Source organism: Malus sylvestris, chromosome 4 (assembly GCF_916048215.2).
Source record: "Malus sylvestris chromosome 4, drMalSylv7.2, whole genome shotgun sequence".
In the NCBI taxonomy this organism is placed as follows: domain Eukaryota; kingdom Viridiplantae; phylum Streptophyta; class Magnoliopsida; order Rosales; family Rosaceae; genus Malus; species Malus sylvestris.
This window is the reverse complement of record NC_062263.1, coordinates 25984746-26106641: the sequence shown is the minus strand read 5'-3', so window position 1 is coordinate 26106641 and position 121896 is coordinate 25984746. Positions and strand designations below refer to the sequence as shown.

Sequence of the window (121896 nt, the reverse complement as noted above, 5' to 3'; positions counted from 1 at the left end):
TGTGCTTGGTGTTGTCTCCTTTGATGTAACCCTTCTTGAGTTGTTTGATGCATACTGCATTGTCTTCATAGATCATAGTCGGGACATCCACGATGAGGTAAAGATCGCAGAAGCTTCGAATATGTCCTACAACTGCTCTCAACCAAAAGCATTCTCGAGTTGCTTCATGTAAGGCGAGAATTTCAGCATGGTTAGATGAAGTGGCAACTAAGGTTTGTTTAGTTGAACTCCAAGAGATTGCGGTGCCTCCAACGGTAAAGACATAACCTGTTTGAGAATGCACCTTCTGCAGATCAAATAAGTATCTTGCGTCAGCATAATCAACAATGCAATAATCGACTCAAGAAGCGAGGGGTTCAGCATCACTCGATGATCCATAGGGATAGAACAAGCCCAAATCCATAGTACCCTTAAGGTAGCGGAAAATGTCTATAACACCAGTCCAGTGTCTGCGTGTTTGTGCATTACTGTATCTTGCTAAAAGATTAACAGTGAAAGAGATGTCGGGTCTAGTGCATTGAGCTAAGTACAATAAAGCACCTATCGTACTTAGATAAGGAACTTCAGGCTCCAAAATTTCTTCATCATACTCATTTGGACATAAGGGATCTCGTTTTGCATCTAGTGATCGAATGACCATATGAGTACTCGAAGGCTTCGCTTTATGGGTGTAGTTCGTTTGATGTACTAAGATTCCATCCGAACGGTGCTCTATCTCGAGACCGAGACAATATCGAGTCTTTCCTAGATCTTTAATCTCAAATTCTGACTTCAAGTGGCGGCAATTCTCGCGAGCTCTTCAGGAGTTCCAATGAGGTTCATGTCATCGACATATACTGCAACTATCGCAAAACCAGAATGTGTCTTCTTAATGAACACACAAGGGCATAATTCGTTGTTCACATATCCCTGACTAGTCAAATACTCCTCAGACAGTTATAACACATTCTTCTGAATTTCTTCAAACCGTAGAGTGAACGCCTCAGCGGAATTGAGAGCATGTTCCAGGGTTTGGAAATATTTGATCCAGTCAATGTAAGTCATTCGGGAACTTTCATATAAATTTCTATATCAAGATTTCCATAAAGATACGTAGTTACTACATCCATCAGTTGCATACTCAGTTTTTCGGAAACTACCAAACTAATAAGGTAGCGAAAAGTAATCACATCCATAACGGGTGAATAAGTTTCGTCATTTTCAGTCCCAGGGCATTGTGAGAAGCCTTGCATAACAAGATGAGCTTTGTAACGCATAATTTTGTTCTTCTCATTACGCTTCCGAACGAAAACCCATTTGTAGCCAACAGGTTTCACATATGGTAGAGTATGAGTTACAAGTCCAAACACCTTACGTTTCACAAGCGAATCGAGTTCGACTTGTATTGCTTGTTTCCAGTTTGACCAATCGGTTTTACGTCAACATTCATCAACGGATTAGGGTTCAATGTCATCGCTCAACATAATCTCAGTAGATGTTGTATATGTTAATGCATCGTCGACGATCATCTCATTTCTACACCACATATCTTCTAAGCTAGCATAATAGACCGAAATCTTACAATTCTCAGGAGGAGGATTCGTCTTTTCAAGGACACTTCTGTAATCTAGAATTTCCTCATGAGTTGGATAGAATTAGTAGGCGACAGTCGAATTCATAGTAGGCTCTTCAGAAGCTTGTGCCATGGGTATCTTTTTCTGGGGGTGTGAATCCTTTGAACCAAAAGGTCTGCCATGCTTATGTATAAGAGCAGATAATTAGCTAGCAGCTAATGTACATGGATCACCAAAGTTGGCATCCTGGGCCTCCAGAAAGGAAGTTCGTCGTACATTTGGTATATCCATCTTTGCAAGCATATTCGCAACTGGAATATGTGATCTTGTCACTCCTATTAGATCGGTGAAAGCATCTGGCATGCTTTGGAGATCTAATATGCGCAGCACTTCAGTTTCAGACTGAGCAGTGTGAGGATCTAAATGAGACAAAGTGTGAGTCATCCATGATAATTCACGTCGTTCTTCAGGGACGTTGACGTTCTTATCTCCCTTTAATGACGGGAAAAATATCTCATAGAAATGACAATCCACAAAACGAAAGGTAAACATATCGTCGGTAAAGGTTCTAAGTAATGAATAATCGAAGAAGAATCATATCCAACATAGATTCCCATCCTTCGCTGAGGCTCCATTTTTGTACGTAAGGGCAGCAACATCGGCACATAGACCGCACAACAAAAAACAAGCAGATGCGATATGTCGGTTTCGTATCCGGTAACCAACTAAAGGGCGATATATGGTTGGGTCACAATAGGCCTCAAACGGACCAACATGGCTACATGCAACATTGCATGGTCCCAAACAGTGATCGGGAGCTTGGTACATATAACCAACGATCGAGTAATCATTTGTAAGCGCTTAATGAATGCTTCTGCCAGGTCGTTCTGGGTGTGAACATGGGGTATTGGATGTTCAATTTCAACCCCAATCGACATGTAATAATCATCAAAAGTTTTAGATATGAATTTTCCAGCATTATCCAATTGAATATATTTGATCGGATAATCAGGGTGGTGAGCCCTGAGCTTGATAACTTGAGCCAACAGTTTGGAGAATGCAGCGTTCCTTGTGGACAACAAGCACACGTGTGACCAACATGTGGAAGCGTTAACCAAAACCATAAAATATCTAAATGGTCCGAATTGAGGGTGAATTGATCCACAAATGTACCCCTGAATCCGTTGTAGAAAAATTGGAGGATTCCAACGAATCTTGTCATAAGAAGGCTTAGTAATAAGTTTTCCTATAGAACATGTTTGACATGTGATTCCTTGAATCAAACCTAAACTTTGAGTTAGTGGATGCCCGTGTGATGATTTGAGGATACGGCGCATCGTTATTTGTCCAGGATATCCCAAACGCTCATGCCAAATTGTAATTTCGTGTGCGGTCCTAGAGGTAGGGTTGGCCACATAGTGTCTTTCTATGGGGCGTATGGTCATAGTATACATACCACTTGGGATACGCTCAATCTTTTCTAGAATACACTTCTGGCCATATTCGTAGAAAGTTATGCATAGAAATTCAACTCCGTTTTCTACGTGGGTTTTAGCGTGGTAATTGTTATCTTTAATGTCTTTAAAGCTCAACAAGATTCTTCCGAAATGTGGAGAACAAATTGCCTCATCAATGGTCAAAATTGTACCATTGGACAACATTATACTTCCCTTACCATATCTTTCGATCAGGTTGGATGGACCTGAGAGGGTTGTCAGAGGTACATTCTTAGGTACGAAGTTCGTAAAATAGATGCGTTCACTCAAAACGGTGTGCGTGGTTGCATTATCTACCAGACAACTAACTTCCCCACTAGTCATACTTAGAATGAAAATTGATTTAAATTGGTCACATGCATAAAAGTCGGCCACTACTGTGGAATTCGGCCCCATGGTCTTATTTCAACTAAAAGAATATAGTTTATGTCTAAGATTCTAATCTTCCATAGGTATGGTATCCTCCTGAAAGTCAGAAACCTTAATTTTGGTACTCTCCGGTTCGTCCACTTGCACAAAGTTTGATTCAAACTTCTTACAACGAGAATGATATTCAGCTACAACCTTCTGGGAAGCTCGGCAAACATGAGACCAATGTTTCTTTGAACCACAACGATAACACATGTATGCATCCATGGTTTCAGGTGTTTTGCCCTTATTCTTGAAGTTTAGGGCCCTGAGAGCGAGGTTAAGGCGCTTCGAGGCTTTATTTCCTCCCTTAGATGGGCCTTGACTCTATTGACCTTGACAGGGTGGCTTATGGCCTCCCCTACCATGCCTATTTTGGCATTTCGGGAGTTGGTTTCTACTATAGTGTGCTTTAGGCACAACAGTCGTCCCAATAGGTCGAACTTGATGATTTTTCATCAACAGCTGATTCTGTTTTTTAGCGAGAAGTAAAATAGAGATCAAATCCGAGAACTTAGTGAACTTCTAAGATTTATATTGTTGTTGCAGGACAATATTAGTAGCAGAGAAGGTCGAATAGGTATTCTCCAATAGATCATTTTCGATCAAAGTTTCATTACAAAACTTGAGAAGTGATCAGATTTGACAAACTTCATAATTATATTCATTCACATACTTAAAGTCTTGGAAGCACAAATGATGCCAGTCATGTCTTGCTTCAGGCAAGAAGATGTCCTTTTGGTGATCAAAACGATTGGCCAAAGCGACCTATAATGCTCGTGGATCCTCCTCAGCAAGATACTCAGTTTGTAATGCGTTATGGATATGTCTTCAGATGAAGATCATAGCAGTGGCTTTCTCAGCTTCGCCAACAGGGTTGTCTGTCTCAACTTCAATGGCGGGACATAAATTCTTTGCAGTGAGGTGGAGCTTCACATCTTGGACCCACTTGAGGTAGTTCTTTCCAAATACCTCCAAAGCGGCGAAGTCAAGTTTGTTCAAATTCGACATGTTCCTATCACAAAAGATAGACAAGATGTGGTTAGTGCAATGGAGAAAGAAAATCAATCCATTTACATATAAGTAGAACATTCAGGTTCTAATAGACATGTATTAGTTAAAATTCGCATGAAAAATCTTTGGGTTTTCATGGGTGATGTTTTTAAGGAAAACTTCAAGTTTTCAAACAAGGCATGTTTTTAGAAAATTCAGGTTTCGAAATAATTATGAACTTGATGTTCATATATTCCTACAGACAAACACAAATATATACACAGAAAAATGCAACAAGAAAATATGCAAATAGAACTTCAGGTCTAGAATTATAATTGAATTAATTATTTGGACTTTTGGCCAAACTTAAAGTGTGGGTGAATAAATGTAAAACATATTTGGGCCTAAAATAATTAGGCAATTGAACTCGGGCTTCAAAAATTGGACCAAAGCCCATAGGTGAGCTGAGTAAACAGGAGCCGTGCGACCCAGGCCCAAGAATGGTCTGGGATAAGCTCGGATGGATCAGGCCTAAAGAGCAGGTGGGCTGCAAGCCCAATAGTAACAAAACCGGTTGCTAAGAAAGCCGGACCCAGATAGGGGTGTGATCAAGTGTGACGCGACATCGGGGGATACCGTGTATCCGCATTAGGCTGGGTCCAACAAAAACCCAATGGGTGGTTGGATATGGGTAGGGACAACAAATGGCAGCAATAAGCCTAACGGGCGTTGATGCCAGCTGAGGATCCGAGGCCCATTTAGGCTCGGGTCAAAGCTATTTGAGACACCCCAGTGGTGCTGGGTGTTGGAACTAAACTAGGTGATACACCAGTGTCGCTTCAGACGAATTTCCTTGGGGGTCACGGCACGGTGAAGCTTATGGGTTCAACCGGTAACCCAAATCGTGGACGGAAACCTAGGTTTCGACGTCAGGAAGATCCGATAATGGTGAGGATTCGAAGAGTCCGTCGAAAAATTTCTTCAATATTCATAGGATTTCTGAGAAAATTTCATCGTCTCCGACGATGGTGAGGTCCTAAACACGACTGTAGGTCGTGATTTCCCAGGAACGACGGCGGCGAGGCCGTGGCCGACTGAAGGCGGTGGCAAGTGTTAGGGTTCGCTGCCAAAAGGCATCTTCTTAGATGAGCAAGGGTTTTTCTCCAGTGCTTCGCAGCCCAAGGTGAGCTCGTGTAAGCCCAGTGGTGTTAGAGGTCACGGGTTCAAACCCCTAGGGTTTTCGATTTCAGTTTTTTTTTCTTTTCAATCAATGCTTATTCAAGCATATTCAATTCAATAGTTTAATGCATGTACATATATTTGATGCAATTCATGGCAATATCAAATTCACATAATTAAAAAATTATGAATATAATGCATACACAATTTATGTAGAATCTAAAATTCGAAAAACGTAAAGTTGAGTCATGCATTATGGTGAATGTTCATGCTATAAGGGTTGCAAAAATATCGAGATAAAAACTATTGTTTTGGAAGAACCTAATTGCGTGATGATATGGTGAACTAGTTTGATGCAGAAAAAAATCTTTAACGTCAGATTCCTAAGCGCAGCAATAGGAGCGTGTTGATAACTTGTTGTAGCCTATTTTATCTGACAATGGGAAGGGGGCCGGCGGCAAGGGAAGAGAGAGAGAGAGAGAGAAGAGATGTGTTTGTAGAATCGTAAGGGAATGTGTGTGTTGATGATGTATTATTCCCCCTGCAGTGCCTTTATTTATAGTAATAAAAGAGAGAAGAAATCCTTCATCCCCAAGGAATACATGTCCATATAGGAAAGAATAAATAGAATCAAATATAATCTAGGATTTACACAATCACACTTAAATTAGAAAAATTCATAACAGTTTTTTGTTATTTCTTATTATATCATGGACATAAAAAAATAATTGGTGCAAGTACAAAATAATGTTTAGCATTTTGTTAAATAAATAATTTCTTGAATAAGATTCTGAACCGTACTAGGTTGGAAATTGGGAGGACCATGGGCATTCAATGCAAGGTGGGATTCGGGAAGTATCTTGGTTTACAGGCCGACTTTAGACATTCAAAGAAAGTTGTCTTCAAGGAAGTTAGGGACAGGCTTGAGACCCGTATGACCGGCTGGGCCGAACAATATTTATCCCAAGTAGGGAAGGAAACTCTTGTTAAGGCGGTGGCCATGGCTATGCCGAACCACGCTATGAGCTGCTTTAAGCTACCTATTAGGGTGTGCAGAGACATTGAGAAAACTATTCGTAATTTTTGGTGGAGGGGCAGTGACCAACGAATGGGGATTCATTGGCTCTCTTGGGACCGCCTCAAGATTCAAAAACGGTCAGGAGGGCTGGGTTTCAGAGATATCCAATGCTTCAACCTTGCCTTCCTTGCCAAGATTGGTTGGCGTATGATTCAGAACCCTTTGTCCCTGCTTGCTACGATCCTAAGGGACAAATATTTCCCAGGTAAAAACCTCATGGAAGCCAGTAAGAGGAGGAATACCTCTTGGGGTTGGAAAGGAATTTTCGACGCTTGCAAAGTACTGCGAAACGGTCTGAGATGGAGGGTGGGTAACGGTACTCAGATTAATATTAGGGAGGAACCTTGGTTCCCTAAACCTTCTACTTTTAAAGTCCGACCTCGGGAGAATCTACTGGGCAGCATGGTGTGCGACCTCATTGACCCGGCCACTAAATCTTGGAAGGTTGACTTGGTTACGGCGGGCTTCAATTGAGATGATGTGGCTCCAATTTTAAGCATTCCCTTAAGCAGGACTTGCGGTCTTGATAGATTAGTTTGGCATTATAATGTGAACGGTGAATACTCGGTCTGATCCGGGTATGGGGTGGCGGTGGATCTTATGGAGAACGGCGCCTTGGGTAGAAAAGGTCGAGGAGCCCCTAGTGAAAGACAGAAGAACAATCAGATATGGAATCAAATTTGGAAGTTGAATGTGCCAAATAAAATAAAAATCTTCATTTGGCAATGTTGTAATAAAGTTGTGGCGGTTAGACATAATCTTCAACGACGACGCCCGCGGGTCGATAATGTCTGTGGGGTCTGCGGCGTAGCGGAGGAGACGGAAAATCATCTCTTTTTCCTTTGTGAGTTTAGCCACCTATTCTGGTTTTGTTCTCCCCTGCACCTAAACACCCATGAGTTGAATGGCGTTGATTTTTTGACTAATTGGGAGATCTTCCATAAAAGTGTCAAGGGTAGGGTGGAAGTAGATGAGATTATGCAAGAATTTTCCTTCGGGCTCTGGAGGTTGTGGAAGAACAGAAACGAGACGGTGTTTAACGGTACGCAAAAACAGCCTTTGGAGGTTTTGGACATCTGGAGGAGTAATTTAGCTGAGTCCAGAGACGCCACTTCCAGGGAGTCTGATGGTGACTGCCTTGCTTGTGACTCGGTGACTTTGGCTGGGAGGCGACGGGGTGCGACGTGGTCGAAACCTGAGTTTGGGTTTATAAAAGTCAATACGGATGCTGCTTGGTGTAAGAATACCCTTCGGATGGGTGTGGGATGGGTGTGCCGTGATTTTGCTGGTGTGCTCCAAGCTGCAGGTGGGTCGGGTACTAGGTTCTGTCATTCTGTTGCGGCGGGAGAAGCCTACGCCATTCGCGAGGCCATTTTGGCTTGCACATCGCTCGGCTTTAACAAAATCATCATTGAATCTGACGCAATGGTGATCATAAAGATGCTCAGGAAGGAATTGCCTTTTGATTTTAGTCTGGATTGTATTCTTGGTGATATTGGGGTCCTAGCACGCAGGTTGACGTCGGTTGCGTTTGCCTTTGTGTCTAGGGAGAGCAATTATGCGGCTCACTCAGTGGCCAAGTATGTTTTCAAGCAAGGAAAAGAGTTCATCTGGGACTGTATTGGCCCGGATTTTTTGTTTAATACTCTTGCTAAGGATGTAAACATTTCTATTCGTATTTAATGCTTCTCTATCTTTCGGGAAAAAAAAAAAAAGCTTAAGAGATTGTTTGAGAAAAACGCTTTATGATGACCAAAATCACTTCTAAGACATGTCCATGTACTTCTTTAAAAAACGTTTTTAAGACAAGTCCATGTACTTCTTTAAAAAACGCTTCCAAAATGTTATAAGTAGAAGGGTTTCATACAAAACCAATTCCAGATCCATACGGATCTTAAAAGTTTAGAAGCAGCCGCTTAGTATGACATTGTATAATTATGGAACCACTTTTACAGTGAAATATGTCTCGAGAACTGGCAGCTAGAGAACCAAAAACAGATACGAACAAAAAGCAGCACGTTCTATCACCAGAAAGTAGGCTGACTTGTTTGAATCCCTAATACATAATTAGAGAAAGAGATCAAAAGATTAAATAATTTACTGTAAATAATTATCTAATTAATTAATAGATGAAGGAGTTCGAACAGTACTTAGATAGATAGATGAAAGGTGTGGGCATTGCATGTAAAAAGTTATTTGTCTTTTGGACCGTCGTCCTCTCGAACTCTTTCTCTCTTCCTTTTCTTCTGTTTCTGCATTTCTGACGTTGCTGACAGAGTCACAACCTAAGAACACGTGAAAGAGAGACACATCACTCACGAGCATTCCCTTCATTTTTTGAGATGTGAAGATCTCGACCACATTGGTCCTTTTCACACAATTCTGAATGAATCCCAACTCATCAGCTTTTTGTTTTACCTTTTTCCCACTTTCTATTGTTCTTTTAATTTACTCATCAATCACCATTCACCATTCACCATGCATGCATGTCTCGTTATCTAAGTTTCTGTGTTCTTGTTTTTTTCTGCACCTCTTTTCCCTTCTCCTCTCGTTGTTCTTGTTCTATCCCCTCCAATGTGGAGCATCTTTTCACATCCTCACCACGTTTTGTGAGGCTAATTTTAAACCTAATGTACATGGCCAACACAACTTGAATGACTATGTTCCACGTGCGGCCGTTTGATTTATATGTAGGTCAACCTAGATCTGATATTATAAAAAAATTAGATTTCAATATAAAATTTATCGGCTAATTTTAAATCTAATGTACATGGACAAAAGTCACAATACAAAAGGGGTAATGTATAATACGTGTGGCTGTTTAGCATATGATTTGAATGGTAAATTATCATTGGATTATATAGAGGACAATTGCTTAATTTACAAGTATAATTACTATTCAATGAATACAAAAAGGGAATGTTTTAATGATACATGAAAATAAGAGATTATGGAGAATCTCGATGAATCAGGAAACATTCGCAAGAAATTAGAGGATATCATATGTCATAGAGTAACCTGGCTCTGATATAATGAACTTGAGATTCCAACGTAAAATTCATCGACAAGTTGATAAGTACTCCAATTCTTTAGAAGCAACAAGATTTAGTAGACTTCCGATGTGAGACATTTATTCACATCCTCAAATATAATTTAATGCTGTAATAGTATGACACCGTAAGACTCTAGTCCTTCTGAAAATTATTGACAAGTGCCTTTTCTTTCTTCTATGAACAGCTTATTAGTGTTCATATTTTAAAACTGGAAAGATCAAACCCAGCAAGTTGACAAACAAAATCTGGAACATGCTATTGTAGGAAGATTTTTACAGAAATTACGTTTGTTTGCTACGAGTATGACATTCATGATGATGACATGGCACACCTACTATGCTAGCTCTTTTCTCTGTATTTGGAGGACAGATAGATAGAGATAGGGCCTCAGAATTCCATTTGGTTTGGGTCCGTTGAGACATGGACGATGTGGAATATTCTGACAGGTGTTGGTGTTTTTGGTCTAACTTAGCATCTTCACCTTTCAAATAATTAGAACTCACGGTTACAAACTCAATCCCCAGACCGCAATCAGTGCAGGGATTATATTTGGTCCAGTCGAGCTTCGAAAAATGTCACTATATTCAGAAATAGTTTTTTATTATAAGATTTTGATTCAGTCTCTTTTTAGAACGCACTATAGGTTACTGTGTGCAACAAGTAACCTATTCGCTATTGTGTCGGTGCTAGTGCGATAATGTACAATGCAATTAGCTAGCTAAATTTCACAATACATATTAGCAAATGTAATGTTAGTTGGGTGTACGAAATTGACACCTTCTCTGATAGCTAAAATTCACAATACGTAGTAGAAAATGCAATGTTATTTGGGTGTACGAAACTGATACCTTCTCTACTACAAACGAACAATTATGCTAATTTTGTGTCTAACTTTTTTTATAACACACTATAGGCTACTGTGTGCTACAACTTGATGAAATTGAGGGTCCATCATAAAACCAATTGATAATATGAGGCGTAGTCCAAGATCATATAAGCACATAACACACTTTGTCCCTCATTGATGTGGGATAACTCTCAACACGTCCCCGCACGTATTTTCAAGCCTACACGTGGACAACAACTAGGTGACATGGAGCGTGTGTGGCCGTTTGGCTTCACACGAGGACAACCTGCTTTGATACCATGATGAAATTGAGGATCCACCATAAAATCAATTGGTAATACGAGGAGTAGCTTAAGATTATATAAGCACATAGCAAACCTTGTCTCTCACCGATGTATGACAACTCTCAACACAAGTACCCTATTCGCTATTGGTGTCAATGACATTGTGATAATATACTATGTAACTAGCTAGCTAATTTCACATTACACATTGGAAAATGCAATATTATTTGGGTATATAAAACTGATGGAGGAGGATTGTCTGCCCTCCAAGTTCCCGTGCCCTCCCATGCCCTCCTGATTGTGTGGTCACGGTTAAACCACGTTAATATTTTATATTATTATTCATTTTTGTTTTATTATATTTATAAAAAAATAATATAAAATATTAACGTGACTTAACCGTGACCACACAAAACAGGAGGGCATAGAAGGGCACCGAAACTTGGAGGGCAGACAATCCTCCTCCAAAACTGATACCTTCTATGATACAGACGAACAAATATGTTAGTTTTTTTATGTCTAAATTTTCTTGTCGTTAAGAAAATTGATTACATCTGTAAAGAGGTGAACGGTATAGTGATTACATGTGTTAGATTGATTACATATAATTACAAAGGTGACAACAAAAACCTTTTTTTGGAGGTAATAGTGATGTGCCATAATCTTTACCCCACGGTGTAAGACTTCCATGCATTCAGCTGTAACTTAAACCACATCAAACATCCCATCCAGCTTTTGATCACAATAAGTACCCAATTATCACTCTTGGCCTTTGAAAAGACATGTTTGGCCCAAAAAGTAACGTGTTGACCAATGACGACTTCCATTCAAAACCCTAGAAACATATGGAGGCCGTCAAGTTTGAATATTTCATGTTTCATGTTTCAACCACAGATTAATATCGGTTTAGTTAGTTCTCATTCCTCGGGCGTACGATTATATTCCGTAGACCGGATGTGCTCATTTATGTATTTGAATTCGATTTTTTATTTTTGTTTAAATTAGTTTAAAATATAATATTTCTTGTTTTAATTGTTTGAGCACAAAGTTTCACGTCCTCCAATAATTTAGTAGCCTTGTTGAGAAACCCTACAACGTCATCTTTGCCTGCCATCAATAAAGAAAAAGGTTGATATTTGCAAGAAAACGATTTGACGCTCAAATTTGCTTGTTCATAAAGTTTGCAATAAAATGCAAAATAATCTCATATCCCCCTCTCCCAAGTGCTGGTGGGTTAAGGTGCCATTGTATAGGCATCAAAGTCTTTCTCGATGCCAAATTCCCCTACATCTGGCACCAAGTTTCACATTCCTCATCTTTCTTCACGTGCCATGCATGGTAGTGGGTGTTATGTTGCCACTCTCACAAGTTTAAGAAATTAGGATACATGGAAATTAAGTGGCTCATTACTTGATGCTTAATTTTTTTTCTCCCACACAAACCATCATTGCTTACATATATATGTGTGTATAATAATACATAATATATATATGATTTCCAATACCTATGTGGAACGGGAAAGTAATTATCTCATGCAACAGATTACACACAATTTTGTATCTATCTCTTTCATCACTCGATAAAACATCATTAAAAATTTTGTGAAAGGGAGCCGTGTGGAGTGGGCAGTGCAGGCAACGTCATATTGTCATGTTAATATTATCAAAGCGATTGATCAAAACTGAGGCAAGTCACATGCATTGATGATGTATAGAACAATATGAACAAATTATATAGGTTAAAACATATTGATGCAGAAGGCGATAATCTGCATTTGATAGGAAGAAGACGCACCAATTGTACCAAAACATTCGAGCCTTAACAACACAACAAAGGCATCCATTTAAACTTTAACATCAAATTTAGAATGTGGCTCAAAGCATAGGCCAAAACTTGCCGCTGGCTGTTCAGCATATAGTAGCAATATTCATAAATCACCTACAAAAACTTTCAATATGTCCACTCTCTCTCTCTCTCTGTCCCTCTCTCCCTCCCTCTTTCTCTCTCTTATGTATGAATTTGATAAGACCACATCTTTTATCATCTGTCGAGGAGTCGACTTGATTGATTTGAGGTGGGCATATACGCGCTGATCCATGCAAATATAATCTATTTGTTGCTATATTATGAAAAGAGAGATGAGTTGGAAAGAAAATTACATTTGAGTGATTCCACGATAATATCTCTATGCTTCCCTAAAGGGGAGATTCTCATGTCTACCCATGCACATACAGAGTTTGTTTTACTGCTGGTTTTTTGTTCGTCTTCTTGTTTTACATTTGTCTTTGTATTTTTGTTACTTCTTTATTATTTCCTGGGAAGATTTGAAATGTTGAAACAAGCATGTCATCCTAAAACGTGTAGATCATCAATTAATTTCAACTATAAGTATATACAGTAGAGGAGTTAGGATTTTCAAATAATGGGGTCATAATTTTGACCAAAAATTTTCAGTGTATCATTTCATCGAGAGCTTGTTAGGAACTTGTCAATTCTTGCCAACATCTGCCGAGGGCTTATGCCAATAACACTATGACCTATAGAGACTTGTCGAGGGTGGCTATAGGAAATTGTGGAGAGATGTTGAAGACTGTCAAGCCTTGTGGCATTTCATCGAGGTGGGCACAAAAGAATTGCACACAAGAATAGAGAAAGGGAAGATAAGGATGATAGAAAAAATAGAAAAAGTAGGAAGAGAAGGTTGTAATTTAGTTTTTCCTAGCTGTTTATAGGGGTCAAATACAATACACGTACAAATATATATACATGGAGTTTTTGAAGTTGTTGAGGTCATGGACAAACCAATGGCTCGTGCTAACTCTGCCACTGTATATATACATATATTAGGGAAAAGTATTTGATTTAGAACCCAAAAGAAAGAACAAGTACTTATACCAGATGTTTAAGTTAAACAGTGAAAGGAAAATACTTGGCTCCCTTCTTTGCAAGTAATTATTCTTACTTACGTGTTAATTACGGTTGAAAACATGTGTGTAACTATGATTTGCAAAAAGGGAAACGATCTCATCTCAATCTGTTGAATGAATTATGCAGGAAAGTGTTAAGATATTTATTCTAGTATATTAGGAGAAATTCTTCTGTTAACCTCAACGACAACGTCTTTTGTACACATACAACTAATTGAGTTGTTAAAACTAGCCTACATACGTGGTTAGATGCAATACAGAAGACTAGAAGAGTTCTGCTAAGTTATTTGTGTGGACGTATGGATGACATAGTTTTTTGGACCGTCAAATGAAGTAAAAATTCCCATATAGTCATTTTACAAAACAAATTACAATGCATAGTTATTTTTAATTGCAGCCAAGTTTTTATGTGTGGGAGGGCCTCTCACATACATGGATAATTGAACTCAGAACATGAGAGATTGGAGTAATTTACATAAAAAGTAATTTGCATAAAAATGGAAAAACCTAAATTTGATAGAGAGAACTAAAACTATTGCACAAATCTAGAAACTCGAATGAGGTCAAGAGTAAACAATAATTTAAAAAAAAATATAAGTTAAAGCCAAAGAAAAGTTGATAGAATAAGGAGGAGAAGTGAAGACTGCACCACAATAAGAGCGATGGAGAGAAAAATGAGATCTGGCCTGGAAAGAAAAGAGTTTGGAGTGAGAATACACTTGAATTTTAAGAGTATTAGATTGATATGCAGCAGCAACATCTGTTATAATAGCAAGAAGAAAATCAAAGGCAGTATGGGTCAAGAACTATTATGATCCCTTAGTGGCTCAGCCACTATCTAATTGCATTGATGTTATTTCCATAAAAATGCCACCTATAGATTGCAAGAATGATTAAGTAGCGACAATATCAATACGATTAGCTCTGAAATCTGATCCGTGTCTCTAAAACGTTAACATAGACTAATACAAATTCTTCAAACTTAGTGGGCTCAATATGTTTGTAATGGATTAATCATAAACAAGCGTATGGACGGCTGGACCCACTTTTCTCCATGGAACAATAATGAGTGAGTAAAATTCTGAGGGAATGTCAAAGCGGATAAGAATCCTAAGGATTCTCACATCATAATCATTTATTGTATATCGTGCGGTCAGTTTTCGTTAGATACTATTTGTGTTTAATCCTAAATAAAAAAAATTTAAATGATTTATGACTGCATGATGTTCGAGAAACAGTTAAAATGTAAAAATCCCTAGGATCCCCACAATTTGGATCTGGATGGGATCCAAATCCAAAGCTTTGGCCTTTTGTGGGTCCACTTTTCTATGTGGACTATGAGTAAGAGCAGGTAGAATGGGCTTGCTCAGTTGGCTTGGTTGGTCCAATCAATTGGGCCTTAAAGATATTAACAAGGCATTTGGGCCTTCTGCCTTTTTGCAGATAAGCAAATGCTCTCTCTCTCTGTGTAAATGGTGATGCGCAAAGAAAGGAGAGTCGAGAGGAGAAGGATGCAAATGAAGTAGCAGCCAAAGGGGGTGGAGAACAATTAGGAACAGAAGAGCAAAAGCAGAGCAATGATGGCACGAGTGGCATTGCCATGGCGGAACGGACTCAGAACCAGAGTTCCGGCGGGAAGCAGAGGCTGCAGCGGAGCTCAGACCACCTTGAGAAACGACGCCGGCCACCCGATTATCATCTCTCCTCCTCTCGTCTCCTTAGACATACCTGACGATTGGGCTCCCGGCACTGCCCAATCTGGGTTTTCTTCCCCCTTGAGTTTCTGTAAGCTTCCTGCTTTCCCATCTCTGCTGGTTAGCTTTCCTCTGTTTATCTGCTTCCATTTCATTTGTTGTCGTGTTTAATGTGTTAATGTTACAATATTTTAAGTAAATTAAGTGGTATTTGATGGTTTGTAGAAAACCCAGTTCCTAAAATTTTGATTTGTGTTAGTTCATCACAGTATTATGTGTTAAAGTTTCGATATTTCTTTTGGGTAAATTAAGTTGTATTTGATGTTCGTTCGTTTATGTGTCCATATCATTGTCGCCAACAAAAGCTACCTGACATGTTATCTGTACATTTTCGACAATACTGATATGCGTAAAGAAGCACAAAGAAGATTTCCTTTGTAATGGTGTTATGTATTGAGGGTTTCAATATTTTGAGTAAATGGAGTGGTACTTGATTGTCCCAGAAAATCCAAAATTTTGGAACTTTGATTTGTGGTATTTCGTTATAGTATAATGCATTAATGATTTCAATCTTCGTTTTCATGCCCACCTCAGCAAACGAGCAGAAAGCTGCTGTGATTGATGGGAAATCGATAGCGGATGAAATTAGATCAAGGATAGGCAGTGAGGTGAGGAGGATGAAGGAGAGCATTGGAATGGTTCCTGGATTGGCTGTAATTGTGGTGGGCCACAGAAGGGACTCGCAGACTTACGTCCGAAACAAGGTGATGGCTTGTGAAGAAGTTGGAATCAAATCAATGGTTACTCAGCTACCTGAAGAGTGTACAAAAGATCAACTTCTTGGTGCTTTATCTTGTTTCGATGTGGATCCCTCTGTTCATGGTATTCTCGTGCAACTTCCTCTACCACAAGTAATTTCTTAATCTGTGCCGATACTTCTTTAAGCTTTATTTTGTGCAATATGCTGTTCTGAGAGTAAGGATGCATATAGAGCTAGACTAAAATTGAAGTTATATGTGTTATGTTGTATTTTCTCTACAAATAATTCATTTCCCCAATGAAAATGTAGTAGATGGTCATGATTCTCCAATGCCTAGATAATTTGAATCTTAAACATAGGTGATTAACTAGAACGATCATTTTATTAAGAATGATAAAACAAACTTATATACTTGTTAGCTATTACTAATAAGTACTTTACCTGAAACTACCACACTCAAGGGAATGCCCCTTTATTGGGGATCCTGCTTGACTCAAAAACTGGGTGGGATAGGCTTTAAAACCTAAATCTATCACACAATCACCCACCGATTGGAAGCTTCCCCATTTTAGAATTCAGTTCCCTTAAAAACCACAGCACATTTCAAGCAAAACGGTGTCTGGATTGTGCTAATCCAACAATTTCAAAGTTTCGGTCACTTTGGGATTGCAGGCCCATACGTTTGGTTTCAAGCTTGTGAGATCCCTAGTTGACAAAGTTGAATTCATTGGAAGAGTACAGCCACTCGCCGAACTTGAGACTTGACCCTTGAGCACCCTAGTGGATAGTTATTACTCTTAGATCACGTGTGGCAAGTTGGCAACTAAATAGTTGAGGTTTTGATGCATTACATGTCAGAACTTGCTGCTGTTGTATGGATGACTTACAACAAACTGTCTGGGACAGCATTTGGATGAGGGAAGAGTTTTGGATGTGCTGAGTCCAGAGAAAGATGTCGATGGCTTCCACCCGATTAATATGGGAAATCTAGCTATGAGAGGAAGGGAGCCATTGTTCATTCCCTGCACTCCCAAGGGTTGCATTGAGTTGTTGCTCAGGTCTGGTGTGGAAATCGTGGGGAAGAAAGCTACTGTGATTGGGAGAAGTAACATTGTCGGACTTCCAGCATCACTGCTCCTGCAGGTGATATTATATTCTTTCAAAAATGAAATTAATAGTAAACAATCCATAGATCGCTAATGTACAGGTATAATTTTCTTCAAATTGTTGTGCAGAGGCACCATGCAACAGTCAGCATTGTACATGCGTTCACAAAGAACCCAGAACATATCACCTGTGAAGCCGACATTGTGGTCACAGCTGCCGGAGTGCCTAATCTGGTCCGTGGAAATTGGCTGAAGCCTGGAGCAGTTGTTATCGACATTGGAACTACTCCAGTTGAGGTAAATACCAGACTCCTCCATCCATTAAGTTATAACGTTAGAGAATCGAATAGATACCACGATTGGATAATGTTGATCAAGCTTCTGTTATATTGATCAACTAATGGCAACGCCATAGCAGCATCCAGTTTTCTTGCACCTTTTTTTAATTAAAAGTTTGAATTTGGCAAAACAAAATGACTGCTGCTTTATTACTTACTTTCCGTATGTTAATTGACATATACGTATTGGCAGGACCAAAGCTGTGAGCATGGTTACCGTCTCACCGGAGATGTTTGCTACGAAGAAGCAGTGCGGGTGGCATCAGCCATCACCCCAGTGCCTGGAGGAGTTGGACCCATGACAATTGCCATGCTTCTGTCAAACACCCTTGACTCGGCAAAGCGAGTATGCGCCTTCACATGAACTGTAATTTGTTGATTGTAGCATAGTTTTGGTCATGTTGAACTGCTGGATTTCAATGCTGTTTTCGACTTTTAAACTTGTTTAGTTACAGTGTACAAATAATAAATGGTTGGCTGCTGAATCAAATTTTCGGGCTGATAGCCGCGTAAACAGGTAATATACAAAAGATTTATAATACAACATTCTGTACCTTCAACCATCGTACGCCCTCCTGAAGAAGGAAACCAATCTGGATATCCAAACCTCAGGAGAACGCAACGTAAAAAAACGAAATGAATAACATGGTACAATTCAATGCTGACAGAAATCACGAACAGCATCAATCTGGCGTGAAGATAAAGTATCCACTCTTCAATCTGCGCAGATGCTAAACCAGTCATTCTTCAACTTCAGTCGCAGGTTCAACCGGCTCTGTGACTGGCGGTATGCAATCTACCTTGTAGCGCAGCACCTATATTCCAGCAAATGAAAGATATAAATGTAGGAAAATTCCGATATTGAACATCGGCACAAAAAGGGTACCAAAAGATAACAATGAAACATGTAGAGTCCAAACGCAACCAATTCATAATAAAGTTTGAAAACAAGATCAGATTTTGCTTTCGATCTCTCAAAGTTGAGAATAAAGTCGTCTGACCTACTTTAGCTACTTTGTTAGAGATGGAGACTTAGCAGCCACTAGATGTAGTTGCATAGGATTATTGAAAAGAAACGCAACAGAATATAAACAAAAGAGGCCAACTCTGTTGACAACGAGATGATCCAACGCAACTTAACGGTTCAAACATCAAAGTGAAGTTTTCAAGCAGCATCTAAGGCCCGCTTGTTTTCAGGCAAGAATAATATGTAAAGCAGCGAGGCAAAACAAAAACAGAATATCTACAAGATACAGAAACATGTCTGCGCACCTTCTTAAAAAAACTTGAATAGGAATTGTCCCAAATCAGTTTGTAGTTTCCCGCCTCGCATGTGCAGAAGTTTCCCTGTCAAAGAACATATATGTTGAAGCCAGGACATTGATATGAAAAATGGTGTTCTAACACCACAAATAGCCAGAAATAGCAAAACTTACTTGGTCAGACTCGAAACGTCGGTAAGGTAAAATGAGCTGTGGTAAAAGCAGGAATGCCCCCAACGTTATTACAAGAAAACAAATAAGTTAGAAAGAGCAACAAGAGAGTGAAAAGAAACAACGAAACAAGGGTTGAAGAGGAAAAGAATGAAGTGAACATAGTAATTAATAACTGACACGTCATCGTTAAACTTACAGATTTTTGCCCAGACGGATTTGTATACTCAACACTAAATCCAATATCCTGACCACCAAACATAAATATCAGTATGGGATGTACGTTGTCATAAATTTTGCATAAAGCAGCAAACGAGAAATCCCAAAAATGCTTTAGAACAATACCAAATTTATCTTCCCTTGTACAAGCGAGAAATCCCAAGCAATATATGAATTTATTGCGTCCACAGCCAATGAAACCTATAAGAGTAATGAAGCCACATTAATTACCGGTTGGGTATTAGTTAAATGGCAACAATTGTTAAGAAATAAATCAATAGAATTACACCCCCATGCATGTGAACACTAAGCACGACATCATGAGGAAAAAGAACAAGTACCACGAGAAGATATATATAAACAAACCTCATGAATTTTCCCAGCTGGAACACTGGTCTCTTGGTAATCATCGTTATTACTATACAGAAGAAATTAACAAAAGTTTTAATTCAAAATGACAGAAGATAATTTAAACAAGTAAAAAAGAACTAAACTAGAGTCTCATTGCCCCACCTTCCTTGTAATGCGCCTGCAACCTCTGCTGGGATAAAAAAGGGGGAATTTGCAAAGACCTCACTGAAAAAAATGCATACGTAAATTGATATAGGAATAAGCGCAACCTAGCAACAGGACAAAAGAAAAACAGGCTTGCAGCCCAATATGACAACACTGCTTTTATTTTGGATGTGTAATCGTGTGAGTACTATCATGCCTATAATACACAAGCAAGCAACCATGATTAGCAATTTCTTACTTCTACAGGTGTTTACAGATCAAAAGGATAGTCAAATCAAACCCTTAGCAAAAGGAAGGGGTATATAAATTGAAAGGGCGATGTTACTGGCACTCCAAAAAAGTCATTGTACACTCCTCACAAGTGTATTTTTGTTTAGGGTGTCGCTATCCACACAACCGTTTTTACCTCCCACACACTCTTGTTAATTTCTGTCCATTTGATCTTCTCCAATTCATTCGATCTGATGGCTGGAAATTAAGAGGGGGTGTGGGAAGTAAAAAGGGGTGTGTAGATAGCACCACCCTCTGTTTATAAATATATAAAGTTTGGAGTGCACATTAACTTTTTTGGAGTGCCAATAAAATCTCCCAAATTAAAACCTCAAAACCAATATGCAAGTGATTAATACAATGACAGCGATAATAATCATTATCGTCAGGATGACATATGGAATTAAAGTTACCCAATCCAAAACAGAAAAAGGAGTAATACCTGATGAATGTAATAAACCTTACAAATTCAGTGGTGTAGACATCAACAACTTCTTCCAAGACAGCTAACTCTTGCTTGCTTCTTCTCAATTCATAAAACAAATGAAAGTGTCACCGTTAAAAACAATAGAATTACATCTTGAACATAACAACCGAAGGTAAAAAGATTCTCACAATTTTCTAGTCTCAAATCGCCCCCAAGACAACGAAATAAAGAGTCGTATAAGAAGGGCCATAGTTGTAAGGCTGTATAAGGGTGGTCCATAACGTTGTCTTTGCTCTTCCATGGGCCTATTAATGAAGGATACAATAAGAGTATAAGACATTCATTACTATAGGAAATGCAATCAACTACTCCCCCAATAAAACTTACCCATCATCATCATTTATTTGGCGAATAAAATCAAGTAAAACCTGCATCAAAAAGGAAGTGCAGGAACAGTTACCAATGATCGACAATCTATAACATGGAATCAGTAAAATATACTTAAATTCATCTACAAATATATAAACTGAAGTTCCATCAAATAACTACGCTCTCACTAATACATACTAAGGCAAAACAAGAAATCTAGGTAGACAGGCAAGTCAAACTGTTAATCATTGATCACACCATTAAGAATATTAACCATGAAAATGAACAAACCAGCAGTGGATATACGGGTCCATACAAAACATAAGGTGCAGTAGGCAAATCCAGCCAATAATGCGGCAAGCAAAGGCCGAGAGGAGCATACCTGTGGAACCCCCACCAAGTACTTGACAAGCGTCTTGTAGACACCAGTTGCAGAACCAAGCTGCGCTAACAGTCTCCTCCTGAAAAGTTTTTGGGCCGAGTAGAATGTGAGGTGGAGCACGTGTTGCTTTTCACTTGATTGGCAAACGAAAGGAGGCTTACCTCTCCATTTGTTGGTTCCACAAGAGAGCATAACGTTCACGTATAGTTGCTCCAGAACTAACCAAAGCCTCAACCTCTGCTTGCTTATTCCTCTCTGAACGCTCCCGCTGTAGTCTGATGAGCCTTCCCCGAAAATCCTGGGGAATGTAAGTCATAACTGCAGACAGCACATTCAGAAATTCAATTACGACCATAGAAAATTCATGAATAACTCATCGAAACACAACACGGGCAAGTGAGAGGGAACTACCCGTGTTGAACACACGTTCGGAATTTTTCGCTTGGAAAGTCTCCAATGTCTTCAAACTGGTTTGAAATTTCTGGTGGAGGCGATCAATTACAGTAGCAAGTTCAGCATCATCAGGACTGGACTGCTTTCGAAGCTGCCGAAAGAAACACGAATCAAAACACAACGAAAAGGCAGCATCTTTCGCAGCAAAAACGGCTTACATTAACTTAGCTTAGACTTACAGTTTGAGGCCAATGGGGTTTTTCAAGCAAAAATAGTATCTCTTCCATATGCTCTCGATTCTTCCACATGTTTTCGTCGACTTTATGGGGAGGTTCAGTCTCCAATTCACTCACTAACAATCTCTCCTCGCCTAAAAATCAAACCCATTCGATTTATTCCTTATGCAAGATATTGAATTTTAGAGATTGCAAAGCAAAAAATTGGAAAAAGTTGATCACTTTAGCAAAAAAATGTAAAATTTTCAAAAGGGTTTTGAAATTACGAAGACCTTGAGCCGCCGGAGAGTGGCGGAGCAAATCGGCGGTGAGGGATCGAATCTCGGATGAGAGGCGAGCGACGTCGTTTGAGAGAGGGGGGAATTGGTATGTGTCGTAGTAGGAAGCGAGAAAAGCCCTGGTTATTGGTACTATACCCTCCGTGGAAGCCATTTTTACTTGTGAGCAAGACCAGTCCAACGCGATCTCCCTTTACCTTTCTTTCTCTCTCCAGCTTTTCTGTGTTCGTCGGCAACAGGAAGAGGGGAAGAGGAAGAAGGAAGTTACGGTGGAATAACGGATTTTGAAAAAGAATAAACCAAATAGAGAGTAATTGAGTCAAGTCCACGCCACCACCCACCATACCACTCTTAGGCCCCGTTTGGGATTGAGGTGATTTTAAAAAAAGTCACTGTGAAAAAAAGCTAAGGGTCATTTTTGTGTTTGGTAAACTGAAAAAAAATGGCTTATTTTGGAAGCTGCTGTGAGAATAAGCTGAAAATCAAAGGAAAAGCTGAAGCTGCTATTTGCTGCTTTGAAAAAAAGCCAGTTTTTTCAAAGCACACGGAGCTATAGTGCTCATTTAATGAAAAGACACACTATCATCCTGCTTTTTTTTCCAAAAGCACTTTCACAAAAAAGTTTACCAAACACTCTACTGGCTTTATTTCACAGCCGCTTATTCTCACAGCACAGCCGCTTATTCTCACAGCAGCTTTTTTTCAAAGCACAATTAAGATTTTCTCTCCTTCTAAATCACTCCTCTCTCCTTCCCTCCCCTCTCTTCCTCTCTCCCTCTTCTTTTTATTTTTATCTCTCAATAAAATATTAATGTGTCTTAATTGTGATCGTTTTTTTTTTCTTTCTAAATACAGAAAATTTAAAGTGTAGAATGAGATTTTTGTATAAAAAATAGAAATTAAAACCACCTTCTCTAGTCATTTAACTAACTCAGTGCTTATTTGAAAATATTTTCAAAATGACTGGAAGTGTTTTTAATTAAAATGTTTTTGGATTCTAAAAATACTTGCATTTTTATTAAAAATTAGTTCTAAAAATATTTTCATCAAAACGCTTTGAGCCATTTTAAATACATTTTGAAATGAGGTCTTACTTAGTTTGAAATTCTAATTAGACTAGAGATGTACATTAAAAGTCAAAATGGCCATTTTATGTTTTTTGTCGAAAAGTCAAAATGGTCATTTAACAATGACAAAATCATATGGGCGAAAGTGCAATAAAGCGGAATGAGTTATTGAAATTGAAGCAAAGAAAATAAAATAAAGCATAATGGGTTAACAAGACGACGGCTTTGAGAGATGAACAAATACAATGTAGAAATCTCTACATTCATGCCAATGCCAACCCCCATTCCGCCGGCCAATTTCCTACGCATCTCCAGCTTCACTTGTTTGAGTCCACTGCGTAGCAATCTTCACCATCGAACTCATCAAACAAGAAGGAAACATAAGCTTTCGAACGGCCGGAAAGAATTTGAAAAAATTTACTCTTCTGTTTGTAGCAATGCAATCTTTGACACCTCTGCGCGATTCGGATATTGCACCTTGCGCTAGTCGAGGGACTGGAGTCGGCCACAATGGGATCACGATCGGGAAGAATCTGAAACAATTAAATTTTCTGTTTCCAACAATCTTTGACACCTCTCCGGTTACAATGTTGCACCTGATAATATCTTTTATCCAAACATGGAACTTCTTCGTATCTACTATCATATACAAGGTATCCTCGTTATTTTGGTCGAAAAATACCCCCTCAATCTCTGTCCATGGACCTATCACAACCTTTGTTTCATCCACCAAGTAAACCCTCTTCTTAAGTTTCACAAACAAACTCTTTGATCCTTCATGGATACTCACCCTCGGATCTTCTTCTTCTTCTTCTTCCTTCAACTCACAAATAGACAGATTGCCGGAAACATAGTCGTAGTTGCACATCCGCACACCCCCATCATACGCTGCTATGCACCTCATTGGAAGAGCGTCCCACTCATTCCTGATACGGTGTCTATAACAGGTAGATAAAGTAGCACTAGCACTCTTGTTGATAATGAACGGATCCAACTGAATAAGAATGTCATCATCATCGCCCATCCAATACAGCATTCGTTTGGAAGAAACGCCAGTACAGACACTCATCATTTCCAAAGTAAAGTTGTACGCGGATGTTACAGTTCTCTCGGATCTTACAGTTGTCTCCTTCCATTCACCAGTCTCAGAAGAGAAGATCTGCACTTTGAATGTGCAGAAATCTCTCATGTCGATGAGTTTGAAGTTGCTGAAATCTATTATTTCCTTGTCCTCGTCATCGGCATCATCAGGATCCATTAATCTCACAACCCTGCACCTATAATCCGCATTAAGCTGGATCAATCTCCTGGCTGATAATCTTCCTTGTTGTTATAGTAGGGAAGATCACAGATGAATCCCACTAGTACAAACTCGCACACTTGTGGTGGGGGAGAAAGAGGAACCCACTGGATTGTATATGGATTGCAGATGTAGTAATCGCGCTGGTTAAACTCGCTTGCGCAGCACAGAACCAAGTCATTATATGTACCTACCACAACTGGCTCTTGTTTCAAACCATGGAAACTCACAAGTCTTTGGAAAAGCTGATTCAACGGTTGAGAGGACGGCGACATTCTTCTAAGGAATTCCTCCCCTTTTGTATCTATTGCAGTAGTTATTGGCTTTTGGTTACGGTCCCTTTGGAGGTATAGAAAACGGCCCATAAAATGAGTATCCGAAATGAGAATGCACCAACGCTTGGAAACGCACTTGCATTGTGAAACGGACTTATAGGAAGGAAGTCGACAAAAGATTTCAGCCAATAAAGAGTCCGGTAGATCATCAATATTGATGAATTTTGATGATGGCCAACTTGATGTTGTTGCTGATGCTAAAGAATGCCCTCTTCTTGAGTGACAAATATTAACCGAGGGCGGTACTGCTCTAGGGGATGACTGGCTTATTCTACTGCGGCCACTCTTCGCACCAATAGTACTGCTATGGCCTCTCATGGCAGGATGCATAATTAAAGTCAGGCTGTCGGCTTCCGAGGGTATTCTATACCCGAAACTGCACAAGATATACAAAAATTAGGACCGACATAAACACCTTTTCGTTCAAGAACACACACACACACAAAAGAAAAAAGAAAAAGAGGAAGAGATAGGTACTAGGGTACTGAAAAACTAGTGCATTGTACCTAATAAAGAAGCAAAATTTTGATCGGCTGTGCAATTCACGGCCTTGCTGCGAGAATGTCGAGTGTGGATATGGACCGCCAACTGCACCAGCAATCTGCAACAATGTAATAAGCAAAGGAAAAACGAACACCAACTGTGGAGCCAAAAATAACCATAAGGCGACATGTGGATTTTTGGGTAAAAGAGGACAAAAATACCCTTGAGGCATACCGGGATTCCTACGCGCGAGCAGCGGACAATCATCCGTCAATCAAGTCAAAAGTGTCCAAAATAGGTAACAAATTCAAAGATATTCTCATCCATCCTCATCTTAGGTAATTATTTTATAACCTATATAATATTCCATTTAAGTGGAGGTTAAAATAATATTCCATTTAAGTGGAGGTTAATTGGCTAATTAATGGATTAATTAATCCATTAATCACCAATTAAATCATCCATTACACCCCAAAAAATACCTTAGGGCCGGCCACTCTTTCTTCCAAAGAGGGCCGGTCATGCTCTATAAATAGGACTTCATTTTCTCTAAAAAGTTGGTTCCAACACTCTTGCAAAACTCCCAAAAAACTTTCTAAATATTTTTCTCTCTAAATTCAAACTTTGGCATAAGAGGTTCTTCGGCCAAAGGCTCCCCCATCCATCGTGGGCGCGTGAGGCTTTTAGCCTTAACCAAAGGTATTAGTTATTTTGTAGGTGCTATTTTGTCCAAGATCAAGGAGGAAGAAATTTGCATCCACAAATTGGTGCTTTCATTGAGAGAAGAGTCACACACTCGTAGAAGACTCCTTCATCAAAAGGTTTTTCTATTTTCTTGTCCATTTTTAGATTTTTCGTACATTCTTATTATTAGAATTTTTTATTTGCAAAGATTCTTTGATAAAACGTAAAAGAGATATACAATGGCAAGAAATTTAGAAAATTCCACAAGTGAAAATTTCAATATTCAAGAAATGGGACCACAGCGATCCACGAGGCTAAATGTGATCATATGAGCGGCACCATCGCTACGAGGCTCCACCATGGCAACCACCGCGATGGCCACCATGGTCACCACTACCCGTTGCAAGGTCCATGGCACCGCTACCACGACCCGAGCCATGCCATCCAAGGCTCACGGCACCAAGGCCACGGCCCAAGCCATGTCACTCCAAGCCCAACGTGAACTCAACGCGTTGCCAAGCCGAGCCCAAGCTTTGCACCCATGTGCATCACACTCCGAGCAGCCTACTCCCGCCGAGTAGCCCACTCTCGTGGCCTAGCCTGCTCCCGCCGAGCAGCCCACTTTCACGGCCCAGCCTGCTCCCACCGAGCAGCCCATTCTCATGGCTCAGCTTGCTCATGTCGAGCAGTTCACTCTCATGACACAGCTTGCTTCCGTGGTCCAACCTGCTTCCGCAGCCCAGTCTGCTCCTATGGCCTTCTAAGTAGCCTAAATCGATCCAAGCTTAGTTCAATTATCCCAGCTTCAAATCGAACCAGGAGCATTTTCACCACATTTTTCTGCCGATTTGGCATTTCCCAACTCAAATCTCGCCCCACACTTCCACTACTCAAGAAGACGCATTCATTCCAAGTTATTCCAACCCAAATGGAGAACAACACTTGTCTCGACAAGTCATAGAGTTGACGAGTGCCCTTGCACAACAAACGACCTTGGTGAACCAACTCTTGTAGCACACCGAGATGCAGCGTGCCCCAGACGAGGTGTCTCGAAGTAGGACAAAGGCAGATAAAGAACCTCTCCAGCAGCATCCCGGTAAGCAGCCACTTGACCAGCCACGAACCAAGCGTTCAAGCAGTGTACACTCTCGATTGGGCCCCCGAGATAGTGTATACTTTCATCTTAGAGCGCGGAGGAGCATGCACTCTCGATTAGGCCCATAGACGAGCATATATTCACAGTTGCGGTCACACTCCAATAGTCAACATGAGTAACCTTCCAGGCGAAGTATTCATTAGCAGCTAAGCCCGCAAAGAACATCATCCACCTCACATCGGAGTAGGTAGCACGACGGACGAAGAGAAGCAATCACTCAATCCGGCTCAAGTTTAACCGGAAGCCTACGAAAAACTCGCTCACCAGCTATGAATGCACTACACGCACCACATCAGAGGCATAGATGAGCCAAACACACGGAAGAGCAGCTTAGACCAGCAAGTCACGGTTAGGGGAAGCCGAGAGCTCCACTACCTCAACAAAGGTAAATTCAGGAAGAAGTAGAGAGACTCTTGACCAAGCGATTGTGCAATTTCCAACACAACAAGGTCACCGACGAGGCACTACGATGGAACATGATCAACATAAGCAAGTCACGATTCACGGATGAGTTCGAGTAGGCAAAGCCTCCACACGAGTTCAGTATACTATATTTCACATCTTTCAAAGGGGATGAAGACCTGGAGAGACACTTAAAGAACTACCGAAGCGCAATGATCCTCTATCGAAACAACGATGATCTCATGTGCAAGATATTCGCCACCACTCTACAAGGCGAAGAGCAAGATTGGTTCTACACCTTGCCGCTACAATCCATTCAGAGTTTTGACAAACTATCTTTGGTTTTAACCAAAGAATATTCATCATATCGCTCGATCAAGAAGAAGTCTGGCCACTTGTTCAACGTCAAGAAGAACCCAAAAGAGTCGCTTCATGACTATATGAAGAGGTTTAAAGCAGAGAAGGCAAAGATAGTCAGATGCAATGACTCGATAACTAGAGCAGCCTTCCAAAAAGGACTTCCAGTAGACCACCCACTTTTCAGAAAACTGATAATGAAAGGAGATCTAACTCTGGCAGACTCTTTTGCTCTAGCAGAAAAACATGTACTTTGGGACGAAGTTCGCCGATGCCCATTCAAGGCAAATCCGAGCGATCTTGAATATAAAGTCTCCCACCACTTTGAAGGAGATTCAAAGTCTGACTGGACGACAATAAGCTCTACCATCATACAAGAAGAGCTGGGGGCCTGACTGTATTCCATAGTTTAAAAGCTCTCATTGATGTTATCAGAAATTCAAAAACTAACTTTGGCGATAGTTGTTACAACCCGGAAGCTCAAGTTTTACTTTCAAACACATATAGGCATCTTCATAACATATTATTCCGTCTAATCCAGATGCGCGACGATAAAGGCGTAGACCCTGGTAGATGTAAGGTTTTCTGAAGAACGTAATAACTTGGCCTAAAAGACACGCCAAAGGTAGATGAACACTGGAATGACACACTCGGAAGCAAGTTTTGTCCTCATCACCCTAAAAGATTCTACATAGGAGCAACATGTACCGGCAATTGAGTACCACCTCTTGCTGCGCACCACACAGCCCTAGCCGACCCTTGCTCAATAATTCAACTCCAGTGTGGCCCAATACTGGCAGTTGAGCATTTCCTGCTGCGTGTGACATAGCCCAATCTCCACAGCTCTCTACTGCACCTTCACGCCGAGCCTAGGTGACGCAATAGAGCGGCCCAAAGATGCCCCAGAAGTAGTCGAGCACACTCTAGCCGTGCCTACTCCACCCGATGGAGACTTCTAGCATTTGCATGTCGACGGTGCATCCAACTATAAAAGTTCAGGAGCAGACGTGGTCCTTGTCACCCCAGGCAGTTTGATGCCCTCGCAGGCAATTATTCTAGGTTGCAAAGCATCCAACAATGAAGCAGAGTACGAAGCCTCACTAGCAAGCCTTCGAATGACAAAAGACTTGGCGGTGAAAAAGCTTTCAATTCATTCCGATTCTCAGCTAATCACCAGCCAGACTACTAGGGGCAAAGGCATGATGATCGTGGCAACCGACTACTTCACCAAATAGGTAGAAGCAGAGCTCATGACAAGCACGATTTAGACGTACATAGAGCGCTTCATATGGAGGAACATCATTTGCCGATTTGGCATCCCTTAATCCATCGTCACCGACAATGGCTCGCAATTCATAGGCAAAGATTTGGCGAAGTTCTTCAAAAAATATGGCATCAAGCAGCACATGTCTACGCTAAAATATCCTCAATGCAATAGGCGAGCGAAAGCATCCACCAAGATGATCATCGACGTCACAAGAAATCCCCCACCAGTAAGAAAAGAAAATGGCCAGACGAACTCCCTGGATGTCTATGGGCATATCCCACCACCAAAAGATGAGCAACCAGTGAGACTCATTTCTCTTTGGCATTTGGCTCAAAAGCAATCATTCATCCCAATGTCATCAAGCCAAGTATCACCACTTTCCTACCAAGCATTGAGCAGAAAGGAGATGGCCACAAGCTTAAATCTGGAAGAAGAGAAGTGCGAGCAGACTATCACCCACATCGCAGCCTACCAGCAGCAGTTCCTCTCCATCTATAACAAAAGGGCCAAGATTTGGCAGTTCCAGCCAGAAGATCTAGTCCTAAGAAAAGCTTTCATCACTGCCCGCAGAGAAGGCTCCAAAAAGATAGATCTCATATGGGAAAGTCCGTACAAGATCAGCAGAGTAGGCGGCAAGAGTAATTACACCCTCGTCACCATGAAACGATAAAATGATCGAAAAGCAGTGGAGCGCCTACAATCTGAAGAAGTACCATATGTGACATCCCACTACATTAAAGCCCAAAGACTTAAGAAGCTCGACCGGCACCATCTCACAAGCCGATGACTATCCAGTTGTTATGCATTTCCTACCTTACAGCTAAGTTCTCGTTCGTTTCACTCGTTTTTCAATGAGGAATTCAGAAGTAATCATAACTTGGCTCGGCTGCATGCTTACAACAATTGATCACTCCTGCACTTCAAAAGAAGATTGCGCTCTTCTTAGGGACTCATCGCAGGAATTACGCCCCCGAGGGATTAACCATACTCTCCAGTGTGAGAGGGTAAACTTGCTCTCTAGTGCGAGAGGGTAAACCAATTCCCTGACACCCATATGGGTTAGCTCTCCAAGACGAAAGGATAAACTTTACACTCTGAATATCCAGACGTGGATGAGTCTGGCTGCCCTAGTATAACTAAATGCACGATAGCTTGCGCCGGGATTCCTAAAAGTAGCCATAATGGTCTTTTTCAAGGCTTAGCTAAATGAAGGATTTTGGGTCTATTGGCCTAATCCGTGGGGAACCGGGCCCTAGAGACGAAGGGGGCACATTACGCAATACGCCTTACAGACGACTGCTCTGGAACCCTAAAGATGTTACCGAGTGCACTAAAGTAGCCTACGATTTCTGGAAGACTGCCTACGGGTTGCCATTCGAGCAGTAAAGCCACGCTAGACTTATACAACCACACATTCTTGTGAAAGGCTAAATAAGCTAGCGTGCATATACGAAGCTTTATCCACTGCTGACATGCTATATAGTCGATAAGCTTTACCTCTGCCAAGCGCGGAACAACCTACACCAAGTCCTAAAGTGTTGTGTTACTTGTTACGCAACCTACGGAATTGGAGAAAGCCAAGGTTAACAACCTAGTGGTTACGCGAACTTGTCTGCTTCTGTAAGTAAGGCATCCGGCTGCCAACCCTATGGCTAACAACTTTGCAAAGTTCTACACCAACACCTACGGCTGCATAGGCTACCCGAGCTTGTTTGCTTATAAAAAGTAGCATGCCTGCCGCTGGTCTGTCAAGTCTAAAGATTAGGGCATGAACAAAAGAAGCGAAGATGAAGAAAAGAGAAATAAGCATGCTTATAAACAATTAGCAAAGGCCGAAGGAGTTCAAGCAAAACAAGAGCTACAAGGAAAAACAAATAAAATCCTAAAGGCTACCTAGAAAACTACAGCAGCTTGGACATCCCACGACTACTCGGTCGCCACACCTTCAGCAGCCTCGACGCTCTTAGCAGCGGCATCATCCAGCACTTCATCCCCGGCTACCCTAGCCTGGGCATTAACTTCTCCAACTACTTCACCAATGAAAACATCAAAAGTAAAAGCAAGCAAGTCTTCCAGAGAAATAGAAAAGGTCTCGAAACCTCAAGCCCATCATTCTCACCCTTCAGCTACTCATTCTTCTCAAGCAGACCAACACGGATGCGTTGTAGCTCATCCACTTCCTTCTTCAAACTTTCGTTGATCTTCAGTACACCTTGAAGTTCCAACACTTGGGGTTCAAGCCTATTGATGATTCTCTTGAAGTGGATCACTTGATTATAAGCAGCAATCAACTCTTCATCCTTTGCATAAGCAGCGAAACGAAGCTCAGAAACTGCAAACTTAAGATCTTAAATCTGAGGTATGTAACATCCAATCTCATTCTCTGTACTTTCATACTTAACTTGGATCTTATCAAGCCTAGTCTTCAAGTTAACGATCTTGTGACGAGCGGTCTTAAGCTGCAGAGAAGTGGGGGCAGAAATTTTAGACCCTTTCAAAGCAACAAACTCAGAATCCAACCTCTTGATCTCCTCGGCTGAGGAATAAGTTTCAGCTGCCATAGCCTTCGCCACCTCCTTGGCAGGCTTACTATATATGCATCATAGCAAGCAGAGCAGTCCTTTTATATTGGGTCGTATGCTTCGCAAATGAACTTGGGCAAACAACCTTTCTACCGCCATCAACAAACTTGGCACAAATGTCCATGTCTTCAAGCAAATCTAGTTTCAAAAGCACATAGATCTCAGCAGCCTCTCCAAAAGCAGCCTTAGTGGATTTCTCATAGGTTCACAGCTGCCCATGCAAGCAGTCTTCTCCTTCCTAGCAGGCGAATTAGTTTCAGCAACAAAGGGAGTGGGCTTCGGCGCCACTTTAGCAGCAGAGTCCACCTTATTGCTATTAATAGTGGCAAGCCTCTGCAAAGGTGAACCGGACTTAGCTCCCAATAGATATCTTGGTACAGACTTTGGCACTTGAGGCATGACATGACCTTTACGCTGAGCAATCCTATCAGCAATCATTCTAGCCATTCTCCACATGGCAGGCGCCACGGGCTCAGATCTAGCAGCCTCATTTTTTCTTCCCATTGGAAGAAGTTATGTCAATCATAGGCATCTCGGCAGCGAGCAGACCCTTATGAGCAGCGGAGGAAGTCCTCAGTTTTTTCTCAATCGACATTTCTTGAGCAGGCGGGGAAGATTTCTTCTTTCCACCTTCATTCATAGTAGGCTCCACGACAACGATCAGAAGAGCCAATGCATCTGCCTTGATCATCTTTACCTCATCTTTCGGGAGCAGTCCACCTTTCTTCCGACAAAAAGAGCTAAGCAGCCAATGCCATTTACGGTACTCAGCAGGGGAGCTCAACCTAACATTCCAGCAGGCAGGAAGCCTGCATGCCTAACATTCTAACAGCTCATAAGGCCCGCAACCTCTTCATTTCTCTCAATCGTCGGCCTGGCCCACGTCAAGTTCAAGAGCCCAAAGGACATGAGTTATGCGGCTCACTTAGCACTACATTTCAACGCTTCAATCTGCGGTCCCAACCGCACAAGCTGCCCATGGCTCTAGCCAAGTTGAGCAGCCTAAAGTAATGGTCCCTACCACAACACCTCCTCGGCCCATACCGAGCCGACTCCTGACCCCTGCCAGCCGACGTGCTGCATCACCCCGACAGCTGCCTTGTGACAGCACTATCCAAAAAGAAGACAAGAAAAATTAAATTTTTCTTATATCGGTGCGGCACGGAGAAGACAAAGAAACCAACGAAAGATGGTCCTTTGCATGGGCAAGATGTAAAAGATTAACATTATTTTTTTTTAGCAAGGGATGGCACCAATTAAATACAAATGACATAATCTTTCTTTGAAAGCAATTAACATTATTTTTTATTTAATTATAAAAATTATATATTACAATATTTATATTATAGTATATAATTTCCGACAATCCCACACATAAATAAAAAATTAGAAGAATTTGAGAGTACATGCAGATAAGAAATGTATCAAGAGAAGTGTCTTTTAGATTTGAACTTACACTAGTGAATACTTGTCGAATTTACTTGGTGATGCAATGGATGTGGAAGATCTTGAAATGCTCACCGCAACAGTAAACTGAGACAATAAGCAACACACATCACTAATCCTAATATATAACGGTTTATAGGGTTGTGTTGATTTTTATCCTGAACAGATCTTGGATTCATGAGAGCTTTAGAGAATTTAGTCATCTCATACTCATAGAAGCAAATTCTTCTTAGAATTAGATATTGTCATCTTTAGGAATTCTACCCGTTGTTAAGTAAATACCATTATATCTTAATGACATTTAAGCCACCCCCACAATTCTCTCATAATTGTGATTGCTAAAATGCATGAGATTGGTTGAAACATTTGAAGCTATTCTATCTTCCCAGGCCTTAAAGCCTCACTAGTCTTTTAAGATAAGCACGAAATCTTTCTTGCCATGACCAACCATGATCTAGCAAACTCATTGGTTGCCATGACAAATTTTGAATGCACGTCTTTAGGCCGGCATGCAAGTGTATGTACAGTTTTTATGAGGTTGAAATTCTAACTAGTCGCAACTTGCATTAATAATCCGTAGCAACTCTCGGATTATTTTCTGATTTTTGTATGACTTGAAACGATTTTTTCAACATACATGAGTAAAATAAAGGCAAGAAACACGTGGCAAATTAGTAAGGAATAAGAAGTAGAATTATTTTAATTCCAGAGTTCCATGCGTTTACTAAATATGGGACTAGATGATCTAATTTCTTTTCCTCAATTCTCCTACTTCGATTCCTTCCTTTTTCCATTTTTTGTCAAGTAAATATGCCCTTATACTATAGTAAGGGGGAAGGGATGTCTCGAATCTAGGATGCATAGGTAAAAACTCAATACCGCATCCACTAAGATATTGAACCACATACAAATTTCAAGATTTCGATATCTAAATATTGTCAATAATATAGCGAAATTAAGTTAAGATTCATAACTATCCGAACATATAGGGAAATTAACATTGTAATAGGCTAATAGCAAGTGCACTGTAAAAGATTTACCAACAAGGTAATAGCAGTGACATGCTAAGAAAACTCTACTGGTTAGAATATCCAAAGGACTAACACTAGGATCCACACAATCAAATTGAAATTATTAATAAACATAAAAGTAAGTCGTCCAAGAGCACCAATTGCATACTCCTCCCACGGAAGACAAGATCGAATCAGTCACCAACAACCTCCACCATCACATCTCTACCTTGCTCAAATCTCAACAGAAGAATCACTGCAACACTGCAAAATTCAAATCAGTTCATAGTAGAAAAATCGTCGCGGTAATATTTCGACATTAAACAACAAGAATCTAATGACAAGAAATGAATACATCAATGTAAGAAATTACCATTCGAAAACCAATAGAACTAACATTCAAATAGCTCATAGCTCTTGTTGAAACTGACTAAGAACAAGCTCACAGAAAAGCATTTTTGACTGTCTTTAGCACTCCATACATACAAACTCAGAATAAACGATATGCAACCAACCATGGAACATATTTTTAAACAAACAACTTAGAAAACTTCACAATCAATCAATCAATCAAGTTTCAAATTTCATACCTAGACTATCGCGGGTCTTTTAGTTTCACTCGAGCTAGCCGATTCATTTTCTTGTTGGGCTTGGGGAATTTCAATTCGCCTCGAATACTTGAGTTGTTTGAGCAAATCAGGATGCCCCTTTTGCAAATGCCAGTTCACGAATTCAGAACAAATGCCCTGTAATTAATGAGCAACTATTGATGTGTATATATAATCATCGAAATTAAAACCTACATAAATTAATAATTCAAAATATCAAAAATAAAAAATAACACTATTAATCGGAAGGGTTACTTACAAGGCAAGTGAACTGGGCCATCCATCTTTCATTCGTGAAATACTTGTCCATTAAAGTACTGAAGGCCTCAAAATCATGAATCACAAAGCTAGATTCATCTTCCCAAGAGATGATTGACCTCACATTGGCATCGATGGTTGACTCCATTAGAGCAGAGTACAACCTACCGACAAATGCCGGAGTATCCGCCGGAATTCCCCATGGATTTTCTTTATCGACCACCATGATATCTTGACTAACTCCTTCTGGATTTTGCTCCATCCGATGAATCTTGGCAATATGGGGTTTTGGATGTGAATTTGGGGGAAATGGTGTTCGAGAATTTGAAGAAATTTGTGCACTCCCACGGAATCACGTCCTTAAAAAGAGTATGTGTGTGTCATTGCCAAAGCCTATTGTGTCACAGCCCGTCCCGGGATTTTTATATCGGGAGCGTGAAATGAAGATACTACCCTTGACGTTGCTAAGGTTTGTGTGTGTAACGTTATTTGGTTTAAATTATTATAAGTTTTGGGGATTAAAAAAATTTGGTTTTGGAATTATGTGGTTAGGGAATTGGATGGATGGTGTGGATTAGAGTGGACCACACCTCACACTCCCTGCTCTCTCTCCCTTCCCATAGCTCTCTCTCTCTCCTCCCTCACGATCCCCTGCTCTCTCTCTCACCATATACGTACGGACGAAGAACAAACCACCCAAAACACAGTGGATCGAAGCAACCAAGGTAAGATTCTTCATCCTCTTGATGTTCTGAGTTGATTGTTACTAGTTTTAGGAAGGGAAACCTTCGAAATAACGTGAACCCGAACCCCCCATTTTTGGTCACTGTTCATGCACACGTGAAATGTTGTGTTTCAGGAAATTCTAAGCTTATAGTGAGCTTAGTGAGGTCCCAAGGAAGCTCGGAGTGCTTCGTTTGAAGGATTTGGACGTCGGGATCACGAGGGTTGAGTTTGGCCGGTTTTGCTTGGATTTTTCCGGTGAGATTTAGTTGTTTTTGGAGCTTAAAAATAACGTATCGTGATTCTACATGTTTGGGGCTTCATTTTGGTATAAAATACGAAGAAAACGGTTGAGAAACGAAGGAGAACAAGAAGTTTTAAAACTCGCCGGAATCCGGCCACCGGAAAAACCAGTCCGGCGACTGGCTGGGGAAGATGACGCGCGTAGGGGCGCGTGTGTTCGTGCGTTCCCTGGCGCGTGGGGGCGTGTGCGACACCAAAAAATTAATCTAAAAATTTCTCGACGTCCGTGACGTCAAGAAGGTTGATGTGGTATATTCATATACCTAATTTGAGCATCGTATGAGAAATTATTTCGAATTGTTGGTTATGTGTTTAAATTAACGTTTTTATAGTTGTTTCGCATATAGGTGACACTTATCCCGAGGACGAGCGCATCCAGGGACGTCACAGGGGTTACGACCCATCGACTTATCAGTGAGTGAGCAGTTTTGTTTTCGTATTACCTATATACAACTGTTTTTCCCAGAAAATGCGTTTATATGAAAATTATGATTTAAATTGCCATGCATGCAAATGTTGAGATATTTAGTTTGATAATCGATGCATATATATGTTAATTGACGCGGTGGACGCACAGGTGAGTTTTTATATTATTCAGATGAGTTATTTTATGAGAATTGCATTGAAAGCTCATAACCTGCACCCTAGGTGTTAGTGCTTATATTATTATTCATCACACCACACTCTCGTCTTGGATCCAAGTAGGTGGATGTCGTACAGACCATGTGAGGGTTCCGACATGCTAGTCGTATAGATCACTATATGTGATTCCGACTAGTGGGTGACCTTAGTTATGCGCGCTGATGATTGATGAGAGAAGCACTAGAGCGTATTTATACACCTTTCATCGTACAAACTACTATACGTAGTTCCGAGTGATGTGCAGTGTAGTGCCGTACAGGTCATAGTTGGTGACTCCGGCAGGGCCGTATAGGTCACTGTGGTGACTCCGGCTGAGTGGGATGTTGAGCTTTAGAATCAGCCGTACAGGACCATTGTAGGGTCTCCAGTTGATTTATTATTTCACTTGATTGATATTGATGCATTTCTGACTATATTTGGCATGGCATGGCATATTATTTCTGAGATGTTATGTTGATGGATATGAGCTAAGTTTTGATGATATGTCTATATATATGTTTATATACTATTTTTCTGAGGAAGCATACAGGTTTTACGGTGAGGGGTTAGAAATGTTTTAAATGAAATGTTTTGGAAAATCTTTGATTTTACTGACCCACTCATCATTGTTTTGCGCCCCTCTAGGTTCTAGTTAGCGGTTGGTGGCTCTCGAGGTCTTTTCGGCATTCTGACAGACGTTCTGCATGTAGGACTCACCTGCGGGTGATGTATTTTATTTTGGTCCTACTTGACTGCACTTAAACCTATGCTCTGAATTTATGTGTTTGCCTTATAACTCATCATTTTATTCTAGTAGGTGGTTCTACTAGAGATTGGTTTGAATTCCTTCATTTTCTGTTATATCTTGCTTCCGTGTCGCACTTTTGGTTACGTCACGCTCACGTGACGGCCAGCACGCCTTGATCCTCTGGGTCGGGGTGTGTCAGTTTGGTATCAGAGCCTAGGTTGCAGTCTTGTATAATTGTTAATGCTTTAATGATCTTTTGATGTTTTCTGTCAGAATTATGTCGCCTTGTAGAGAGCGTAGGGAGTCCCGCCGTACTCCTGAACCTAATTTCCCGGATATCACTCAGTTAGGGGAAGCAATGGCCCAGGCTTTTCAGAATGTAATCCGTCCTCCTCCCCCACCTCAGAGGACACCCCTGGAGACCATGTACAATTTGAAACTGGATCGTTTTATGGGTAATGAAGGTCACGATGGGGCAGAGAAATGGCTAGATCATATTGAAAAGACATTTCAGGTGATACAAAGTCAGGGGAACTTTCCGGCTGATAGGTGGGTTGAGACCACTACCTGGTTTTTGGCTTGAGAGCCGGCAGGTTGGTGGAGGAATCAGACGCAGTTTATGTCCCCAGCTATGGCATCTGATTGGGAAGTATTTAAAGATAATTTCAAGAAAAGATTTGTCCCCCCAGAGTATATTGATCGGAAGAAACGGGAATTTACTCGATTGAAACAGAAGAATATGACAGCTCATGAGTATTACAGAAAGTTTACTGATTTGTCTCGTTATGACCCTGATACAGCTGGTAATCAGGGAGAGATGCTTCGACGTTTCAAGTTGGGATCTAAGAAAAAGTGGTGGACTTTTGCCAGTGCACTTCCCTGCGCCGATTATCATGAGTTTTTCGAGATTTTGGTTAGGATGGAGGACTCTGATAATCTTCCCAGTGAGAGTGAGGATGACGAGGACAAGAATGACGGTCAGAAGAATGATGATAAAGTTAAGGGTATCTCTATTCCGGGACCTCGCAAGACGCAGAATTTTAAGAAGAGTGGAGCCAGTTCGAGTTCTTCTAGTGGAGGATATAGTATTACTTGCCCAAGGAGAGGTGGTGGTAGATTTTCTGGTGGGCCTAAATTTCAGAGGCAGAGGGATTCTGGTGGTGCTGGTGGTTCTGGAGCTCCGTGGTGTCGCCGTTGTAATTTTCGTCATCATGGTGAGTGTAGGAGAGGTAGTGGTGCTTGTTTTACTTGTGGGAAAATGGGACATCGGGCTTCTCAGTGCCCCCAGGGTCAACAGAGACCGCAGCAGACCACTATGCCACATCCAGCGCCGATTCAGCAGAGCTTTGGACCGGGCAGTTATGGCCAGTCGGGTCGTGGTGGTGCCTACCACTACCAGGGGGATGCTGCTCCGTATGCTTCCGGCCTTATCAGTATCCCCAGGAGCCTTATTCTCAGACAGGGTATTCTCAGGACTTTGGGGGTTATTCTTCTTATTCATCCATGCCAGTTGGTGGATCTCAGTGGCATCAGGGAGGTCAGCCCCGTCAGGGGGAAGTTGCTGCGGGTGGTGCAGGATCATCTAGGCAGCCTAATCAGTCAGGCCAAGGACGTGCTCCCCAGGGGCGAGGTAATCAAGGCAGTAGAGGTCATGGTGGACGACAGCAAGCTTAGGGGCGTGTTAATCACATCTCACTGCAAGAGGCTCAGAACCATCCAGATTTGATCATGGGTACGTTAAATGTTCTTGGTCATTTTGCTAAGGTTTTGATTGATTGTGGTGCTACGCACTCTGTGATTTCTCATACGTTTGCTCAAATGACTCAACCTCACCCTTCACCTCTAGGATTTGATTTAGAGTTTGCCATGCCTAGAGGAGATAAATGTTATGTTGATAGTGTATATCTTGGGTGTCCAGTGATGGTAGAGGGCATAGTTATGCCAGCTGATCTTATCCCGTTAGATATTGTGGATTTTGATGTGATTCTAGGGGCTGATTGGTTGCACTATAATCGTGCCCATATTGATTGTTATGGTAAATCAGTTACTTTTTATCGTCCTGGACTACCCGAGGTTACTTTTGTGGGCGAAAGAGGTGGGGTGAGACATGGTGTTATCTCTGCCATAAGAGCAAGGAAATTATTATCGAAGGGTTGTCAGGGATATTTAGCACATGTGGTGTTAAATGATGTTGTTTCTCCTAGTATAGAAGAAGTTGGTGTGGTCAGACATTATCCTGATGTATTTCCTGATGATTTACCGGGGCTGCCGCCAGACAGAGAGGTGGAATTCTCTATTGATTTGCTTCCAGGTACTGACCCTATATCTCTAACTCCTTATAGAATGGCTCCTACTGAGTTGAGAGAATTGAAAATTCAGTTGCAAGAATTAATTGATAAGGGTTTCATTCAGCCTAGTTCGTCACCTTGGGGAGCTCCAGTATTATTTGTGAGGAAGAAAGATGGACCTCTGAGATTATGCATTGACTATAGGCAATTGAACCGGGTAACGATTAAAAATCGTTATCCATTGCCTCGTATCGACGATCTGTTTGATCAGCTGAAAGGTGTGTGTGTATTTTCTAAGATTGATTTGAGATCCAGTTATTATCAGTTGAAGATTAAAGAGGAAGATGTACCTAAGACAGCTTTCCGAACCCGTTACGGACATTATGAATTTCTGGTTATGCCATTTGGGTTGACTAATGCACCTGCAGCTTTCATGAGGTTGATGAATGAGGTATTCCAGCAATATCTTGATAAATTTGTTATTGTTTTTATTGATGGTATTCTGGTATACTCTAAATCTAAAGCAGATCATATCCGACATCTTAACTTGGTATTAAAGAAATTGAGGGAGCATCAGTTGTATGCTAAGTTCAGTAAATGTCAGTTTTGGTTGACTGAAGTGGCATTTTTGGGGCATGTTGTATCGGCTCAAGGAATCCAAGTTGATCCTCAAAAGATAGCGGCAGTGGAGAATTGGGAGCAACCTCGAACCGTCACTGAGGTACGAAGTTTTCTTGGTTTAGCAGGTTATTACCGACGGTTTGTTCAGGATTTTTCTATGATTGCTTTGCCGTTAACGAAGTTGACCAGGAAGGATGTTAAATTCGAGTGGGATGAGAATTGTGAGCGAAGTTTCCAGCAATTGAAATATTGCCTCACTCATGCTCCAGTATTGGTACTTCCTGACGATAGTGGTAATTTTGAGATTTATAGTGATGCTTCCTTGAATGGTTTGGGATGTGTTTTGATGCAGCATAATAGAGTGATTGCCTATGCTTCTCGGCAGCTGAAAAATCATGAAAGGAACTATCCCACTCACGATCTTGAGTTGGCGGCCATTGTTTTTGCCTTGAAGATTTGGAGGCATTATTTATATGGTGAGAAGTGTAAGATCTTCACTGATCACAAGAGTCTTCAGTATCTGTTTACTCAGCATGATCTTAATCTTCGTCAGCGAAGGTGGATGGAATTGTTAAGTGATTATGACTGTACTATTGAGTATCATCCGGGTCGTGCTAATGTGGTAACTGACGCACTGAGTAGGAAACCTCAAGGTAAACTCAATGCCTTATATGCTAGCCGTGTTCCTCTTCTTGCTGAACTGAGGGCAACTGGAGTAAAGTTGGAGTTGGAAGATCGAAGTGGAGCCTTTCTTGCTAGTTTTCAAGTCAGGCCAGTTTTGATTGATCGTATACTCGAAGCTCAGATGGTGGATGAGGAAATTCAAGAAATGGTTCAGTTAAGAAGTGAAGGGAAAAAGAAAGACCTTAGGATTCGGGAATCAGATGGTATGCTTATGCAGGAAAATAGAATGTATGTTCCGAATAATGAGGAATTAAAGAAGGAAATATTGGATGAAGCGCATTGTTCAGCTTATGCGATGCACCCGGGAGGCACTAAGATGTATCATACCATTCGACCATTTTATTATTGGCCGGGTATGAAAAGGGAAATTGCTGAGTATGTGAGTACATGTATTATCTGCCAGCAAGTTAAAGCAGAAAGAAAGAAGTCTTTTGGGCGAATGCAGCCACATCCCGTTCCCCAGTGGAAATAGGAAAATATAACCATGGACTTCGTGTATAAACTTCCTCGTACACGAAACGGATTTGATGGTATTTGGGTGATTGTGGATCGACTTACCAAGTCAGCACATTTCATTCCAGTGGGGGAGAAGTATCCTCTGAATAAATTGGCTAGGTTGTTCATTACGAAGATTGTGAAGTATCATGGAGTTCCAGTGAATATTATTTCTGATCGAGACCCAAGATTTACTTCTAAATTTTGGGTAGCTTTTCAGGAAGTTCTTGGTACGCAATTGCTTTACAGCACTGCTTATCATCCTCAAACTGATGGGCAATCAGAGAGGACGATTCAGACGTTGGAGGATATGTTGAGATCTTCAGTGTTACAATTCGGTGATTCCTGGCATGATCGTCTGGACTTGATGGAATTTGCCTACAATAATAGTTTTCACTCGAGCATTGGTATGTCACCATTTGAGGCACTTTATGGTAGGGCGTGTCGTGCACCATTGTGTTGGTCTGAGGTTGGTGAAAGAGTGTTAGAAGGCCCAGAGATTGTGGATGAGACTACTCAAAATATTCAGGTGATTAAGTCTAACCTGAAAGCAGCCCAAGATCGACAGAAGAGTTTAGTTGATCGATATGCCACTGATCGAGTGTATAATGTGGGCGATTGGGTGTTTTTGAAATTGTCACCTTGGAGAGGTGTGGTACGATTTGGAAAAAGAGGGAAGCTAAGTCCGAGATACATTGGACCCTATGTGATCACTGAAAGAGTTGGTGAAGTTGCCTACCGGTTGGAGTTGCCCCCGGAGTTATCTAAGGTCCATAATGTGTTCCACGTCTCTATGCTTCGACATTATATTTCTGATCCTTCTCATGTGATCCCTTCTCAACCGCTAAAGATTAATCCGGATATGACATATGATAAGGAACCAGTCACTATCTTGGATTGGAAAGATAAGGTTCTAAGAAACAAGACGGTGAGTTTGGTGAAGGTGTTATGGAGGAACCATTCCGTAGAAGAAGCTACCTGGGAGACAGAAGATCGTATGAGAGAGATGTACCCAAGATTATTCTATGGGTATTAAGTGGTTTAATTGGTTATGGGAATTTCGGGGACAAAATTCTATAAGGAGGGGAGATTGTCACAGCCCGTCCCAGGATTTTTATATCGGGAGCGTGAAATGAAGATATTACCCTTGACGTTGCTAAGGTTTGTATGTGTAACGTTATTTGGTTTAAATTATTATAAGTTTTGGGGATTCAAAAAAATTGGTTTTGGAATTATGTGGTTAGGGAATTGGATGGATGGTGTGGATTAGAGTGGACCACACCTCACACTCCATGCTCTCTCTCCCTTCCCGTAGCTCTCTCTCTCTCCTCCCTCACGATCCCCTGCTCTCTCTCTCACCATATACGTACGGACGAAGAACAAACCACCCAAAACACTGTGGATCGAAGCAACCAAGGTAAGATTCTTCATCCTCTTGATGTTCTGAGTTGATTGGTACTAGTTTTAGGAAGGGAAACCTTCGAAATAACGTGAACCCGAACCCCCCATTTTTGGTCACTGTTCATGCACACGTGAAATGTTGTGTTTCAGGAAATTCTAAGCTTATAGTGAGCTTAGTGAGGTCCCAAGGAAGCTCGGAGTGCTTTGTTTGAAGGATTTGGACGTCGGGATCACGAGGGTTAAGTTTGGCCGGTTTTGCTTGGATTTTTCCGATGAGATTTAGTTGTTTTTGGAGCTTAAAAATAGCGTATCGTGATTCTACATGTTTGGGGCTTCATTTTGGTATAAAATACGAAGAAAACGGTTGAGAAACGAAGAAGAACAAGAAGTTTTAAAACTCGCCGGAATCCGACCACCGGAAAAACCAGTCCGGCGACTGGCTGGGGAAGATGACGCCCGTGGGGGCACGTGTGTCCGTGCGTTCCCTGGCGCGTGGGGGCGCGTGCGACACCAAAAAATTAATCTAAAAATTTCTCGACGTCCGTGACGTCGAGAAGGTCGATGTGGTATATTCATATACCCAATTTGAGCATCGTATGAGAAGTTATTTCGAATTGTTGGTTATGTGTTTAAATTAACGTTTTTATAGTTGTTTCGCATATAGATGACACTTATCCCGAGGACGAACGAATCCAGGGACGTCACGGGGGTTACGACCCATCGACTTATCAGTGAGTGGGCAGTTTTGTTTTCATATTACCTATATACAACTGTTTTTCCCAAAAAATGTGTTTATATGAAAATTATGATTTAAATTGCCATGCATGCAAATGTTGAGATATTTAGTTTGATAATCGATGCATATATATGTTAATTGACGCGGTGGACGCACATGTGAGTTTTTATATTATTCAGATGAGTTATTTTATGAGAATTGCATTGAAAGCTCATAACCTGCACCCTAGGTGTTAGTGCTTATATTATTATTCACCACACCGCACGCTCGTCTTGGATCCAAGTAGGTGGATGTCGTACAGACCATGTGAAGGTTCCGACATGCTAGTCGTATAGATCACTAGATGTGATTCCGACTAGTGGGTGACCTTAGTTATGCGTGCTGATGATTGATGAGAGAAGCACTAGAGCGTATTTATACACCTTTCATCGTACAGACTACTATACGTAGTTTCGAGTGATGTGCAGTGTAGTGCCATACAGGTCACAGTTGGTGACTCCGGCAGGGCCGTATAGGTCACTGTGGTGACTCCGGCTGAGTGGGATGTTGAGCTTTAGAATCAGCCGTACAGGACCATTGTAGGGTCTCTGGTTGATTTATTATTTCACCTGATTGATATTGATGCATTTCTGACTATATTTGGCATGGCGTGGCATATTATTTCTGAGATGTTATGTTGATGGATATGAGCTGAGTTTTGATGATATGTCTATATATATGTTTATATACTATTTTTCTGGGGAAGTATACAGGTTTTACGGTGAGGGGTTAGAAATGTTTTAAATGAAATGTTTTGGAAAATCTTTGATTTTACTGACCCACTCATCATTGTTTTGCGCCCCTCCAGGTTCTAGTTAGCGGTTGGTGGCTCTCGAGGTCTTTTTCGGCATTCTGACAGATGTTCTGCATGTAGGACTCACCTACGGGTGATGTATTTTATTTTGGTCCTACTTGACTACACTTAAACCTATGCTCTGAATTTATGTGTTTACCTTATAACTCATCCTTTTATTCTAGTAGGTGGTTCTACTAGAGATTGGTTTGAATTCCTTCATTTTCTGTTATATCTTGCTTCCGTGTCGCACTTTTGGTTACGTCACGCTCACGTGACGGCCAGCACGCCTTGATCCTCTGGGTCGGGGTGTGTCATATTGCATGTCATATTTTTTTTTTTAAAAAAAACTAAAAAGTTTCACGTACAATGTGTGTGGGCATACCATTCTTTCTCTTTCTATTTCTCTCCTTCAATTTTAAAAACTAAACTAAATCATTTTACACACACACATTTTGTGTGTGAGCATACGCTTTCTCTCTCTTCCTCTCTCCTTCAAATGTAAAAACAAAATAAAAAAAATTTACACACATTTTGTGTGTGGGCATAGTTCTCTCTCTTTCTCTCCTTCAATTTTAAAAACAAAATAAAAAAAATTTACACACATTTTGTGTGTGGGCATAGTTCTCTCTCTTCCTTTGGAACCCCTTTTCTATTCGAATGAGAAAATCTGAGCACCCGCCGAATTGGTAAGGCAGACGTATCAATCCAACCCATACAATTCATTCATTAAAAAAAATTCTCTCTTCCTCTCTCCTTCAATTTTAAAAACAAAACTAAAAATTTTCACACATTTTGTGTATGGCATACATTCTCTCTCTCATTCAATTTTAAAAACAAAACTACTAAAATTTCATACTTTGTGTGTGGGCATACTTTCTCTCTCTCTTCCTCTCTCCAATTTTAAAAACAAAACTAAAAAAAATCACACATTTGTATGTGGACTTACATTCTCTCTCTCTCTCTCTCTTCCTCTCTCCTTCACTTTCAAAATAAAATTAATAAAATTTTACACACTCTGTGTGTGGGCATACGTTCTCTCTCTCTCCCTCCCTCTCTCTCTCTCTCTCCCCTTCAATTTTAAAAACAAATCGAAAAAAAAATTCACATACACTTTGTGTGTGGGCATATACTAGTATTAATGGAAAAAAGTCAATAAACACGTGGAAAAATTTAATTGGCTCAACGACTCACAAATTAGTGCTTTCAAATTCGTTTGGATTATGAATACAAAGGTAAGCATCGCGCAAGTCATGACTCACAACAAAAGAAAAGGAAAGTTTGATTGTATTTTTGGTTCCTAAAAAAAAATGTTTTGATAAGGTTGGGAGAGGGGGGGGGGGGGGGAAGGATTCAAATTTGTAAGGAATAGGAAGTAGAATTATTTTAATTATAGAGTTTCACTAGAAAAATTTTACGCACTTTGCTGCGAGATTTCAAATTATAATGAACAACCACCATGAATAATATTCATAGAAAATTTCCCTCAAAAGGTAATAGCAACACAATCGCATTTTCAAATGCAACAATTTAGACAACACACATTTTACTTGAGCAAGTCCCACAAAATCACAAATCAACATAGTCATCTCCAAATAATTGAAAAACCAAGAGATAGGTGAATAATGGCAAAATAAGTTAATTCAGTTTGTATTTATATTCTATTAAGTTGACATCAAGAGCCAATATATTTAGGGAGTTTTAATGAAAAGAGCTTCCACAAACTTTTTTTAAACAAAAAACTAATAATAATTTTATTTAATGACAAAAACTTGAAATTTAATGAAAATGACAAAATTTTAATATAATAAAAAAAAGTAAAAAGAAAAATTGAAAAAGCTTACCTGTATAGTTCCTAATCCCCCTCCCCTCCCTTTCCGTAGCCCCGGCCTCGGCCCAGTGGCATCAGGGTGATTGCTTGGGACCCAAAAAAATTAAGTTGTTTTATATGTGTATGAGATTGTTGTATTTCATATAGTAAACGCTCATTATGAGTATCACCATGCTTTAGATGGCAGAGTGGGTTTTTGTGGTTTTTGTTTCCGTGCCCACCCAGGTTCAATTCCCTCTCTCAACATAAAGTAGTGGATAGTTTCCCACTTTTTTCGTTGTGTTTTTTTTTTTTTTTTGGTCTACTTTTAAATAACAAACGAACGTTAATTAGGTTGTTAAATGTGGCATTTTCAGTAGTGGTTTTTTGTTTTCAGATTGAATTTACTTGCAAAATCATGTTCAAGTTTGTCTAAATATAAATTCGGATTTTTTTTTTTATCTATTGACAATCTTTTCATGTTTAAGTAATAAAGTGTAGTCATTATCTTTTTATTGAACAAAGTGTTGTTATTGACAATCCAAAAATATTATCCTACACTTTTGTATAATTTTTCCCTTATGATTTTATATATTTAGAATGAACCGCAACTTCTTATGAGAGCTTGAGAAACAAAAACATAGTTGAATTACTATGTGCCCGTTAGTAGTAGCAATTTGTTGTTTTCATATGTTGATTACATATAGAAATTAGAGATCTTAAATATGAAAAATTCATTTCAAAGGTTTCATAATGTGCAAGTGGCTTGCAAATCAGTTAGTTAAAAGTGTTAACTTTTGTGCTCAAGGACTCGGTTTCATAATCTGCAAGGGTTGAATTTGCAGAGACCCCTTCTCCTCTCTATCTATCTATCTCTCTCTCTCTCTCTCTTTTCTCTATTTCTCTCTCTAAATCTCCACAATCTTCACCTCCACTCTCTCTGTCTAAAACCCTAAACGCCATTTTCTTCGATGCGATCTCGTCCTCTCCACGGTCATTTGGTCGCCAACACGGCCACGACGTCGTTTCAGCTTCTGATTTCATTGCATTTGTCGAGATTTTCACTTATCGTTGTCGAAATGGCCTTCTTGTAGACGATGTTGATGAGAGCATCAGTGTCTCTATTAAGGAAATATTATTATAATTGTATTATGAATTTCTAGCTTAGGTGAAATTCCACAGATCAGGGAAAAGTTACATGCCTTTCCTAGCCTAGGTCAATCCCACGAATTGGGGATCACGGCTTGCATGCCATAAATTGTAAATATGTATTAATTGTAAAGTGTTATATATAATCTTTGTATGAGGAACAGTTAGGCAATTGAAGAAAATCATTCACCCAATTGTCTATTACTCAAACCTAGTTAATTTGCCCTTCAATCTTTCCTTTGGTTTCTTAAGAGTCTCTTCAGGCCACGCCGTAGTTTTAGGCTCTGAGTCTGAAATCGATGCTTCATCAACATCAACGGCGTCGTTTGGTTGCCAGTCTAGAACTTGAGATTTGTGATCACCATCTAGGGTTTCGAAATGTCTGTCTCCAAGAAGCCGAGATATGAATTTTGAACTCAAATGCGAGTGATTTAAGGCTATTCGGTTTCTTGAGGAAAACAAAGTTGGGGCTCTGTATTTTTGGCTAGCCAAACAGAGGATTAACTGAGAAATTTATGATTTTGTGTATTGATTACCGGCTACGGTGGTGGTAGTGTGGCTTTGCCGTCGTCGATTTTCTACTTTTTAGAAAGGAGAGGGACGAGAGAGTTGGGAGAGAGGGAGAGGTTGAGAGACAGTAAAGGGGATTTTTTTTTTGAATTTTTAATTTCCACGTGGACTCCTTAATAACACGTGGTGCCCAGTCATTATCCACATGGGCGTCACGTCATCAGTTAACGGGATACTTAACAGCCAGACTAAATGATGTATGAGACTGTCCTAAAATTAATACTTCAAGTATGACTTTGGGACAAAAAAAAATCCATGTATCAAATGTTGAAAACCACAAAATTTAAGGGTAGTAAACTGAGATTTATCCTATATATATTTATAAAGAGAGAAAATGGGCATAAGGAGAGAAGAGAGCGAAAGGGGTGGCGCCAAGTGGAAGATGAAAGATGAGAGAGAGAAGAGAAGTGGACGAAAGGAGGAAGAGAGAGGGGAGAGAGAAAGAAAGAGGGGAAGAGGGGGGGGGGGAGTGGAAAAGAAAGGAGGGAAAGAGAAAAATGGTCGTTGGGCCAATTTGTTGAGTTGGTTAATCTTGAATTTTATTCTAACTGTTAAAGAAAGTCAAAAAAATTTACCCACTGCCATCGAAAACAAAAGGCCATACCCATCCAATTACATATTTCTATTCTATCATTGTAATATAGACAAAGAAACTCAAAGTATTAACAAACAAAAAAGTTTATAGACAGTTGTGCCAAGAGCACCAATTGCACACTCCTCCCACAGAAGAAGGATGTGGCTTTTTCCCATTTTCGTACCTAGATAGTCCACCTCCGCTTCTCAGTTGGCGGATCCCTCTCCCTCACCTTTGCTGGCTGCAAAAGAATCAGATTTAACATATTAAAAAGTTAGCTAAGCAATAGGAGCAAGTTGTATTAGTTGTTAAACATTCTGCTAATCAGTTTTGTACTTGTTAGTGGTTGATAGCTTTCCATTGTTTGTCATTGGAGAGCAAAGATTTCCTTTCCCAATTGTATAAAAGTACCAAATGTAAACTAATCATTTTCAAACAAATACTACTCTTCTTATTACATATTAGTTTTTGCCGCCTTCAAAAGAATCAATATGAATTTAACAAATTAGGAAGTAACTTTATACCCACAACTTTGTCCGTAATCATGTTGAATTGAGAAAGGCAATTCGGCTGCCCTCTTTGCAATGATGGGTGATTGAACTTGCATTTGATCCCCTATAGTTGGCATAAAAAATAAAATACAAAAATTAGCAATCAATTATTAACTACGTTGAGAAAAATCAAAGAACAATGAAGAATTGAGAAAGATGAACAATTTGAAGACTAGTAGAAACTATAAATCAATATCGTTATACATACATCACCATATTACTGATTATATGATTACCAACATGAACTGTGCTTAACAAGACTGCGAACGCCCATGAACTTTATACTTACAACTTGAAAACTAACAGACATAAATCACCATATTACTGATAATATCCACCCATGAACTGTGCTTAACAAGGCTATGAACACCCATGGACAGATGACTATGAAGAATTTGCACCATCGCCATCGTTTCAACTCTTGACCAAGGTTAATCAACAAGTGACCAAATGAGAGTGACTGTTGGATCTATCCGCTTGTGAATAAATCTAAAGTTTTTGGAATTTTTGTTCAGTTCTATGCATATATTTCCAATTAAGTAGAAAAAAAATATAAAAATCTGATTAAATTTAGAACCAACCCCTTATCTAAACACAACAAAGAAAAAAGAAAAAAGAAAGAAGAAAAAAGGGGGTCATGAGAAAGAAACCCAACAAAGGCAAAGCTCCAAGAATCACGGGAAAAGCCAACCCTATCAAAGAAAGCAACTTTTGTTCCAACTTATTAACTTAGACTTCCCTGGATCTGAGGCAACCTATCTCTGCCTCTTGAAATTCAACTCTCTCTCTCTCTCTCTCTCTCTCTATCTCTCTCTACAAATAATTATGACCATTTGCTAAGCAGGACAAGCAAGAAGGTAAAAGAAGAAGAATGACTACCCAATTTGTCAACTGTATAGTCTTTCCCTCCCTCCCTCCTTCCCCCCCCCCCCCTCCCCCTTCTCACTCTCTCCCTAAACTTCTTTTAAACAGCTGAAATCCATGAAAAGGATCAAAGAAATCAAGAAAACAAGATATGGGCCAATTAAAAAACCCAGCTCAAACATGACTGCCGTTTACAATATGGTGGTGGTGAGTTCATTAGTAAGTGTTCAAGACTTTCTTGCATCTAAAGGCATTCAACACATATACACTACACAGCAAAATGAGATGGCTTGATTGAAACAGCCATTACTCTTCTTTCTGCAGCCTCATTGCCTCAGAAATTTCTAATTGAATCTAAAAGAGGCTTTGTACCCAAGAATTCAACATAAAAACACACCCAACAACTAATCTAGCAATCAATTACTCAAAAGAACAACAGAAAGCTTACGTAGTGGAAAAATCTAGCTGGCCATTTCTTATGCCTGAAAAACAGTGCGCCCATGAGTAGATCGAACCCCTTATAATCTTTTATTTCGAACGACAAATCGTCCTCCTTCCAAGAGAGGACTTCTCTGGTACGAGGATCTGTTATGGATTGGGCGAGCATGACATACAGCTTGTAGATAAAAGTTGAACTTCCCATCGGAATCCCCAAGTTGCAGGCGATTTGTCGATCTTAATCTGGCCAAATCCACCATTTGAACAGGGATTTCAGTGTCATGGGTGTTCAGCGAGCAGTTGATCGGGATTTCAGTGTCATGGGTGTTCAGCGAGCAGTTGATCACACCTTCCATTGAATTGGATGTGAATTAGGGAAAATTCGGATGTGAATTGGGGGAAATTTGGAGAAGGAAAGTGTTCGGGTTTAGGCCGTCGCTTGGAAAATGGGAAATGTGAAGTCGCGACTCGACTGTGAGACTTTCGGCATTTTACGCCGTTGTTTGCCTCGATTGGATTGTATTAGGAACCAAAAATACAATCCACTCATGGTAAATGACGGCGTAAAATGCCGAAAGTCTCACAGTCGAGTTGCGACTTCACATTTCCCATTTTCCAAGCGACGGCCTAAACCCGAACACTTTCCTTCTCCAAATTTCCCCCAATTCACATCCGAATTTTCCCTAATTCACATCCAATTCAATGGAAGGTGTGATCAACTGCTCGCTGAACACCCATGACATTGAAATCCCGATCAACTGCTCGCTGAACACCCATGACACTGAAATCCCTGTTCAAATGGTGGATTTGGCCAGATTCAAGATCGACGAATTGCCTGCAACTTGGGGGATTCCGATGGGAAGTTCAACTTTTGGTGCGCCTAAAATGGGTGGAACATGTTGTTCTACGGGACGAGTTTTTGGTGAATTTTCGTTCCGCCTCACCCCCTGGAACGACTCGTTCCACATCCGTGGAACACAAAATTATAACATCTTCGTCTCATTCTTCTTCCTCCTTGTTTCCATCCGAGGACATCTTTGCTCCCTCTCCGTTCCATCATGTCCTATCGCGTCCCGTCCCGTCTCATTCCGTTTCATCCTGTCCCGTCTGCATACCAAACGATACCAAAAGCCCCCTCTCCATGTTTTGGGTTGATTTTTGAAATGGTCACGAGGGTTTAAATTTCCACATTGCTTTATAAAGTTTTGAAAGTATATCTATTTACACATTTATTTATTGAATTATTCGAATCTTTATTTAATTTATGTTACATTAGGCATAATTTCGTATTTCAGTTTGACATGTAAACTATATTTGCACCACATAGCATAAAAACCGTATAAATTTAATAGATACCTAAACGTTCAGATATACAAAATGTTTATAACTTCAAAACATTAAGGGGCAATGTGAGAAATAAAACAAACATCATGGTCCAATTTAAATATCACTTTAAACCTTAAGACCATCTCCAAACGAGATGTCGAATCTTAAGTGGAACCTCAAGCAATCAAATTTGAAGGTATGAAGAAACTCCAACTGTGGATTGACATATGAAAAAATGTGATGTCAATTAGTTTCTTAATTATTTTATTGTGTGATTTCCATTAATGCACCAATTATAAATCTTAAAAATTATTTTGATTGATTTCTTTTTAGAAATGAGTCCTACAAATATCATTTATAACAAACAAAAAAACATATGGGTTTGAGAAATAGAAAATCTAACGCTAACACATCAGTCATCAAATTAACATTACACATTTAACTCAAACATTTTTTTTTGTTAGAAAATAACTAAACTAAAGAGAAAAACCCCTAGGGCAACCCGTTTGAGTACAACCAAAGAGAAAGGCCTGACGAGCAGCCACCGGAAGAGTTCTATCCCAGATATGAAAATCATTAACAGAGAAACCAACACTAGTGATGCTATCCGCCAATAAATCGGCCTCCCTGAACACATGTTTCCCGCTAATATCCTCAAAGAAACCCGCCAGTCGATGAACGTCCTCCAGGATAGTTCTCTGTCTCCAAGGAACGTTATAAAAGCCGGGATAGACTCAATAGTCAATAACAAGGTTCCAGTCGCTTTCAATAATGATCCGCTTAAAGCTTCCAGATTTAGCCATCCAGGGGCCGTCCCGCAACACCAAACATTCCGCAACTGAGATGGTATTCTGACTAATACTTCGAGCCCCTGCAACGATAGGCTCGCCATTCTCATTTGTGATCACTAAACCCGAGGCCGCTTGCTGACTAATGACTGAGCGGCTGAGCCATCAAAATTGAGCTTCACAAAACCACCGCTCGGAGGGGACCACCAGATGGAACTAGGATGAGAGTCATGCCAACTAGCAATACCAGGCAACTTTTGATTTGCTATAAGATGATCTCTGCCCTAATAGCGGAGATAACAATTCTTGTATAGTAAGGCTTTTTATTTTGGAAAACAACGAGATCTCTTTCTATCCAAATCTACCAGCAAATAAGAAGCGCCTTATTTAAATCACACAAGTCATCTTCACTCTTGTGGTGCACGAATTGAAGCCAATAGTTGAACACAAGAGTTGATTCGTCAGTAAAGAATTAGAAATAGTTGGGTTATTCCAAACCTGCCTTGCAAAATTACAATTTATAAACAAGTGACTTAACTTTCATCCTCCAAGTTACAGAGGGGACAAATGGTTGGGATAGTATTAACATGCCTAGCTAAACGGTTTATTGTGTGGAGCCTACCCAGAATGAGGAGCCAGCTAAACACTTTTACTTCATGGGGAAGATTATGGTTCCACATTCTCTTTAAAAGATCCTTAGATCAAGAGTCAACATGCCTAGCTAAACGGTTTCACGTTGCAGATTTAACCGAGAATTTACCATTAGCATGCCTAGCTAATGGGGAAGATTAACATGCCTAGCTAACCGGTTTCACGTTGCAGATTTAACCGAGAATTTACCATTAGCATTCGGTCTTCAACATCAAGAGTCACATTGAGGAACCAAAGGCAACGAAATGCTACAAATCTTGTTAACAATGTCATCATCAACAATAGAAGACACCAATTGTCTATTCCACTGGCCATTATCAATAGTCTCCCTTCTCATTCACTCTTAGTTTCAGTTGCAGCACCGCTCACCCACGCCACATGGGGACTTAAATTACCAACTTGTAATTTAGGGGGAGTTTGTTTACCTTCTTTAGCTCTCACTGGATTGGATTAAAGATTTAGTGCAATCCGTGTTTGTTTGCTCTCGGGACTAACATTAGTGGTACTAGGGAGGACTCGCCTCGACTAACAATAGGGCTAGCTGGTCTTAGTGTGTCTCATCCAAAACCATTGGGATGCATTTGTTACACAAGACTATCTCGGACTGGACTAACTTGAGGGATTAAGCTGGACCGGCTTAGAATAGACTAAGCTGGACTAGCTTAGTGAAGTGTTTGATGCTCTGTTGGACTAAAAAGCAAGATAAATAATATTATATTATTTAATTAATAAATATTAATATTTTATTATTATCCTATATTTTTCTCCCTCTTTTCCTTCTTTCACCGTCACTCTCTCCCTTTTTCTCTCCTTTCTCCGTCCCACCCTTCATTATCCCAGATTAGACATCTCAATTTCAGTCTCTATCTCTCCTTTTTTCTGTCCAACTCCCTCTCGATTCTAGTCTCTCTCTCCTCTCTCCCTCGCTCTAGCTCTGTGTTATTCGACGAAACCTTACATCTCCATTTTTTTTCGACAAGTTGAAGGTTTTCCATCTTGTTTTCCGGCTAAACCTCGTCAAATTAAATGAGGTTAGCACCACCAACAAACTGCTCTCCATCCCTAGACACAGATCGAAGCTTTGCATGCTCGAATCTGTCATCGATTCGAAGAAACCCAAACATGCCGAGACTTTCGAGCCAATTTCCGGCCACCTCCGACCACTTTTTGGCCTCAATTCAGGTAGAAACAGAATCCCCTGACTCCTAGCTTCAGTTTGATATATTTTTTATGTGAAAATTCGTTGGGAAATGTATTTGAAAGAGATAGTTGAATCGGAAAGTTAACGGCAGTGTGTGGTCGAATGTCACAAGGAGTGGCCGTGAGTAGTTGTTGAGCAAGACAAGGATGAGAAAGATGATTGTCTTAGCTAGTCCCATGGTTCTCGGGGGTACTCCCTAAGACCAGATAGTCTTGTCTTTAGTTGAGGCGAGTGAGAGTTAGTCTCGCTAAAGTTAATCCTTGCTGGGAACAAATAAAGGACTGGACTAATCTTTAATTTCGTCCGGTCCATCAAACTTTAACGAGGGCAAACAAATGCCCCTTTGGATTACTAAGACACCTTACTCTGCTCTCACCCCCTCTATCTACTTCTCTCGTTCTCTTATGGTTGTTTGCGTCACAGAATCATGTCATCTCCCTCTCTCTTCGCGTCCTTTCTTCTATCCTCTATCCTGCGAAATTACACCAGACCAAGCACAAACTGACCTAACCTGGTGATTTCCAAGCTCGAGGATATGAGATTCTTGACTAGTCGATCCTGGTTCGCGACCCATACATAAGTCGGGATCGGAATTAGAGCGTCGCCGTCGCGAATACAGGAGACTTAGCTGTGATTTCGATTTTGATTTCAATTGAATTTTGTGATTGTGTTTCGTTTTGTGATTTGGAAGCTTTATTGATTGAAATGGAGGGAGAAAGTTGTGGAATTTGGACGAAAAAAAAAGGAGAGGGAAGAGAGATTCTTAGTCCAGAGTTGTGGAATTTGGACGGAAAAAAGGTAAAGGAAAGAGAGAGGTTTCTTAGTCCAAAGAGAGTGTCCTAGAACAAGAAAAAGAAAAAGCAAAAGAAAAACATAGAATTTATTTTTATTTTTTTATTATCTTGCTTTTTAGTTCGATACGAAACCAAACATTCAACTAAATTAGTCCAACTTACTCTATTCTAAGCTAGTCCAGCTTAATCCCTAAAGTTAGTCCAATCCAAAATAATTTGGTGCAACAAACGCACCCTTAGCCCTCTCGTGAAATTGTTTCTCACGGACACAGTCAAAGAAAAAACAAATCATTGACTTTGAACAAATTGATTAATTGCATAAAATTTCAATTGTGTTTTGGACATGTGAAATGAAACATACAGATTCTCCGCTTTGGTTAGAAGATATGATTACGAGATAGAAGGTTGCGGCCAAAGAGGTAAAGAAATATATAGGAAGACTTGGAAAGAGACTATAAGAAAAGATTTGAAGCCCTTGCAATAAAGCGGAATGAGTTGTTGAAATTGAAGCAAAGAAAATAAAATAAAGCATAATGAGTTAACAAGACGACGGCTTTGAGAGATGAACAAATACAATGTAGAAATCTCTACATTCATGCCAATGCCACCCCCTATTCCGCCTGCCAATTTCCTACCCATCTCCAGCTTCACTTGTTTGAGTCCACAGCGTAGCAAACTTCACCATCGAACCAACCAAACAAGAAGGAAACATAAGCTTTCAAACGGCCGGGAAGAATTTGAAAAAATTTACTTTGACACCTCTGCGCTATTTGGATATTGCACCTTCCGCTAGTCGAGGGACTGGAGTCGGCCACCATGGGATCACAATCGGGAAGAATCTGAAACAATTAAATTTTCTGTTTCCAACAATCTTTGACACCTCTCCGGTTACAATGTTGCACCTGATAGTATCTTTTATCCGACCATAGAGCTTCTTCGTATCTACTATCATATACAAGGTATCCTCGTTATTTTGGTCAAAAAATACCCCCTCAATCTCTATCCATGGACCTATCACAACCTTTGTTTCATCCACCAAATAAACCCTCTTCTTAAGTTTCACAAACAAACTCTTTGATCCTCCATGGATACTCACCCTCGGATCATCATCTTCTTCTTCTTCTTCCTTCAACTCACAAATAGACAGATAGCCGGAAACATAGTCATAGTTGCACATGCGCACACCCCCATCATATGCTGCTATGCACCTCATTGGAAGAGCGTCCCACTCATTCCTGATACGGTGTCTATAACAGGTAGATAAAGTAGCACTAGCACTCTTGTCGATCATGAACGGATCCAACTGAATAAGAATGACATCATCATCGCCCATCCAATACAGCATTAGTTTGGAAGCAACGCCAGTACAGACACTCATCATTTCCAAAGTAAAGTTGTACGCGGATGTTACAGTTCTCTCGGATCTTACAGTTGTCTCCTTCCATTCACCAGTCTCAGAAGAGAAGATCTGCACTTTGAATGTGCAGAAATCTCTCATGTCGATGAGTTTGAAGTTGCTGAAATCTATTATGTCCTTGTCCTCGTCATCGGCATCATCAGGATCCATTAATCTCACAACCCTGCACCTATAATTCGCATTAAGCTGGATCATATCTCCTGGCTGATAATCTTCCTTGTTGTTATAGTAGGGAAGATCACAGATGAATCACACTAGTACAAACTTGCACACTTGTGGTGGGGGAGGAAGAGGAACCCACTGGATTGTATATGGATTGCAGATGTAGTAATCGCGCTGGTTAAACTCGCTTGTGCAGCACAGAACTAAGTCATTATATGTACCTACCACAACTGGCTCTTGTTTCAAACCATGGAAACTCACAAGTCTTTGGAAAAGCTGATTCAACGGTTGAGAGGACGGCGACATTCTTCTAAGGAATTCCTCCCCTTTTGTATTTATTGCAGTAGTTATTGGCTTTTGGTTACGATCCCTTTGGAGGTATAGAAAACGGCCCATAAAATGAGTATCCGAAATGAGAGTGCACCAACGCTTGGAAACGCACTTGCATTGTGAAACGGACTTATAGGAAGGAAGTCGACAAAAGATTTCAACCAATAAAGAGTCCGGTAGATCATCAATATTGCTGTTCATGAATTTTGATGATGGCCACTGCTCTAGGGGATGACTGGCTTATTCTACTGCGGCCACTCTTCGCACCAATAGTACTGTTATGGCCTCTCATGGCAGGATGCATAATTAAAGTCAGGCTGTCAGCTTCTGAGGGTATTCTATACCCGAAACTGCACAAGATATACAAAAATTAGGACTGACATAAACACCTTTTCGTTCAAGACCAGGAAACCGCTGATTTTGACACTCAAGCGGTGATAAAGATGATCAAAGGGCAAAAGCAAGAGGCTTCAATGATTTCAACTGCACCCCAGAAACGAAACATGTTAGTAATAAGCAAGAACAATCCAACTAAATAAAATACGGTTTTGGGCTTGCTCAAGCATGTCAAGGGTAAATAATACACAAATTTCTAATCCAATTAATCCACAGAAGAAACAAGGGATTCTGCCAATCAATTGATTCAATTACATCAGGTGAACACAGAATCTGACTGACAAGCAAACAAATTTGAGCATATAAATACTCCAAAAACTCTCAGACAAATCAAAGTTGAGTGCTTTTAAATTAATTTAATTCTTCCTAATTACCCATGGCCTAAAGCACTCTCTGAGATAGATAGAGAGAGAGGGAGAAAGAGAGAGCTGAATCTGACTGCCAATCACCCGTCTCAGCCGCACAGAGAAAGTGAAAATTGAGGGAGGGAGAGAGAGAAGTGAGCGGAACCCCGAACCGAACCCAACAGTTGCATCCTCGTCGTTTAAGTACTTCCAAATATCAATCACATAAAGCGTTATTGAACTTTACCGGGATGCCATATTTTACCACTAATACCCACGTGGTTTGCATGGCCCATTCCAAATTACACATTTTCTGACCAAACTTGTATTTTGAACCCAAACATACTTATAAATAATTTTAAATCGATGATTAGTAATTCAAAGTATGCATTGCATACGTAACAACCGTTTATATGTATATATTAAAAAAAAACGACATATTTATTCTAGTTTCGTGAGAATTACTTACTCATATTCATGATTGCAAAGAAAGAATATCATCAAAATCAATGTTAATATAAATACCTTATATTCACGAGTACTCCAATTCTATATCGGGTAAAAAAAACTTATATATATATATAATTATTAAAAGAAATTAAATCATACCCAAATTAGGTCTCCAACAAATAAAAAAACCAAATAGATTATTAAAAGAAAGATTCCTAATCAAACCAGAATTTGGACTGTACAGAAAAAGCCCCATTTGACCGACCAAATGAGTAAGGATTCGGTCTCAAAAAGACTGTTATTATTATTATTATTGGTAAAATTTATCGCATTCTGTTTAACTTCTTAGAAGAAACTTTCTTTTAAAAACGTGTCGTCTTGACTGTCTAAACCCCTAATTTATATATCCCACAACCAAAATATTATCTCAAATAACAAATAAGTTTTAAGCAATTAGCAAAACTATAAATTAATATCGACCCATCATCAATCACTTTAGATTTTGTAAGTTTCAGATTGGGGATGGCAACGGGGCAAATCGTGTTTGGAGTGCCATCCCAATACCCAATCCGTTTATTTTCTCCAAATCTGAAACCGTAGAATCTCCAAACGGGTTGGAGCAAGTTAGGGTAGATTTAGAACCTAAAACTTGAGTTTTAGGTCAATGGTTGGAGTAGATCTAATGAAGTGCTTGAGTTTATATAAAACTCATGGCACCCTTTGATAAATTATGTGTCTATTGGTCTTAAACCATCTGACACGTTTTAGCAAGGGATGGCACCAATTAAATACAAATGACATAATCTTTCTTTGAAAGCGATTAACATTATTTTTTATTTAATTATAAAAATTATATATTACAATATTTATATTATAGTATATAATTAGAAATAGTGCCCGCGCGTTGCTGCGGGATTAGAAATTGTGTGAGAAAATATGTTTCAAAAGGATAAAAGAACGTAAAGCACAATATATACAGATATTTAAAGAATGATCAAGTTTGGTGCAGATTGGTTTGTAGACAAAATGAGAATAAAGGGATTAAAATAGAAATAGAGGAAGAGCTTTTAGGACATTAGTAAACAGAAAATCATCCTTAGATGCTTAAATAATAAAAATAAGTCAATAACCATTGTTCCTACCATCTAACGTCTCCAAATTGTCACCTATCTTTCCGATAACTTCCTATCTTTAAAAGAAAAATTGTCACCTATCTCTAAATTCACAAACCAAAAAAAACTATACTGTTTACTTTATCCAAACACTGAACTTTTAAAGATTCAATAAAGAACACTAACCTCCATTGGGACCAGAGAGTGCTCCACCATCACATGACTGAGTTTTATAAGATCCTCCATGTTCACGAAACATTCATAACTAAATTCATTAAGGGCTCAACACTCTACATTGGAATACAATGCAATACTGCAAATTAGAAAGAAAAACACACAAAAAAATAGAGAAAAGGATACAGTTATGCATCGTTGACAGCATCCAAATTGACAATTGTAATTTTCCTCTGAGCCAAAAACAATGCAATCTCTGCAACAATCAGAGCTTTCCGCTGAGAACACAAAGAAACCTGCAACAATCAGCTCTGAACAAAATGCATATGGATCCATCGTTGGCAAAACTGCAGTGCGATCAAAATGTTTGCAACTTATTTTGTCAATTTTGATATCCGATTCTGTCCACTCATTTTCAAATAAATTGGCATCTAAGGTAATACTATGAAGCAGCTGATTGACTAATCACCAAGAACGTCAAAAGTTTTTTTTCACTCACATCGAAAGAAAAACCATCTACTTCCTAATTGGGGAAACACTTCAAAAACCTAAAGTAATAATGAATTCGAATTTGAATCAGAAGGAAGCCACAATTGTTTTAAAACTCCTAATAAATTTGATAACTAAGCTGACAGATTTTTTTCAAAGCCTTAAAATATGTAAGCAAAACTCTAAATACTCATCACTATTTACCAATAAAAAATTCTTTATAATTTCAACTCGCTATTTAATTCAAAGATTGATTCAATGAGATACCGTAGTTTTAGTTAAGTATCACTTAGAATAATAATTCAATAAACCGACAACTAATGTTATTAGAGTAACTTACAAATTAATTATTTTTCTTCTCAATCAGCAGGTATACTAAGTGAAATGACCAATGAAAACTTTTGAATATTCTAGTGATCAGTGTTTGCAAGGTGAATCCATCCATATATACAGGAGGCGCTTACTCAAAGCAACATGGAGATGCTGATCAAACACATCAGATATCTGATCTCCACCAAGTTGTCTGAAAAGAAAAGAAAAAACAGTGAAATGCTATTACACCAAATTCATATGAACATTTCCAAGTAAATTCACACATAATTAATTTTAAAATAAACAAAGAACATATTTCTTCTACAGAGTAATGTCACTCCTATTCCTAATGCAGATTTACAAAGACAATTAAACGAATTTAACAAATTGAATGAAACAATAAAGAATAACAAATGAGGATTTAAATATTTCCATGTGATCTGAAATAAGTGAAGAACCTCACATGATCCATCTGATCTTTCTTCTTTTTTCTTGAAATGCTTAGAGGCAGCTTTCACCACCTTATTACAAACTTATCAAATTTTGGATACTTTATGAATTTAAGATCTTTAGTCTTAGTATTTTTTATGAAATTGTAATGAATTTGCAAATTTATCAACTATATCTTACATTCATGGTTCCATATTCATAGCAAATTCCAAAAATTTAATTAGATTTAACCAATACAGTCCTAAACCCATTTAATCTGAAAAATATAAAGCTAATTCTGTACATTACAAAATCAAATCAAATCATATAATCTCAAACATTTTATTCATAACTTTTTTATTTTGTCTTTATACCGATCACCAACAGCCTTTATATATTTTTACTCAACCTCTGAAGGTGAATTTTTTTTCAAAAACCTGCAATCATGACAAAAAAAAAATTTAATATCATACTCCATAACTGTATCCCCCCATTGACTCGATCCTACTGGTTAACTCTATCTATTGCCTAATCTTTCCAACTCAGCCATAACCTTCAAATGAAAAATTTAGACGGAGTCTTAACTCGCTGAGAGAGATGCTTGAACTTTGAACGGAGAAGAAGCAGAGACTTTCACAGAGAGAGAATGGTCAAACATGACGGGCAGCGTCCGACAATGGTTGATAAAACCCTCTAGAATTCTTTCCTTTCTCTTTCTACACCCTCATCCTCTCTCTCTCTAAAATAATTCCTCTCTCTTGGTGCTTCGTTAAGGGGTTTTGTAGAAAAGCTTTTGGGGTTGCCATATTCGTGGACGGTTTTGGTCCAGAAGTTCTACTCTGACATTAATTTCCTGGGGTTTTGCTAAATCTGGTGCACAGAAAAATGGCAGTAAGTTCACAATTTTTGTGGGTTTTTTGTGCTTTATTTTTTTTGAATCAAGTTCTCTACACACCATTATCGCTCAGTCGATTCAAATCTTCAAGAAAAAAGGTGGGTTGCTAGATTCATACCTCTCTACCATCTTTAAGTGAATCCACAATGTAAAATATCTTAACAGTTCAAATTAAATCGAAAAAAAATTAAAAAAATTGAAAAAACTTGAGCATCGTACTTTCATACTCAGAAATAGAGAGAAAAAAGAATTGGGGGAAAAGTTGGGAAATTTACCAGAGGGATTTAGGTGGAGGCGCCGCGAGGAGGCGATGGGCAAGGCCGATTGAAGCTCAAAGGGCGGAGCTTCGACTCTCCGGCAGCGGCGAGATCTAGGGTTTTTCCACAGAGACAGAGGGAAACCTAGATTGGGAAAATAGGGAGAGAAATAGACACCTTGATTCGAAGAGATATGGTGAAGCTCTAAATCGAGCAGCTTGTGCAGAGAAGAGTGAGGCGAAGAGGGAGACGGGGAGAGCCGGGGTCAATCAAAATAAGAAAAGCTGATAATGGAGAGAGAGAACCGAAGCACCCAAAGAAATCGAAACCGGAGAGGATGAACGCGTGGCCTGGGAGGGCGAGGAAGTCATTTTACTGTAGAAAATATGGCAAAAAATTGGCTTAACAAACGAATTGAGGGGCATTTTGGTCCGCACACTGCCCTAGAACAGTAATCAGATGTTTGGGTTTTAGTATATATAGAATTTCCAACAATCCCTCACATAAATAAAAAATTAGAAGAATTTGAGAGTACATGCGGACAAAAAATGCATTGGAAGAAGTGTTTTTTAGATTTGAACCTACCCTAGTGAATACTTGTCTAATTTACTTGGTGACGCAATGAATGTGGAAGATCTTGAAATGCTCACCGTAACAGTAAATCGAGACAATAAGCAACCCACATCACTAATCCTAATAAATAACGGTTTATACGATTGTGTTCATTTTGATCCTGAACAAATCTCGAATTCATGAGAGTTTTAGAGAATTTAGTCATCTCATACTCATAGAAGCAAATTCTTCTTAGAATTAGATATTGTCATCTTTAGGTATTCTACCTGTTGTTAAGTAAATACTATTATATCTTAATGACATTTACGTCACCCCCACAATTCTCTCATAATTGTGATTGCTGAAATGCATGAAATTGGTTAAACATATGAAGCTATTCTATCTTCCTAGGCCTTAAAGCCTCACTAGTCTTTTAAGATAAGCATGAAATCTTTCTTGCCATGACCAACCATGATCTAACAAACTCATTGGTTGCCATGACAAATTTTGAATGCACATCTTTAGGCCGGCATGCAAGTGTATCTACAGTTTTTATGAGGTTGAAATTCTGAATAGTTGCAACTTGCATTAATAATCCGTAGCAACTTTCGTATTCTTTTTCTGATTTTTGTATGACTTGTGACGATTTTTTCAACATACATTAGTAAAATAAAGGCAAGAAACACGTGGCAAATTAGTAAGGAATAAGAAGTAGAATTATTTTAATTCCAGAGTTCCATGCGTTTACTAAAAAAGGGACTAGATGATCTAATTTATTTTCTTCAATTCTCCTACTTCGATTCCTTCGTTTTTTTTCCATTTTTTGTCGAGTAAATATGCCCTTACACTATAGTAAGGGGGAGGGATGTCTCGAATCTAGGATGCAAAGGTAAAAACCTAATACCGCATCCACTAAGATATTGAACCATATACAAATCTCAAGATTTCGATATCTAAATATTTTCAATAATATAGCGAAATTAAGTTAAGATTCATAACTATCCGAACATATAGGGAAATTAACATTGTAATTGGCTAACAGCAAGTGCACTGTAAAAGATTACCAACAAGGTAATAGCAGTGACATGCTAAGAAAACTCTACTGGTTAGAATATCCAAAGGACTAACACTAGGATACGCACCACACAATCAAATTGAAATTATTAATAAACATAAAAGTAAGTCATCCAAGAGCACCAATTGCACACTCCTCCCACAGAATACAGGATCGAATCAGACAATCTCATCTCTACCTTGCTTAAATCTCAACAGAAGAATCACTGCAACACTGCAAATTCAAATCAGTTAATAATAGAAAAATCTTCGCGGTAATATTTCGATATTAAACAACAAGAATCTAATGACAAGAAATGAATACATCAATGTAAGAAATTACCATTAGAAAACCAATAGAACTAACATTCAAAAAAGTTGAAAATTTGGAAGCAAGTAATGAGCTCGTGTTTTTGAAATTGAGATCCAAATAGCTCAAAGCTCTTGTTGAAACTGAAACAGAACAAGCTTGCAGAAAAGCATTTTTTACTGTCTTTAGCACTCCATACATGCAAACTCGGAATAAACAATATGCAACCAACCATGGAACATATTCTTAAACAAACAACTTAGAAAACTTCACAATCAATCAATCAATCAAGTTTCAACCTAGATTGTCGCGGGTCTTTTAGTTTCACTCTAGCTAGCCGGTTCATTTTCTTGTTGGGCTTGGTGATTTTCAATTCGCCTCGAATACTTGAGTTGTTTGAGCAAATCAGGACGCCCCTTTTGCAAATGCCAGTTCACGAATTCAAAATGAATGCCCTGTAATTAATGAGCAACTATTGATGTGTATATATAATCATCGAAATTAAAACCTACATAAAGTAATAATTCAAAATATCAAAAATAAAAAATAAAACTATTAATCAGAAGGTTACTTACAAGGCAAGTGAACTGGGACATCCATCTCCCATTCTTGAAATACTTGTTCATCATAGTATTGAAACCCTCGAAATCATGAATCACAAAGTTAGATTCATCTTCCCAAGAGATTATTGCCGTCACATTGGCATCGATGGTTGACTCCATTATAGTGAAGTATAACTTACGGACAAATGGCGGAGTATTCGCCGGAATTCCCCATGTATTTTGTTTATCGACCACCACCATATCTTGAACAACTCCTTCTGGATTTTGCTCCTTGATGCAATTCACGTCCGAGAAACTCTTGACGAGGATGGCCGGAGCATCCTTAAGCTTGCTGAGCGATTCATTGATCGTGTTCTCCAGCTGCTCCAGCAGGATGGGGCAGTCCAGCTTTTTTTCATATTTGGCCTTGGCCTTCACCAATCGGAAGACGATTCGTAGGGCTGCTGTTGTCCAGATCGGCATTCTGCTGAGCCAAACAGCACAAATCAGCATTTAAGTTTGAATAAAACACCAGGCACAAATAAAAAAGTTCAAATAAAACACCAGCATCGGCATTCTGCCGAGCCAAACAGCACAAATCAGCATTTAAGTTTGAATAAAACACCACAAATCAGCATTTAAGTTTGAATAAAACACGCACAAATGAAAAAGTTCGAATAAAACACCAGCATCGGCATTCTACCGAGCCAAACAACACAAATCAGCATTTAAGTTTGAATAAAACACCACCAATACAGAGCACAAGTAAAAAAGTTCGAATAAAACACCAGCATCGGCATTCTGCCGAGCCAAACAGCACAAATCACCATTTAAGTTTGAATAAAACACCAGCAAAACAGAGCACAAATAAAAAATCCGATGAATCTTGAACAACTCCTCCCACAGAAGATAGAATCGAATCAGTCACCAACAACTTCCACCATCTCATGTCTACCTTGCTGAAACCTCAATAGAAGAATCAATGCAACACTGCAAAATTCAAATCAGTTCATTGTAGAAAAATCTTCGCAGCAATATTTCGACATTAAACAACAAGAATCTAATGACAAGAAATGATTACATCAATGCAAGAAATTACCATTCGAAAAGTTGAAAAATTGGAAGCAAGTAATGAGCTCATGTTTTTGAAATTGAGATCCAAATAGCTCATGGCTCTTGTAGAAACTGACTAAGAACAAGCTCGCAGAAACTGACTAAGAACAAGCTCGCAGAAAAGCAATTTTGACTGTCTTTAGCACTCCATACATACAAACTTGGAATAAACAATATACAACCAACCATGGAACTTATTCTTAAACAAACAACTTAGAAAACTTCACAATCAATCAATCAAGATTCAAATTTCATACCTAGACTGTTGCGGGTCTTTTAGTTTCACTCAAGCTAGCTGGTTCATTTTCTTGTTGGGCTTGAGGATTTTCAATTCGCCTCGAATACTTGAGTTGTTTGAGCAAATCAGGACGCCCCTTTTGCAAATGCCAGTTTATGAATTCAGAATGAATGCCCTGTAATTAATGAGCAACTATTGATGTGTATATATAATCATCGAAAATAAAACCTACATAAAGTAATAATTCAAAATATCAAAAATAAAAAATAAAACTATTAATCAGAAGGTTACTTACAAGGCAAGTGAACTGGGACATCCCATTCTTGAAATACTTGTTCATCATAGTATTGAAACCCTCGAAATCATGAATCACAAAGTTAGATTCATCTTCCCAAGAGATTATTGCCGTCACATTGGCATCGATGGTTGACTCCATTATAGTGAAGTATAACTTACGGACAAATGGCGGAGTATTCGCCGGAATTCCCCATGTATTTTGTTTATCGACCACCACCATATCTTGAACAACTCCTTCTGGATTTTGCTCCTTGATGCAATTCACGTCCGAGAAACTCTTGACGAGGATGGCCGGAGCATCCTTAAGCTTGCTGAGCCGATTCATTGATCGTGTTCTCCAGCTGCTCCAGCAGGATGGGGCAGTCCAGCTTTTTTTCATATTTGGCCTTGGCCTTCACCAATCAGAAGACGAATCGTAGGGCTGCTGTTGTCCAGATCGGCATTCTGCTGAGCCAAACAGCACAAATCAGCATTTAAGTTTGAATAAAACACCAGGCACAAATAAAAAAGTTCAAATAAAACACCAGCATCGGCATTCTGCTGAGCCAAACAGCACAAATCAGCATTTAAGTTTGAATAAAACAGCACAAATCAGCATTTAAGTTTGAATAAAACACGCACAAATGAAAAAGTTCGAATAAAACACCAGCATCGGCATTCTGCCGAGCCAAACAGCACAAATCAGCATTTAAGTTTGAATAAAACACCAGCAATACAGAGCACGAGTAAAAAAGTTCGAATAAAACACCAGCATCGGCATTCTGCCGAGCCAAACAGGACAAATCACCATTTAAGTTTGAATAAAACACCAGCAATATAGAGCACAAATAAAAAATCCGATGAATCTTGAACAACTCCTCCCACAGAAGATAGAATCGAATCAGTCACCAACAACTTCCACCATCTCATGTCTACCTTGCTCAAACCTCAATAAAAGAATCAATGCAACACTGCAAAATTCAAATCAGTTCATTGTAGAAAAATCTTCACAGCAATATTTCGACATTAAACAACAAGAATCTAATGACAAGAAATGAATACGTCAATGTAAGAAATTACCATTCGAAAAGTTGAAAAATTGGAAGCAAGTAATGAGCTCATGTTTTTGAAATTGAGATCCAAATAGCTCATGGCTCTTGTTGAAACGGACTAAGAACAAGCTCGCAGAAACTGACTAAGAACAAGCTCGCAGAAAAGCATTTTTGACTATCTTTAGCACTCCATACATACAAACTTGGAATAAACAATATACAACCAACCATGAAACTTATTCTTAAACAAACAACTTAGAAAACTTCACAATCAATCAATCAAGATTCAAATTTCATACCTAGACTGTTGCGGGTCTTTTAGTTTCACTCAAGCTAGCCGGTTCATTTTCTTGTTGGGCTTGAGGATTTTCAATTCGCCTCGAATACTTGAGTTGTTTGAGCAAATCAGGACGCCCCTTTTGCAAATGCCAGTTCACGAATTCAAAATGAATGCCCTGTAATTAATGAGCAACTATTGATGTGTATATATAATCATCGAAATTAAAACCTACATAAAGTAATAATTCAAAATATCAAAAATAAAAAATAAAACTATTAATCAGAAGGTTACTTACAAGGCAAGTGAACTGGGACATCCCATTCTTGAAATACTTGTTCATCATAGTACTGAAACCCTCGAAATCATGAATCATAAAGTTAGATTCATCTTCCGAAGAGATTATTGCCGTCACATTGGCATCGATGGTTGACTCCATTATAGTGAAGTATAACTTACGGACAAATGGCGGAGTATTCGCCGGAATTCCCCATGTATTTTGTTTATCGACCACCACCATATCTTGAACAACTCCTTCTGGATTTTGCTCCTTGATGCAATTCACGTCCAAGAAACTCTTGACGAGGATGGCCGGAGCATCCTTAAGCTTGCGCGATTCATTGATCTTGTTCTCCAGCTGCTCCAGCAGGATGGGGCTGCCTAGCTTTTTTTCATATTTGGCCTTGGCCTTCACCAATCGGAAGACGAATCGTAGGGCTGCTGTTGTCCAGATCGGCATTCTGCTGAGCCAAACAGCACAAATCAGCATTTAAGTTTGAATAAAACACCAGGCACAAATAAAAAAGTTCAAATAAAACACCAGCATCGGCATTCTGCTGAGCCAAACAGCACAAATCAGCATTTAAGTTTGAATAAAACACGCACAAATGAAAAAGTTCGAATAAAACACCAGCATCGGCATTCTGCCGAGCCAAACAGCACAAATCAGCATTTAAGTTTGAATAAAACACCAGCAATACAGAGCCCGAGTAAAAAAGTTCGAATAAAACACCAGCATCGGCATTCTGCCGAGCCAAACAGCACAAATCACCATTTAAGTTTGAATAAAACACCAGCAATACAGAGCACAAATAAAAAATCCGATGAATCTTGAACAACTCCTCCCACAGAAGATAGAATCGAATCAGTCACCAACAACTTCCACCATCTCATGTTTACCTTGCTCAAACCTCAATAGAAGAATCAATGCAACACTGCAAAATTCAAATCAGTTCATTGTAGAAAAATCTTCGCAGCAATATTTCGACATTAAACAACAAGAATCTAATGACAAGAAATGAATACATCAATGTAAGAAATTACCATTCGAAAAGTTGAAAAATTGGAAGCAAGTAATGAGCTCATGTTTTTGAAATTGAGATCCAAATAGCTCATGGCTCTTGTTGAAACTGACTAAGAACAAGCTCGCAGAAACTAACTAAGAACAAGCTCGCAGAAACTAACTAAGAACAAGCTCGCAGAAAAGCATTTTTGACTGTCTTTAGCACTCCATACATACAAACTTGGAATAAACAATATACAACCAACCATGGAACTTATTCTTAAACAAACAACTTAGAAAACTTCACAATCAATCAATCAAGATTCAAATTTCATACCTAGACTGTTGCTGGTCTTTTAGTTTCACTCAAGCTAGCCGGTTCATTTTCTTGTTGGGCTTGAGGATTTTCAATTCGCTTTGAATACTTGAGTTGTTTGAGCAAATCAGGATGCCCTTTTTGCAAATGTCGGTTCACAAATTCAGAACGAGTGCCTTGTAATTAATGAGCAACTATCGATGTGTATATATAATCACCGAAATTAAAACCTACATAAATTAATAATTCAAAATATCAAAAATAAAAAATAAAACTATTAATTGGAAGGTTACTTACAAGGCTAGTGAACTGGAACATCTATCTATCATTCTTGAAATACTTGTTCATCATAATACTGAAACCCTCGAAATCATTAATCACAAAGCTAGATTTATCTTCCCAAGAGATTATTGCCATCACATTGGCGTCGATGGTTGACTCCTTTAGAAGGACAAATGGCGGAGTATCCACTAGAATTCCCCATGTATTTTCTTCATTGACCACCACCATATCTTGAACAACTCTTTCTGAATTTTGCTCAATCTGATGAATCTTCAACAACTCATCCCACATAAGACAGAATCAAATCAGTCACCAACAACTTCCACCATCTCATCTCTACCTTGCTCAAACCTTAACAGAAGAATCAATGCAAAATTGCAAAATTCAAATCAATTCATTGTAGAAAAAACTTCGCAGTAATATTTCAACATTAAACAACAAGAATCTAATGACAAGAAATGAATACATCAATGTAAGAATTACCATTCGAAAACCAATAGAACTAACATTTGAAAAGTTGAAAAATTGGAAGCAAGTAATAAGCTCATGTTTTTTAAATTGAATTCCAAATAGCTTATAGCTCTTGTTAAAGCTGACTAAGAACAAGCTCGTAGAAAAACATTTTTTACTGTCTTTACCACTCCATACACACAAACTCGGAATAAACGATATACAACCAACCATGGAACTTATTATTAACCAAACAACTTAGAAAGCTTCATAATCAATCAATCAAGTTTCAAATATCGTACCTACACTATTGTGGGTCTTTTAGTTTCACTCGAGCTTGCCGGTTCATTTTCTTGTTGGGCTTGGGGATTTTCAATTCGCTTCAAATACTTGAGTTGTTTGAGGAAATTAGGACGCCCTTTTTGCAAATGCCGATTCACGAATTCAAAACGAATGCCCTGTAATTAATGAGCAACTATTGAAGTGTATATATAATCATCGAAATTAAAACATACATTAATCATTCAAAATATCAAAAATAAAAAAATAACACTATTAATTGAAAGGATACTTACAAGGCAAGTGAACTAGGAAATCTATGGTTGACTCCATTAGAGCGGAGTATAACTTACGGACAAATGGCGGAGTATCCATCGAAATTCCCCATGTATTTGCTTCATTGACCACTTCCATATCTTGAACAACTCTTTCTGAATTTTGCTTCATCCGATGAATCTTCAACAACTCATCCCACAGAAGACAGAATCGAATCAGTCACCAACAACTTATACCATCTCATCTCTACCTTGTTCAAACCTCAACAAAAGAATCACTACAACACTGCAAAATTCAAATTAAATCGTTGTAGAAAAATCTTCGCAGTAAAAAACAATAAGAATCTAATGACAAGAAATGAATACATCAATGTAAGAAATTACAATTCGAAAACCAATAGATCTAACATTCGAAAAGTTGAAAAATTGGAAGCAAGTAATGAGCTCTTGTTTTTGAAATTGAGATCCAAATAGCTCATAGCTCTTGTTGAAACTGAATAAGAACAAGCTTGCAGAAAAGCATTTTTGACTGTCTTTAGCACTCTATACATACGAACTCGGAATAAACGATATACAACCAACCATGGAACTTATTCTTAACCAAACAACTTTGAAAACTTCACAATCAATCAATCAAGTTTCAAATTTCATACCTAGATTGTCGCGAGTCTTTTAGTTTTAATTGAGCTTACCGGTTCATTTTCTTGTTGGGCTTGAGGATTTTCAATTCGTTTCGAATACTTGAGTTATTTGAGCAAATCAGGATGCCCCCTTTTGCAAATGCCGGTTCACGAATTCAAAACGAATGCCCTGTAATTAATGAGCAACTATTGATGTGTATATATAATCATCGAAATTAAAACCTACATAAATTAATCATTCAAAATATAAAAAATAAAAAAATAACACTATTAATCGAAGGGTTACTTACAAGGCAAGTGAACTGAAACCCTCGAAATCATGAATCATAAAGCTAGATTCATCTTCCCAAGAGATTATTGTCATCGATGGTTGACTCCATTTATATCGGAGTATAACTTACAAACAAATGACAGAGTATCCATCGGAATTCCCCAAGAAATTAATACATCAATGTAAGAAATTACCATTCGAAAACCAATAGAACTAACATTCGAAAAGTTGAAAAATTGAAAGCAAGTAATGAGCTCATGTTTTTGAAATTGAGATCCAAATAGCTTATAGCTTTTGTTGAAACTGACTCAGAACAAGCTTGCAGAAAAGCATTTTTTACTATCTTTAACACTCAATACATACAAACTCGGAATAAACGATATACAACCAACTATGGAACTTATTCTTAACCAAACAACTTTGAAAACTTCACAATTAATCAATCAAGTTTCAAATTTTATACCTAGACTATCGCGGGTCATTTAGTTTCACTCAAGCTTGCTGATTCATTTTCTTGTTGGGCTTGAGGATTTTCAATTCGCTTCGAATACTTAAGTTGTTTGAGCAAATCAGGACGCCCCCTTTTGCAATTGCCGGTTCACGAATTCAAAACGAATGCCCTGTAATTAATGAGCAACTATTGATGTGTATATATAATAATTGAAATTAAAACATACATTAATCATTCAAAATATCAAAAATAAAAAAATAACACTATTAATTGAAAAGATACTTACAAGGCAAGTGAACTAGGACATCTATGGTTGACTCCATTAGAGCGGAGTATAACTTACAGACAAATGGCGGAGTATCAATCGAAATTCCCCATGTATTTGCTTCATTGACCACTACCATACCTTGAACAACTCCTTCTGAATTTTGCTTCATCCGATGAATCTTCAACAACTCATCCCACAGAAGACAGAATCGAATCAGTCACCAACAACTTCTACCATCTCATCTCTACCTTGCTCAAACCTCAACAGAAGAATCACTACAACACTGCAAAATTCAAATCAATTCGTTGTAGAAAAATCTTCGCAGTAAAAAACAACAAGAATCTAATGACAAGAAATGAATACATCAATGTAAGAAATTACCATTCGAAAACCAATAGATCTAACATTCGAAAAGTTGAAAAATTGGAAGCAAGTAATGAGCTCTTGTTTTTGAAATTGAGATCCAAATAGCTCATAGCTCTTGTTGAAACTGAATAAGAACAAGCTTGCAGAAAAGCATTTTTGACTGTCTTTAGCACTCTATACGTACGAACTTTAAATAAACGATATACAACCAACCATGGAACTTATTCTTAACCAAACAACTTTGAAAACTTCACAATCAAACAATCAAGTTTCAAATTTCATACCTAGACTGTCGCGGGTCTTTTAGTTTTACTTGAGCTTACCGGTTCATTTTCTTGTTGGGCTTGAGGATTTTCAATTCGTTTCGAATACTTGAGTTATTTGAGCAAATCAGGACGCCCCCTTTTGCAAATGACGGTTCACGAATTCAAAACGAATGCCCTGTAATTAATGAGCAACTATTGATGTGTATATATAATCATCGAAATTAAAACCTACATAAATTAATCATTCAAAATATAAAAATTTAAAAAATAACATTATTAATCGAAGGGTTATTTACAAGGCAAGTGAACTGACACATCCATCTATCATTCTTGAAATACTTGCTCATCATAGTACTGAAACCCTCGAAATCATGAATCATAAAGCTAGATTCATCTTCCCAAGAGATTATTGTCATCGATGGTTGACTCCATTTATATCGAAGTATAACTTACAGACAAATGACAGAGCATCCATCGGAATTCCCCAAGAAATTAATACATCAATGTAAGAAATTACCATTCGAAAACCAATAGAACTAACATTCGAAAAGTTGAAAAATTGCAAGCAAGTAATGAGCTCATGTTTTTGAAATTGAGATCCAAATAGCTTATAGCTCCTTAATGAGCAACTATTGATGTGTATATATAATCATTAAAATTAAAACCTACATAAATTAGTCATTCAAATTATTAAAAATTAAAAAATAACACTATTAATCGAAAAGTTACTTACAAGGCAAGTGAATTGGGACATCCATCTATCATTCTTGAAATACTTGCTCATCATAGTACTGAAACCCTTGAAATCATGAATCACAAAGCTAAATTAATCTTCCCAGGAGATTATTGCCGTCACATTGGCATCGATGGTTGACTCCATTAGCGCGGAGTATCCATCGGAATTCCCCATGTATTTTCTTCATCGACCACCACTATATCTTGAACAACTCATTCTGGATTTTGCTCCATCTAATGAATCTTGAACAACTCCTCCCGTAGAAGACAAAATCGAATCAGTCACCAACAACTTCTACCATCTCATCTTTACCTTGCTCAAACCTCAACAAAAAAATCACTGCAACACTGTAAAATTCAAATTAATTCATTGTAGAAAAATCTTCACAATAATATTTCGACATTAAACAACAAGAATCTAATGACAAGAAATGAATACATCAATGTAAAAAATTACCATTCGAAAACCAATAGAACTAACATTCAAAAAGTTGAAAAATTGGAAGCAAGTAATGAGCTTATGTTTTTGAAATTGAGATCCAAATAACTCATAGCTCTTGTTGAAACTGACTAAGAACAAGCTTGCAAAAAAGCATGTTTGACTGTCTTTAGCACTCCATACATACAAACTTGGAATAAACGATATGCAACCAACCATGGAACATATTCTTAAACAAACAACTTAGAAAACTTCACAATCAATCAAACAATCAAGTTTCAATTTTATACCTAGACTGTCTTTTAGTTTCACTCAAGCTTGCCAGTTCATTTTCTTGTCGAGCTTGAGTGTTTTCTCCATGGGGATATAGATAAGGAGATTTACATGTAAGTTCCCGAAGAATTACATGGACTCGTTCAAATAGTTCCAAAACCACAGAACACCCTCTGAAGTTGTTTAAGGCGTTTACTTACAATCCGACGGATGTGGTATACTCGTTTAAGTGATTATTTGATCAGTTATGGATAAATTATGCCTTTGCATGTTAAATTATGAAGTCTTATTCTGAATTGCTAAAGTTACAGTTTATTTTGTTGACACGAATCTCACTAAGACTTCGGAAGAGCTTGAGAAAATTGCCTCGTACTTGAAGATGGAATTTGAGACGAAGGATCTTAGGAAAACTCGTTTATACCTTGACCTGAAGTTCAAGCATTGTTCTGACGGTATTTTGGTCTACCAATCGAACTACATCCCGAAGGAGTTACTTTTGAGTATAAGTTTGATCGTCCATACATTATATGCAAATGAGACCCTTGAAGAGGTTATAGAATCTGAAATTTCATATCTAAGTTCAACTTTGCACTTCGTTGTACCTAGCTCATTGTATTTAGACATGACATCTTATTTGCTCTTGATCTTGGTAAAGATGCAGCATCGCGCCTAAACACAACTACTGAATTGGTATTAAAGACGTGCCCTGAAGGTACTACGAATTTAGGAAAATCAAATCCCAACGCATCTTGAGCGGATCCAACCCCCCTAATCCACGGAATGATGATTGCCTTGTTTGTTATGTTGACGCATGTTACTTATCAAACCCGCACAAGGCAAAATCCTTGAATGGTTATGTCTTTACCATTAGGGATATCACAATATCTTGGAGGTTCATGATATGACCTTAGTTGCAAAATCTTCGAATCGTTCCAGGACTCACCTTATTTCACTACGCCACAAGTGAGACATGGTTAAGAGTTCTTGTTGAGCATATTCGAAGTACTTGCTGTTTTCATCCATCGTTGAGTCCCAATGACGATCCATGAAAATTATGCCGCATGTATCAACCTAACCAAGCCTTGATACATCAACGAAGTTAACGCCAAGACATATTGCATCTGCATCTACATCAGCAAAGCATCAGGAGATTGAAGTCATGCAAGCCGATCCCAGACAACCTTGCTGACCTCTACACGACGTCACTGCCGAAGTCAACCTTCCAGAAGTTTATCTAAGGAATTGGTATGCCTAGCTATTCATATGCGATGCTTGTAGTTCTCATTTAGAAGTTTTGTCAAACTCAAAGGGAGTATCCAGAAGTATACTAACTTGATCTTAATGTACTTTTTTCCTACGATTTGGAGCATTTTTCCCACTGGGTTTTTGCTACCTAACTAGGTTTTAATGAGGCACCCATCCTGGGCTGATCATACCCTTGTGAGCTCTTCTACTTACGTCCAAAAGACGTGTAAGTTTGACTTAATGCAATTTCTCATTTTTCTCCTTAGTCTATGGGTTTCTCTCCCACCTTGGGTTTTACCATAGCGAGATTTGGTGAGTTTTACTTTTTATGCATTCTTTCATTGATTTGAGACTCGCATTCGCTTATTGTGCCGACGACTTCATCGCTGAAGACCTAATGCACCATTTACTTGAGTATTTACACACTCAAGAGGGAGTGTTGCAGTCCTATTAGAATAGTAATGTGATTATGTAAATCCTAGTATATCTAGAAATATCTTTTATGTTCCTATTAGGAGTTGATTACCTATTAAGAGTTGTAATCCTAGAAAGGTAAGGATTTTACCTATCCTACTACTATAAATAAAGGCACAATGTGGGTGGAATAACACACTTCATAATTACACATCTCTCTCATTCTTTGACCAAACATGTATTTTGAACACAAACATACATATAAGTAATTTTAAAACAATAATTAATAATTCAAAGTATGCATGCATAATAACTGTCTATATGTATATGTTAAAAAAAAACGACATTTTCATTCTAGTATCATGAGAATTACTTACTCATATCATTAAAATCAATGTTAATATAAATACCTTATATTCACGAGTTCTCCAATTCCATGTCGCCTGAAAAAAAAAAGAACCTTTGCAAACACACTCGAATATATATATATATATATATATATATATATATATATATGTATAAAAGAAATTAAATCCTGCCCAAATTAGGTCCTCCAACAAGTCAAAAAAACCAAATAGATTTTTAAAAGAAAAATTCCTAATCAAACCAGAATTTGGACTGTACAAAAAACACCCATTTGACCGACCAAATGAGTAAGGATTCAGTCTAAAAAAGACTTCTTTTTTAAAAAACTTATTATTATTATTATTATTATTATTATTATTATTATTATTATTATTTGATAAAGTTTACCGCGTTCTGTTCAACTTCATGGAAGAAACTTTATTTTTTGAAAACGAGACATCTTGACTGACTAAACGCCTAATTTACATATCCCACAACCAAAATATTATCTCAAATAACAAATAAGTTTTAAGCAATTAGCAAAACTATAAATTAATATCGACCCATCATCAATCACTTTAGATTTTGTAAGTTTCAAATTAGGGATGGAAACGGGGCAAATCGTGTTTGGAGTGCCATCCCAATACTAGACCCTTTTATTTTCTCCGAACTTGAAACTGTAGAATCTCCAAATCGGTTGGAGCAAGTTGGGGTAAATTTAGAATCTAAAACTTGAGTTTTACTCCAATGGTTGGAGTAGGTCTAATGAAGTGCTTGAGTTTATATAAAACTCAAGGAACCCTTTGATAAATTATGTGTCTATTGGTCTTAAACCATCTAACACGTTTTAGCAAGGGATGGCACCAATTAAATATAAATGATATGTGTTTGTTTGGATGTGCTTTGAAATGACTGAAAGTGTTTTTGGTGAAAATGTCTTTGGAACCAATCCTTAGTAAAAATACAAGTAAATTCTGGAAAAGCACTTAAAGTGTTTCCTCGAACAAGCACATAACTGGTGTTTCTTGCAGAAAGCACTTAAAGTGCTTTTGGAACCAAAAAACATTTTCTCTAAAAACGCTTTTAGCCATTTTAAAAGTACATCCAAACAAGAGCGATTAACATTATTTTTCATTTAATTATTAAAATTATATATTTCAATATTTATACTAACAATTTCTCACATGAATGAAAAATTAAAAGATTTTGAGAGTACAAGCAGACAAGAAATGCATTGGGGAGAGGTGCCATTTGGACTTGAACCTACCCTAGTGATTACTTATTGAAATTTCCTTGGCGACGCAATGGATGTGAAAAATCTTGAACTGCTCACCGTAGCAGTAAACCAAAACAATAAGCAATACAAATCACTAATCCTAATATATAACGGTTCATACAGTTGTGTTCATTTTAATCATGAACAAATCTCATATTCATGAGAGCTTCAGAGAATTTATAATTTAGTCATCTCATACTCATAGAAGTGACCCACTTCTACTCTCGCATAGGTGACCACTGATTAAGAGCAATTTGCTTTATTCCTCTTATTTTTAAGGTACCAGTGTCATTAAGTATAAATATACACCCATAACTTTTGTAGAACAACACACTTTTCCCACCACAAGAATGAGGTATATAGTATGTTAACTTCTTTAAAACATGCCAACCAGTTTGCCTACTAAACTTAGACCATGAGATCTCCAATCAACTAAGTTAGGTTTCCGCTCAACTGATTCATTAGTTATGTTGGCTTTAGCTCATTCTCCTCGATGATCAACTTACTCTCTAGTCAAATCCTTATAATTGTTACGGCTTAGGTTGACTATTCCATCATGCATGAAATAAATTTCAATGGAGAGTTGTTGTTTTACAATGTCAAGTCCTCTAAACATATGTTAGGACTTACACAATAATTTGCTAAGAAGTAGACTTGCCACATTTAAGGTGTTTAAAGAAAGATCTCTAAAGCTTTCCATACCTTAAAATTACATATTGTCATGTTTAGGTAGCAAATACTTCTTGTTAAGTAAATACCATTATATCTTAATGACATTTAAGTCGCCCTCACAATTCTCTCATAATTGTGATTGCTGAAATGCATGAGATTAGTATAAACATATGAAGCTATTCTATCTTCTTAGTCCTTAAAGCCTCACTAGTCTTTTAAGGGGAGTATTTTTGCTCACCACCATTTAGTGTGGTGTATACTCACCATCCTATTTATTACAGCTGAATGAGTTTGGCTTTCGAGATTCATGTAGTGGATTAGCTCAAATCTCAAAATTCAAACATATCTAACGGTGATAAATAGGATGGTGAGTATACACCACACTAAATGGTGGTAAGCAAAAATGCACTCATCTTCTAAGATAAGCACAAAATCTTTCTTCCCATGAGCAACCATGATATAACAAACTCATTGTTTGCCATGACAAATTTTGAATGCACGTCTTTAGGCCGGCATGCAAGTCTATGTACACTTTCTATGACATTGTCTCTTATTTTGCAAGACAATTTGAAGACTTAATCTTCCAGTACCTCAAATAAGGAACTGCTTGAAGACTTAAATCTTCCAAATTTTGCAAACATGTATGTGTCTAACCGTTTGGTAGTTCTCTAAATCCATCGAACATAAAACTGATTCGCCATTTCTCATCTGTTTGACACAAGTTCTTGGCCCTATATATATCAATTGGATGATGCATCGAATTCAAATGAAGTTCCTTCCTTAAAGAGGAACTTATCCCACGGATTGATACTAATCTGCACTATAAAAAACAAATGAATCCATGAGTCGCTTTATACATACCAATTGTTCTAGCTTTTCTCATTGAATGGGTTTTCAGTAGCATACTAGCTGCAATAGAACCTTGTCACTTGTCATTACTTTGGAAAACTTGGCCGAGTATCAAACATAGTCAACCGATGAAGTTGCTTTTGTGAAATAAGGTTGCTTGCGATATTGCTCATAATCCCAGTGGAATATGATAGAACTTAGCATGTAGAGGTTGATAAGTTCTTTATTAAAGAAAAGCTAGAAGGTAAAATTATTGAAATGCCTCCAATTAGAACGGAAGATCAAATAGCTGACATTCTCACCAAAGCAATTTCTAGTTAAAAGTTCTCTAAGTTTCTAGACAAGTTGGGCATGTGTAACATATATGCACCACCTTGTGGGGGGAGTGCTGACTTGGATAGTTTCCTATAATTTAGGATTTCTTAGTTTAGGATGGATCCCGTGTAATTTGGGTGAAATCTCTTTGTAATCTCATGTAATTATTCTTCCCTATTTGGTTAGGATTAAGATTGTATATTATGCCTCTTTCTGAGAAGAATAATCTTATCATTCAAAGCATTCTCGTTTATCATATGGGTATTAGTATTTAATACACTATTGTCTTCTTGATTTACTTTCCTTAAGCTTCTATATTGTTATCAATATATATATATATACAAGGTGTTTGATCTGAAAAATTATACAATGTTGTATATTCCATGTAGAATAAGCATGTTCAAGAGATTAATATTAAGTAAGCTTAGTTCAGACACCTCTTTGTGAAAAATGTCTGAAAAATTATACAATGTTGTATATTCCTTTTGTTATTGCTTAACGAATGTGTACGTATATGGATTTTATGAATCAAACTGAGGAGATTTATATTCATGAAGGAAACATAAGATTACAAACGGGAAGAACCTGAAACAATTTACTTTTCTGTTTGTAGCAATCTCTGACACCTCTCCTATGCGGATATTGCACCTTGCGCTAGTCGAGGGACTGGAGTCGGCCACCATGGGAGCACAAACGGGAAGAATCTGAAGCAATTAAATTTTCTGTTTCCTACCATCTTTGACACCTCCCCTGTTTGAATGTTGCACCTGATAATATCTTTTTTCCAAGGTTATCTACAATCATATACAAGGTATCCTCGTCATTTGGGTGAAAAAATACCGCATCAATATCTGTCCATGGACCTATCACCTATCACAACCTTTTTCTCATCCACCAAATTGACCCTCTTCTTAAGTTTCACAAACAAACTTTTTGCTCCTCCATGGATCGTCACTCTCTGATCATCTTGTTCTTCTTCATTCACCTCGCAAATAGACAGATTGCGGGAATAAAGGTCATAGTCGCACATCAGCACACCCCCATCATACGCTGCTATGCACCTCACTGGAACAAAGTCCCACTCATGACTAAAACAACGTCTATAACAGGTTGTAGTAGATAAACTAGCAATAGCACTCTTCTCAGATCATGAACGGATCCAACCGAATAAGAATGTCTCCTCACTCGTCCAATACAGGCTATACTGGGACTCATTTTTTTCAAATTAAAGTTGAACGCAGATATCACAGTTGTCTCCCTCCATTCACCAGTCTCAGAAGAGAAGATCTGTACTTTGAATTCGCGGGAATATTCTATGTCGTAGTCGTCATCACCATCATCAGGATCCATTAATCTCACAACTCTGCACCTATACTCCGCATTAAGCTGGATCATATCTCCTGGCTGATAATCTTCCTTGTTGTTATAGTAGGGAAGATCACAGATGAATCCCACTATTACAAATGCGCACACTTGTGGTGGGGGAAGAAGAGGAACCCACTGGATTGTGTATGGATTGCAGATGTAGTAATCCCGCTGGTTAAACTTGCTTGCGCAGCACAGAACTAAGTCATTATACGTACCTACCACAACTGGCTCTTGTTTCAAACTGTGGAAACTCACAAGTCTTTGGAAAGCTGATTCAACGGTTTAGAGGACGGGGACATTCTTTTAAGGAATTCCTCCCCTTCTGAATTTATTGCAGTAGTTATTGGCTTTTGCTTACGATCCCTTTGGAGGTATAGAAAACGGCCAATAAAATGAGGATCTGAAATGAGAGTGCACCAACGCTTGGAAACGCACTTGCATTGTGAAACGGACTTATAGGAAGGAAGTCGACAAAAGATTTCAGCCAATAAAGAGTCCGGTAGATCATCGATATTTCTGTTCATCAATTTTGATGATGGCCAACTTGATGTTGTTGCTGATGATCTTTACTCTTATCGAGTGACAGATATCAACCGAGGGCGGTACTGCTCCTGAGGGGATTGCTGACTTATTCTGCTGCGGGCACTCTTCGTAGCAATAGTACGTACCATTAGGACCTCTCATGGCAAGATAGGTACGCATCAAGCTTGGTTTCCAATCTATACTACTCACAAGGATTGTACTGCACCTAACGAAGCAAAATTTTGCAATTCACGGTCTTGCTTCCAGAATTTCGTCTGTGGATTTGCACCACCAACTGCACGAATCTGCAACAATGTAATAAGCAAAGGAAAAACGAACACCAACAACATAAACACAACAAATCTGGAAGACAGAAACAAAAAAGCAAAGCCAAAAAGAACTGAACTGGCAACATTAAACCAAAACCTACTGTTAGTGCACCAGAAACCACAGGTACTACAAGTCCAATTCAATCCAAATTTTGCGACCTTTGAGACACACGTGCAAACAAAGCATCCTCGATCAGTACCACCGGTTTCGTCAGCTTCGAATCATCTTCGACTCGGAAACGAAAAGGGGCGACAAGGATTGCAGATATGAAGAATTTGGGTGCACAAAGATGTGAAAGATGGATGAGAGAGAAAGCGATGGGTCTGCGAAATATGGGTTTCACTTAACCCGTTTGTACGCGTAACAATTTTACCTCAATCTAAAATCTCAAACCGTCCATGTTTGATCCAACGGCGAAGAAACACAGCGCATTAGGCCTAGCCCAAGAATCACCCGCCGCACAGAAAATGAAAAAGTGAAAATTGAGCGAGAGAGAGAAAAGTGAGGGGAACCCCCGAACAGAACCCAACAATTGCAAATAAAAAAGTTGCCGACTTTCTTCGATTTTTCGATTCGATACGCCGAAGGAAATGTTGGTTGAATCAAATGACTGAGGCAATCGCTTTCGTTTTGATTTGATTTGGAAAATTTCAGAAGCTTCGAGATGGGTTTGGAAGATGGGAACTCAGAGAACGCGCGGAGCTGGGCGAGGTTTGTAGCCACGTGTCTCGTCGGTGGGGTGGTGGTGGCGGTGGGGGTCGGCGTCGGGGTTTCTCTTTTGGGCTCAGAAGAACGCGGCGGACCTCAGCTTCCTTTGGGACTTCCATGGCGGAGGAAGAAGAACAGACCCGTCCGGGTTTACATGGACGGCTGCTTCGACATGATGCACTACGGCCACTGCAATGCCCTCCGTCAGGCGCGTGCGCTCGGCGACCAATTGGTGGTCGGAGTCGTCAGCGACGCCGAAATCATCGTCAATAAAGGCCCCCCTGTCACCCCTCTCAACGAAAGGTACCAACTTTTTGTGTTAATCAGCTGGTTAGCTTCATAATTATGGGTTATGTGAATGTTTGGTTTAGCTAATTACCTTGTTAATTAGGATGATTATGGTTAATGCTGTGAAATGGGTTGACGAGGTGATTCCGGATGCACCTTATGCTATAACCGAAGAGTTCATGAAGAAGCTGTTTGATGAATACAATATAGACTATATCATTCATGGGGATGACCCATGTGTGCTTCCTGATGGGACTGATGCTTATGCTCTTGCGAAGAAGGCCGGCCGCTACAAGCAGATCAAACGGACAGAAGGCGTCTCCAGCACCGACATTGTTGGTTAGTTCCATTTCTAGGAGAGGAGCTGATTAACTACTGATGTTCTGTATAGAGTTACGATTGTTTAGTTCTCTTATTGCGGCAGTTTGAATTTGTTAGTCTAATTTTAGTATTTGATAATTCCGTGTATAGGGCGTATGCTTCTCTGTGTAAGGGAGAGATCTGTTAATGAGAAGCAGCATCACTCTTCCTTGCAAAGACAATTCAGCCACGGTCACAGTCAGAAGTTCGAAGATGGTGGATCTGGAAGTGGAACCCGTGTGTCTCATTTCCTACCGACATCTCGGAGAATTGTTCAGTTTTCAAACGGAAAGGTAATTTTGTCTCCATAGCTGTTTCCCTACTGGTTATTTGAAATAGAGCTAATGAATGCTTTATGCTTGAATGCAGGGGCCTCAGTCTGACGCACGCATAGTTTATATAGATGGTGCATTTGATCTTTTCCATGCTGGACATGTGGAGGTAATGTGGATGAGTTTACTCACATGATATTTATCTTTTACTCGCTTACAGTACTATTCCAAACACAAATACAAACATGAACACACAAAAAAACAACACAGACACACTTACACATCTGCACTGTTTTTCTTAGATGGGGGATTGTTTTTTGTTCATTCTACTATTATGGTCTTCTTGTCTGTTTCTCTTCTTTTCCAAAATTTGCTTTAGATTTGATAAGCTGGTAAGGGAGAAAAAACTTACTTTTTGGTTACATGGCCATCCTTTTCATATAGATCTTAAGGAAAGCACGAGAGCTTGGGGATTTTCTTCTTGTTGGAATACACACTGATCAGACTGTCAGGTACCATCTCCATCTTACTCTCACTCTCACATGTTAATTTCTACAACCAATACCCTTTAATCCTTGAATCTACTTTAGAACCATATAGAGTTTGACAATGATAAAAATCAAATCCCATAGTAAAGATGCAATTGTAGCAGAACATCCTGCACACGCACGTGTGTGTATATTATCTCTTCACATGAAAGGCAAATGACTCCATAAGTCACTTTATACCAAGTGTTCTAGGTTTTCTCATTGAATGGGTTTTCAGTAAGCATACTACTTTGAATAGAACCTTGTCGCTTGTCACTACTTTGGAAAACTTGGCTGAGCATCAGTTTATCTTTCATGAAATTTGATTTACTTAATCTACCTTTATGGTTTGCACCCGTTTCCCTGCCTTGTGTGAATTTTGGTGTCACATAAAAATGCAACTTTGCTCTCACCATATGTGTATTATTTCAATTCCTGGTTGCGATAGAACCCTAAACTTTATATATTTCACTAATACTTCAGTTCATGAACGCCCACCTCGTATATATGTTAATTTACTATTGCAAACTCTGATTAGGTTTTTTTTTTTCTTCTTCCGAGTACAAATCCTTTTATTGCATTATATATTAGATTTCAAAATCCACTAGTAATAGCTGTTTCTAATATTTGCATTACAGTGCTACTAGAGGAGCACATCGCCCAATAATGAACCTTCACGAAAGAAGCTTAAGTGTTTTGGCTTGCCGCTATGTGGATGAGGTTATAATCGGTTCTCCATGGGAAATCTCAAAAGACATGGTGAGCTTGTCTTACATTTGGTCCTGAGTTTGCTTCATTATGCTTTTAGTCAGCCTTCATTCTTCTCCTGTATTCTTCTGGTTTCCTTATGGTTATTTCTTTTCGTTACAAAATTTTCTTATTCGGGAAGTTGGGTATGATTTCTTTTTTTCTCCCCCAACATTTAATGTTACTTGAACTAGAATTTGGATCTACCAGTAATCTCGTTTGAATACTTTCCATATTTTTGTGAACTTCACTTGTTTAAAACATTGCTCACATTTATAATTATAAGATTCTTTGTGGAATGTTTTATTGCTGCAGCTCACAACCTTTAACATCTCCTTAGTGGTCCACGGAACAATAGCAGAGAATAGCAACTTTGAAAAGGTAAATTGCAAAACAGGGTCCTAACGCTGATGTATTTACTTCTGTAGCTTTAATTCTGGAGCCGCCAAGATGCATTGGTTATTTACACATTTTTATTTTGCAGGAAGAATGCAATCCTTATGAAGTCCCAATCAGTTTGGGCATCTTCAAAGTTTTGGATAGCTCGCTTGATATCACCACTTCCACGATAATTAGACGGATTGTATCCAATCACGAAGCATACCAGGTTTCCCCCTATACCTGAACGTCCTTGCATTACTCTTGTTCAAATTTGGACACATTATATAGAATGAAAGTTTCCAGCGTTATAAACATAAAGCATTCTTATGTTTAACTGTTGTTTTAGTTGGTATCGTTTTGAAATCTGCTTTAGCATGCTTCAAACGTATGGCTTATCACTATATCTTTTCCTGCAGAAACGTAACGAGAAAAAGGCAGCAAGTGAGAAAAGGTATTATGAAGGCAAGGCTTATGTTTCCGGTGACTGATATACGTAGATCTCTGAGGCCAATACATGGCTAGCCGTTGGGTGCACCTGTTATTTTGGTACTCTTACCAAGTGGTACTAACTTCACAGATGACACAGCTGAGTTTTGGTACATTCACATGATGTTATTCACAGATCCTATTATCACATACGATTCCCGAGTCTTCTTGTCATGCAGCAATATTTTTGTTGTTTAGATCGATATTTTCGGATTCAATCCACAACCTCTAGAACTTGAGAACAACTAGTTTGATTTTCCTTCTGTGCCATATCTTTCCCACAAAAGGAATAATCTTTAGACATGAACAAGTTACGAGGTAATCTCTCCGAGTTTGGTTTACTTCTTTTCGTTGTCGAAAACTTGTCCTGTATAGACATGTTTGGCATTGTTAGTAACATGTTGTGTGGCGCTGTAACAACCAGCTGTTCCATTACATGCCATGTGCATCCTGTATAAGTCGATCAACAAACAGTTATGTGTATGGCTATCCTTTGCCCTTGGGGATAAATGCACCGAAAAGTTTCGGCTTGGGCAAGATGGTAGTATATGCATCTTCTCTTGCATGTACGTATCACTTGCCACTTACTTGCCGCTTACATGATGCGTAAAAGGATTTTGATCCAAAAAATTAAATAAATTAATGTTCCAATAGGGGAAAGAAAAGATTGAACTTATTTATTTCTTCCTAACGAAGTGAGCGATGATCTGAACTCTGTTAACTTGCGAAAATTGTGGTTTGAACAAACCGACCGGCCAACTATCATGGCCAACTGGCCTAATTCAGATTTGCAAACTCCTTGTTTACTTAAAAACAAGAAAATGGGAGTGATAGCTCCTCTACAAAATATGAGATCCAGTGGGGTACAAAAGTATCCTGTTTTACATGTGATTATTTTGGGAACTTTAATGAAAAGCTTCCGGTACTGTTCAATTTAACGAGAAACCACATTTTTACACTAAAAAGTCAATCCTGGTACTATTCACTTTACCCTTTATTTTGTCCTTATTGTTAAAACTCAAAGTTTTCAAACTCTTTTTATTAGTTTTCCTGATTAGTTTTGTACATCATAAGGTAAATCAAGAACACAAGATCGGGGTAAATGTCTTCCCACAAATCCGATCCAAAACAATTACAAAACCCATAATTAATTCAAGATCAAATCCAGGTTGCACCACCAAGCTGAACACGTCGTTTTCAAGCAAGACTGAATTATTTACTCGTTTTCTGGACACAGTGGCCACAAGTTCTCCACTGCAATCTCTAATTTTGCAGTTTCTTCTCCCAAAACAACCTTCAACTATGAAATCTGGTGCACTATTCGAGCTCTGGATCCTCCCATGAACACCTCAGCTGGTGCACTTTTATTTCTGCTGCCAAAAAGATTTGATCCACTTTTCATGGTGAACACTCTGCTGGATTTAGGGTTCTTTCCACATCCATCTTCCCCTCTATATGCATTCCATTGGTCTTGCAAGCTCAACATCTGTTCATTGCAAAAATGGATTTGGATAAGCTTTCATGTATCATATGATATACAGAGAAACGAGCGTATTATTTGGATCAACTGATTTAACTCACGTATGTTATCTCGTATAAGTTCAAATTATATTTATTCGTATTGGTTACTAAACATGCATAATGCAATGAAGAGGAGGATTTGATCACAAATAATTACCTGGGGTTTGAGGGTCAGCAAGGCTCTTCCAGCTCCATCCATGAGTCCAAGTCCTCCTCTAACGCAACAGTTCTTCCTCGAATAATTGTCTACTCGAAAAGTTAGAATTCCGCGATTGTCAAACACTGTAAATCCATCAGTTCCCTGGAAACTCATGCTGGATCTCTTCCACACGGTGAGCACAGACGGAGGCACATGAACATCTTCCACCTGATGATGAAACCTTTCTTTCAACGACGCGGCCGGATGTATCCTCGACATGGTTAGCTAGATAGAGAAAATCGAAAGGTGTCGGAGAACACAGAGAGAATGATAGAGAGGAATATGAGTAGTGACAAATGATTTAGCTTTGGTTTTGCTGCTTGAAACTTGAGAATAAAGCTATGTCCAAAGATATGTGTGTATATATAGAGGTAGGAGCATATATATATATATATATACAGTGAAAGGACGTTGGTACGTGGAAACAAAGAGAGAGAGCTTTGTGTTCTCTGTTGTCTAGCTAGCTAACTGGCTAACACTGACTTCTTATGTAGGTCCCCAACTTTTTCAACTCTGCAATATCTACTATGGAGCCTTGCTGTTTTCCTTCTTCTATTCTTTTTCATCATTTTTTATATACAACTTACAATTATTTATATACAATTTACAACTCTTTGACAGCATCAGTGACCAGCCTACCTACTTCACATATATTAACAGGTTGGTTGTACGTTGTAAATTTGTTTTTGTGTCACATAATCTGGTTCTTTATGTTATCGAGACCAATTTGAATTCTTCGTCCAGTAAAATTACATACAAATGTATAATCGTAATAGATGGTGAAATAACCTATCATGCCAAACTATGTGACGAATAATATAATTGTGTACTGCACCTTATCTTCATAAGTATAGACATCTTATAAAATGTTTTCAGGTTGGAATGTTCGATCTTTTGGTGGGCACATAAAGTGCATGGTCGAGGGTTAGGCCAAGTAATCATTTTATATCATTTGGCTTTGTGAATTCATTAGCAAACATCATCAATGTCATGTTTTCATGAAAACCTAAGAAATGCATCAATGGCACTAATGCCACAGACAAAGTGGGACTCTCGATCAATGACATTTTGGTTCATTAGCAAACATCATCAATGTCATGTTTTCATGAAAACCTAAGAAATGCATCAATGGCATTAATGCCACAGACAGAGTGGGACTCTCGATCAATGACATTTTGGTTATGGAGCCGAGTAATGTTTTTGATATACCTAGAACACTGTCCACGTTATGTTATAAGACATATTAATTGTGTTGTTCACTTTTATTATAATACGTAAAATAATACATCACATAACTTATGTTATCATCGGTGATCTTAAAAAAATTTCATGGCCAAACTGACGCATTTGCTTTACAAGTCATGATTACTATAAACGTCGATCGATCTGGCTAGGATTAATGGACTCCATGAAGTGATTTAATTCAACCAATGAGCAGCAATTAAGTAAGTACATTTGATGCTCATTAGTCAAAATTTCCTGCATTCATGTGAGTCCATTTGTCGGCATACTGAAACTTTGCACCAGATATTCCCACTTGTATATTTCAATTGGGGATATTATATAATTAAGTTAAGCTAAACATCCTATTTGGTATTTGCCATTCTAGATGACCAATATTATTCTAAACCAAGAATATATTTTCGTCTGGTTTTAGTTGGAAAACAAGGGATTTCTTGTTGTCATGTTGTGTGTCGCGATTCATAATGGGTGACGTCATCCACACACTCTATTAATTTTTATTCTTTGATCTTCTTTAATTTATTCGATCCAACAACTAATTACAGAGGGATATATGGATAACTCCACCCATTCATAATATGTTGTTAGCTGATTAATTGGCCATAAAAACTCTTTAAAAATAACTAATTGCCATGGGAAATAATCCATAAGAAATGTTTCCGATTAAGGGAATGTACATGTAACAGTAAGATTGGACTGACAGATGGATAAATAGTAAAAGGAAGAACATATACCATTAGTGCCAATTAATTAATATATCATCATTGGTTTAGAGATTCTTAATTAAGCAAGATTGAACTCTTCTATTTCTTCATAACGAAGCGAGCGATGTTCTAAACTATGGTTATTTACAAAAATTGCAATTTAAACAACGCGACGAATACATTATTCTGATCAACTGCCCTGATTTTAGATTTGCAAACTCCTTGTTTAATTAAATACAAGAAAATTGGAGTGATGGCTCCTCTACAAAGTATAAGATTAAGTGGGGTAAAAAAGTATCCTGTGTTATATGGGATTATTTCTGTACATCACAAGGTAAATCAAGAACACAAAATCGGGGTAAATGTCTTCCCACAAATCCGATCCAAAACAATTACAAAACCCATAATTAATTCAAGATCAAATCCAGGTTGCACCACCAAGCTGAACACGTCGTTTTCAAGCAAGACTGAATTATTTACTCGTTTTCTAGACACAGTGGCCACAAGTTCTCCACTGCAATCTCTGATTTTGCAGTTTCTTCTCCTAAAACAACCTTCAACTATGAAATCTGGTGCACTATTTGAGCTTGTGGGCCCTCCCATGAACACCTCAGCTGCTTCACTTTTATTTCTGCTGCCAAAAAGATTTGATCCACTTTTCATGGTGAAGACTCTGCTAGATTTAGGGTTCTTTCCGCATCCATCTTCTCCTCTATATGCATTCCATTGATCTTGCAAGCTCAACATCTGTTCATTACAAAAATGGATTTGAATAAGCTTTCATGTTTCATATGATATGAGGAGAAACAAGTGTACTGCTCTAATCAACTGATTTAACTCACTTATGTTATAACTCATATAAGTTCGAATTATATTTATTCGTATTGGTTACTAAACATGCATACTACAATGAAGAGGAGGATTTGATCACAAATAATTACCTGGGGTTTGAGGGTTAGTAAGGCTCTTCCAGCTCCATCCATGAGGACAAGCCCTCCTCTAACGCAACAGTTCTTCCTTGAATAATTGTCTACTCGAAAAGTTAGAATTCCGCAATCGTCAAACACTGTAAATCCATCAGTTCCCTGGAAACTCATGCTTGATCTCTTCCACACAGTGAGCACAGACGGAGGCACATGAACATCTTCCACCTGATAATGAACCCCTTCTTTGAACGACGCGGCCGGATGTATCCTCGACATGGTTAGCTAGCTAGGGAGAAATGAAAGGGTTCGGAGAACACAGAGAGAATGATAGAGAGGAATATGAGTAGTGACAAATGGTTTAGCTTTGGTTTTGCTGTCTGAAACTTGAGAATAAAACTATGTCCAAAGATGTGTATATATAGAGGTAGGATATATATCAGACCCTTTATGCAAAGGGATTCCCACTTTTTAAAAAAAAATAGGAATTAGGTGTGGTGTACATTCCACATCGAATTTTAATGATCCGAACAGTTTATTTTGTAAATCTTAATTCATATATCATTTTTGCAAAAATTCAATTTAATCCAAAATTATTTGCCTATTTAATTATCAAAATAAAATTTCATTATTTCTTATATAACAAAGTTTTTGTTAATTTTTTTAAACTCAATTAGATGTCTTAAATATTTCTAATTTGGCTAATATTTTGCAATGATAATCTATGAGGTGTAACTTGAAAAATAGATGGTTTGAATCGTTAAAGTTCGATATCGTATGAACCCCACAACTAATTTATATTTAAAGGCTTCGTATATATATTAGTATATACTATGTGAGGACGTATGTACGTTGAAACAAAGAGAGGGAGTTCCCTGTTGTCTAGCTTATGTTATGGTTAACACTGCATTCTTTCGTAGGTCCCCTTTTTTTGACGCTGCAATATTCTATGAGCCTGCCTGTTTTCCTTCTATTCTTTTCCATCATTTTTTATATATACAACTTACAATTATTTATACTAGGGTATAAGCACACACTTTGTGTGTGACCAATTTCATTTTCCTTTTTGTTTTTTTATTAAGGAGTGTGATTAGTTTTTAAATTTTTTAAAAAGAGTATGAGACAATGATGATGGGATCTCTTAATAAGGGCATATTTTTCTTAATATTACATAATTACCATTTTGCCCTTTTTATGTAAATATTGTATATCAAAAGTGAGGGTAAAATAGGAAAAATGGGGATATGATTGTCATTTTGTCAAAAGGTACAAAATTACTATTTTGCCCTCCTCATGTCAACATTGTATATTTAAAAATGAGGGGCAAAATTGGAAGAAAATGGGGGCAAAAAGTTGACAAGCTCTCTTCTCTTAATAATATAGAAGATAATATAGATATACAATTTACAAGACTCTTTTACCTCACCAGCCAACAGGTTCCTCTCCGGATCTTTTGGTGAGGATTTTGGGAATTCGTGAATCGTGTCTGTTCATCGTACATTGTGCGATCAGTTTTTGTCAAGTATTGTTTATGTTTATTTTTAAATAAAAATATTTAAAATAATTTCTGATAGCACGATATACGATAAACGGACACGATTCACGGATCTCTGGAATCCTCACAAAGATGATCAGGTGAGAATCCAGACTCCCTCACCAGGGACCAGCCTACCCTAAACAGTGACCAGCCTACCTACTTTACATACATTTACAGGTTGTTTATATGGGACTTGGATTGTCTGCCCTCCTAGTTATGGTGCCCTTCCATGCCCTCCTATTTTGTGCGGTCACGGTTAAGCCACGTTAATATTTTATATTAATTTTTTAATGAGATAATAAGACAAAAAATAATAAAAATATAAAATATTGACGTGGCTTAACCGTGACCGCACAAAATAGGAGGGCATGAAAGGGCACCACAACTAGGAGGGCAGACAATCCTTGTCCGTTTATATGTCGTGAATTTGTTTTTACTTTATATTATTGGGATTAATTTGAATTCTTCGTCTAGTAGAATTACATATAAATAGAATCACATATAAATATATGATCCTAATTGACAATGAAATAACTTATCAGGCCAAATTATCTGACAATAATATAATTGTGTATTGTACCTTATCTTCATAAGTTTAGACATTATATAAAATGTTTTTAAGTTGTAGTGTTCGATCTTTTGGTGGGCACATTAAGTTCATGGTCGAGGGTTAGGCCAAGCAATCATTTTATATCATTTGGCTTTGTGAATCCATTAGCAAACATCATCAATGTCATGTTTCCATGAAAACCTAAGAAATGCATCAATGGCACTAATGCCACAGACAAAGTGGGACTCTCGATCAATGACATTATGGTTATGGAGCCGAGTAATGTTTTTGATATACTTAGATCACGTCTCACGTTACTTTATAAGACATATTAATTTTATCGTTCGTTTTTATTATAATACGTAAAATAATACATCACGTAACTTGTGTTAATGATGGTCATAAAAATTTCTCACGAGGCCAAACCGACTCGTTTGCTTTACAAGTCATGATTACTATAAAACTTCGATCAATCTGGCTAGGATTAATGGACTCCATGAAGTAATTAAATTCAAACAATGAACAGCAAGTATATTTGATGCTCACTAGCCCAAACTTGCTGCATGCATGTGAGTCCAATTGTCGGCATGCTGAAACTTTTGACCAAACATTCCCATTTGTATATTTCAATTGGGGATATTTATATAAGCTCATCCTATTTGCCACTCTATATGACCAAATTATTCGAAACCAAGAACATTTTCGTACGGTTTAGTTGGGAAAAAAAGAAGGGATTTCCTTTTGACATGTTGTGTGCCGTGATTCATTATGGGGTGCTATCCACACCCAACTTTTATTTTTGACACATTCTCTATTAATTTTTGTTATTTTGTTCTCTTCATTTCATTCGATCTGAGGGCTAAAAATTAAGAATGGTGTATGGATAATGCACCCCCCCATTCATTATATGTAGTTAGGCGATTAATTGGCTATGAAAAACTCTTGAAAAAGAACTAATCACCATGGGAAATAGTCCATAAGGAATTTGTTTGATCAAGGGAATGAAAATGTAAGATTGGACTGACAGATGGATAAATACTAAAAGGGAGAACATATACTGGGCACCGTTAGTGCCAATTAATTAATATTTCATCGTTGGTTTAGAGATTCTTAATTAAGCAAGTTGCTTAGTGCCCATTGTTTTGAGTCACTAAAGCACTAACAAATCACTATAACGTATTGAACGCGGGTTCATATTTTATCCATCCAAAGATTACCACTTTTCTAAAATTGTCAATTAATTTTGATTTTCATTACACATCATTGACACAACAGAAGTGATAGGTTAAAGTGGGATCACCGTTAGATATAGTTGGTATGCCAGAGAAGTGAAAGAAATTATCATTTTGATTGGGGAGGGGGCTTGGAAAACAGAAAATCGAGAAAAACCGAGACCGAAAAAATCGGAACCAAACCCAAAAGCTAGTGGTTGTTTCAATTTCAATTTTGATGGTTCAAAAATTGAACTGAACTGAATGCGATATAAAGTAATACTTATATATATATATATATATATATATATATATATATATATTTATTTATTTATTTATTTATTTATTTATTTATTTATGTTGAATATTCAATTTTCAAGTCAGCCATTAGACTAATTTCAATTCAAGCCTAGTTATCTTATATTTGATATTTCAATCCAAGCCCATTTCTTAAATCTCCACATTTTTTTCTTCATTTCTAGGTTTAAAAAAATAAAAATTTGAAGAAAAACGAAATTGAACAAACAAAAAAAAAACTAAACTGAAACAATTCGGTTTTTACTTTACAAATTGCAAGAACTAAACCGAATAGTAATTTCAAGTTGGTTTTTTATTTTTGCTAAAAATCGAACCAAAATGAACTAAACCCACTCCTAATTTTGACCCACTAAACGTTATTAAACTCCCAAAATTCATCATATGTCGTGGGAGACTAGTTTGATTCATATCTCGTCGTTCCCTTTCCAAAAATATATCTTGATTCAGAAACAAACTTCGTAAACTACAAAAACATGGTTCATTGTAAAAGACACTAGCAATCTAGAAATCATTATTCACGCTAAAACTCACCGATCTAAGATGTTGTTCCAGTTCTACATCAACTATAGTTATCAAGAACTTTTGTATTTAGAAACACAAAACTAATCACATTGTTGACATTCTTTCTAAAAAAAATAGGCCTTATCATTATGCATGAATATTTTGTACTAGAATATTTATAAAAAAACTAATGTTTGTTATTTTTATCTCCCTTATTTTTCATCATGTACATGTACAACAATAACAAAAAGGGAGCCTCTCAAATGGAAGCCGACATCCATTAAAACAAAAGGATCAAGTTAGGTGATGAGCAGCCATCGACCTATGTATCCCATGCACATAAATTCGGCTTCTCTCCATTGATCCCGTCCACTAATATTTACTTTAATTTAATTAGGCATCTATTGTTAAACCATCAATCCTGAGATAAAGAAGATGATGATGATGATGTCTTTTTACTGAGTATATATATAGGGTTTTTAAAAGAGGGTCAAATATTTCACCAACTTTTAAACGGAGTAAAGTTCTACATATTCTGAAAAGGTCAATTACAAAGCAAAAAGGTATGAATACAAAAGCTAGAATTCACAACCTCATCAAATTGTGATATGCTTTTGAAAAGTTGAGTGTACATACGTAGAGAATTGATTTGCACACATATTTTTCCTCTCTTTATACATTTATGTTTATTTTTTGTCTTCTTTTTGAATAAATAAAAAAAATTAAATAACATAAATAAATAGCTAGAAGTTTGCAGAAAGAAAAAAAAATGTGTGCGAATATCCGTATATGTATATACGGATATAACTCTCACACAGATTTTAAAGTTTGGTATCTTGAATAAGTTTGCTACAAATTGCATATCAATCACAGCACTGAACACATCTTGTTGAGAGTGAATATCAAACCGGGAAAAAGAAGAGATTTTGTATGTACTCTACTTCTCATATTGTCAATTGGTTTTATAGTTGAACTTCAATTTTTTTCATGGTATCAAAATAGATTGGCACACGTGTAAAGCCCAATAGCCACAAGCATTCTACATCACCCAATTTGTATTGTCTACGTGTTAGACTTGAAAACTCGTCGCACCTATGGGGGCATATGAGAATGTAAGTACAAAGTCCCACATCAATGAGGAATCAATTCATACAAGGGCTTATAAAAAGTTAAACTACTTCCTATATTTTCAATTGATTTAATAGTAGAACTTTAACTAACTTTCCATCTCTTACGAGAAAATAGATATAATTCGAATAATTGTACTTCAAATCAAATGACACTTTCCGTCATCTTTTACGTGCATGCATGGCATATTATCCGAACTAAATTCTGTCCCGTCATGACCAGAAAATTCACGCTCCTGGTAATGAAATAGCTAGTGGATCTGACTTCGCAGACACAGAAATTGAAAAGGGTTGGATCAATTCCTCCTCTAATTAAGATTAAAACGACATATGGTACGTGTAAACACGAAATATATGAATGTTTATATAAAATATTGACGTGAGTGGCCTAATTAGAAATTAACATTAACATAATCCAGGAAAACTCAAAAGCTACATGACATTAGGTTAGTTGAATATCAGAGTGCGCAACGAACGAGACTAACAGAATAATAAGAATATTATTAAACAAACGAGAATGCCGGAACGGTTACAAACCCTAAGAGACTACATTGTGGCTAACTTGATCTCTAATGAATAACAAAGCACCCTATTTATAATAACCTAACCATAATCTCTAACAAAACCTAATTCTAACGGGCTAAGCCCAGAAAACCAAACATTCAAATAAACAAAAATACTAATATTTTCCAACACCCCCTGTCAAACTCATGACGGTATACGACATGGGTTTGCAAACAAGCAGATGCGGACTGGCTCCGTTAGGCGGACAAATAGGCAGGCTCCGCATGCGGACAGACATGCAGGTAGGCTCCACATGCGGACAGACATGCAGGTAGGCTCCACATGCGGACAGACATGCAGGTAGGCTCCACATGCGGACAGACATGCAGGTAGGCTCCACAGCGCGAATAGACAGATAGGCAAGCTCCGTAACGCGGACAGACAGGTGAACTAGCTAACTGACAAATTGATTCTTGATGGCAAGCTGATTCTGGCTGGCAAACTGGCTAGTATTGAGAGTATGGAAAGAACTCGTCACTAAACTGACGAGATTTCCATATCTCAATTGTACCAACAAACGAACAACACCAACAATTTGTGTGGCCCATTAAACCAAAAAATGGGTTGCAAACAACCAACAACCCACTTTTCCTCTCTGCCCGTGTGGGCCAAAACAAACTTAACCAATTTTTTATTTTTCCATTTTCTTGTTTTTTTTTTTCTCCTTTTTTTTCTTTTGCAGTGATACAAACTTGCAGGTTGCTCCCGCAGGTTGCAACAGCAAGCTTCAAGGGTGCAGAAGCAGCGTCAGTGCAACTGGTTTCATCAAATCCAGTGCGGATGGGGAGGTACAGACTAGAGCGGCGGCGGATGCAGATTAGCGGAGGATGATGAGGACCAAGGCAGCTGCAAGCGGCTGAGGAGGATGAGGGACCAAGGTCAGATGGATTGATGGTGGTGCGGCAGGCGAGCAGATGGGATCTGGGTCTGGTACGTTGCGGGGACGGCGACAAGACAGGTAGACGGTGAGGGAGGATCTGGAGGAGGAGAAGGTTCAGGGCTAGGTTGCGGGCAGGATCTAGTGCGTGGACTTGACCGGTCTGGCTGCACGCGGTGACTACAACTTCAATTCTGATTTTTTTGTTTTCTTCTGCAAAAACTAAACCAAAGATAAAAACAAGAATACATACTGACAAACAGAATACCAACCCGACCAAGCAGATTAAATCCCGAATGATTGAACCTGCTCTGATACTTAGTTGAATATCAGAGTGCGCAACGAACGAGACTAACCAAATAATAAGAATATTATTAAACAAACGAGAATGCCGGAACGGCTACAAAACCCTAAGAGACTACATTGTGGCTAACTTGATCTCTAATGAATAACAAAAGCACCATATTTATAATAACATAACCCTAATTTCTAACAAAACCTAATTCTAAAGGGCTAAGCCCATAAAACCAAACATTCAAATAAACCAAAATACTAATATTTTTCAACAAAGTTGAGTTGGATCATGGTCTTCTTCAAATACGGGAACAGATTAAAGCAACAAAAGAAATAAACGTGGATTAAGACTAAGGATGCAATAGTGACTTAAGGATAACGATTAACGACGTTTCACAATTCATTAGTGGATAATATATACAAATTATTATTAAACTAAATATAACTGTTCGTGGTCCGACATAAAATATAGTACAAGAGCAGCCTTCTATCTATTTGAAGGAGGTGATGGGGGTGAGATTTTTTTTTAGTAGTGCCCCATTAAGTAAATTAAACCATTATCTGATTAAGTTATAAGGATAGCTGCAGCTTTCAGCAGGTTGCACAACTACTGATCGAGACATGCATCACATCGTGTTAATTTGTAAACCGAGAAGGACTTTCATGGGTACACATTAGGCTAGAACCGAGACTTTCGTGTTTATGATATAATGTCATCATCTCCTTTTAGGCTATAACTTACAATCCCGTATGAACTTGTGTTGTTTTGCTTATCGTTTTCATTAATCGACTTTAGATAATTATTCCCACTTTGGTAGTGATGTTGATGGGAGAGTGAGAAGAGTATATATATATACTAGACATGACATTAGCTAAAGTGAGAAGCGTGCAACTTTTTATTTGACTTGCTTCTCCATAACCATGCTGACATTTAGATTATTCCAGTAATTAATTAACCAAATCCTTTTTACGGGAAATGAAAAGAGAGGAATGTCTTACGATGGATAATGTTGTTAAATCTCATGCACACACTTTCAAAAATAAATTCGTAACACATACAGCCACATATACATAACCCTAATATATAATTGGCATTATCCCTAGTGAGAATATATACTAAACTTAATGATGAAATGAGTGGTGACAATTAAACTGGTGGCAGCAATCTCCTTTCGTTGTCCGATCTCTATATATATATAGTATAATTACTTTGAAAGGAACCTGACTATAGTGTGATAGGGATCGGATGGACAAAGGAATCTATTACGTTTGTCAATATATTTCGTATTCTTCACTTCAAATTGAGTATTTTATAATTTTTTGCACCCACTGGTGTATTTCAAAAGACTAAACGATGAATGTTAAAATTCATAAATCTTTCTCTTGATCGATCTTTCTCAAATATACAAGGCACGACATGAGCTAGGTAGCCTAATTAATTAAGGACATCACCTAACAAAATAGATAACTAATTAAAATTTGCAAGGGCACTCCCCAATTACTGTATATTATCAATATGGTCTTAGTCATCCCATTATAATTCATTAATTATCTTAAGATATGTAAGCATCAATAACGTCCATTAGCACCAAGATTAGTATTGCGGTTTGTTTTTTAAGGAAATAAAAGGTACAATGTTGTTTTTTCCTATGATCAGAGTATAAACTAATGGGGCAATACCACCTACTCTATCTTTATAAGAGGACTCTAACTTTAGAAGAGGGTGCATGTGTTTCAAATTCACATGTTCACTTTCCAATCAAGAAAACAAAAAGAAAAACCTTTCACTTATTTATGTTTTTTGGGAGAAAATCTTTATCTCACATACTTAGTTAATCATCGCAATTAACTTTTGAGTTAAGTTTGGATAACTTCAAAACCTTTAGGAGTGATTCTAAATTTTCTAGAGTAAAAACCCTTGGGGTGATTCTAAATTGGAACCTTTTAAAACATTCCAAAAAACTATCTAAATGTTTTGAAAAGTGGACATTTGTTAGGTCCACTAACATTAAGCGATGATTAAGGCAATTTATACTCTCAAGTCATCTATGAAGCTTTGAATTTCCAAATCGTCGCAATTTAATTAGCCAAGCAAATTTACGGCTTAACTTGGCTAAAAGGAGTCAACTTGGAAATTAGAGCTCCAAAGAAGATGATTAATTAGTAGAGAACAACTTTTATATTTGTCGAACTCATCATCTAATGCTAGAAACATCAGTTGGTAAGATCATCACTTAACGCTAGTGACCTATCAATCGTCTCATTCATAAAACGTTTTAAAAGATTGACTAATTTGGAATCACTCTAAAAGATTGGGTAATTATCTGTACTCAACCCTTTTTAAATAGGAAAAAAAGTGAAAATCACCTGCAAGACGATTTCATCAATTTAGAGTATATAAAGAATATATACGCTTAGGCTTAGCTATATATTTTTCACTTGGGATAGTGTTATTTATACTCTTATTTTTACCTTCCACACACCTTTGTTAGTTTATGGTCATTAATCTTCTTCAATTCATTCGATCTGACAATCAAAAATTAAGAGATGTGTGAAAAGTAAAAATGGATATGTGGATAGCAGCACGTACCCTTTACTTTATACCAGTGGTCTTTAAATTCATGCCCTAAACACCTTCACATTGGGGTAGTTAGTGTTTCTGCATACAATCAAGTTTTACTTATGAAGCGTACATTCTATGTCACAAAACTCGTTACTTGGCGAGAAATTTTTTATTGTGATCTGAATATGGGATGTGTCATTATATAAGTAAAGGGCAGTTTTATTTTTAAGTTATTAATTTTTTTAACACAAATATCTTACCATTTATATAGTGATACGTGTTGTACCGTTTTTTATTTCGGACACATTGAAAAGAAATCTCTCTTACTTGGCGTCCGTGTTCAGCAAAATTGATGCATGCATGGCTACATATTATGATAAACTTGAAACGGTTCGTTTTATGTTATTGGACTAGCTATTGTACATAATTTTTATGTTTGGTTTTGAATGATTTTTTTAGCTATTTGTTGTACTATTCTATGTTGATTCAATAAAACACCTTATTCCAATAAATAAAAAAATTAAAAATTAAAAAAGTACTCCAATCTCGTCTGTGTGACGCATACGAAGTACTTATGGTGGTCATAAGCATTTTTGGTAAAAGTGTGACGCATGTGACAAAAATAATGTATCAAACGTTAACCTCAAAGTAAGTGACTTGAACTTGTGATACTGTTCTCTTTGAAACGGCAAGTCAAAGGCCCAAATCAGGCACCCTAGCCCAAATATACAAGGCATTCTTCCTGTTGCATGATTTTCGCTTTTATTGTTCCACCAGCTAATCTACATGAAAGTGCTAGATGCTTATCCAAAAAAGTGTTTCAATGATCCATAAGTACTTCTAAGTATATTTGCCAAATGTCGTCATAATGTATTTTTAGTTGTCAAGAAACACTTTTAGCTCTTCTAAAAGAAATTTCAAACATCCTAAAAGCACTTTCAAAATCTTAAAAGAGCTCCTACCATTGTGGAGAAGTCTAAAATGTAATATTCTTCGGATAGTGCAAATCACTTTTCTTTTAAGAATGCATCGGGTTCCACCTTTCTTTCATTAGTTAACCCACTTTTTGTCTAAAGGGAATTGTAGGATTCTGGTAGAGGGAGTTGTAGGATTCTGGTTTTACACTATTTGAAATGGGTCTCACCTATTGAGAGATTTTTTCCAATGACATTCAATCATTGAATCCATTCGCAGTTACATAAATGACTAGAATTTGTTTTCAATTAGAAGGGATGCATATATACGTTGTTTTGGTCTTGCACCTTTATTACACAATGCCCCAGTCTCCAGAAACACTTTTAACTAGTGCTCCTCATTTCTATATAAAAAATATAAATGTACCTCTAACAAATGCGGGCTTCAAACAAAATTAAAGCGATTACAAGTAGGATTGATTCCTACGAAAACATTCAACAAACAATGACACTATTGTTTATGAAACTTAATTATAAGGCCATTCATCTCCATTCAACCATGTACTAAATTAATATACCAGAACAAGAATATATGTATGTGATGGGTGTGGACCGATGCATGTACAAATATTCAAGCATTATATATAACAAGTTGCCCACGTGGGTGCGTGGCAACACGATATATTTTTATACGAGAACTTCTTGGTTTTATGATTTCTAAACATCGAATAACAATCTGTACCCTCTGAATTCTCTGACAATGCAAGGTTGTCATCATTTGTATCTTAGCCATCGGCTCAAAACCCTAATTTCAAATCTGTGTAATGCTGCTTCCTTTCCTCCAGTCAAGGCCTACTGCTGGAACTCAAAAATCTGATCGGCTGGCGAAAGGATCTGATAGACCTAAAACATATTAGGAAAAAATAGAGTGCATTTCCCAAATTTCAAATTTGTTAAACTATTGTTTCCTTCACTCACTCTAGCCGGGAAATCCACCTATAATAAGCGGTATTGCGGCAGTATAAGTCAATCACGCATGATCATATATCTTAACTTTATCATATGATAATACTTGATTGGCTTGTGAAATGCGAACTGATGTGACTCAAATATGGCCGGCCAGGTAAGATCTAATACACAAGTATATACCGGAAGATATATATAAATTCAAAGAGAAAGATGAGGCCTATATATAGCTAGCTAGAATATATATATATATAGAGAGAGAGAGAGAGGGGGGGGGGGGGGGGGGAAATGGCATCAAGCAGGAGTTGTGCAATTGGTGCAGTTGCAAGTCTTGGGGACAAAAGCGCAAACTCCAAAAGGTTTGTTGGGGAGCTGGCAGTCGATGCCGAAGCAGCAAGGCATGGAGATACAGGTGGTGGCTGAGCAGCACTTGCACGGCAAACACAGCTGATATGGAGCCAGTCGCCGCCGTTGTGTATCGCGATTAGGTTTAGTCACGCCATCAATAAAAAGCTTATACTCCGTCGGACCGGCGGGATGAAATGTCTCCGTCGTTGTTGATTGCTTTAGGTTTGGCTCATACGTCTCACCTGCATGATAAAAAGAGTAACTGTATGCGATTATATGTAAATTAAACTTAAATACTTGTTGCAGAAATTAAATATATAATTAACTTACCAGTTGCTGATGCAGGGTTAATGGTTAATAGCAGCCCCATGATGAAGATTAAGAAAACCACCAACTTTATGGTGTTACTGTTTGTGGAGTCGTCCATGTCTCGCAGCCAAGCAAACACCAGAGAGAGAGAGAGAGAGAGAGAGAGATGATTGGAGAACGAAACTTTGTGTGGTGGGAAGGAGAGGAGGAAGTGATTTGTTAAGAGGGGAGAGTGGGACAAGGAGAAATGGATATTTTATTTTTTTAATTTTCTTTGGTTCTTAGACTTTTCCTCTGTATATATAGTGGAAGTTTTATGAAAATAACAGTAATGGAATCTGGGGTTACTTGGGATGTATAATATTTAACCGTGGTGAAGATCTGACTCAATTTTTATGGGTTGGCAAAAAAAGAGAAGTTTTCCAGAGAAGAAATTTTAGGGTTATTGTTATTTAACATTCAAACAACAAGAAGTAAACTTAAAAATGGAAAGGTAGAATAAGGAGGAAAAGGATCCTCGCATGATCTTTTTTCTGGGATCCTAGGAATTCTGTGATTGTGATCATTTATTGTACATCGTACGATCGGAAATCATTTCAAAATTTAAAATTTAAAATTAAATATAAATAGTACCTAACGAAAACTAACCGCACGATATACGATGAACAGTCACGATCACGGGATCCCTAGGATCCCCAGGAAAAGGATCCGGCGAGGATCCTTTTCCGAATAAGGAAACTAGACGTCTAGTATTAATATGCATATGTGGATTAGGTCACTTTGCTAAAGTAATGTTGTTCTCGAACTTCTCTTGCACACAAATTTGAATTTCCTCCTCGTTGATAGATTTTTAGGTGTAGTTAAAATATGACCACGTGACGTTACTATTCTACTCACTTATAACATATGAATTTGTTTGTTTTTTGTTAATCTACATACGCTATAAGTGCGACATATCAACTCTGTCATCCATCTTTATTATAATATGAGAATAATACACTACGCATGAACGGAGCTACTATAGTCCGCCACCACTCATTTCTTATTTGTAGAAAAACAAATCTACATGTAATACTACATGGCTAATTAATACAACCCATTTACATTAAATAACATAATCTTGTTAATATTGACAATACCCCGCCCAATATTAATGACTACCCCACGTACAAAGATGCGAAAGAAAATATAAAATGATTGGAAAATCAGATGGAAGATCAATATAAAAGATAACATGGTTACATACAAGGTAGTCATATTTGATAATATGATGGGTTGTCTTCGGTAGTCTAGACTATGAAGTAGTCCTAATTTTTTTAACCATATATATTTGTTAATTTTCAATGTTATTTTATTGTTTGAAGATGCATCCATTCAACTAATTTTTGCCGTTGTTTCTAAAACCACGTAAGTTGTGTACCTAATACTCATAAAATATTCCCTCTTCATTTTTTTTTTTTTTTTAGTACAACAATATATTTTACACTAGAGAGAGGGGAGAGTTCGGTTAAACCATATAATGAGCAACCTAATTTGACATTGAATTTGTCATCCACAAGATTCGATTCTCCCCTTGGCTTACAATCAGAAAAATTCCTAATATTAAAGGCCAAAAATAACACTTGATTTAGGGTTAATTTCCTAAAATTGTTCATCATTTGGCTTATGCACCAAGAAATATTCACCTATGGCCCTTTGAACGTAATGACACATTTACACCACCTCCTTGTAGGGATTAAGGTTCCCTTCAATCCTTAGATTCAGTTCAAATGCAAGACATGCCTCTGACTGTAGACAGATTTAGGTAATTCTGCTGAGTCAAAGTGATTAATGGCCTCACTCAACAAATACCAACTTAACCTACTAACATTATCGTTTCTCAAAAACAAAACAAAAACAAAAAAATTCAATGGCTTCACTCTACTTAAAAAGCAGATCTGCAACATAAATGCAGGCGTCGAACAGAAACGATTACCGAAGGTAAAGGAAGACGGCGATACTATATATAACAAGCAAATTCTGTCATTGCAAAAAAGGTTGGGGGATGATGCATACAAGGTACAAACAAGTATATAAAATAGATGACACTCTCATCTAACTCTGCAAGCTGCAGGACCTCCTGGCGATAAATTTGGGTTGGGAGATCGACAAACAACACCAGGACCTACATTGTTAGAAAACCTGTGACGCATTCTGTGCTCAGGGATTCTGGTCATGGCAAATGGTCCTCCCGCTGAGTCACTTGGTTCGTTGCAACTTTGTAGAGGTTCCAAAGTTTCAACTACATCACTCATTAAGGGCCTTGCTTTGGGGTTTTGGCTGAGACAGTAGTATGCCAAGCTGCAGGCTTTCTGTGCTGCCCTGACTGAGTACTGATTCTCCAACCTAGGGTCGATTATTTGTAGCAACTTTCTTTTGTCGTTCAGTTTTGGCCGCGCCCAATCTACCAAGTTCTGTTCCCTGCTTGGTCTCGTCTTGTCAACAGATCTCCTTCCTGTCAAAAGCTCAAGGAGAACAACTCCAAAGCTGTATACATCACTCCTGGCAGTCAGGTGGCCTGATCATTTCACATGGAATTGATTCAGAACAAAACATGCAATTAATACTCTTACATTACGTGAACAAGAAAATTAAACACATTGACAGCTAATGGAGGACATGACACAAAACCGAGCGCAATGGCGTTCTAGGATTCATATAGCCGACCCCACTTAGTGGGAAAAGGCTTTGTTGTTGTTGTTGTTGTTGTTGTTGACAGCTAATGTCGGCATTTCTTCATCTGGTCATATACACAATTTTGAAATGGAAAAGGGACCACGAGACTTATTCAGCAAGTTACAGAGAAGAAAAAACAGGGTACGTGGACATAGCAACACTCTTGAGTCAAACCTACAAGTCCTTCATCACTTCAATAACAAAGTGCATATGAATTGGTTACTTACTGCGAGAGCTCTAATCTTAGATCTACCCGCTAAGAATTGACTACTGATTCGTATGTGTACCTAAAGGTTTGGGATACCTATCTAAATGAAAAGTGACAATATCTCAACCTCTCATACTCTAATGCAATCAGTAACAGTTACAAAAATTTTGAAGCGAAAGTGCATTGAAGCTGCCAAGAATCCCTTAATTCAAGTCCAGCTCTAAGCATTTATGAAAAGATCTGGCCAGAAAATGCATTAGAGCTGCCGAGAAGGTATGAAATCAATTTTCAGTTGCTATAGAAGCCAAACTTTTATGGAAAGATCTCAACAGAAAGTGCAGTGAAGCCAAGCATCCAGTACTACGTAAAATCAGGGTTTATTCTCTGAAGCAATGTTGAAACTCTATGTCAATCAAGCACAATCGCTCATGTTCAAAGAGCTACTCAGTCTCTATACCTCCCCTCCAAAAAGCCTGATTTGGCAATACCTAACCAGGTGCATCCTTACCCCTCTACCAATGAAAATAAAATCTGATTCTAGTGAAAGAACGAAAGTCGAAAGACAACCACTTACATAGCAAGAGTATAACTCAAATGGTACTAATGCTGGTAATATCGATCATCCCAACCCTCCCAAAGCACCCAGTTCGCAGTTTTTATGTTGGAATCAATCAGATTTTCGAGTTACTATAACTAAATGTTGTTCATCTTTACCAGAGAAAAATCTAGACTCTTTCCCACTCAACTAATTGAATTCATCATGTTCCAACAACTACATCAGCTAAATCAAGCATTTTGAACATGTAAGAACACACCATACCAGTCATTACATACTCCGGGGCTGCATATCCATAGGTACCCATAACGCGAGTCGATACATGGGTTTCATCCCCTTGAGGTCCAGCTTTAGCAAGCCCGAAATCCGAAAGCTTAGCAGCATAGTCCTGCATACACATGCAACCAGTGAGACTAATTCGAGCTTGCATGCAATCATTCAATAATTAATTTGTGCACAGAAACACAACTTACAGAGTCCAACAAGATATTCGAAGTCTTGAAATCTCGATAAATCACAGGCCTTTCGGCATTGTGAAGAAAAGCAAGCCCCTTGGCAGCTCCCAGAGCAATCATCATCCTCGTCCCCCACGATAACGGAACAGTTGCCTCTAAAAATGTTCACAAAAACCCTAATTAGCAACACCAAATCACCACAATACACCAAACAAAAACCCGAAAAATCGAAAGATTAAGAGCTTAATTACTCCGGAAAAGATGATTCTCCAAGCTCCCTCGGAACATGAACTCGTAAACCAGCAATCTGTGGTCGTCCTCGCAGCAGTACCCAATCAATTTCACGAGATTGGGGTGGCGGAGCTGACCGAGGAAGTTGACCTCCGTCAGCCACTCGCGGTGGCCCTGATGGCCCTCCTTGTTGAGGACCTTGACGGCCACTGGCAGAGATTTCAACCCGACCCGAACGTTCTCGTCAATGTAGCCCTTGTACACCGTCCCGAAGCCGCCTTCCCCCAAAATGTAGTCGGAGCGGAAGCTCTTGGTGATGGTCTCGAGCTCGAAGAGCGTGAAGGCGATGACGTGCGTGTACAGCACCGCATTCTTCCGCGCGTCCTCGAAGTTCCGTGGCGTCGAAGGATCGCTCAGATCTGAAATCGAACGGCTGTGATTCTGCTTCCTCTCACCGCCGCCGTTCTTCACGGAAGACGCCAGCGTGCTCAGCTGCTGAACTGCTCAATAATAAAAAATAAAAATAAAAATAAAAAAAGCCAAGCCATAAGCCAAAAGCTGAAAAATCATAAAATCCGAAGATTTAAGCAGAAAGATCTGAACTTTTGAAGCATCTGGAGCTCGCAAAGCACCAACCTTGAGCATTGGTCACCACAGCTGATTCCTCCCTCGTCCCGCAGTTCCCCATCTTGACTTAATTTGACAGTTACAAGTAGCAGAAAAAGGACTTCCAGCAGAAGCAGTAAGTAAAAGCAGAAGCTGCTGAGTATGATGAAGTTGTTGCTTTTGTTGTGCTGCTCCGACTCTGCTGGTGGTGCAGAGTCTCATTCTTCGGTGGCTTTCGCTTTTCTCCTCCTCCTCTCACCTTTTTCACGCCGCTCTCTCTCTCTCTCTCTCTCTCTCTCTCTCTACTGTGCTTAAACACTTAATTAGTAAGTAATCACTACTTTTTAACTGACAAAAAGCAAATGATGAGGCTTCAATTAGAAAATTACAGGGTCAAAAAGGGGGAAAGAAAATCTGGGTTTGTTCTCCAAGTCGCAGTGGTAGTTGAAGGTTCAAACTTTAAAATCTGGGTTTCTCCTTAAACTCTGTGATGGGAGGAGCTTTGATGGTGATGGACCTGTGGCTGTGGATCTCCTCTCTCTCTCTCTCTCTCCCTCCCTCTCTCTCTCTCCTCGCTGTTGTTTACAGTTTGTGGGACCACTGTTGGTTTTTATTTCTTTCTTCCTCGGAAAGAGATCATCTTCAGATATCTTCACCGATCAAATGATTAGAACCTTCTAAATTTCATCTAACGGTCCATCTATTTTGATCTCTTAAAAATTGTGATAATTTTTAATCGTTGGATAAAATTTAGAACATCAGAATCATTTAATCTGGTGATTTGGAAGAGATCCGGCTTCTTTCTCTCCAATTATGATTTTTTTTTTAAATATACAGATAGATTTCGTGTTGTTGCCAATTGGGCCTAGTTGGGGCAAAAGTTGAAAGAGGCCCAAATTTAAGGACTGAATTTTGGGCCCATAGTAAAACCCAAGCCCAACCCACTAACCCAGAACCCACGGCTCGTAGCCTCGTAGATAAGGAGGAACAAAATAGGAAGAGCAGAGCCAGAGATTTTGTTGTATGGTTTTGAAATGGCGGTGACAATGGCATTGGCAACGGCTACCGGAGCAGCAGAATGCAGCAGATGGAGCATGGCGTCTCTGAAGGCGGCGCTTCCATCCCTGCCGGAGAGGTGCACCATTCCCACCGCTTCTTCTTCCTCGGCACCGTGCGGGCATCGGAGCCTCCGCCTCAGCGTCGGTCTCCGGAAACCCGATTTCCAATTCGGGTCTTTCTCGGGTCTCTCTCCCCTTAACCCGCTCCTCTCCCTCGGCCTCTCGGGTACCACTCTCTTCTCCGTCACTACCGTTTCCTTTTGTTGCTGAATTTTCTCCTGTAATTATCAATGGCGGCAACTGGGTTCGTATTTTCGAGTGCAATTATGTATCTTTGTGTATTATTTCAGCTCAATTTGGTATCTTTTGTACTTTGGTTCTGTTCAATTTGGTGTGTTTGTGGATTATTGCAGTTAAATTTGGTATCTTTGTGCATTGTTTGACTTGAGTCTTGTATCTTTGTACATGTTCAGTTTACATTCTCTTCACGGAACTTCAATTGCATCTGTAGCAACACATTCTTTACTTTTTAAGGCCACGTTTGACAGCTATTTCGTTTTTTGTTTTTCGTTGACGTTTACACTATGTTCGGATGAGGAAAAAAACTTGGAATTTGGGTAAAATTAGAATTTATAAATTGACACGTATCAATTCTCTTGTTTTGATTAATAAATATAGAAATTTAGAATTTCTGCGTGGATAAAAAAAACTTGAAATTTGGGACCTCCAATTCCCAAGTTTTAATTTCATATAAATATATGTCATTTCTTAATTTCTATGATTGAGAGTTTAAAAATAACAAATTTCGTATTAAATTCCGTTGTTCTTTTAGGTTAACCAAACAAAAAAATCACAAATTCTAGAGAATAAAATCCCGTCATTCCAATTTCTATTATTTTAAAATCCCTTAGGAATCATAAATTTCCTCATCCAAACATAATGTTATTTTGCTAGAGATTAAGGGAAAGTGTATGAGAGAAATGAGGAATTGGGAAGGATGAAGGGAGGTGGCGGGAGTGAGGAGGAAAACCAAAAACTTGAAAGGAAAAACAGTTAAAAAAATCTGTTCCCAGTCTTCAATTTTTGTGTCGTTCCATACACATTTGTTCCTTCACCAGCCTTCAGTCCTCCTTTCTCCCATATTTTCTCCCTATCTACAGCACAAAACTGAAAATCATAAACCAAAAAACGAAATGGTTATCAAACCGGCCCTAAGTGACTTCTAGTGTTAAATTTTCAACTAGGGTGTTCAGTTTCTATCTCAACGATGTAGTTCAGATGGTTTTGGGACTTCTGAAATGGGAAATCCATTCTGTATTGCATTGTGGATTTGGTTTATCTGACTTTCATCCAGAGGTTATTTACTGCCATGTTTCTGTTTAGATATGTTCAGATGGTTTTGGGACTTCCGAAATGGGAAATCCGTACTGCATTGCAATGTGGATTTTGTTTATCTGACTTTCATCCAGAGATTATTCACTGTCACGTTTCTGTTTAGATGGTTTTGGGACTTCTGAAACGTGAAATCCATACTGCACTGCATTGTGGATTTTGTTTGTCTTACTTTCATCAGATTGTTTACTGTCACGTTTCTGTTTAGATATGTTTTCTGTCATTTGGTGTCTGTGTTGGCAGGACCTTCATGCTTTTTTCTGTCTTCTCACAGAGTCCACAAGTTTTGAACACAACTTCACCATCATTGACAATGGTGGTCGTGTTTCTGCCATGAGACATGGCAGGAAAGTTCCTAAGCTCAACAGGCCTCCAGACCAGAGGAAAGCCCTTCTTCGAGGCCTCACTACTCAGCTCCTTAAACACGGACGCATCAAAACAACTCGAGCAAGGGCAAGTGCCATGAGGAAGTACGTGGACAAGATGATCACACTGGCCAAGGATGGATCTCTCCATAAGAGGAGACAGGCGCTGGGATATATCTATGAGAAACAGATCGTCCATGCTTTGTTTGCTGAGGTACCCGACAGATATGGGGAGCGGAATGGTGGCTATACAAGAATCATCAGAACTCTGCCTAGGCGAGGGGACAATGCACCCATGGCATACATTGAACTTGTATAGGTCTCAGATTCATGTCAATTTTGAACTCGTGTCGGTCCGAGTACTCGTCAATCTAATGTTTACATTGGTTCTCATCTAATGGCATTAATTCTTATGGAGACGAGCATTTCCAGCCTATGTTGAAGCTTGTTCTCACGTTTTGCCTATATTTATATCCGTAGACTTGTTCATCGATGGGTCAGTTAATTCGTATTTACAGGTCGTTGGCGCATTCTGATATGTTTTTCGGGTGTTTATTTTTCCTCATGCTGACTTCCTTTGATCTTTACCCTGCTGTGTGTATTTTTTGGGTCCTTTGATTTGTTTACATTTTGTCTCCATTACTTTGTTTGAAGCAAAATTCAAAGAAAAACAATATAAATATATAGCAATACAACATCAAACAAAAAAAAAATACAGTTGTTATTGGCACTTTAAATTTATTAAAAGCACGAAAGAAAATTTGTATAGGGAATCGTTCCGAATGACAATTTTCGGTGAAAAAAAATAAGAAAGTACAATCAGTCAAATGCCACAACAAAAAAAGAAACTTCCTCTCGCGGAACATTGAAGCCTTAGCCTCGTGCACCTTCTCAAGATAAAAGAAATTCTTCCTACTCCTTCCTTCTGCTTCAAGAATGTTTCCACAATTTGTTGAAAAACTTTACGCTTCCAGTGATGTTCTTCTGATTGGACAACATTTTTCTTGAAAGTCCATTCGAACTCGCTGGATTCCAAATCAATACCGGAAGACACTTGTTCTTGGTCAATCACATTGCCATAGTGTTTGAGGGATGGGTCTCTAGGAAATAACATTGGATATGTCACATGTTTTAGGGAACGGACACCTTACATCGAAAAATAATGCATTGTTATGAGAATCCAAGAAAAAAATGCCATGCTCCCACTGACCACAATTAGCAATCCGCGGATGGTTCTTGAGCATATGATCATGAACCAGAAGATTTATGGTGTATTCACGCATCCATTCTTTCCTTTCATAGTTTTTCAGCACCAATATCTCAACATGCTTACCTCTGACGGCCATAAATGCCATGCATCCTCTCAGAATAAATAGGCGCGTATTGCTTGATTGAATAGGATGTGGAGATATTGGTGCAAATGAAAGGAAAGAGTGGACGCGTGAATTCAGAATAAATAGGCGCATATCTCAACTGTCTTGAAGTCGAAAGAAACTATACAGCTTTCTCTTTTACTTGAGAATTGGTCGGCGGCCAAATGAATCAACCAATGCATGTCTCCGTTTGCAGATAATAAGCTTGTTGATGAGCTTATATGATGAGGAGGAACCGAGTGTATCTTCCGCCACGAGTTTGTGCCCAAGACAAGAACTAGGGCTACCATATTCTTTTAGATATCTGCAGAAACACGAATCACTTTATGGGTGCTGGTTAAATCATCAAATCCCATACCATACTTGTCATATATACAGTGTTCTTCGGGTACTTGGACGTCACCCACCGAGAGCGGTAGAACTTCTCCCTTAAAAGGGTCAAATAAGATGCAGTACGGGTTTTCACTGTTCTCAACTTTAAAGCAAAACAAGTTGCAGAAAACAAATTGTTGACTGATCCAAGTGTTGAACAACAAAAATATATAACATATAAAAAAAAATAGAGCCCGTACAAATTGGGTGAAACTACAAAGTAAAATAAAAAAGTAATTCAGCCCAAAAGATGAGAATGGGCTTTACATACAAATCAAACATCCATAAATAAATTAAAAAATAATAATAATAATAAATAAGATATGAATTCCTTCCTACAAAAGGGGGAAGTAGCGTGCAAAACAGGTGCTCCCCATTTTCTGCAACAAAAGAACGTGGAGTCAGTAAGAGAGGTTAAGAGAAAGTGGATGAAGACATGGCCTCTATCTCCCCCCACATAAAGCTCTAGAGCCCTTATAATATGTCTATAAATAGGCATCAGTTGCAGTAAGAAGGGTAGACACAGAACAAGAGAGAAGATACTTTACAGAAAATAAGAGAAACTTTGAGAGAAAATACCAAAAGCAACGAAGTGCTGCCACAAAAGAGAACAAGGAGTTCAACCATTTGTGCTTTCGAGTCAAGATCCAAAGAAGAACATTCATCACCAGGTATGAAACAAGTCCTGTTAAATTATTTATTTCTCTTGTTTGATGTTGTGTTGCAGACAAAAGTGGGGTAAAAAAAAAGGGCATAATCAACTACCTAGAACCTGTAACCTTCAGTTTATACAATAAAATTGCCAACAAGCCACCAGAAAAGGTTTCTATGCAATGAGGGTTTCTTAAATGGTAGCCCTGTGTTCCTCTATACCTGCAACAACAACACAAAGCAGTCCAAAAATGGTAGCAGCCACATGTTATCTTTCTGCCTAAATCTAAAAAGAACACACAAGTTATGCTTCCCGCCGCTGCCGTCAATCCCATGAATTTCTTCGGGATGGTCTAAACCACCCCCATGAAGTTCCAATCAACACGTTGCTGGCATTCTAGACTTTAAAAATTACTCCAGAGGAGGAGAAGGAAGAAAAGTCTTCTAGATAACATGAATGCCATAATGTGGTTATCATGTAATGTGGTTATCATGTTAGGTAAAGTTAAAGAGACTTGAAAACAACAAAGGATCATTCTAAATGCCATTTGTCAAAAATCAAGCTAAGGAAGCAGACATAGGAAGCCTAGTTTTATATGCAAAGTCATTCTTTGTAGTCCAATGAGAAAATAGGTGCATTTATGGATCAAAAGAAGCCAAAATGCAACTTTTGTTCCCCTTGACCGACTTATGCTTGGTCTCTGTGAAGAAAAACAACAAGAGAGCAACATATACCAACATGCAACTCGAGAGCAAAGAAATTGTTTGTAAATCTTTCGCGTTTTCTTTGCTACTCACGGGTACAAGACACGGAGGATGCCATTGCATAAAATTCCATGAAAACCCACTTGGGATAAGAGTCCAAGAAAAAAAGGAGAAATTGAAAATGATGATCTCTCCCTTTATATTCGTAAAGTTCCAGCAAAATATATTGGGATGATGTTTGCATAGTGTTTCAAAGATGGACCAAAGTCAAAGCATGAGACTTTACCAAAAAAGAAAGGTAAGGCATGGGACAAGAATATAAAATAATAGCATCAAAGTGCCTTGATGTTATATATCTGCAAAAGCTCAAAAATTCCAAGTTATGTTGATGGATTCCAAAATGAAAGGACAAAATGTTATGAATGACTAATGCTGATGAGAAAGAATAGCGAGCATGATCAAATTACCATAAACATGGATATCATAAAGCCACTCACATGATATTCAAATGGAAAAGGCATAATGCCTATTTCTTTTCTGATTAAGCATAGAAGGAAACACATAGATGGAAAAAAAAAAACGTCTAATGCCTACTGACCAAACCAAGTCACATGACTCTCTAAGGAGAAAACGGTGATGTCAAAAAGTGATAATCAGACACTAATACATCAAGACTCATTCAAAATATGGCAGACACAATGAGTGCAATTCTCACCTTTGGAGTCACGAATCAACGCTTGTTTTCAACGAACTCAATGCTGCAAAATAGTTTGTCCAACAACCATGTCAAAAATCAAGTCAAACTGGTACTGAAAGCTACTCATGATAAACGAAAAGTTAAATAAATTTAGACTACGAAAACTACCAACATCAAATTGGGTTTATCATCTACCAGTACACAAAAAGAGGGTTTTTACAACCCAATGAAGCTTATTACCTAAAGGACACAGCAACAACCAAATTGAAGAGATGTTGTTGCCAGTGACACCTGCACGAAATAATTAAACCAATCAGTTGCAGTTAAGAGCTTCAACCCAGTCCGAGTCAAATCCAGACACACAGAAAATGAAAATGGGGTCACTTGCTGGTTATCTTCTTCTCCTTTTCGTTTTGAAATTTTCGATCCACAAAAGGAGCATAAGCAACGGTTTAGGAGGAAAAGAGGATAATTTGGAGCAATTCAAAAGAGTTTGAACTCCATCAATCTTACCCATCTTTATTTGGAATTCAACGGCTAACAAACTCAAAAGGAATTTCAAAAAAAAAACATTGCCAAATCAACGGGGAGCTCGAGTATATCGACATCGCTATTTAGAGAAACAAATACTGGAGCAGGGAATATTTTTGATTGGGTTTTTGAACTGTGCATCTCACGTGCGATTTGGAGTCCCACTTTATGTCTTCAAAGTCCTGAGCTACTTATGCAAAAGACTGAACTGTGCATCTCACGTGGGACTTGGAGTCCAACTTTATGTGTTCAAGTCCTGAGCTACTTAAGGAAAAGACCAATCAAAGTCGTATTTCACAAAGCCTATTAGGTGATTACCGAAGGTCATATATAGGTTTTAAATAAATCCAATTGGCTTCTCATTTTGCCAAGTCTGAACACAAGTCTACAAATCCAAATCAAATATTTCATGAACTACACTGGTTTGATTCCGTTAAGGATACGTAGATAGTCTGATATCAAATTTTAGACGCAACCATGAAACCAGAATGAATCCCTGGTTTATATAAACTAAATTCACTCCTGCTACTTTGACCAAGTAATTACAAATTCTTCAAAGAGTAAAAGAGGAGTCTGCAAAGCACAGTTCCTAGATTTCCATTTAATGGATGCTGCTCACGCAACAAAGTTCCTAATTTTATAAGGAATGTTGCTTATATGAAGAACGAAAAAAAGATGAGATGGAGACAAACTTATAAGGGTTCCAAGACAAAGAAAAGCAAGGAAGAAAAAATAGGCAGTCCCATCTCATCAACACCAAACAAAAAAAAGGAGGAGAAAAAGAAGTGCAACAAGACAAGTCAAAGCACCATCAAGCTCCCTTTTAAAAAAGTTGAATGCGACGTGGCTCTAAAACCCTTCTAGATCATTATACTCAAATTCTAATTAATGGGTCATTTACCTATTAATTATTCAAATCCCAAATGGCACGAAGCCTTATCAAATATCAAGAGGTATAAAACCGCTAAATTCCACACTCATATTCCCTCGTTTATACCCAATCACATGTATAGAAAAATGTAAACAAGGAAAGCAATGGATTAATTTCATGGTCCTCTCCAAATCATGACGGAAGTCTCGAAAGCAAAGCTTGAAGCCCACCATTGCACTAACGTACAAAGTTGACCATATAATTGTCCGAAAAAGAAGCTTGTTGCTAGCTTTGAAGGATACGCTCAGCTCAAGGTGCACCAAAATTAGTATAGTTGCTGACCAAGTTTCATTCAAATTCTTAAGTTAGGAATTGAAATAATGACGTCCAGCAAGCAATTAAGTAGGTGAAGAGACAAAGTTTGTCATAACTTTAGTTGAAGGTTGGTTTGATCCCACAAGGACAAACCCGCGCAACTTATGGCTTGCATTAATTCATGGGCATGATTGAATTAATACTTGTCTTCAAAATCTTTTGGGTGGTCACTATGAATCTTTGGGCCAAGATCAAATCAAGACACGGAGCAAAGTGGAGGACAAAAGCAATACAAATATAGACAACTTTGAACCACTTCAATACTGTGGATCCGAACCATCTCAAAGTACAAAACTCGATGGACTCACCACTTCAAATGAGTGAAACTCACGCCATGGATCAAATTCCCTTTAATTATTGAAGTGGTCAAATGGCACAAAGCCCCATCAAATCTCAAATGGCACCAAGTTGTATTCAGTTCCAATGGCTCAAAGTCCTCGCCTGCACGAGCTAAAACTGCACAAGGAATCAAAAGCTCCAATGGCTCAAAGTCCTCACCCGCATGAGCTAAAACTACACAAGAAATCAAATGCTCCAATGGCTCAAAGTCCTCACGTGCACGAGCTAAAACTGCATAAGGCATCAACTACTCCAATGGCTTAAAGTCCTCGTCCACACGAGCTAAAACTGCCTTTAGCTGCACAAGGCATCAAATGCTCCAATGGCTCAAAGTCCTCACCCGCACGAGCTAAAATTGCACAAGGCATCAAATGCTCCAATGGCTCAAAGTCCTCGCCCGCACGAGCTTAAACTACATGAGGCACCAATTGCTTTAATGGCTCGAAGTCCTCGCCCACATGAGCTAAAACTATACAAGGCATCAAAAGCTCCAAGTGACTTGAAGTCCTCGCCTACAAGAGCCTAAATTGCATAAGGCATCAAACGCTCATTGCCTGCATGAGCTGAAACTACACAAGGCATCAAACCCCAACAAATACATAAAGAACTACGAGTGACTTAATCCCTCAATGAGGGTACGTAGGCAATCTAGGGTTCTACCTAGGTATAATCACAATATCAAATAAACATCCAAACCCCCAAGTTACGATTTATTCATATTGGAATCAAAGGATATTCCTTTTCCAAAAGAAGGGTTGTAATTAATAGGCACGTAGCCTAGAATTGGTCAAACTCAATTTAATAAAACCCTCTTCGAAAAATGAATAAGGGGAAATTGTGTCGAGTGAATTATTTGTTTACATATTGTGTACAATTTTTGTTCAACATCAAGTACTGAAACTCTTGAACTCAAGCTCTAAGACAACTGCATGTTGACAATATGTTCTTGAAGGTCTCGGATACACATCGAAAGTGATTTTACAGGCAGTCTCTTAAGGATGTTGACGAGGATGTCAAAAGGTAAGTCAGTTAACTTGGTGTTCTTGCGGCGTTGTCTCAGTCTAAACTTCTTCAGCCAAGCAATATTGGCTGTCATGATTTCCTTGAATCCGACAGAGTCGAATGTCTCTGTTTTTTCTTGTATATATAGCCTTCTCCTTTTACATGCTCATTGGCAAGAAAATTGGACAATAGGAAATGTAAGAAAATCGTGATGGAATAGGAAAGATATAATTTCTGTCGTAGTTGAAAGAAGTGAATCAAAATCCGTTTTCTAAAAGGAAAGAAAAGACTTACCAAAATAGAATAGGAAATTAAAAAAATCTAAACAAAATCAAGAAACCTTCCTTTGGTTATGTTCTTTATTTTCTTTGTGTTGGGCCCTTTTAATCGTTCTTTTGTGCTCCGGCCTGGCCCAAAAACATTCATTTTCTCCCGTTGCACACTTTTGTTTGTTCATATTTTGCCGACAAATGCAAAAATTCAAAGGAGAATCAATGGATGGGTGAAAATTATTTTCCAATTGAACCATTACGAACTGTATGGATATTGATTTTTGTACTTTTATTTTCTCTTTAAGCGCTTCTCTTCTAGTTTTTGTCCCTCGACTCTCCTTCATTTTTTCAATTTTGTCCAAGAGGTAGAAATGCATGACAAAAAAAAGAGTCCGAAAGTCTCTTTACAAAAATATATGCCCCAATGCCAAGATTTGGATTGTTGGGAGAGTGTTTTCACACAATTGAATTTTGAAGATAGTAGGGAGCAATACAAATTGAAACCCAAAATGCTCCGGTTTGTTCTCCATGCCTTCTATTCATATTTCGACCTATATAATACATAACACGGACTCGTGTGTGCAAGCGTGTATATTTTAACACAGAGTAATGCTAGCTAGGTAAATCAACTTTTTAGGTTAAATTTACAAATCATTGATGTCTCATCAATAAGGAAAAAAAATACATTAATCAACACTTAAGTAATAATCTAATCATCAACAACCACGTCATATGATTTACAAAATTTGGTCTAAATATTGTTGATCTAGCATTAACCTTTCTACACGTCTAAGTTTCCAACGTCTAAAGGCACTTTGTGCTCAAAGTCTTGTTGCAGATGTTGACAGGATGTTTAACTTTTCAAGTGCTTATTAGTTGTTTGGTAGATGGCAATTTAGCTTGGGATTGGAATAATTAGGAAGAGTCACATCGTTTATCATTTCAGGACAATGGACTGAAACGACTAATCTAAATACGATCTCTCGTCTCCTACACGGAACGGACTAATTAATCCAGGAATCCTTCTCAGCACATGAAAATCTGATACTGTCTTTATTTCAAGTGACTAAATTTAAACATGCTCTCTCGTCTCCAACACGGAACGGACTAATTAGTCCAGCAGTCCTTCTCAGTGCATGAAAAGCTGATACTGTCTTAATTTCAAATTTGACTCAAACCCTAGACGTACGCGTCTCCACCGGATCATTGACACTAGTAGTCCGGGTTCTGCACGTTGTGGTTCGAGTCGGTTGGAGCTTTCGATCACATGAAACATGAGGCCGTAAGTCAAAAGCTAACACACGTTTTCTTTCTATAAATTTCATGTGGTCGGTCTGATATTTTCTCAGAGTGGTCACCTTCTACCTATTTTTGGGGTAGAACATAAAGTATGTATATAAATTTAGTAAGTACAACCTTGGGTACTATTTTTGTTGCGAAGATAATAAGTCATTAACAAGGATAACGCGGGCTATTATTTTTGGAGATGAATTGTTTGCCCTCCTTTTTCCATACACTCTTCATACCCTCTTGTTTTGTACGGTCATGATTAAGCGTGACCGTACAAAATGTTTTGCTTTTTATCTTATTATTTTTTATAAAAAAATTAATATAAAATGTTGACGTGGCTTAACCGTGATCGCACAAAACAGGAGGACATGAAGAGGGTATGGGAAGGAGAGGCCAGACAATCCATCTCTATTATTTTTTTGTGTTCTTTTGGATGATCCAAGATAGTGAGAACTTAAAAATTATGACAGTCTGTCAGTTTGTGTGCTTTTACTATTGAATATGTGGATGTCTATCCATTGGCATGAGATCTAGGGTAGGAGTTGCGAATTCGAACACGACTCGAAATTGGCACAAAAATATAGGAGTTTATGTAAATAACTAACCATTTTTAAAGAAAATATTTGAAATACATGTCATGTTAATTATTGAGTTCATTTTATTTGACGTTGATTTAATGTTACTTCTGTATTTAATATTATGAATTGTTAACCTAAGCATGAGTTATTTTTTATGCGATAATGCTAACGAGACCAAATATTTTTATTGTTTTTCTAATGAATAGTATGAGTTATTTGTGCTAGAGAATGATTATTAGCACCATTATGCCTGCTTTCATTCCTTATTTATTTTAGGGATATTTTGGATGCGGTCCCTAATCCTTAATATTCTTTGATTAAAACCTTAATAGTATTCAAAGTTTGATCAAGGTCCATTGACTTTGTACACCTCATTATATTACTATTAATATTTTTATTTTTATAGCTTTGACATTAATTGTTTGATATTTTATGAGATTTATAATCCTATAAATTTAAAATCCCTCATTATAATACAAATAGAAACGGTTACAATAAAAAAATTCAAATATTTTGATTGAATAAATGGATAAAAACTATGTAAAAATAAGAAATAATAAACGGCAAAAGAATGTATCCATAGTGTTAAAAAAAATTGGTACATTTCACATATAATAAAGTGGTACATTAATAAAGAAGAATGAGTACATTAGAAATAAATTAGGGTACAAATAAAAGATTAAAAATTATATACAAATGAATTTTTAAAAATATAGGCGCTAAAAGAAATTAATACATGGGTACAAAATAAAACTAAAAAGAAATATACTACAAATTAAAAAAAAAAATGTTGCAAATTAATAGTGGGTACAAACTAAAAATATAAATATATGATACAAAGTTTAGGCATAAAACATAAATATACCATATGTAATTTTTCTATCATTGATTAAATATACAATGTCACGTGACGGTATACATGTCACAGCCCGTCCCGGAAAATAATTTTTGTTGACGTAAATTGACGAAAATGCCCATGGACGTTAAATTATGTGATGTGGTTTAAGTGTTGTTTTTTGGTCAATATTCTTAAATCCTAATTGTTTTGAACCAATTAGGATTATGTTATTATGTATTTTGGTTGTTGACCAATCCTAGGCCACACACACATCCTCTCTTTTCCTTCCCGTACTCTCACTCTCTTCTCTCTTGTACAGACTACACCCAAAACCCATCGAAAGTGTAAAGATCGAAGGTGTGAAGCACACCATTGTGTTCGTGAGAACCATACGAGTTGAATGGTACCATTTTCAGGTAAGAACTCCTTTGAAAACTCGTGAAATCCGAACCCCGATTTGAGGTACTATTCATGCTCACGTAAAATTTTGATTTTTAGGGAATTTTAAGGACATAGGAAGTTTTAGGAAGTCCTAAGGAAGCTCGGAGTGGTTCATTGGGTGAAATTGGACGTCAGGATCATGAGTTTCAAGCTTGGCCGGATTTTGTGGAATTTCTCCAGCAAGATTCCGTTACTTTTGGAGCTTCAAATTGGTAAAGAAATGTTCTTCAAGTTGTAAGCTTCATTTTGGTGCAAATTTCATAGGAAATGGATGAAAAATGAGTGAGATATAGGGATTTGAAAAATTCCCATTTTTCCGGCGACGGCGACGGTCTCCGGAGTCTAAGGTTGAAGACGACGGAATATTCTGTCAATTCTGACGCCGTCAGTTAAGTTTAATTGAATCTGTTAGGATTTAGCGAAATATTCCCTAACTGCCGTTACTATTTCCGTTAGGGTTTCCTGCGTGTGGCCGCGCATCTTGCCGTGCACTCGCTGGCGCGTGGGTGGATGAAAAATTATTTTAAAAATTTGGGAATGATCCTGAGGTTGTGTATGTCAATGTGGTATATTCAAATACCATAATTGAGCATTGTATGAGAAGTTATTAGCTAGTTTTGCCTATATGCTTTAAATAACGTTTTTATAGTTAATTCGCATATAGGTGAGACTTATCCCGAGGACGAGCGTGTTTAAGGGTGACTCGGGGGCTACGACTTTTCGACATATCAGTGAGTGGGCTTTTGGTTTTCAGTGTGTATATATATATATATATACACACTTGATATTTTCCCAGAAATATGTGTTTAAACGAAAGTATGCCTTAGATGCCATGCATATGAATTTATATTTCGTATATGAATTGATATATGATGCATTATATATATAATTGTGGTGTTGTGGACGCTCAGGTAAGCTCAGGTAAGTTATGTTTGGTTATATGAATTATCAATGGTGTGATATGTGATTGAATAATGTTGAGCTCATAAAACTGCACCCAGGGTGATTGTGATTTAGCCAGAGATATGACACATGCCTGTTTATTATGTCACCTCCTGCACCATATGCTCATATTGGATCCAATTGAGGTGCACAGTCTTGTCGCATAGACCATCTTAGGTGGTTCCGACTCGTAGGTGACTAGCGATTTATCGCCCAGCTATTATGTGTGAGTAGCATTGAGCATGATTATATTATACCCATTATTGTCGTACAGACCTTTTCATTTGGTTCCAACTCTTGTGCAGTATAGTGCTGTATAGGTCATTGTAGTGACTCCGGTTAAATTGACTTTTGAGCTATGAATTCAGCCGTACAGACTACCACAGGGGTTCCGGCTAACATGTTATATTTATATGAAATTATTCTTACCTGAATTGCTTACTCTATGATATCTTGGCATGTCATACATATGAATATAATTATATGGAGCATGATTTGAATTGATATAATTTCATATATATATTTATGTATATGCATATATCTTGATTTTGGGAAAAATTATACATGTTTTACAGCGAGGGATTAGATATGTTGATAAATGAAATGGTTTTGTAAAACATTTGTTTTTGCCCACTCACGTTTTATGTTTTGCTCCCCTCCAGGTTTTAGATAAGCTTGTTGTTGCTGGGTTCGAGGACTTCGGTGGTTCTGACATATCTAAATAATAGTAGGACATTTCTGGTACTGTATAACTAGTACTTGTCTTACTGGACTGCACCTAGACTTATTATGCTCTGATTAGGAGTATTTACTTTTGTAATTGACTCCTAACACTTCCTGTTCTCTAGTGCACTCTAGTAGTTCCGGTTTTTAAATATTCGTATATTCTAATCTTAATTGCTTCCACACTATGCACATGGCTACGTCACCCTCACGTGATGGTCAGCATGTCATGATCTCGATCGGGGTGTGTCAATACACATGGGTACAAGCACAAATAAAACTTTAAAAAATATGGGCACAAAAAGAAACTAATATATGGGTACAAATTAAAAATGAAAAGAAAATTGGTACAAATTAAAAAATATTTGCAAATTAAAAATAGGTACAAACTAAAAATAAAA

At 38.2% G+C, this 121896-nt stretch overlaps 8 protein-coding genes, 1 long non-coding RNA gene and 3 pseudogenes across 10 annotated transcripts; 4 read left to right on the top strand and 8 right to left on the bottom strand.

The window, feature by feature from the left end:
- The first annotated feature begins 15278 nt into the window (after window positions 1-15278).
- LOC126619226 (bifunctional protein FolD 1, mitochondrial) lies at window positions 15279-18206 on the top strand. Its single transcript, XM_050287526.1, has 5 exons — window positions 15279-15603; window positions 16107-16423; window positions 17179-17415; window positions 17508-17675; window positions 17910-18206. The coding sequence occupies exons 1-5, from the start codon at window positions 15396-15398 to the stop codon at window positions 18078-18080; spliced, it is 1101 nt and encodes a 366-aa protein (XP_050143483.1). The 5' UTR covers window positions 15279-15395; the 3' UTR covers window positions 18081-18206.
- LOC126619223 (uncharacterized) lies at window positions 18198-22586 on the bottom strand. Its single transcript, XM_050287523.1, has 15 exons — window positions 22234-22586; window positions 21965-22095; window positions 21744-21876; window positions 21494-21650; window positions 21333-21411; window positions 20969-21009; window positions 20770-20886; window positions 20597-20677; window positions 19882-19944; window positions 19735-19786; window positions 19495-19569; window positions 19349-19396; window positions 19153-19188; window positions 18989-19063; window positions 18198-18531 (listed from the first exon to the last, which is right to left on the bottom strand). The coding sequence occupies exons 1-15, from the start codon at window positions 22391-22393 to the stop codon at window positions 18457-18459; spliced, it is 1323 nt and encodes a 440-aa protein (XP_050143480.1). The 5' UTR covers window positions 22394-22586; the 3' UTR covers window positions 18198-18456.
- A 1520-nt stretch (window positions 22587-24106) lies between these two features.
- Window positions 24107-56660, top strand: LOC126619237 (uncharacterized). Its single transcript, XR_007621997.1, has 2 exons — window positions 24107-24253; window positions 56619-56660. It is a non-coding gene; the product is annotated as an uncharacterized LOC126619237 (long non-coding RNA).
- LOC126619236 (uncharacterized) lies at window positions 48760-51099 on the bottom strand. 2 transcript variants are annotated; one of them, XM_050287535.1, is made up of 3 exons: window positions 50613-51099; window positions 49274-49364; window positions 48760-48990 (listed from the first exon to the last, which is right to left on the bottom strand). In XM_050287535.1, the coding sequence occupies exons 1-3, from the start codon at window positions 50805-50807 to the stop codon at window positions 48956-48958; spliced, it is 321 nt and encodes a 106-aa protein (XP_050143492.1). In that variant the 5' UTR covers window positions 50808-51099; the 3' UTR covers window positions 48760-48955. The 2 variants fall into 2 exon arrangements, with proteins under 2 accessions (XP_050143492.1, XP_050143491.1); XM_050287534.1 differs by having other exon boundaries at window positions 49278-49364; window positions 50613-51098.
- Window positions 55844-58312, bottom strand: LOC126619222 (uncharacterized; annotated as a pseudogene).
- On the bottom strand, window positions 55844-81809 carry LOC126619230 (uncharacterized; annotated as a pseudogene).
- A 29-nt stretch (window positions 81810-81838) lies between these two features.
- On the top strand, window positions 81839-85676 carry LOC126619224 (ethanolamine-phosphate cytidylyltransferase-like). Its single transcript, XM_050287524.1, has 9 exons — window positions 81839-82483; window positions 82572-82807; window positions 82940-83121; window positions 83198-83269; window positions 83545-83612; window positions 84266-84386; window positions 84690-84755; window positions 84859-84981; window positions 85172-85676. Exons 1-9 carry the CDS (start codon window positions 82137-82139, stop codon window positions 85241-85243), a joined length of 1287 nt encoding a protein of 428 aa, XP_050143481.1. The 5' UTR covers window positions 81839-82136; the 3' UTR covers window positions 85244-85676.
- A 589-nt stretch (window positions 85677-86265) lies between these two features.
- LOC126619232 (protein LURP-one-related 5-like) lies at window positions 86266-87299 on the bottom strand (annotated as a pseudogene).
- A 1890-nt stretch (window positions 87300-89189) lies between these two features.
- LOC126619231 (protein LURP-one-related 5-like) lies at window positions 89190-90221 on the bottom strand. The gene is made up of 2 exons (XM_050287529.1): window positions 89849-90221; window positions 89190-89654 (listed from the first exon to the last, which is right to left on the bottom strand). Exons 1-2 carry the CDS (start codon window positions 90107-90109, stop codon window positions 89247-89249), a joined length of 669 nt encoding a protein of 222 aa, XP_050143486.1. The 5' UTR covers window positions 90110-90221; the 3' UTR covers window positions 89190-89246.
- Window positions 90222-100834: 10613 nt separating this feature from the next.
- LOC126619235 (uncharacterized) lies at window positions 100835-102152 on the bottom strand. The gene is made up of 2 exons (XM_050287533.1): window positions 101931-102152; window positions 100835-101842 (listed from the first exon to the last, which is right to left on the bottom strand). Exons 1-2 carry the CDS (start codon window positions 102025-102027, stop codon window positions 101547-101549), a joined length of 393 nt encoding a protein of 130 aa, XP_050143490.1. The 5' UTR covers window positions 102028-102152; the 3' UTR covers window positions 100835-101546.
- A 1761-nt stretch (window positions 102153-103913) lies between these two features.
- On the bottom strand, window positions 103914-107338 carry LOC126619225 (probable serine/threonine-protein kinase PBL8). Its single transcript, XM_050287525.1, has 5 exons — window positions 106711-107338; window positions 106095-106574; window positions 105862-105998; window positions 105653-105776; window positions 103914-104466 (listed from the first exon to the last, which is right to left on the bottom strand). The coding sequence occupies exons 1-5, from the start codon at window positions 106760-106762 to the stop codon at window positions 104000-104002; spliced, it is 1260 nt and encodes a 419-aa protein (XP_050143482.1). The 5' UTR covers window positions 106763-107338; the 3' UTR covers window positions 103914-103999.
- Window positions 107339-107671: 333 nt separating this feature from the next.
- Window positions 107672-109960, top strand: LOC126619234 (50S ribosomal protein L17, chloroplastic-like). Its single transcript, XM_050287532.1, has 2 exons — window positions 107672-107964; window positions 109405-109960. Exons 1-2 carry the CDS (start codon window positions 107715-107717, stop codon window positions 109812-109814), a joined length of 660 nt encoding a protein of 219 aa, XP_050143489.1. The 5' UTR covers window positions 107672-107714; the 3' UTR covers window positions 109815-109960.
- The last annotated feature ends 11936 nt before the right edge of the window (window positions 109961-121896 follow it).

Coding starts and splice junctions, on each gene's coding strand:
- LOC126619225 (XM_050287525.1), bottom strand. CDS start 106,762: ATGGGGAACTGCGGGACGAGGGAGGAATCAGCTGTGGTGACCAATGCT. Junction 106,575..106,710: donor TGTGGTGACCAATGCTCAAG/GTTGGTGCTTTG, acceptor ATTATTGAGCAG/TTCAGCAGCTGAGCACGCTG. Junction 105,999..106,094: donor GGAGAATCATCTTTTCCGGA/GTAATTAAGCTC, acceptor GAACATTTTTAG/AGGCAACTGTTCCGTTATCG.
- LOC126619234 (XM_050287532.1), top strand. CDS start 107,715: ATGGCGGTGACAATGGCATTGGCAACGGCTACCGGAGCAGCAGAATGC. Junction 107,965..109,404: donor CCTCTCCCTCGGCCTCTCGG/GTACCACTCTCT, acceptor GTCTTCTCACAG/AGTCCACAAGTTTTGAACAC.
- LOC126619223 (XM_050287523.1), bottom strand. CDS start 22,393: ATGGCTTCCACGGAGGGTATAGTACCAATAACCAGGGCTTTTCTCGCT. Junction 21,651..21,743: donor CGAACGTGTGTTCAACACGG/GTAGTTCCCTCT, acceptor TGCTGTCTGCAG/TTATGACTTACATTCCCCAG. Junction 19,570..19,734: donor CAGCTGGGAAAATTCATGAG/GTTTGTTTATAT, acceptor TTACTCTTATAG/GTTTCATTGGCTGTGGACGC.
- LOC126619236 (XM_050287534.1), bottom strand. CDS start 50,807: ATGGGAAGTTCAACTTTTATCTACAAGCTGTATGTCATGCTCGCCCAA. Junction 49,365..50,612: donor CAGCTAGATTTTTCCACTAC/GTAAGCTTTCTG, acceptor TGCCAACTATAG/GGGATCAAATGCAAGTTCAA. Junction 48,991..49,277: donor ACATGATTACGGACAAAGTT/GTGGGTATAAAG, acceptor ATTCTTTTGCAG/CCAGCAAAGGTGAGGGAGAG.
- LOC126619231 (XM_050287529.1), bottom strand. CDS start 90,109: ATGTCGAGGATACATCCGGCCGCGTCGTTCAAAGAAGGGGTTCATTAT. Junction 89,655..89,848: donor TACTAACCCTCAAACCCCAG/GTAATTATTTGT, acceptor TGTAATGAACAG/ATGTTGAGCTTGCAAGATCA.
- LOC126619226 (XM_050287526.1), top strand. CDS start 15,396: ATGATGGCACGAGTGGCATTGCCATGGCGGAACGGACTCAGAACCAGA. Junction 17,416..17,507: donor CAGCATCACTGCTCCTGCAG/GTGATATTATAT, acceptor ATTGTTGTGCAG/AGGCACCATGCAACAGTCAG. Junction 17,676..17,909: donor TTGGAACTACTCCAGTTGAG/GTAAATACCAGA, acceptor ACGTATTGGCAG/GACCAAAGCTGTGAGCATGG.
- LOC126619235 (XM_050287533.1), bottom strand. CDS start 102,027: ATGGACGACTCCACAAACAGTAACACCATAAAGTTGGTGGTTTTCTTA. Junction 101,843..101,930: donor TAACCCTGCATCAGCAACTG/GTAAGTTAATTA, acceptor TTTATCATGCAG/GTGAGACGTATGAGCCAAAC.
- LOC126619224 (XM_050287524.1), top strand. CDS start 82,137: ATGGGTTTGGAAGATGGGAACTCAGAGAACGCGCGGAGCTGGGCGAGG. Junction 83,613..84,265: donor CACACTGATCAGACTGTCAG/GTACCATCTCCA, acceptor TTTGCATTACAG/TGCTACTAGAGGAGCACATC. Junction 84,756..84,858: donor AGAATAGCAACTTTGAAAAG/GTAAATTGCAAA, acceptor TTTATTTTGCAG/GAAGAATGCAATCCTTATGA.